Source organism: Capricornis sumatraensis, chromosome 6 (assembly GCF_032405125.1).
Source record: "Capricornis sumatraensis isolate serow.1 chromosome 6, serow.2, whole genome shotgun sequence".
Taxonomy (NCBI): domain Eukaryota; kingdom Metazoa; phylum Chordata; class Mammalia; order Artiodactyla; family Bovidae; genus Capricornis; species Capricornis sumatraensis.
Genome location: NC_091074.1, coordinates 80,655,039 through 80,776,217, shown reverse-complemented (window position 1 = coordinate 80,776,217; position 121,179 = coordinate 80,655,039). Strand labels below are relative to the sequence as shown.

The following is a 121,179-nucleotide window of genomic DNA, read 5'->3' as shown; positions in this document are numbered from 1 at the left end:
TCTGTTCCCATAAAACTCAACAACTTAACAGTAATTGGAAAGTTTCATGATAAACTATACTTGGTGATTAGGGAAGTTGTTTAAATACTGTTTCACTAGAAATAAAACAGCAGCATAAATAAAAATGACAAAATCCCTTAAAATGTAAATATTTTTCATGCATTCTTTTATTTGGTAATTGTAATAGATTTCAGTCTTTGATTCAAAGATTATGATTCCCAATTTATAGATGACTCAAAGATATTTAGTACAAATCACCCAAAAGGTATGTAATGTAATATCTGTCTCTTAAGTCACTGACATAGAAGAATTGCTTAATATGAGAAGTAAAATATTTTAAATATTTTATTGAGGGAGATATCCATGATGGCTTCAATTGCTTCAAGGAAAAAGTCTATTTTAAAAATATGAGAGGATAGTGATTAGTGGGTTGAGTGAGAGGTTTGAGATGAGAAGAGAGGGTGTAGAATAATTAAACATAGGGGTTGATACATATACACTATTGATATTATGTATGAAATAGGTAACTAGTGACAATATACTGTATAGCACAGGGAACTCTACTTAGTGCACTCTGGTGTCCTGAATGGGAAGAAAATACAAAAGGAGGGGATATATGTATGTGTATATACATATATGGGCTTCCCAGGTGGTGCTAGTGGTAAAGAACTCACCTGCCAATGCAGGAGATGTGAGAGACCCAGGGAGATTCAATCCCTGGGTCAGGAAGATCCCCTGGAGGAGTGCAAGGTAGCCCACTCAAGTCTTCTTGCCCATAATTAAAACTTATTTATACTCATCAACTAAATAATTGACAACTATTTCTCCACCAAATAAAAGAATTCACCTGGCTCTCATATTCCTTCCTCTTTCCCAAGTCCGACATTGTGTTGATATTACCTAGACTTCAATTCAGTTCAGTTCAGTCTCTCTCCGACTCTTTGCGACCCCATGGACTGCAGCACACCAGGCCTCCCTGTCCATTGCCAACTCCCAGGGTTTACTCAAACTCATGTCCATTGAGTCAGTGATGCCATCCAACCATCTCATTCTCTGTTGTCCCCTTCTCCTGCCTTCAATCTTTCATAGCATCAGTGGCTTTTCAAATGAGTCAGTTCTTCACATCAGGTGACCAAAGTATTGCAGTTTCAGCTTCAATATCAGTCCTTCCAATGAATAATCAGGACTGATTTCCTTTAGGATGGACTGGTGAGATCTTCTTGCTGTCCAAGGAACTCTCAAGAGTCTTCTCCAACACCATAGTTCAAAAGCATCAGTTCCTTGGTGCTCAGCTTTCTTTGTGGTCCAACTCTCACATGCATACATGACTACTGGAAAAACCATAGCTTTCACTAGACGGACCTTTGTTGGCAAAGTAATGTCTCTGCTTTTTAGTATGTTGTCTAGGTTGATCATAACTTTTCTTCCAAGAAACAAGTGTCTTTTAGTTTCATGGCTGCAGTCACCATCTGCAGTGATTTTGGAGTTCAAGAAAATAAAGTCTGTCACTGTTTCCACTGTTTCCTCATCTATTTGCCATGATCATGAATCAAAGCAAATTGGAAGTGGTTAAACAAGAGATGACGAGTGAAGATCGACATTTTAGGAATCAGCAAACTAAAATGGACTGGAATGGGTGAATTTAACTCAGATGATCATTATATCTACTACTGTGGGCAAGAATCCCTTCAAAGAAATGGAGTAGCCTACAAAGTCAACAAAAGAGTCCAAAATGCAATACTTGGATGCAATCTCAAAAACGACAGAATGATCTCAGTTTGTTTCTAAGGCAAACCATTCAATAGCACAGTAATCCAAGTCTGTGTCCTGACCAGTGATGCTGAAGAATTGAACAGTTCTATGAAGAACTACAAGACATTCTAGAATTAACACCCCCCAAAGATGTCTTTTTCATAATAGGGGGCTGGAATGCAAAAGTAGGGAGTCAAGAAATGCCTGGAGTAACAGGCAAATTTGATCTTGGAGTACAGAATGAAATAGAGCAAAAGCTAACAGTGTTTTGCCTAAAGAACGCACTGGTCATAGCAAACACCCTCTTCCAACAACAAAGAGAAGACTCTACACGTGGACATCATCAGATGGTCAATACCAAAATCAGATTGATTATATTTTTTGCAGATTTTGATGCTGGAAGGGATTTGGGGCAGGAGGAGAAGGGGACAACCGAGGATGATATGGTTGGATGGCATCACTGACTCGATGGACGCGAGTCTGAGTGAACTCTGGGAGTTGGTGATGGACAGGGAGGCCTGGCGTGCTGCAGTTCATGTGGTTGCAAAGAGTCGGACACGACTGGGCGACTGAACTGAAAGATGGAGAAGCTCTATACAGTCAGCAAAAAAAAAAAAAGAAAAAGACCAGGAGCTGACTGTGGCTCAGATCATGAACTCCTTATTGGCAAATTCAGACTTAAATTTAAGAAAGTAGGGAAAACCACTAGACCATTCAGGTATGACCTCAATCAAATCCCTTAAGGTTATACAGAGAAAGTGACAGATAGATTCAAGGGATTACATCTGATAGAGAGAGTGCCTAATGAACTATGGATGGAGGTTGGTGACATTGTACAGGAGACAGGGATCAAGACCATCCCCAAGAAAAAGAAATGCAAAAAGGCAAAATGATTGTCTGAGGAGGCCTTACAAATAGCTGTGAATAGAAAAGAAGTAAAAGGTAAAGGAGAAAAGGGAAGATATACCCATTTGAATGCAGAGTTCCAAAGAATAGCAAGGAGAGATAGGAAAGCTTTCCTCAGTGATCAATGCAAAGAAATAGAGGAAAACAACAGAATGGGAAAGTCTAGAGATCTCTTCAAGAAAATTAGAGATACCAACGGAACATTTCATGCAAAGATGGGCACAATAAATGACAGAAATTGTATGGACCTAATAAAAGCAGAAGATATTAAGAGGAAGTGGCAAGAATACACAGAAGAACCGTACAAAAAAATTTTCATGACCCAGATTATCACGATGGTGTGATCACCAACCTAGAGCTAGACATTGTGGAATGTGTGCAAAGTCAAGTGGGCCTTAGGAGGCATCACTACAAACAAAGATAGTGGAGGTGATGGAATTCCAGTTGAGATATTTTAAGTCGTAAAAGATGATGCTGTGAAAGTACTACCTAGACTTACACTGTCTAAAAAATAGTCACTAGCCACATGTGGCTATTAAGGTTAACATTAATTTAAATATAATTGAAACACTCAGTTCCACGGTCACAGAAGTCATATCTCAAGTACTCAATAACTATGTTGCTGATGACTCCCATGTTACAGGGTGATGATATAGAAGACATCCATCAAAACAAAAAGTTTCTTGGATAGAATTACCTAGATTTTCAAATCAGGGAAATTATGAATACACTTTTGGGGGGCTCTAATGATTTTGTTTTAGGATACATACATTTTATCAAGGTATTTGATCATCTCTGTTTCATATATCTCTTGTGGTATACTCTGGATTTTCTTTCTTATTTATCAATTTATATAAAAGGCTTTCAAGTGGGTCTTTATGTCATTAATTTTTATAGCCCGTAATGCTTGAGAATATTTTTGAATCAAACTCTGATAATTGAATAAAGAGTTTGGTTGGGCATAAAATCATAGTTCTAAGTTCTTTTCCTTCAATATTTTAAAATTGCTCTTGTATTTTCTTCTTGCATCTATTACAGCTGTTGGAAAATGTGGTATCAATATAATCTTGGTTGTTTTCTATGTGATATACTATTTCTCTTGGAAGCACTGGATTTTTTTCCTTTGTTTTAATGTTCCTAAATTTTCTATACCTAGCTAGGGGCACAGTTTTTTTAAAATGTTTTGCTCCTCTTCTTCTTTTGACTTTCCATGGTTTTTCTCACACCATGCTCTTTTCTCTTTCTTAAGTCTGGAAAATTCATTTCCATTATTCAAGTTATTTCCTTATCTCTACTTTTTTGAATTTTCTGTCTTTGGGAAATTTTTATTATTTGGATTTTAACATTTCTACTATCATCTATCTTTGGAAATGTTTGCTTCCTTAATGTGTTATTTTGGGGTCAGCTACCTCATTTTTACATGACACTTACTTATTCCATTAGGTAATACATGTAGAGATGGACAGCCTCAGATATTGTCAGCTAGAAAAGCTAGAAAGTAGGAAGTTGATAAGTTTCCCACAGGCTGAAAAACCTCAAAGACCAGGAAAAAAGTCAGTGACTCAACACTCACAGACAGTTCTCAGAACTTCACCTTTCGCACCTAGAGAAACAGCATTAGTAAGGAAAAGTCCTTCGTGGTTAACTTCCTCTGTCAGTTAGAGCTGATGGGGTGGGAAAGCAACTTTCAGGGATTAGTCTCATTTCCTCTGAATTCTTACTGCTCAGGGTTTCTCTTTTGCCCTGATTTTATCCCTGAGTCCGCCAGGGCTTATCCCAGTTGTGGTAGGTATAGTAGACAACCGTAGTCAAAGCAAAGCTGGCCAACAGCCAGTGGAGCACAATGCATCCTGTTCCTGTCTTCTTTACCCTCTCACAGACTTGCCCAAGCTGCCTCCTGATCCAAGCCAAAACCACACACAGAAATCTAAAAACAAGCCCACAGTCACTCCCACATTATCCAGGGAAGTCTTCCAGTAGTCTTAAGTTCTTCTTGGACCAAAGAAATAGTCAGCTGGGCCACATCAGCTCTTTGCTCCAAATCCCTGGATGATTTTTAAATATAAGCAAGATACACATGTTTTCTTTCCTCACTAAATTTGCTTAGAATTAGATCATCCTGTTGAATGAGTCCCTCAAAACCCCTTTCTAGTTATAAAACCAATTCATATCAAAGTCACTTCTTTTTTCCTATTTGCTTCTCTATTTAGTGTTTCAAGAAAAAAGCAGAAGTCTAAATCAAACAGCTCTTGTATCTTTAGTTGTGAGACCCACACATTGCTAATGGAGGTATTATTTGAGGTCACTTGAGCCTTTGCATGTGGAAGATTTATCATCTCAAGAGAAATTAGAAGGCTCAAATGTAAGTTTGATTATGGCATTATCTTCAGTTACAACAAAATAAAAGGTGCCTATGAGTCAGTTCTTTGCATCAGATGGCCAAAGTATTGGAGCTTCAGCTTCAGCATCAGTCCTTCCAACGAATAGTCAGGACTGATTTCCTTTAGGATTGACTGGTTGGATCTCCTTGCAGTCCAAGGGACTCTCAAGAGTCTTCAACACCACAGTTCAAAAGCATCAATTCTTCAGCATTCAGCTGTCTTTATGGTCCAACTCACATGTCCATACATGATCACTGGAAAAGACCCTGATGCTGGGAAAAATTGAAGGCAGAAGGAGAAGGGGATGACAGAGGATGAGATGATTAGATGTATCACCAACTTGATGGACATGAGTTTTAGCAAGCTCTGGGTGTTGGTGATGGATAGGGAAGCCTGGTGTGCTGCAGTCCATGGGGTCGCAACAATTCAGACACGACTAAGTGACTGAAATGAACTGAAGATACCACTACACACCTATTAGAATGGCCAAAATCCAGAGCACTGATAGCATCAAATGCTGGGGAGGATGTAAAGCAATAGGAGCTCTCATTATATGCTAGTGGAAAAGCAAAATGTTTCAGCCACTTTGGAAGACAGTTTAGCATAACTATACAGTCCAGCAATCTCACTCCTTGGTATTTAGCCAAAGGAATGAAAATTTAAGTTTGTGCAAATACCTGAATATGGACAATTACAGCAGCTTTCTCATAACTGCCATAAATTGGAATTAACTAAGATATCCTTCAGTAGTTGAATGGATAAATAAATAGCAGTATATCTAGAACTGGAATTTTATTCAGCAGTAAAAATAAATGAACTCCTGAGAATGAAAAGACATGGAAGAAGCAAATGCATATGACCACGTAGCCAATATGAGAAAAGTTACATACCTTTTGATTTCAATTGTATGACAATGGTTTCCAGGGGCTAGGACTGTGGGAGGAAAGAATCTTCAGAAAAAAGAGGCAAATACCTTACAAATGCTTCCCAGGTGGCTCAGTGGTCAAGAATCTGCCTGCCAATGCAGGAGATGCAGGTTTGATCCCTGGCGCAGTTTGATCACTGGATCAGGAAGATTCCCTGAAGAAGGGAATGACAACCCAGCAACCCACTCCAGTATTCTTGCCTGGAAAATGCCATGGATAGAGGAGCCTGAGGGCTACAGTCCATGGGGTTCCAAAAGAGTCAGACATGACTTAGAGACTAAACAATAACAACCATACAATACTTTGTCTAGTACTCTAATGGTGGCTATATGGCATCGTTGTGTGTTTGTCCCATCCCTAGGACACATAACACTAAAGATGGACCCTACGTCAAGGCTGTATATTGTCACCCTGTTTATTTAACTTATATGCAGTGTACATCATGAGAAACACTGGGCTGGAAGAAGCACAAGCTGGAATCAAGATTGCCGGGAGAAATATCAATAACCTCAGATATGCAGATGACACCACTCTTATGGCAGAAAGTGAAGAGGAACAAAAAAGCCTCTGGATGAAAGTGAAAGTGGAGAGTGAAAAAGTTGGGTTAAAGCTCAACATTTAGAAAACTAAGATCATGGCATCCGGTCCCATCACTTCATGGGAAATAGATGGGGAAACAGTGGAAACAGTGTCAGACTTTATTTTGGGGGGCTCCAAAATCATGGTAGGCAGATGATGATTGCAGCCATGAAATTAAAAGACGCTTACTCCTCAGAGGAAAAGTTATGACCAACCAAGATAGCATATTGAAAAGCAGAGACATTACTTTGCCAACAAAGGTCTGTCTAGTCAAGGCTATGGTTTTTCCAGTGGTCATGTATGGATGTAAGAGTTGGACTGTGAAGAAAGCTGAGCGCCAAAGAATAGATGCTTTTGAACTGCGGTGTTGGAGAACTCTTGAGAGTCCCTTGGACTGCAAGATCTGACCAGTCCATTCTAAAGGAAATCAGTCCTGGGTGCTCTTTGGAAGGAATGATGCTAAAGCTGAAATTCCAGTACTTTGGCCACCTCATGCAAAGAGTTGACTTATTGGAAAAGACTCTGATGCTGGGAGTGATTGGGGGCAGGAGGAGAAGGGGACGACAGAGGATGAGATGGCTGGATGGCATCACCGACTCAATGGACGTGAGTTTGAGTGAACTCCGGGAGTTGGTGATGGACAGGGAGGCCTGGCGTGCTGCAATTCATGGGGTTGCAAAGAGTCGGACACGACTGAGCGACTGAACTGAACTGAACTGAACTGAATGTAAATTAAGGGTTTTGAATTGTAATGATATGTCAATGTAGTTTCATCTACTGTGAAAAATGTACAACTCCAGTGGGAAATGTTGATAATGGGGGAGGTTGTGCATGTGAGGGGCAGGGCGCATATGGGAAATCTCTGTACCTTCCAGTCAATTTTACTGTGAACCTAAAACTTCTCTAGAAAATAAAATCTTTGTCTCTTCTCTACAGTCATGGGAATGAACCAAAATAAGATGAGTGAACTGTGAGTGTTTGCTGCAGCTAATCAGATTATCCCAATTGCTTTGGTTTCTGCTATAGTTGCATATAGGCTTCCCTGGCTGTTCAGTGGTAAAGAATCCACCTGCAATGCAGGAGTTAGATTCCTGGGTCAGGAAGATTCCCTGGAGGAGGGCATGGCAGCCCACTGCAGTATTCTTGTCTGGAGAATCCCATGAACAGAGAAGTCTGGCAGACTGCTGTTCATAGGTTCACAAAGACAGAAGTAATTGAGCACACATGCATAGTTGCATATATTCTGTTGCTTATACTTGATATGCTTATACAATTTCTCATTCAGCAACCACCAAGATAAATATAGACATCTCAAATATAAATACTGTTTGTTCTTGATTCTTTACAAGTTGTTTCTGTTAATTTTTATAGTTCATGTGCAATTCAGTTGCATCAGCCATGTCCGACTCTTTGTGGCCTATGGACTGCAGCCCACCAGGTTCCTCCATCCATGTGCTTCTCCAGGCAAGAATACTGAAGTAGGTTGTCATGCCCTTCTCCAGGGGATCTTCCCTACCCAGAGATCCAAACTGCATCTCCTGCATTGCAGCTGGATTCTTGACTGCTGAGCTGCCAGGGAAGCATTTGTATGGCACTAGCCTATTTATTCTGCAGATTCATTCCTCCCACATCCCTAGCCAAGCAGGAAGAACTGTGTTCCTTCTGAATCATTGATTTTTATTATTTGACTGGCTGGTTTGTTTTCCCAGTAGTCATGTATGGATGTGAGAGTTGGACCATAAAGAAGGCTAAGCGCTGACGAATTGATGCTTTTGAACTGTGGTGTTGAAGAAGACTCTTGAGAGTCCCTTGGACTGCAAGGAGATCCAACCAGTCCATCATGAAGGAAATCAATCCCAAATATTCATTGGAAGGACTGATGCTGAAGCTGAAGTGCCAATACTTTCACCACCTGATGAGAAGGGCTGATTCATTAGAAAAGACCCTGATACTGGGAAAGATTAAAGGCAGGAAGAGAAGGGGACAACAGAGGACAAGATGGCTGTGGCATCACTGACGTGATGGACATGAGTTTGAGCTAGCTCTGGAAGTTGGTGATGGACAGGGAAGCCTGGCGTGCTCCAGTCTATGCAGTCGCAAAGGACTAAACAACTGAACTGAACTTAGCTGGCTGGCTTTGTCCTGTTTATGTAATTTTATTATCCTTGTTGATAGTACATTAATTTTACTTTATGGACACTATAAATCTCCTATCAATCTTGTTTACTTCTCTTGTTTGTTTGCTTTTTTTTTTCCCAATAGTTTGGAAGAGAACTTGGAGCACTTATCAACCATGTAGGGCTGTATGTTTTATATTTCACTGGTCTCATCTTACCCATGGCTTTATGGTTTCTGGAATGTTATTGCTTTTTTTCCCTAGGTGAGATTTTTATTTTTTTAACTTTTTATTTTGTATTGAGATATAGCCAAGTAACAGACACTGTTGTGATAGTTTCAGGTAAACAGTGAAAGTACTCAGCCATATATACTCATGTATCCAGTCTCCCCCAAAATCCCCTCCCATTCAGGCTGCCGCTTAACATTGAACAGAGTTCCCTGTGCTATAAAGTAGGTCCTTTTTGGTTACCCATTCTAAATATAGCAGTGTGTACATGTCCGTCCCCAAATCCCTAACTATCCCTTCCCTCCATCCTTTTCCCAGGCAACCACTGAAATATCTTGTTTTGCTTTCTAATTTTCTTTTATGCTTTTTGAAACCTGCTCAATTTGTGTGTGCAATGTATATAAATATATAAAAAGACTCAAAAATAAGTAAATAAGTAAATAAAATGCATTATTGAGTAAATAAAATGCTTTATTTCAGTCTAACTTTGATAAACCTACTGAACCATGACTTTATATATGCTATTGTTGAATCTCATTATCTTCCTAGAATGTCCCTTTCTTTTTATTTCCTTTATAGGCCTGACAAACTTACTATTTTAAGGATTAAATGGTACCTTCCTGAGAAACTTCTCATTCCCTTCTTTGACAAGTTTTTCCCATGAGCTCCTTTATGCTGTTATTTTAGCAATGATTATATTTCCATATTTATTTATGTCATTTTTTAGAATGAGGCTGTGAGCCCTGGGACAGCATGGAAAGAGGTTAATATTTCTGTCCTCTAGGTCAACATAATATAAATAAACTGGCATTTTTATAGATGTTTTAATTAAAGAACAAGAAACACAGGTAAGTGTAAGTTGCATAATGCATAAAACTAGAATCTGGACAGAAGACTTCTATTAAGGACTTGTTGACTATATAACATTTCAACACTCTTTGCTAATCATTAGTGGCCAGAATGGAGAGAAGAAATAGTAGTGGAGAGCCAAGAGACATAAGATTTGACTTCAACATCAGACAGATTGTCACTAGTAATATTGTAGAAAAGAAATGATAGCTGGAGATAAAATCGGATTTCCATACTTGGTACTATTAACACTAAATGTGCTTTCCTGTGCAAGATAGTTTTGCTGTAGACAGTTTGTGTAGAAGGAACTAAACTTAGATTCAGAAGAGTTGGGTTTGAGTCCCTATTTCAACACTTCCTAGCTGAGTAATCTAGAGAAAAATATTCTCATTTTATTTTTGTTTTCTCATCGTAAAATGCATGCTTGCATGCTTAGCTGCTTAGTCATGTCTGACTTTTTGTGATCCCCATGGACTATAGTCCACCAGGCTCTTCCATCCATGGGATTCTCCAGGCAAGAATACTGGAATGGTTTGTCATTTCCTTCTCCAGGGATTATTCCTGACCCAGGGATTGAACCCAGGTCTCCTGCATTATAGGCAGATTCTTTACCATCTGAGCTACCAGGGAAGCCCCAGTGAAGACAATGTTAGAAGAACTAAATGAAGACATCTGTGCACACGTATATACACAGACTTGTATAAATCATATTGCATTCTATAATTATAAATTTTTACACTACCCTATGGTATTCTAACCTTTTAAAAAAATCACCAAATTTACAATCAGTTTTAATTTTTCTTTTTTATAAAAGTTTTATACATTCAGTGCTTGTTGATTTCCCCCAACTATCATTTCAGGGTCGTTTCACATGGCAGCCCCAAATCTTCAACAGTGTTGAGTTTAACCCAGAAGTTTTGACTGAGATTTAGATGTAGTGGAAGAAAAGGAATATGAATGAGGATAGGAAGAAAATTCTAAAAGCACTTCATAGGCAGAATAACCACAGAGAAAAATAGGGTCTCATTGATGAAATATCTAAAAATAATAAGTAACTCGGCCCTATTTCCTGCTCAAAGACATGTGAAACAGTAGGCTGTACAGAGAGGGCCACACCTTTGACAAAGCCAAGAATGTAATTATGTTATGGGTAGATCCTAGACATATGGACATTATCTGCCCTTCTACACAATGGACATTTATTTCTCTTCTTTTCTCTTTTCCTTTTTTCAAAGAAAAACACGTGTCTTAGAAAATCCTATTTAGATATTGGCAATTGATGAATTGTTCATTGCATTTCATAGGCGTGGAAATTTAAAGATGCCCACAGAGTTCAAGTGATTTACTAAGTCTAAAAGGTTCAGTTCTGTTCAGTCACTCAGTCGTGTGCGACTATTTGCGACCCCATGAATCGCAGCATGCCAGGCCTCCCTGCCCATCACCAAGTTCCGGAGTTCACTCAGACTCAGTCCATCGAGTCAGTGATGCCATCCAGCCATCTCATCCTCTGTCGTCCCCTTTTCCTCCTGCCCCCAATCCCTCTCGGCATCAAAGTCTTTTCCAATGAGTCAACTCTTCGCATGAGGTGGCCAAAGTACTGGAGTTTCAGCTTTAGCATCATTCCTTCCAAAGAAATCCCGGGGCTGATCTCCTTCAGAATGGACTGGTTGGATCTCCTTGCAGTCCAAGGAACTCTAGTTAATCGTAAAACCAGGGGAATTGTCTCTGCTTTTATCCCAATGTGTTGTATATTTCCCCCACATAGCAATGTTGTTGTTGTTGTTGTTCAGTCACTAAGTTGCATTTGACTTTTTGTGACCCCATGGACTGCAGCATGCCAGGCTTCCCTGTCCTTCACCATCTCCTGGAGTTTGCTCAAACTCATGTTCATTGAGCTGGTGATGCCATCCAACCATGTTATCCTCTATCATCTCCTCCTCCTCCTGCCTTCAATCTTTCCCAGCATCAGGGTCTTTTCCAATGAGTCAGTTCTTTGCATCAGGTGGCCAGAGTATTGGAGTTTCAGCATCAGTCCTTCCAATGAATATTCAGGGTTGATTTTCTTTAAAATTAACTGAGTTTTATCTCCTTGCTGTCCAAGGGACTCTCAAGAGTAAATGCCAGCACCACAATTCAAAAGCATAAATTCATTTTTTTTACTTTTCCTTATGCTTTTCTGTACACTTTCTTCAATTTTCTCTTGACTTTCTCCAGTTCCCCATCTGACACTTCAGCTTTCCACTAGATCTGCTCAGCCTGCTATTGGAAAATAGGACCAAAGGAATGTCTGCCTAGAACTGACTCCTGTGGACTCCATTCCGGTTATAGTTACAACAAGCCCCCAGAGACACACAAATCACAGTGAGCTACTTCACAGAAGCTGAAGAGTTTACAAAGCCAGACTGGTGACAGTGCTTTGACTTAGAAGGGAAAATGTTATGAGTTGAGTCGTAACACTTGGCCTGTGACTCAGGGTCCTTGTCTATGAAAGTGTTAGTCACTCAGTCATGTCCGACTCTTTGCAACCCCATGGACTGTAGCCCTCCTACCAGGCTCCTCTGTTTATAGAATTCTCCAGGCAAGAATACTGGAGTGGGTGGCCATTCCCTTCCCCGGGGATCTTCTCAACCCAGGGATTGAACCCAGGTTTCCTATATTGCCGGCAGATTCTTTAACATCTGAGCCACCAGGGAAGCCCCTTCTCTATGAGAAATGCAACAATTTTTTTGCAGTTGAGGGGCTGAGATCCCATTCCTCAGAAGTTACTAGGATGACCAGATGGAGACCATTATCTATAGTCAGATTATCATCACCCTCTTTTTCATTTAGACAAACTTATGGGCTTTCTTTAGTTCCCCATTAGGGTTATACAATAAGGATTTCAACACTAAGTTCACATGGATGCTTGGTAAGGCTGAGAAAACAACCTGAGTTGTGGTTTTTACTAAGAAAAGAACAGCAAGAACTTTGCTTTAAAACAAGGTTCTAAAATTCTAAGACTAAAGTGAATAAAATTATCACTTAAAAGGACACTCATCAAGAAGCAAAGTGTGAAAAGCAGGTCTGGGTTAGGAAATGAGAAAGTCTGAACACAATGATAGTGTGTATGAGGATGTGGACACCCAGAGATTGTCTCTAGCAGTTGTAAACAGAAAATATATTAAAATGATATTAGGGGACTTCCCTGGCAGTCCAGTGGTTAAGACTTCACTTTTCCAGTTAGGCAGCTAAGATCCGACATGCTTTATGGCCAAAAAACCAAAACATAAAACAGAAGCAATGTTGTAACAACTTCAGTAAAGACTTAAAAAATACTTTATAAAAATTGATATTAGGCTACTCAGACTTTAAAGGGCTTCCCCTGTAGCTCAACTGGTAAAGAATATGCCCGCAATGCCAGAGATCTGGGTTCAATCCCTGGGTTGGGAAGATCCCCTAGAGAAGGGAAAGGCTACCCACTCCAGTATTCTGGCCTGGAGAATTCCATGAACTGTATAGTCCATGGGGTCGCAAAGAGTCGGACATGACTGAGTGACTTTCACTTCACATCAGGCTTTAAAAAGAATGATATTCTGAAATATTCTACAGCATGGATGAACTTTGAAAACATTGTGCTAAGTGAAATAAATAAGTTACAAGAAAGAAAAAAAAAATACTGTATAATCCCACCTATTACAGTACCTAGAATCAGCACGTTTATATGGACAGAAGGTAGAAGAAAGGTTATCAGGGCCTGGGGGAAGTAATAATGGGAAGTTATTTAATGGATACAGAACTTCTGTTTGAGGTAATGAATGAGTTCTGAAAATAGATAGTGGTGATGAGTACACAGTATTGTGAATGTACTTAATGCCACTGAATTGTGAAGTTGGAACTGGTTAAAATGGCAAATTTTATATGTATATTTTTTCAAGAGAACAACTAGGGTTCAAAAAACAGGCAAAGGAACCAAATAAACATTTATCCAAAGAAGACAGACAAATGACTAGCAGGTATATAAAAAGGTGCTCAACTTCATTGATCGTCAGGGAAATGCAAATCAAAATCACAATGAAATATCACCTCATACCTGTTAGGATGGCTAGTATTGAAAAGGCCAGAGACAACGTGAGTTGGTGACGGTGTGGAGAAAAGGGAAACTTTGTGCACTGTTAGTTGGAGTGTAAATTGGGGCACCACTATGGAAAACAGTACAAAGATTTCTCAGAAAAATTAAAAATGGAACTACCATATGTTTCAGCACTTCCATCTCTGGATATTGATATAAAAGAAGTGAAATCAGGATCTCAAAGAGTTATCTGCAATCCCGTGTTCATTGCAGCATGTTTCGTAATACCCAATATGTGAAACAACTTAAATGCCCATCAATAAATGAATGAATTTTTTTAAATATGGTTTTCCCAGTAGTCATGTATGGATGTGAGAGTTGGACTGTGAAGAAGGCTGAGCGCAGAAGAATTGATGTTTTTGAACTATGGTGTTGGAGAAGACTCTTGAGAGTCCCTTGGACTGCAAGGAGATCCAAACAGTCCATTCTGAAGGAGATCAGCCCTGGGATTTCTTTGGAAGGAATGATGCTAAAGCCGAAGCTCCAGTACTTTGGCCACCTCATGCGAAGAGTTGACTCATTGGAAAAGACTCTGATGCTGGGAGGGATTGGGGGCAGGAGGAGAAGGGGACGACCGAGGACGAAATGGCTGGATGGCATCACTGATTCAATGGACGTGAGTCTGAGTGAACTCCGGGAGTTGGTGATGGACAGGGAGGCCTGGCGTGCTGCGATTCATGGGGTCGCAATGAGTCGGACATGACTGAGTGACTGAACTGAACTGAACTGAACTGATATACATACAATGGAATATTACTTAATCTTTAAAAATGAAGGAAATCCTGTCATAGGAAACAGCATGGGTGAACCTGGAGGACATTATGCTAAATAAAATAAATGAATCACAGAAGAACAAATATTGCATGATTCCATTTATATGGGGTATATAAAATAGGCAAACTCATGGAAGCAAAGCATAAAATTGTGATTTCAAGATTAGGAGTGGATGGGGAATGGGGAATTGCTAATCAATAGGTACAAAATTTCCATTTTGAAAGATGAATAAGAATATAGAGCTGCTATATAATATTGTACTTATATTAATAGATAACAATATTTTATGGTACATTTAAATATCTGTCAAGAGGACAGATGTTATGCCAAATATTCTTACCACAATACATTTTTTTAAATTTATTTTAAAAAAAGAATATGGACTTCAACACTAGGTGTGATAGAGAAAAGAGTTAAATTGTTTTTTCAGATTTTTTTTCATATGAACTATGTTTTAAAGTCTTTATTGAATTTGTTGCATACGTCTGTTTTACATTTTAGCTCATTAGCCATGGGGAATGTGGAATTTCAGCTCCCACACCAGGGGTTGAACTTGTACCTCCTGCACTGCAAGGTGAAATCTTCACCACTGGACAGCCAGGGAAGTCCTAAGAGTTAGATTTTTAAAAAGAGACACTTTCATAATAAATTGCATACTATAATTTTCTCCTGCTTAGTAACTTAGTGGAAATTAAATCCAGGGCTAATTGCTAAGCAATGTCTAAAGTTGTCATTGGCAAAGCAAGGTCTTTTTCTGAAAGCAATATGTGGCAGTGATGTTGAAGAGGAAAGGATGTATCCCAATAATAGAAGCAGTTACTTTATTAATCAGGATGGCTTCCGTGGCAAGTAAGAGCAAATCTAATTTGACAAATTTTATTGGTCATTAACAGAAGTCCCAAGAAAGTACACAATGACTCAGGCAGTTATTAATCTACCAATTTATGACAGCATTAAAAGACCAGGTTGTATTCTTTTCATCTTTCTGCTCTATCTTATTCAGTCTATCATATCCAGAAAGAACTAGGATACCTTTCTTAGAAATTCCCTAACATATCTCTAGACTTGTCCCATCAGCAAAAATGCTGCTGTGTTTGTTTTGTTTTTAATATTCCTCGGTCCAAAGCCTACTTCAATGGAGTTACCTCAAAAAGAAGCATAAGAAGACAATTAAAAAAAAAAAAAGAGTAAATGACTAAATGGAATTAGACCACTAAGAAAAACACAGTTTTTCTTTTAGGAAACTCTGCATATAAAACTCCTTAATAAATGCTTTTCAAGAGTGATGTCAGCATCATGATAATGTGAGATGTTCCCTTTGTCGCTTTCCTTCAATCTACAAACAGTAAAACATCCATAACTCAAAGGTGTCTTTGTTCAACACACATGGGCAGCAGAGCATTCCACATAGCTGTCCTTCTAAAAGGTGGGTGGACTAGAAGACAGAGGAGGCAAGACAAGGGAAAGAGCAGATGCCGTGCCTGCCATCCTGGATCCCTCCAGCTGAGCCCACAGCTCCAGAGAACCAGGTAGCTTCAGGGGAGGCAGTCTATACAATGCTGGCCTCCTGGCTGCAGGAGATGGTTGTGGCCAAGGGAACCAGAGAGCAGTGGGCATGCAATCTCAGCCCTCCAACTGTGGATGCACCTGTAACTCTGCCTCCTCCATCTGCAGTAATGGTACACACACCTCCAAATCAATCAACCATTGGTAAGGAAATGAGATTATTGTGACTGATTTAGTGTGACAAATTTATTCAGGAGATGGAGTTAGGATTGCCATTATTTTTTTTAATTTTATATTGCGATATAGTTGATTTACAATGTTGTGTTAATGTTAGGTATACAGTATAAGTGATTTAATTATACACACTCATGTATCTACAGAGGATGAGACGGTTAGATAGCATCACTGACTCGATTAACATGAGTTTGAACAAGCTCTGGAAGATGGTAAAATACAGGGGGAAAAAAAAAAAAGACAGGGAAGCCTGGCATGCTACAGTCCATTATGTCACAAAGAGTTGGACATGACTGAGTGACTGAAGAACAACATATATCTATTCCTTTTCAGATACTTTTCCCATAGAGGTTATTACAGTGATTTTTTTTAATATGAAAAAATGAAAAAAAAAATTGAGTTCTGAAAGGGAAGAAAGTTTTAGTAGGCAATCTACCAACTCTGTTCCATCACTAGTCAACTAAGCCAATGGTTACTGTTGGCAATGTGATTGCAGCGTTGACAAATCATTTGATTACTTTTAAAATGCTGTTATCTGGATGTTTATGCAAGATTTCTCAATTTTTAAATATTGGCAATACATTCAAAACATTTGAAAATACTTTTTTGGCCAAAATCATTCAGGCCAAATAAAATAAATCTGCAGTCCAAAAACATCCTGCAAGTCACCAATTTACAAACTCTGGTTTATGTTAGTAATTTATTTCTGGTTTATTTAACTAAAACTTTTCTACTTAGTAATGTTCACTTTATTCTTGCCAATAACTGAATTATACAAATTTCTATAAAAATTTAGTTAATAAAGCTTAATCAGTTGTAGTGAACTTCCAATTACACAGCTAATAAGGACTGCAGAAGATAATGTAGGAAAAAGATATTATATAAACCAGAGAAGGTTTATATAATTTTTTTTTGTAACTAAGGGTTCTAGTTTGACAGTTTCATGGTTCAAACAGTTAAGATGTTGCTAGTTATTTAATGATGAGTGTGCAATTTTCTCCCAGTTTCCTGTGATTTCTTATTTTTTATCATCATTAGAGGGTGAATTCCTAGCAAGTGAGAAAATAAAGGTGCACAAGTCCTTTAACAAATATTAGCCAGCATCATGGTCAAAAATGGGGTGTGGGAAAGATTAGGAAATTCACCTAATTAGAAATATCAGCTTCATAGCTCATTGTTTAGAATCATCCTCTTTCCCATAAGTATGGAGAACAGAAGATTTCAATTCATACAAAGACTATCAAGAGTATGTCTCTCTTGAAATTTTGTGTCATTAAAGTGTAATCAAGAAATAGTAGCCTTGGTGGGTATTGATGGCAAATAATAGTGAGGAAGTGAGTACATTTCTCTTCCATCCACATTGTCCAGTCTTCCAAGTTGATCATTTACCCGGCAACGCTTGTTTAGGTGTTACTTCAGATTTTTGGATTGGAGTCCTAAAGAAAGACAAAACTCTTAAATAATGATTTTTTCCTAAAAATGTAGATATTCTATAACCTTTAACTATTAAGAAGTTAAAATGAATTTTTTGTAGTCACATGTCCTTTTCTATAGATTCTGTGATACTTCACAGTGAAGGAGTGGAAACACAGGAGGGTAGAGAAAGAAAAAGAGAAAAACATCACACTGGGATCAAACTATCCATATGGCTACTCCTAGGAAAGAAGGTGGGGATCAGAAGAGCAGTGATATCATGCTGAGTTTTTTTCTGTGGGAAATTTTCTCCATCTCATTATCCCTGGGTAATATTTCTGAGAAAACAAAGAATATTGGGGTCATCACTTTCTAGTAAAGACCCTTACATCTTCTTTCTCTTGGTTATTGTCCAAACTAGAGGGCAAACAGATACTAAAGCCTATTGCACAGTTATAGAGATACTGTCCTCAGTGAACATCTTCTTGGAAGACATGGTTAGAATTTCTGTCCTTGATTCTAGGAGTGCTACAAGATTGTAACAGTTTGACTATGTACCACTAATCTTAGGTTTAGACACTGGATTATCCTTGAAAACAGAAGAAAGTCCTTTTATGTTTCTATGCTATAATAGAAACAAAAATAATGGTCAGCATTAAAAATGTTATTCACTTCTTGTCTTTACTGTACTCATTTCCTTATTTCAGTTGCTCCTTACTTCCTTGTCACTTACTTTTTTTAAAAGATTTTTTTGATGTGGACCCTTTTTAGAGACTACAGAATTTGTTACAATATTGCTTCCATTTTTTTTTTAATGTTTTGGTTCTTTTCTCATGAGTGGGATCCTAGGACCCCAATCAGGGACTGAACCTATATCCCCGCATTGGAAGGTAAAGTCCCAACCAGTGGACCACTAGGAAAGTCTCGGCCACTTATTTTAATTTCTACCTGACTCTCAGGGTCCAGTACGGACTCCAACCACTTGGTCAGTGGGTTTTCCTCTTACTATACCATTTGTAGCCCATTCCTTATCCCTTCACCATACTTTTCTCTGTAGCATCATCTACTTTGGCACCCATCACATATGAGGCATTCCATGGGCTCCCCTAGTGGCTCAGACAGTAAAGAATTCGCCTGCAATGTGGGAGACCTGGGTGCAGTCTCTGAGTCAGGAAGATCCCCTGGAGGAGGGCATGGTAACCCAGCTCAGTATTCTTGCCTGGAGAATGCCCATGGACAGAGGGTCACAAAGAGTCAGACATGACTGAGCAACTAAGCACACACAGCACAGGTGCTCCATACGTATATGACTTGCTTTCCCAGCAAAAATGCAAAAATCATTGAAAAAATGACCTTAAGTTTTAGTTCTTTCTCATTTACTCACAATAGAGTACCAAGTAGGAGGCAAGATTCTCAGGATCCAGTTGAATGAATGACTCTACATCTTCATGGGTTTTGGCTTTTATTCTGGATTTCCCTTTATGGACTCTTTTTCATACATTTCCTCCTCTAGAAAACTGTGACTAGTAGAGGCCTTATTCCATCTAGAATAAGGAAGTAAAATCTAATTTATAACACAGTTTTATGTCCTCCAAACTATGCATCTAGAGACTATCCTTTGAAGGAGACCATTCATCTTCTACAGCAGAACCATGTATCCCTTTTTAACAATTATATAACAGAACTGTTTTTAATAGTCAAAATAATAGCCATACTAATTTATAAATAGTGAGGAGGTCTTGCTTTCTCCAATATTCCTTTGGGCTACAATCTCTCACGTTAGCATAGAGCATCCTAGAATGGAACCCAGAGTTTGAAAGACATCATTCACATTGGGCACAAGGGTTCTTTCAAACATTGCCAGTGACCATCTGATACTTACAAGAAAAGAGGAGGATACAGATGTAGAAATCAGTGGTGGAGGAAAACTTGGATTTGTAGGTAGCTAGCATGAAGGTTAAAAAAAATACTTAATTAAAAAATGGGGCCTTGAAAATAGGTGTGCTTAAAAGAAAGGCTTATGTGGCTCGGCTGGTAAAGAATCCACCTGCAATGTGGGAGACGTTGGTTTGATCCCTGGTTTGGAAAAGATCCCCTGGGGAAGGGAAAGGGTACCCACTCCAGTGTTCTGGCCTAGAGAATTCCATAGACTGTATAGTCCATGGGGTCACAAAGAGTCAGACACAACGGAGTGACTTTCACTAAATCATTTTCAGATATAGAAAACTAGGAATAATCTAAACCTGTATATTTACATACGGGCTTCCCGAGTCTTCTCAGGTGGTGCTAAGGTAAAGAACCTGCCTGCTAATGCAGGAGATGCAAGAGATGCAGGTTCAGTCCCTCAGTTGGGAAGATCCTCTGGAAGAGGGCATGGCAACCCCTTCCAGTGTTCTTGCCTGGAGAATCCCATGGACAGAGGAGCCCAACAGGCTACGGTCCATGAAGTCACAAAGAGTCAGAATGCACGCACATATGTTTACTGCTTTCATTTAGGTGTGTACATACAGTTCAGAAATAAACTCAATGCCAACAGACATAGAAAGCTATGTTCATCATATGTCCATAAAATATTTATATTAAACTCTGAAAATTGTAAAGCACTATAGAATTTAAAAAATCTTTCATTTGATAAGAACATACAAATTTTAAAAAATGAAATAATAAGTTTCTTAATTTCAGCTTCCAAATAAGCACCTTTTCTGATAATGTGAGCTCAGAACTAAGATGGCACCAAGAAACTGGAGGGACAATCATAGTGACCCAGTCTCTGCACTCTGCTGGGTACAAAGCTATCAGAGATGGTTATGTTTCCATCAAAAACATTATTATCAATGTCACTATCATTAACCAATTGCTATCTAAATTTCTAAGCTTGCAGGATACAACTAGGGCATTAAAGATTATACATATTACATGTATTGTCATACAAGTGTACATGTTGTTGCTGTTATAGTCGTTAAGTCATGTCCGACTCTGAACTATTGCCTGCCAGGGTCTTCTGTCCATGGGATTCTCCAGGCAAGAATACTGGAGTGGGTTGCCATGTCCTCTTGCAGGGGATCTTCCTGACCCAGGGATCGAAACCTCGTCTGATGTCTCCTGCATTGGCAAGCAGATTCTTTACCACTAGTACCACCTGGGAAGCCCACAAGTATACATATTATCGTCCTTATCAGGATATTGCAAAAGGAATAAGGAATTGACCTAGAATCACACAGAGAGAGACAGAGAGAGGGAGGGGAAGCTGGCATCTACCTTTCTTTTGTTTTTTAAATTCTCTTTGCCTTTTGTAAACCACAGCAAAGCGGCCTCTACATTTTAGAGAGAAAAGCAACCTCTACATTTTAGAGAGAGTCTTTTGCATTTAACAAAAGGCAAAGGCGAACTTTCTGAATGTGTAGTTACAAAACCTGCAGTCCTTGCTACATACTAGTACTACATACTAGTGAGATAGATTTGTAAAACACTGCTGAGTAGAAATGACAGCTAAAGAGAGAGAGAGGGTCATAAGCTGGGGTCCACAGAAAACACACTACAGACTCTGGTTCACCTCTTGGGGTTGAACAGTCTTCGCCATCTGTGGTTTCTTCTGATTGTGTAGGCCGGTCTCAGTGGTAGACAGTGGCCTGTATGTAAAAGCATAGCATTTACAGTGACTTAGCAGTGTCTTTACCACAAGAGGGAGATTTGAGAGAAGTCTGCTCCTTTCCTTTGCCCTTCTGTGTCCTTCTTGGTAACTGCTGGGCTTTTCGTCTGCTCCCTAGGACATCCTCCGGGTTTCCCTTTTCTGTAATTCATAATGATCACCACTGATTTTCTTTTTGATTCTCTACCAAGCCATGATATCTAATCATGATGGTCTTGAGTCCAGTTTTTATCTAAATTATGTCTTTTAAGTAAATAAAGATTTATTTTATTCATTAAATACTTATCAGAAGACCATTCTGAGTGAATAAGTCAGTCTTTTGAAAATGCTGGAAAGATACTATAGTGTCAGGATTATGTTTTAAAGACTGACTGATGTAGGTGCAAATCCAGATTTCATTACTTAGGTTGTAAGACTTTAAACATGCTTGCTTACCTCCCTGAGCTTCTGTTTCCACATCAGTAAAAATGTGAAGTCCCTAACCTTGCAGGATTGTTGTGAGGATAAATATATACCTTTTCATCTATAAAGTGGAAATACTAATAAGTAAATCTTATTTCCTTGTGAAGATTAAATGTTCTTATGAAGATTAAATGACATAATATATGCAAAAGGGCTAACCAAGGTGCTCGCTATAAAGCTGTCATCAATACATTTTAAAGACGGTATTTGTATAATGAGTGTTAAAATATTTAATAATGAGAGCTCTTCTTATTATGAATTATAAACAGTGATTAAACAGAAGAAAAAAAGCAGGTCTTCCTGTGAAAAATGCCCCCAATAAACAGAATACCAAGCATCTGGTCTGAGAAAAATGTCTCTGTAGTTATCTCTGAGTACTTGAAGCAAACTAAAATGAGATGAAATTTGATAATTTGGGTCCTTACATTTACAGTGAATTAGCTGTCCCCAAAGCAGGGCCTACCTCTGGACTAACTTCTGCTTTTCTCTGGAGCTTCGGCATCGGATTACTATAGCAACCACCACAAACATGACAGCCACAGGGAACAGCACCCCAACCACAATGGAAAAGTCTGCAACAGAGAACAAGGGCCTCATGAAAATATGCTCAGTTCACAAATACACATCACACTGGTCCTGATTTCTTTATCACAAACGTCATCGATCCTTTTTCCAAAGAACATGTGTTCCCTGGAAAATCTCTATAGCCAGTAAAATGAAAATGTATCTTGATAATGATTATCATCATGTTATTTAGATAAAGGGGCTAAAGAGGATCTATGCAGAACATTTTACATGAGATTAGTAAAGCATCAAAATAACTGAGAATGCTTAGAAGGAATAAATTGAAAACAAAAGGCTGGAAGATCAGAAAGTGTATGAAGTAAGGGGGATGGCAGGAGAGGAAAGAAACATTTTTTAAAATTCAACCTTGGAATAAAGCATGTAAAAATAACCTGAAGTCCTGAAATCCTACTCCTCTCAGGAGCAAATAAGAAGCTGAGACATAAAAAAGAGAACAAATGGATAATTGATAACTGATAGATAGATGGGACATAAGTGAGTGTTCTATTGATGTTTACTCTATATTAGAATTATATTTGGGGGGGTTATAAGATCACTTCATGGGAAATAGATGGGGAAACAGTGGAAAGAGTGGCTGACTTTATTTTGGGGGGCTCCAAAATCACTGCAGATGGTGACTGCAGCCATGAAATTAAAAGATGCTTACTCCTTGGAAGGAAAGTTATGACCAACCTAGATAGTATATTCAAAAGCAGAGACATTACTTTGCCAACAAAGGTCTGTCTAGTCAAGGCTATGGTTTTTCCTGTGGTCATGTATGGATGTGAGAGCTGGACTGTGAAGAAAGCTGAGTGCCGAAGAATTGATGCTTTTGAACTGTGGTGTTGGAGAAGACTCTTGAGAGTCCCTTGGACTGCAAGGAGATCCAACCAGTCCATCCTAAAAGAGATCAGCCCCGGGTGTTCTTTGGAAGGACTGATGCTAAAGCTGAAACTCCAGTACTTTGGCCACCCCATGCTAAAAGTTGACTCATTGGAAAAGACTCTGATGCTGGGAGGGATTGAGGGCAGGAGAAGAAGGGGACGACCGAGGATGAGATGGCTGGATGGCATCACTGACTCGATGGACGTGGGTTTGGGTGAACTCCGGGAGTTGGTGATGGATAGGGAGGCCTGGCGTACTGTGATACATGGGGTCGCAAAGAGTTGGACACGACTGAGTGACTGAACTGAACTGAAGATGTTTTCTATTTTACCTACAGCCTAGTTAATGAGTGCAACTTTAATCTTCTGTTATCTCATATATTAATTTCTCATAATAATCTGAAACCACAAAGACCGGGGGTACAAGTTTGAAGAGCAATGCCAACAGCTACTGACTGCTCTCTTATTACAGAGATCACTAAATCAATAATAAGAATACTTTTTTGGCATAAATGCAAGAAAAGCTCACAAACGTGAACACACATGCATGCAGAAAGGTAGAGACCTCAGAAGTAGAATTCTAGGTAAGATAATAATTGTTTAAATACTAAATACTCTCTACCCTCCATAAAAATTTCTATCCAAAAAACCAAAGGAAATGCAATTATAAGGTATTTGTGTTAGAAATAGTATAGATATGTTCAGAACTTTTTTAGTGTACTTGCACTAACAACACTGTAGCTAATTTCAAAAGAGTGACATAGTCCAGAGGAAATAAAGACGAACTCAGCAGTACTTCACAGACACCCATAATTTGAAAGGTCGTGGTCTAGGTATAAAGCTGGGGCATGACAGATGGAGAGTATTATAACAGGAAGCAGCTTTATAGTTGAAGATGGCAGTGTCTGAACAGAAAACACAGTCTTTTCTATTTCTGGAAACGTAGGTCTAGGAAATTTGAACCAGCTCTCTCACTAAAAACAGCAAATTGAACTAAAAAAAAAAAAAAAGCTTCCTAAAAACACAGAAGTGCTAAAGAATAGGGGGAAATTACTCTGGAGTGAGAGAAAATTAGTTTGGAGTGAGAGAGCAAGAACCCAGAAAGACAGAAAGGAAAATGATTCTGGATGAAAGCCCAGAAATGCACAAAAGAATGAAGAGTAAATAAACCAAGACCGAACCTTAATGTAAACTGTAGACTTTGGGTGATAATCATGCCTCCATGTAGGTTCATTAACTATAACAAACATTGCACTCTGGTGGGGGATGGTAGTGTTGGGGATGACTGTGCACGTTTGGGGCAGAATACATGGGAAACCTTTGTACTTTCTACTCAGTTTTCCTGTGGAGTTAAAATCAGCTCTAAAAAGTAAAGTCTATATTAAAAGAAATAAACTGGAAATTTTTATGATGGCCACTTAAAGAATACAAAATAAATGCATAATCTCCAAATCAATAAAAAGAAAACTGGAGTGATTAAAATCCTTATGACGCCCATAAGATAAGAAAGAAGAGAAAAAGGAAGAGACCAGATAGGAAGAATACACCCAAGTATATCAGTAATTACATTTAATTTAAATGGACCAGATTTTTAAAAAATTATTATCAATCTAAAATTTTTTTTAATTTTTATTTTTACTATATTTTACTTTACAATACTGTATTGGTTTTGCCATACATTGAAAATTTTAAATATATTTGTATTTTTAAAATGAGAGGCAGATGTAAAACATGAGGTTTCAGAAAGGATGAAAATATAAGTAAGAAAAAAGTTAGACCAAAATAAATATGGTACAGCTACATTTTTCTCCATGATCTGTAGACTTTAAAAGGCAAGAAAACTAGAGATACACACAAGCATTTCATAATGACTAAAGTGTTAATTCACTGGGAAGACATACAATTCTAAGTCTTTTTGTAGTGGATATCAAGGTCTCAAAATATATAGGCATTAATATACCCAGAATTTTCTTGGGCTGCAAAATCACTGCAGATGGTGACTGTAGGCATGAAATTAAAAGATGCTTTCTCTTTGGAAGAAAAGCTATGACAAACCTAGACAGCATACTAAAAAGCATGACAAAGGTCTTACTGACAAAGGTCTGTCTAGTCAAAGCTGTGATTGTTCCAGTAGTCATGTATGAATGTGAGAGTTGGACCATAAAGAAAGTGGAGTGTTGAAGAATTGATGCTTTTGAACTGCTGTGCTAGAGAAGACTCTTGAGAGTTCCTTGAGCTGCAAGGAGATCCAACCAGTCAATCCTAAAGCAAATGAGTCCTGAATATTCATTGAAAGGACTGATGCTGAAGCTGAAGCTCCAATACTTTGGCCACCTGATGCAAAGAGCTGACTCACTGGAAAAGATTCTGATGCTGGGAAAGATTGAAGGCAGGAGGAGAAGGGGACGACAGAGGGTGAGATGGTTAGATGTCATCACCAACTTGATGGACATGAGTTTGAGCAAGCTCTGGGAGTTGGTGATAAACAGAGAAGACTTCAGTCCATGGGGTCACAAAAATTGGACACAACTGAGTGACTGGACTGAACTGAACTGAATAGAACCAGAAGTGATGGCCACGTTCATAATTACAGTGGGGATTTTAACACTTGTGGCTCTGTAATTGGTACAACAAACAAACAAGATATCAGTAAGGATTAATATATTACACACAACTAACAAACATGGATTAAAAAACATGGAAAATACTGCACATAACTGCATAATACATATTTTTTTTGTGCACAGACAGAACACCTACAATATGGGCATATGCTGAGTCATAGAAAGTGTCAACAAATTTCAACACATTCTCAACACTGTAGATTTTCTGGTCTCTATGGAATTATGCTGCATATAATGTTAACAATAGCTAGATAATCTGTATATGCATGTACATTAAGAAATATACAACTAAACATTTCAAGGGCAAAGAAGAAAGCAAATGGAAACTTGAAAATAATTTAAGTCAAATGATAATGAAAATATCAGTTACCATATGGGCTACAAACTGAAAACTAAAGAGGCAAAGATTTCTTTCAAGAATTTTAAGATGAAATAAATTTAAGGAAAGGGAATTGTATAAAGCAGACACTGAAATAGAAAAAAAAAAGTTTGAAAAAGAAAAATAAACCATAAAGAATAATTAAAGTTTTAAAATTTTGTTAGGATAATAGAAAAAAAGATTAAAAAGCATGCTACAGATCCTACAGATATTGAAAAGATAAGTAAGTATTATGAGGAATTTTAAACCAAAACATTGAAATTCAAGTGAACGAGGAAAATGTCTAGTAAAATATACTAAAACTTGTATAAGAAGATATAAAAAACCTGAAGGTTCTTATAACTACTAAAGACATTGGATCTTTAATTAAAATATTGCTCAGAACTCTAGGCCCATTTGGGTACTGACAAGTTCTAAACAGATGTTTAGGGAGAGTCTTCCATTCTTATATAAATTTTTCCAGAGAATTTAGATAAATGAGAACACTCCACTTTACTTAACATGATTAACATAATCCTGTACTCAGATTTATAAAGACACAATGAGAAAATTATAGGCATCACCCATGAACATAATGTAATAGCAGACATCACCCATCAGTATCTATTCAGTTTAGTTCAGTTCAGTCGCTCAGTCTGTTCACTTTTTGCGACCCCATGAATTGCAGCTCGCCAGGCCTCCTGTCCATCACCAACTCCCGGAGTTCACTCAAGCTCATGTCCATCGAGTCGGTGATGCCATTCAGCCATTTCATCTTCTGTCGTCCCCTTCTCCTCCTGCCCCCAATCCCTCCCAGCATCAGAGTCTTTTCCAGTGAGTCAACACTTCGCATGAGGCGATCAAAGAACTGGAGTTTCAGCTTTAGCATCATTCCTTCCAAAGAATACCCAGGACTGATCTCCTTTAGAATGGACTGGTTGGATCTCCTTGCAGTCCAAGAGACTGTCAAGAGTCTTCGACAACACCACTGTTCAAAAGCATCAATTCTTTGGCATTCAGCTTTCTTCACAGTCCAACTCTCACATCCATACATGACTACTGGAAAAACCATAGCCTTGACTAGACGGACCTTTGTTGGCAAAGTCTGCTTTTGAATATACTATCTAGGTTGGTCATAACTTTCCTTCCAAGGAGTAAGAGTCTTTTAATTTAATGGCTGCAATCACCATCTGCAGTGATTCTGGAGCCCAAAAAAATAAAGTCTGACACTGTTTCCACTGTTTCCCCATCTATTTCCCATGAAGTGATGGGACCTGATGCCATGATCTTTGTTTTCTGGATGTTGAGCTTTAAGCCAACTTTTTCACTTTCCTCTTTCACTTTCATCAAGAAGCTTTTTAGTTCCTCTTCACTTTCTGCCATAAGAGTGGTGTCATCTGCATATCTGAGGTTATTGATATTTCTCCTGGCAATCTTGATTCTAGCTTGTGTTTCTTGCAGCCCAGTGTTTCTCATGATGTACTCTGCATAGAATTAAATAAGCAGGGTGACAATACACAGCCTTCATGTACTCCTTTTCCTATTTGGAACCAGTCTGTTGTTCCATGTCCAGTTCTAACTGCTGCCTCCTGACCTGCATATAGGTTTCTCAAGAGGTAGGTCAGGTGGTCTGGTATTCCCATCTCTTGAAGAATTTTTCACAGTTTATTGTGATCCACAGAGTCAAAGGCTTTGGCATAGTCGATAAAGCAGAAATAGATGTTTTTCTGGAACTCTCTTGCTTTTTTGATGATCCAGTGGATGTTGGCAATTTGATCTCTCGTTCCTCTGCCTTTTCTAAAACCAGCTTGAACATCTGCAAGTTCACGGTTCACATATTGCTGAAGTCTGGCTTGGAGAATTTTGAGCATTACTTTACTAGCGTGTGAGATGAGTGCAATTGTGAGGTAGTTTGAGCATTCTTTGGCATTGTCTTTCTTTGGGATTGGAATGAAAACTGACCTTTTCCAGTCCTGTGGCCACTGCTGAGTTTTCCAACTTTGATTGCATATTGAGTACAGCACTTTCACAGCATCATCTTTCAGGATTTGAAATAGCTCTACTGGAATTCCATCACCTCCACTAGCTTTGTTCATAGTGATGCTTTCTAAGGCCCACTTGACTTCACATTCCAGGATGTCTGGCTCTAGATGAGTGACCACACCATTGTGATTATCTGAGTCATGAAGCTCTTTTTTGTACAGTTCTTCTCTGTATTCTTGCCACCTCTTCTTAATATCTTTTGCTTCTGTTAGGTCCATACCATTTCTGTCCTTTATCGAGCCCATCTTTGCATGAAATGTTCCCTTGGTATCTCTAATTTTCCTGGAGAGATCACTAGTCTTTCCCATTCTGTTGTTTTCCTCTATTTCTTTGCACTGATTTGTGAGGAAGGCTTTCTTATCTCTTCTTGCTATTCTTTGGAACTGCATTCAGATGCTTATATCTTTCCTTTTCTCCATTGCTTTTCACTTCTCTTCTTCTCACAGCTATTTGTAAGGCCTCCACAGACAGCCACTTTGCTTTTCTGCATTTCTTTTCCATGGGGATGGTCTTGATCCCTGTCTCCTATACAATGTCATGAACTTCCGTCCATAGTTCATCAGGCACTCTATCTATCAGGTGTAGTCCTTTAAATCTATTTCTCACTTCCACTGTATAATCATAAGGGATTTGATTGAGGTCATACCTGAATGGTCTAGTGGTTTTCCCTACTTTCTTCAATTTAAGTCTGAAGTTGGCAATAAGGAGTTCATGATCTGAGCCACAGTCAGGTCCTGGTCTTGTTTTTGCTGACTGTATAGAGCTTCTCCATCTTTGACTGCAAAGAATATAATCAATCCACTTTCAGTGTTGACCATCTGGTGATATCCATTTGTAGAGCCTTCTCTTGTGTTGTTGGAAGAGGGTGTTTACTATGACCAGTGCGTTCTGTTGGCAAAACTCTATCACTCTTTGCCCTGCTTCATTCCGTATTCCAAGGCCAAATTTGCCCATTACTCCAGGTATTTCTTGACTTCCTACTTTTGCATTCCAGTCCCTTATAATGAAAAGGACATCGTTTTTGGGTGTTAGATCTAAAATGTCTTGTAGGTCTTCATAGAACCGTTCAACTTCAGTTCTTCAGAGTTACTGGTTGGGCATAGACTTGGATAACTGTGATATTGAATGGTTTGCCTTGGAAACGAACAGAGATAATTCTGTCGTTTTTGAGATTGCATTCAAGTATTGCATTTTGGACTCTTTTGCTGACCATGATGGCTACTCCATTTCTTCTAAGGGATTCCTGCCTGCAGTAGTAGATATAATGGTTATTGGAGTTAAATTCACCAATTCCAGTCCATTTTAGTTTGCTGATTCCTAGAATGTCGACGTTCACTCTTGCCATCTCCTGTTTGACCATTTCCAATTTGCCTTGATCATGGACCTGACATTCCAGGTTCCTATGTAATATTGCTCTTTACAGTATCGGACCTTGCTTCTATCACCAGTCACATCCACAACTGGGTATTGTTTTTGCTTTGGCTTCATTCCTTCATTCTTTCTGGAGTTACTTCTCCACTGATCTCCAGTAGCATATTGGGCACCTACCAACCTATGAGTTCTCTTTCAGTATTCTATCATTTTGTCTTTTCATACTGTTCATGGGATTCTCAAGGCAAGAATACCTAAGTGGTTTACCATTCCCTTCTCCAGTGGACCACATTCTATCAGACCTCTCCACCATGACCTGCTCATCTTGGGTGACCCCACATGGCATGGCTTAGTTTCATTGAGTTAGACAAGGCTGTGGTCCATGTGATTAGACTGACTGGTTTCCTGTGATTATGGTTTCAGTGTCACTGCCCTCTGATGCCCTCTTGCAACACCTACGGTCTTACTTGGGTTTCTCTCACCTTGGATGTGGGGTTTCTCTTCATGGCTCTAGTGTATCTATAAAAGCTATTAAATATTTCCATGTTGGGTTTATGCAAGGAATGCAAAGTTAGATAAATATTCAAGTATCAATCAATTTATTTTGCAATACCAACAAAGTAAAGAGTTAAAAATCTTAACCAATACATAAAAAGTACTTGATATGATTCTTAGCAAACTAGAAATAGAAGTGAATTTTCTTAGTCAGATGAAGAGGATCTAATATGAAAGAATACCTTTAGATAACAGGGCAAAATACTGAAAGTCTTTCCTAAGATTGGGAAAGAAGTAAAGAGGCTTGCTATCTCTTGCTACTTCTGTTCAACATTGCACAATGTTGAAAAAAAGTACAAGAAATTAAAATTATGACTGTTAGAGAGGAAGTAGCAAAACTGTCATTTTTCTCAAACAGTATGAATGAATATGTAGAAAATATAAAAGAATTCATAAGTTACTAAAATTATTGACAGGTTAGCAGAGGTGCTTCATATAAAAACAAATATACAAAAATTAATTGAGGTTCTATATTCTCAGTTCAGTTCAGTTCAGTCGCTCAGTCGTGTCTGACTTTCATGACCCCATGGGCTGCAGCCTACCAGGCTTCTCCATCCATGGGATTTTTCAGGCGAGAGTACTGGAGTGGGGTGCCATTGCCTTCTCTGATGTACTCTGCATATAAGTTAAATAAGCAAGGTGACACTACACAGCCTTGACATACTCCTTTTCCTATTTGGAAACAGTCTGTTGTTCCATGTCCAGTTCTAACTGTTGCTTCCTGACCTGCATATAGGTTTCTCAAAAGGTAGGTCAGGTGGTCTGGTATTCCCATCTCTTGAAGAATTTTCCACAGTTTATTGTGATCCACACAGTCAACGGCTTTGGCATAGTCAATAAAGCAGAAATAGATGTTTTTCTGGTACCCTCTTGCTTTTTTGATGATCCAGCAGATGTTGGCAATTTGATCTCTGATTCCTCTGCCTTTCCTAAATCTAGCTTGAACAACTGGAAGTTCACGGTTCATGTATTGCTGAAGCCTGGCTTGGAGAATTTTGAGCATTTATCTACTAGCGTGTGAGATGGGTGCAATTAATAAATCCAATTAATATATATTATATATAAAAATTCTATGGTGAAAATCATTGAATATTATTTAGCAAAATTAGAGAACGCTAAGTAAATGGATACTTATTTCATGTACTGAGTTTGGAATTCAATATTTTGTATATGCTCATTCTTCCCCAAGTGAATCTATAGACACAGTTTAGACTAACTTTAAATTCCAACAGGAATTGTGTGTGTAACTTGAAAATCTGACTGTAAAATATATGTGGAAGTACAAAAGCTAATAGCCAACACATTCTTGAAAAACAAAATTAAAGGACTGCCTCTAAGATAACAAACTTATCTTAAAGATACAATAATAAAAAGAATATTATACTGGCATGTGTATGGTCAGTCGTGTCAGACTCTTTGTGACCCCATGGACTGTAGCCTACCAGGCTCCTCTGTCCCTGGGATTCTCCAGGCAAGAATACTGGAGTGAGTTGTCATTTCCTCCTCCAGGAAGAGGAAATTTCCTCCTAATCCAGAAAGTGAACTCACATCTCCTGAAATGGCAGGAGGATTCTTTATCACTGAGTCACCTATGAAGGCCTTATGCTGGCATATGGATAGTCAAATAGAACCCCCAGAAAAGTAGAAATATCTCAGAGAGACACACATGCGGACACATATGCTTTTATTGGAAAACTGGTACCATAAAGCATTAAGGAAGCATATATTACACGGGCTTCCCAGGTGGTGCTAGTGGTAAAGAACCCACTTGCCAGTTCAGGAGACACAAGAAACAAGGGATTGATCCCTGGGTCAGGAAGATCCTCTGGAGAAAGGCATGGCAACCCACCCCAGTATTCTTGCCTGGAGAATCCTATGGACAAAGAAGCCTGGTGGGTTACAGTCCATGGGATCACGAAGAGTTGGACACTACTGAAATGATTTAGCACAACACAGATCTATTACATAAATGATGGTGTGACAATTGAGTATCTATCTGGGATAAAAGTGAAATTGAACACTTGCATCATACACAGAATAATTCCAGATACATTATAGATTTAAATTTGAAAAAGCAATAAAATAATCCTTTTTGGAAGATCATATATGGATATACATTCATTACTTTAGGATAGAAAAAAATTCCTTAAAAAGGACACAAAAAGGAAACTAATCATCAAGGAAATGATAAACAAATTGACTACATTACAATTAAAATCTTCTTTAATCACATGACATCACAAAGAGTGAGAAAACACAGAATGAATGGAGTTATTTGCAGCACATATAACTGAAAAATAGCTTATATCAAATATATTAAAACTTAAGTTAATAGGGGGTCAGGGAGATACCCAACAGAAAAATACACAAAATGGCATGAACAAATATTTCATAAAAGAGAAAATACCAATGGCCATAAAAATTAAGAAAGGATTCTATCATTATTACTAGCTATAAAAACAATTTAAACGAAAATTTCAATGCGTGATCACTACTGACCCACAAGAGTTGCTAAAATACAACAGTTCTATTTATGCCAAATCGCTTAAAGGTTGTAAAGCAATAGGAAGAGGTCCTGAGGAGGAGCAGCTGTTTCTAAAGTAAAGGTAATGAAGAGCTCTGTCCTCAGGGCAAGGTATTCATCACCATGGCAACTGGAGGTGAGGCTCTCTGGCTGTTTCCACAATGAAGGTCTGAGGTCTATAGGAAGATCTGCCTATGGATAGAGCTCTCAGGCAGATCTCCAGTCAGGAGAGGTAAGGTCCAACAAGCATGCACACATGCCAAGAAAACCCCTGTGAGCTAATTCAAGTCAACCTAATCCCACATTCAATGAAGGATCATATATCCTGAAGAAAAATAGCACAGTGCAATATAAGAGAGGAGAGGGTGAAAAAAAAATGTCAACTCAGAAGAAATAGAGGTAATCTGGAGAAGAGACTGAACCTGCAAAAATAATAAGTCATATTCTTAGAGAGTTTTATGAGGATATTATACCTAGTATACCTTCAGTCAAGGCTGTTAGGAAAATGGGACAATCGTAAAGCAAGAAAACTCAGAAAATTAGAATGAAATGACAAATATAAAATTTCAAGGATTGTTTTGGTAAAATATAAAAACATAAGAGGGTGGGAAATATGATTTAAAACTTGGATGAGAAACTTTGGAGATTAATATCGTGGATTTATTACCTACAGAACAGGAATTCCAAGAAGAAAGAGAAAAAGGCATGGAATCTTGCGTAATAGGAAATAAATACTTGGAAGAGGTGAGCAATTTTCTCAAATTAGACATGTAATGTTACGTACTGAAGACCGTGGAAGAACTAGAGCAGTCAGGAGGGGCCCATCCTTCTTTACACTGACACTGGAGCTCGTGGTCACACACCTAGAGGAGGAACGGTTCTGTCAGTTTTCTCACTGAACTAATGCTCAACACAAGGGCTTATTCATTCATAATTAAGTACATTTCAAAAAAAAATGAAACAACACAAAAGAATAACCCCCTGCTCTGCAGCCTTTCAACTACCTACATAATTTAAGCATCAATAATAGGAATTTCATAATGCCATCTGCAGCAACATAGATGAACTTAGAGAAATGTCATCCTGAGTGAAGTAAGTCAGGCAGAGAAGGAGAAATATCATATGACAGACTTATATGTGGAATCTAAAAGAACTGATAAAAATGAACTTAACAAAACAGAAAGAGACTCACAGACTTAAGAGAATGAAATTATGGTTGTTGGGGGGAAGGGATAGTTAGGGAGTTTGGGATGGAAATGTATACCTTGCTATATTTAAAATGGATAACCAACAAAGACCTACTTACAGCATAGGAAACTCTGCTCAGTGTTATGCGGCAGGCTGGATGGGAGGGGAGTTTGGGAGAGAATGGATATGTGTGTGTGTGTGACCAAGTCCCTTTGATATTCGCCTGAAACTACCACAACATCATTTGTTTAATTGGCTATATGCCAATACAAAATAAAAAGTTAAAAAAAAACAGGAATTTCAGTATCAGGTTCTTTGAAGGAAGTTTTCATTGAATCAAAGTACTAAAGAGTTAGATAAACTTAATTGTTTTAATCATTCAACACTGAAACACTACATTAACATCACCCAAACTGTCTGACCTAAAATGACATAAGATTGAGCAAGCTTTGGGAAACACTGTCAAGACTTACTTACAGTGTGTCCTTTGCACTTAGAGGAGCAATTTGCTGATTTGTAAGTTCTTTCCATATCCACACATTCTGCATTAATGCAAACCTGAAAGTGATGTGAAAAACACAAAACTGACATGAATGTCCAAAGATATCACTTATGCAAACTGTTGACTCTTCAGGAGTTAATCTTATATTTTTAGCTACTATTAATGCTATCAAGAGCTTCCCAGGTGCTCAGTGGATAAAGAATCTGCCTGCAATGCAGGAGATGCAGGAGATGTGGGTTCAGTCCCTTGATCTGCAAGATCCCCTAGAGGAGGAAATGGCAATCCACTCCAGTATTCTTACCTGGGAAATCCCATGGACAGAGGAGCCTGGCAGGCTACAGTCCACAGGGTCACAAAGAATCAGAAAAGACAGAAGCAACTAAGCATGCACGCACGCATTGTCATCAAACTTACTCTTTATTCGAGAAATCACAACATCCTTTTGAAAACAGGAAGATGGAATCTAGGTAATTTTTGTAATAAAATATTTAGGAAGTCCTCTCCAAAGAAAATTTCCTTACTTCATTCCTCATGGATTATTCCCTTAATCCACCTCTTTAGTTCAGCTCTGTAGACTGATAGTTAGCACTGAGCTAAGCATTGCACATGATACAAGGTACTGATTCCAAGCAAAATTAACATGGAAAACATGTTAATATCATATCATCTTTAAGATTAAAATAAAAATTTGTGTAAAAATGAGTAGTATTGTTATGATTATATTTATTACTATCAGTGGCTATCATTTGCTGAGAACCTACCAATTTAGGGGCAGTAAAACTTGCCCAAATTTAACATCCTAGTGCTAAGCACATAATAGGTACTTATTAAATCACACTGAAGGGAAGAACACACTCATGCATACATGAATGGCATAAACATTGCTTTGAAAATTGTGCTCCATGAAACACAGGGAGGCCCTGAGAAGAAAATAAACAAAACAAAAAACAAACAGAAAGAACGTTCTGAGTAAAAGCCGGAATTTCAACTCACCTTCTTATCTCCACATTTGGTTCCATTGATTACCATGCCAATTTCTTCTCTGCTGTCTTCAGGAGCAAATAGTTTACATGTCAGGAATGTGGCTATCCGTCCTTTCCAGGGCAGATAATCTGAGCCACCATGACAGAACAACTTCCCACACATGGCATCTCTGAGGAAAAGCCAAAATTTGCTGCGGTTGAAACACCAGGATCCAAACTGCAGTTTTATACAAATATAAATCACCTCCTGGACTATCAATATTTAACTAATGGTATTTTTCCCTAAGGCAGAGACTCCTAGTTCTCCTTTATACCAGTTTTCCCCTTATTCTTAAGCAATAGAACCACCATATTCAACGGTTTGCAAGGCCTGGTGTTGCTAAAATAACAAACAAACAACAACAGCAACAACAAAACCCTTGTCTCCCAGATTCCCTAATTTTGGCCAGTCACCTAAATTCTGGCCAGTGGGAAGGATGCAGAACCTTAACTTCAGATTCTTGAAGGTGGCCTTATGTGAGGGTATGTGTTGTTGTTGACGTTTAGTCACTAAGTTGTGTCTGACTCTTCGGGACCCCACGGACTGCAGCACACTAGGCTTCCCTCTCCTTCACTATCTCCCACAGTTTACTCAAATTCATGTCCACTGAGTTGGTGATTCTCTTCAACCATCTCACCCTCTGCTTCCCCTTTCCCTTTCGCCTTCCATCTTTTCCAGCATCAGGGTCTTTTCCAGTGAGTCAGTTTTTTGCATCAGGTGACCAAAGTATTGGAGCTTCAGCTTCAACATCAGTTCTTAACATCAAGGAGGGCACCTAGGAAGTTAGTTTCTGTCTTGTTTCAGGTAAGGTTATTTATTTCATTAATTGCAGCAGAATAATTCTCTTGACTATAGTTGTATCAGTATAAGGCTGAGCCTTGGATGGCATTCCAAGGCATCATGTAGGTTCCTGAAAGAACCCCTGCAAATTCAGATGAAATTGCCAGGGGATCACTAATGCCTTGCATTCACTAGCAAGGGGAAGAAAGTCAATGTCAACAATATTGGAATCAATTGCTTTTATGTAAAATTTAGAGGAAAGTTGTGAAAAAAGTCTTCTGAGAGTGTTAGAATCAGGTTCTTCTGATTACTCTGGTGGCTTTTAGAAAAAATACCACCGAGGAGCAGAGAAAGGCCTGCATTCTTTCCAGACTTGAGATGGTATTTTTCTTGAATCATTTAGGTAGAGCTTTAAGAGGAAGGCTCTAAAAAGGTGAAAGTTGCTCAGTCATATCTGACTCTGCGACCCCATGGACTATAGCCTACCAACTTTGTCTATCCGTGGAATTTTCCAGGCAAGAATACTGGAGTGGGTTGCCATTTCCTTCTCCAGGGGATCTTCCCAACCCAGAGACTCAACCCAGGTCTCCTGCATCACAGGCAGACTTTCTATCCTCTGCACCACCAAGGAAGCCCTAGGAAGGCTCTAGGACCTAGGGAATTTCAGGCTTACTTCTCACTACAAGCAAAAATTATTAAGAAGTGATCAGAAGGCCAGTCTATGGGAAGAAATGAAATGCTTATGTCTTTGGTTGCAGAAATTATCCAGTATTCACACAAGCATTTATACAGGACAAGGGTGTGTGTACACTTTACAGAGGAAAGATGGAATTACCCTAGCCTTTTTTCCCTATCATAACTTCTCATACTAAATATTGCTACCCACTCACCCTACTCCCACACACATATAGACTTTTATTAATATATTCTCCCCTGATTTCCTATAAAGGAGAGCCCATAAGGCATGACCATCTTTGAGGCTCAGACTCCCCAAAAGATGATCTTCTGTCCAAAATAGTTTGTTTGGTAATAACTATCATTGAGAAAAATTAGTGTTATTCAACAGAAAAAAACTTGGAGAAATGCTGATCTTTTTCATTCAGTGTCTTGTTACATATTAGTTTGCACATGCAAAGTTTGGAACAGGTATTTCACCTATTATCATTTAATTTTTAAAAATCATCTTAGAACTGTAGAATCCAAGGGAAATATATAGAAAAATCTCAAGTTCATTGATTACAGTGTTTATCTTTTCTTTTTTAAGACTATCAATTTTTTTATGGAAAACAAATTCTTTAGGTCAGTTGTCAATCTTTTCCCTTACTGTATTTTTTTCTTTATGGAATGCCATGGTAAGTTAAAAAAAAAACAAAAAACTGTACAATCATTGTGTTGCTTATTCCTCTGAGAAGATACGTATTTCTACCATAGAATCATCATGAAATGCAGTAGATGGAAAAGCATCTGAAGCATACTGGAGAATAAGTGTACACATTTCCAACAAGGCCCATTTACTCTCCTATGTTCCTTCTCAAACATTCATTCTATTTAACAGCAGCTATACTTGGTGTCCTTTGAAGCAAGCATTATAAGAGATTGAAAAATGGGAATCATTCCCTATTTACCTTTTTAACTCATTGCCTAGCCTAAAATAAAGCAAGTAATAGTCACTCAATGAATGTTTATCCAATAAATGATGTCCAAATTACTTTCTCTTTAAATGAGATAAATCAGCATGTGTGAAAATGAGCGGGAAGTTCAAATAGCAAGGCCACTTACTTTGCTTTACAGGGAATGTGTGTGTTGTTCACTTTTTGACAGTATCCATGAGTTGACCCAACTTCATTGTGTCTAAAACATGACTTATCTGCAACCTGGGCTCCTGGGATCAAACAAGGTCAGTCAGGTCATAGATGGAAAGAAGAGAGGTAAGTAGTTCAGTGCTACAAAGGATTCATGAAACAGAAAGCCAGCATGAAGAACACGATTTTAGCATCATACCTCTTCTTGGAAATACAGTTTACTTTGATATGATATCAAGAGAAATGTCTGGAGTTAAAAAATTTTTTTGGATGGCCTATTTTTGAATGATGGCTATCTAAATATTTGGAAATATCTGTAAGACTGAAGACTTAGCTAGAAGAGCCATAGTTATCCTAGCAGCAGCCCACAGGCAGACACTGGAATGCTGTCCTGTTGGAGGGTATACATGTGACAGGTACACCCTATGCTTAGTCAGACTTCTACTCTGCCAGGAAGTAATATGCATCACAAGTTTAATTTCTCATGCAATCTTCATCAGATGGGCAATCAATGGTTAAGAGCTGTGTGATATGGTTAATTGCCTTAAACTTTCAATTTGCTCTGTGTAAAAATGATGACTCTATGATAGTGTGCCCTCATAATGTTATTATGAGGATTTTTAAAAGGTTTTTAGGATTATATCTTTTTTAAAAAAACAAACTTGATTTATTTAAATGTTTGACCACACCTGGAGTCATGTGGGATCTTAGTTCCCCTACCAAGGATTGAACCCACACCCTCTGCATTGGAAGACAGAGTCTTAACCATTGGACCACCAAGGAAGTCCACTATTAAGAAGATTAAATGAGTTAATCTATATGAGCCACTGAAAAGAGTGCCTGATCAGTAGAACATGGTGTATAAATATTACCCATTCTTATTAGCATTCTCATTTTGTTAATAAAGGTACAGAGGGTGGTATTGGTTAAAGCCACAAAGAGAGATGAAAAATCAGACTTTAAATCAAGTACTATTGAGTCAAATGCCTCTATCCTTCTTTTTCTAATGCCTCTACTCCTTCTCTCTCCTCTACTTTAAAGATCAATAAGGAAGACCTAGAAAATATGAATCCAGCCTTTGAAAAAACAACAAAGTTAAAAATAATAAAAAGCCTATGGAGTCTAGGACTAGCAGATAGAAACTATTATAGGATGGTTGAGAAATAAGGTCCCATCGTGTAGCTCAGGGAACTACATTCAATATCCTGTAATAAACCATAATGGAAAGAAATACAAAAAACTGTCACTGTTTGCAGATGACATGATACTATATAGAAAATCCTAAAGATGCTACCAGAAAACTACTCATCAATGAATTTGAGCTCCTCAATGAATTTGAAAACTACTAGAGCTCATCAATGTATTTGGTAAAGTTGCAGGATACAAAATTAATACACAGAAATCTTGCATACTTATACACTCACAACAAAATATCAGAACAAAAGATTAATCAATGGAACAGAATAGAAAGTCCAGAGATAAACCTACATGCCTATGGTCACCTAATCTATGATCAAAGAGGCAAGAATATACACTGGAGAAAAGACAGTCTCTTCAGTAAGTAGTGCTGGGAAAACTGGACAGCTACATGTAAAAGAATGAAATTAGAACACTTACTAACACCACACACAAAAATAAACTCAAAATGGGTTAAAGACCTGAATGTAAGGCCAGATGCTATAAAACTCTTAAAGGAAAATATAAGCAGTTCACACTTTGACATAAATCACAAGATCTTTTTTGACCCACCTCCTAAAGTGATGAAAATAGATGCAAAATAAAAAAATGAAACCTAATTAAATGTAAAAGCTTTTGCACAGTAAAGGAAACCATAAAGGAAGGACGAAAGGGACAGAATGCTAATTCAGCCATGATGAAACACTGTCACTTGGAATGATATGGTTTTCCTGTGTATGGACACGGAGAGAGGCAGACATGCCAGTGACACTGGGCTTGTCCTCGTACCTGGTCCCCAGAGGTCAGTGCACTGCTGCTCCAGGGTGGGGCACATTCCCATCCAGCAGTAGCCTTTCCCATTCTGGCAAGGGAAGCCATTGATTTGGTATCGATCACTGGGGCAAAGAGTAGATTTGCCATCACACATTTCAGGCAGGTCACACTCATCTTTTGCCGGTCTGCACACCTCACCAGCCTTTTTTAACTGTAGGGAAATAAAAATGTAGACATGGACTTTTTCCACCTGACCTACCACAATATCTCAAATTGATGCAAATTATATTTTCCCTGTGGCCTTTAATTAGCAATGTGTACCTAGAGGTATTGTTCTATTTTAGTTTATATTTGTATTGTATAAGCCAAAACCATCTCCTATAATGTCTCTTCCACTGACTTTGGCCAAGCCCTGAGTTGTTAAAGCAATCAATACTTCTGAATTTGTAGAGCAACTGCTATAAAAATAACAATGAAAAAATACTTTTGAACACCCAGCAATATTATAGATGCAAAGAAGGAAGTTACCTTTCCCTTTGTTAAATGCATCTTTCTCAAGTTTTTCAAGGAGATTTAAATCTGCAGCTCCAGAAATTTACTGGTGAAGTGAATCTTTTGTGATAAGGAAGATAAGCTTCGAAACCCAGATCAGCATGCTCTGAGATTTTCCCAGGCATCGAGTTTCCTAATCCTGAATTCCTTTTAGTGTAATTTTAGATATTTCTTTTTCACTCACATCTTCTTATGGAATGATTTATTAGGAGGGAGAAACAAACCCCAAAACCATTCATTTGCTGTGTTAATTCCATTAAAATCTATTACTGCAAATCTTGCTCTTATTTGCTCAGAGAAATGTTAGTCAAAGAAATCCTGCCATTCAGGCAGATCTAAAGAGGCCTGTGTGGATACTGGAATCACCTCCTTCCTTAGCTGAAGCAACTAGGTATGTTTTCACTACAATGTTCTTGCCTGAGAAATCTCATGGACAGAGTGGTCTTGCGAGCTACAGTCCATGGGGTTGCAGAGTCAGATATGACTCAGTGACTAAACGACCACCACTTCACATCAAGAAATTTTTAATATCTTTACACTGGTGAGAGCATAACATCAAAATTTTCATTGGGGCCTATGAGACCCTGCAAAGCCCCTCTGCTCCAGTCAGACTAACTTTCTTATCTGATGTCACACAAACCATGCTTTACCTTCTGTTTATTCTTTCCTTATCTGGAATTCTTTTTTCTTTCTGTTTATATAAAATCTGCTCTACTTCCCAAACAGTTTGAAACCCTAATTTTTCCATGAAAACTCCTCTGACCCCTTCAATGTGGATCATTGCTCCTCTTTTCCACATGTAGTAGGAAAACAACCCAGAATTTGGATATGAAAGACACATAATTTGAATATGAAAGATACATACTTGGCTCTGCTAGTGGCTAGATGTGTACCCTTAGCAAGTGAGTTTGATCTTAACTTTATAAGCCATTATGAAAATTAAGTGAAAAAATATGTGGAAAGTAATATACCCAAAGGTTATATATCATTATAATATCTACCTGGCATTTAATCATGTATAGTATTTTCATCCATTTCAGGTATGTATAAATATATCCTCACCCTAAGGAAACAGCAAGTATTTTGAGGAAAAATACCACTGTGTGTGTGTGTGTGTGTGCGCAATGCAAGAGACGCAGAAGTTGCAGGTTTGATCCCTGGGTCAGGAAGATCCCCTGAAGGAGGAAAACGGCAATCCACTCCAGTAGTTTTGCATGAAAAGTCCTATGGACATGTTAGGTAGTTAGAACAGGAAAAAGGAGTCAAAATGGTGGTGTCTAAGAAAGGGGAAAGCCTGCAAAAATGGATCAAAAGAAAACCCGTGGACTGGATTGAGACCTTCAGGTGGGAAAACATACCCACCTCTTGGCTAGCTCAGTTTCACAGGGCAAGCTCAGTGGGGAGGAAACAAATGCATGAAAGGAGGAAGCCAAGATGGATTAAGGCCTCTCCTTTGGGGTCAGCCCGCCCTCACGCCTTGAGGGTGTACTATCCTTTGCTTGCCAAATAAAGCTGAGCTATAACTGAACTGTAACACTGGTCCGCCATTTCAAATCTTTGTTGCAGTGAGACAGAACCAAGAAAATTACACAATCCCCTGACATATCTGGTGCCGTGACCCAGATGTCACCTGGCTGAAACAACCTCAGCTCATCCCCAGTGAGGCGGAGACCAAGCACAGCAGAAGACCAACTTGGTGAAAGCTCACATGCTGGAAGCTGAACGTGAAGGAAACCCAGCACACTGGAAATGACAAGAAGCCCAGTGTGCTGGAAACAGGGACAGACAAAACAAACTTAGACAAAAGCTCATGAGGCTCAGTCTCAGATTCCAGAAGACCTCCAGTATAGGTAGGAGGTCCTCGCCCCTATGGCTGGATGGACATATGGCTAACAGAATCTTAATTCCTTTACAGTCTCTTGTTTCTTATTTCCTCGAACCCCCTGTGAACAGATGAATGGCCGTGGGCACAACTTAGGGATTCTGGCAGGGGCTACTCCTCAGTGTGTCCTGAAGGCTCCACTATCTGCTGTGCCCTAGCAGCTGTTACCCAAGTGGGTGAGGGTTCTTTGGCCCTTAACCTCCTTTGTGCCTAGAATCAGGCCAATGAAAATTGTGGGCACAGGTCAGGCATTTAGCAGTTTTCCCAGCAAGTTATGAAAGGGGTTCCTTGGCATGTTTTTCCCACTGTTTTTTCTCCCATCCTTTAGCTCCTCTCTCCATCTATGCCTCTGTTTACAAAGTACTGGGCAGGTCATCATCTTTCCATTTCTGAAAGTTGTGTTTGAAACTGTTTGCCTAAGATTGGGACTGAAACCCATGTGGCAGAAACTCTGTGCTATGCTTAGTCACTCAGGCGTGTCCAATCAGGACTTGAGCCCAGCCAAAACTCATGGTGCCTGGTTTTAGCACCTAATGAAGCTCAGGTTCTTAATCTCTCATTGCAAAACAGTTTGGTGAGAGACACAGCGATAAGAGGTAGATTTGTTTGAATTCACAGGGAAGCACAGTCCACAGAGTGTGTGCCATCACAGAGGGTATATATAGTGGCCATGAAATGTGGTGTGGTTAATTTTTATGGGTTGGGTGATTTCTTATGCTAATGAGTGGGAGGATCATTCCAACATTTGGGGAAACACTCCTTGGTCTTTTGATAGTGCCTTAGAACTGTCATGTTGCCTCCAGATGTGTCATTTAGCTTGCAGATTGAAGGCTTTTAGTTGAAATTGACTTGTCTGCATCTTGGACCCATTTGATTTTAATTGGTTTATGTTATGCCCTTGGGCTATATCAGTCTTTCAAAAGTTGTGCCCTGCCTGCTTCAGTCCTGTTTCATGCTCTTTTCATGAGCCCTGTCCAGGCTCATAGTGTTGCCTCTACAATCTTCTGGCAGGACAACCAGAAAATAGCTAGCTCTTGGGAGGGAAATACTGTATAATATCCAATCTCTCTAGAGATTCACACCTTCATCTTCCATGTTTCCCACAACAGATGCAACAACAGCACCTCTCAGTGAAGCTGCTAGGATGGGTGACAGGCCCATAATGCCTGCTAGAAGTTAATCTGTTGGTGGCATCCCTTCAAGGGCAACTGGGCTTCCAGGGACAATGTTTGCTGCTTTGGGAGTTAACCCTGCAGATTGTTTGGGCCCAAACCCTTACCACCCTTCTCCTAAAGCTACAAACATACCCCTGGATCAAATCTCCACTCCATTTTATGGAACATCTGGTCTGTTGCCTCTTATCATTTTGTCCTTAAGCCACGTACTAACTCCTACAACATTAAACCTGCCCCTACTGTAGGCAACATCGCGCCACCCAGCTTACTATTAGAGTACTCTTAAAGCCCCGAACAAGACCAGATAACCTGCTCCTTTGTCATTACTTCTGTTATTGCCTAAAGTGACAATGAAATGTTTACCATTGGAAATACCCTGAACTGCTCTGGAAGACTAAGGGAGGAAATCAGTGACTTACATTTCATCAGAGAAATAAGAGGATAAGGTTTATGGTTATTTCCTCAGATTCCCCATCCCAGGGCACAGGCTTAGATTGCTTTACATCATAGTATCTATTCCCATCTGTGGTGGACAAACCAGCAATGAGTTAAGATTACAACCCCTTAATCCTACCCAACACTAGTCACACTAGAGTCATTGGGAATGCCCAGTTCCAGCTTGGGTGTCCCAGGAGGTAAACCTGCCTCAAGCTGCCTAGGAATCTGGTCCTTGGGAGGTTGTCATGCCTCAACCTGCTTGGGGATCCACAAGTCCAGGGGTCCCAGGAGGTCTACATGGCTTGACCTGCCCAGGGACCCAATTCTCAGGAGGTTGCCATGCCTCAACCTGCCTGGGGATTCAATCTCCAGGAAGTTGTCACATCTCAACCTGCCTGGGGATCTGCACTCTGACCCAAGTATGCCTGCCTCTCAGGTTACAACAGTACTGGGTAGGATAAGCTTCAGATAGACTCACCCCTAAGGAAGTCCACCCAAGGAAACAGAAGGAAGCCTATTAGTTGTGGGACTTTGCCCAGTCTCAGCAATAACTCAGGAGTCCAGTGAGAACCCTACTGTCTTTCTGGAAAGTCTAAAAGAGGCCCTCCAAAAGTTTATCAACTTAGATGTTTATGAGGAACAGGTGATCTTAAAGGACAAATTCCTGTCCCAGTGTACATCAAACCCCTAGTTGCAACAGCTACAGACAGCATCAGGACCCTGCTGCCTCTTTAGATGAGATGGTCCAGACAGCCACCAATACCTTTTATAACAGAGAACAGGAGAAGAGGGCCAAGGCCCAGGAAAGGGAAAGAAGGAAAGAAATAAGGCATGCCCAGATGCTGGCTGTCTTCCAGGGAAGCCCTATGGCAAATTCTGAGTCCTTGAAGGACAAGGCACAAGGCACAAGCCTAAACTGTAGACAGGTGGTACATTGGGCCAAAGAGTGTTCAAACTGTGACAAGTCTGCTAAAACGGCTTGCTACAAACGCCATCAATTGGGACACTGGGTGGCACTCTGCCCTTGGAACCCAAGAGCCTCAAGGTCAAGCACCAAGCCTTCCCTCTTGATGGTTCAACAGGACTGAAGTGGCCTGCTCCAGCCAGCCTACCTGTCACAGATAACCTTCATGGAGCCAGAGCCAAGGGTCCAACCAGATGTGGCAGGTAGGTCCAAGAATTTCTTGGTTGACACAAGGCTACCTACCCTGTCCTGACCTCCTTCTCTGGAGCATTCTCCTCCCAAACCTGTGCCATTTTTGTTGCTACAGGAAAAACAATAACAAAAAGATTCACCCAAGCACTTCTATGTTGCTGGGATGGACAAATATTTTCCCATCAGTTTCTGGTGGTCCCTGAGAGTCTTACTCCTTTATTGGGAAGAGATCTCTCCCTGCTTTTGAAATCTTGTAGCTACTGCAGTCCTGATAGAAGATGCTTTAAAACTCTTTTTTAGGGGCAAATTAGCTATTTTTACCAGCCACCAAGTGAAACAACTCCTGAATGGGAGAGTCCATTTATGGATGTCTGATCAAAGGATCCTCAGATATCAAGTAGTGCTGATGGAAAATTCAGGCCTGACTGTATCCTCTTGTGAGGTTCTTAATCCAGCTATGTTCCTGCCTAGCCCCGAGGACTCTCTCCCCTTTCACTCTTGCCTAGAAACTTTGGACCACTGGACCAAACCCCAGAAGTGATTGTCAGAAGATCCTCTGACCAATCCTGAGGAAATCTGGTACACTGATGGAAGTAGCTTTGGATGGAAAAAGAAGAGCTGGATATGAAGTAGTCTCCAATTTTGAGACCATAGAGGCTAAACCTTTGCCACCTGGTGCTTCAGCCCAATTGGCTGAGCTAATAGCCCTGACTCAAGCTCTACAGCTGGGGAAAGGGAAAAGAGTAGCCATTTACACTGACTCCAATTATGCCTTTCTGGTGCTACATGCACATGCTGCTATTTCAGGAAGAAAGAGGCCACTAGACCATACAAGGGTCCCCAATCAAATATGGTGATCAAATCCTTAGGTTCTTGGAGGCAGTCCATCAGCCTGCTGAGGTTTCAGTCTCCCATTGTAAAGGACACCAAAAAGAGAGCAGCATTACAAAACAATGACCTAATAGGTGTTGCCACCTTAGTTCCACAGACTAATTTGCCAGAAACCCCTTCATATTCTGAAAGTGAGACTCTTAAAGCAAAGAGTGAGAGCTTTCAAGAAGATCATATGGGGTGGTTCCAAAAGAAGGGACTCCTTTTCCTGCCTGGGAACCTTCAGTGGTAGTTGGTTAACTCCTTATATGCCACCACTCATTTAGGGGAGTAAGTAGAGTAAATGTCGCTCAGTCATGTCCGACTCTTTGCGACCCCATGGACTGTAGCCTACCAGGTTCCTCCATCCATGGGATTTTCCAGGCAAGAATACTGGAGTGGGTTGCCATTTCCTTCTCCAGGAGATCTTCCCAACACAGGGATTGAACTCAGGTCTCCCACGTTGTAGGCAGACGCTTTACCATCTGAGCCACCGGGGAAGTCTATTTAGGGGAGAAGGCCCTCCAAAGATTACTAGAAAGGGCCTTCAGAGGGACAGGCCTCCAAATGACTATAAGGCAAGTGGTCTCTTGTCCCACTTTCTAATTAAACAACTCCCAAGCAGCTTGAGGACCCCAACTGGCCCAGCCTGTCCAATGACATGGGACCTACCCAGGACAGGACTGGCAGATCGACTTCCCCCAGATGCCAATTTCTCAAGGGTATAAATACCTACTAGTCATGATAGATACATTCACAGGATGGATTGAAGGCTTTCCCACCCACATTGAGAAGGCTGAGGAAGTGGTTAAAAAAAACTGTTCCATGAAATCATTTCAAGATTTGGTCTGCCCAGCTCATTACAAAGTGACAATGGGACATCATTTACTTCTAAGGTCACCCAAGGGGTCTCTAAAGCATTGGGCATTACTTATTACCTTCATTGTGCCTGGAGCCCTTAGTCTTCAGGAAAAGTAGAAAGAGCCAACCAATTCTTAAAATCAATGATAAAAAAGATAACTTAGGAGACCTCCCTGGGATGGAAGGAGGCTTTACCAATATCTCTCCTCTGTACCCATATTGCCCCTAAGGAACAGGTTGGTCTTAGTCCTTATGAGATACTATATGGGAGACTTTTTGTTTAGGTCAATGACCTCTTCCTAGATCCAGAGGTTCAGACCCCCCAGTCTTAATCCATGGCCTTTGGGCAATTCCAACAAGATATACACTTGTGGGTTGTCAACCAGGACCCAAAAGATTCTAAGGACCTACCACAATATGCTCCAGTGACTCAAGTCCAAGTTAAAGTCTGGAAAGATGGGTCCCCAAAGGCTCAACTCCAGCCCAAATGGAAGAGCCCCCTATCCTGTAATACTTTCTACCCCCACAACAGTCAAGGTACCAGGACACAACTCCTGGATTTACTACTAATGAGTCAAGCTGTGGAAGAAAACAGAAGAGGACACTCAATACACCTGTAAGCCCCTAGGAGATCTCAGATAACTATTCAGGACTAAAGATGAGTGCCATTCTAATGAACACCCCCAAAATTAAGTTTCTGGGGATGAGATTTCTCAGGATAGCTCTAAAGAACCAACACAGCTTGGCAGGGGTGGTACTCCAAAATACAGAAATATCCAGAAGATGATAGATTTCCTGTTCCCTGAACAAGAAGGGACTTGAGCCATCTTGAATGAGATGTGTTGTTTCTGAGTAAATACCTCCAGCTAAGTTAAAGTCTCACAATCCTCAAGGAAAACATTCAAATCCTAAGGGATCTCAAAGAATGAGCTCAAAGAACAAGCTGGAGGGTTCTCAAAGTGGCTACAATCTCTCTTTGGGGGATCTTTCTCTTGGCAAGGGGGCAAATGGAGTTGGCTTAATGCCCCTACTGCAGAAGGCAATGGCAACCCACTCCAGTTCTCTTGCCTGGAAAATCCCATGGATGGAGGAGCCTGGTAGGCTGCCGTCCATGGGGTCACTAAGAGTCAGACACGACTGAGTGACTTCACTTTCATTTTTCACTTTCATGCATTGGCGAAGGAAATGGCAACCCACTCCATTGTTTTTGTCTGGAGAATCCCAGGGATGGGGGAACCTGGTGGGCTGCTGTCTATGGGGTTGCACAGAGTCAGACATGACTGAAGCTACTTAGCAGCAGCAGCAATGCCCCTACTAATCCCTGTTATCACCATATTGATGCTGCTTATGATTGCTCCATGTGTTATCAATTGTTTAACCCATTTTGTCTCTGCCCAGGCCAACAAGCTACAAAATGCAGTGCCAGTTCAATAAGGATAGATGAAACCACACCCAACCATGGAAAATATCACTCACCCTTAGATGGACACTGCTATAAGGACTCTGAGGCTTGAGACTAGAAAGAGGGGGAGGTCCAATGCACCTCGCATCCTAGCTCATCAGAAAGTAGCCAGAGAGAACCTGATGCCCCTATTCCCAAAGAATTCGGTATCCCATCTCTTGAGGGGGGAATGTTAGGTAGTTAGAATAGGAAAAAGGAGTCCAAAATGGCAGTGGCTAAAAAAAGAAAAGGAAAAGCCTGCAAAAATGGAACAAAAGAAAACCTGTGGACTGGAGTGAGAACTTCCTGTGAAACAAACATACCCGCTTCTTGGCTAGCCCAATTTGCATAAGGCAGGCTCAGTAGGGAGGAAACAAATGAATAAAAGGAGGAAGCCAAGACAGATTGAAGCCTCTCCTTTGGGGTCGGCCAACCCTCACGCCTTGATAGGTGTACTATCCTTTGCTTGCTGAATAAACTGAGCTGTAACAGAGCTGTAACACTGGTCAGCCATTTCAAATCCTTGTTGTGGCAAGACAGAACCGAGGAAATTACACACTCCCCTGACAGACAAGAGGAGGTTGGCAGACTACAGTCCAAAGGATGACAAAGAATCAGACACTACTGAGTGACTAAGCACAGCACACACGGCTTGTTAGAAACAAGCTAATTTTTTTTTTAATCACCCATAATCTCTAACAAATGGGACTTAATAAATACTTGCTGAATACTACTTACATTCTCCAATTTTCTTCCTTTTGGCTTCCTTTATTTCTTTCCTCTCCCTCCAAAATCAAAACAAAACAAAACCAAAAACAAACAAAAAACACCTATCCCAAACACTACCTATAACCCAGCATGCCATCTGCATATTCCTTTTTCACATGATTACCGTGCATTTAAAATGTATGCAATTCTCTGTTAAGTGAGCATGAATCAGATCCTAGACCTTAACAATCAGTCTAATTAAGAAAACAGATAAATAATCGCAATACAGAATTCTATGCCGTAGTAGAATGTAATATGCTAAACCCTTAACTGGAAGAGAAATTCAAAAAAGCCCCACAGAGAAACTGACAGAGCATCCTCATCCTAAGTCTTTTTTTCTAAGAATTTTCACCTGGAAGTGACTTCAAGGGATGAAGATAAAGGAACCCCTATATTATTCAAAATAAACTTTCCCACTAAGCCATTATTAAAATGTGAAATAAATTCATATTTTATGGCAAGACAAGAAAAATTTAAACATAAAAAAGTATCTCTGCCCTATGGCCTCCTCTCTCCCCTGAATGTGCGTTGTGTATCTGCATTAGGATGAACCAAACCTCCCCATGGGCAGAAATACCTGCTCAACCATAAAGAGCAACATCCTCCCAGCACCAACAAGACGACTCCTTAAAAATAACTTTCCTTCTTGAGCTTGTAAGGGGCCATGATGGCACTTAGATCTGGATTGTGCAAATTATCGATAATATGTTAATTAATGTATTTGTCTCAAAAAACGTACACAGCTGTGCTTTGACTCCTAATGGGGCTCACTGGTTTCCAGAGCACTGTGAGATGCTTTTCCCCAGTTACGATCCTCAATTTGACTAGAATAAAATTTTCCATTTCTTTCTTAGATTAACTGATTTATTTTTTGTTGACAAAGGGTAAATACAAAGAGTTACTGGACTTGGTCCAAGAAGATCCCAAGGCATCAGAAGAAACAGTAGGTAGGAATAACCAAAAATTGGCTTTCAGTTCAGTTCAGTTCAGTCATTCAGTCGTGTCCGACTCTTTGCGACCCCATGAATCGCAGCACGCCAAACCTCCCTGTCCATCACCAACTCCCGGAGTTCACTCAGATTCACATCCATCGAGTCAGTGATGCCTTTAGAACTGGTCATATTTGGAGTTTGCCATTTAGTGGCTACAGTATTTTGTATATTTTCTGTTCTGAGACTCTATCCTCTCAAAAACAAAATTAAATAATATCTACCTCAAAGGGCTGTCAGAGAATTAAAGAGCCCATGTTTGCAAAGTGTTCAGTGAGGACTTGAGAGATGGTAGCTAACATTATTTTGCAGACAGAAAAATATTACTTTGCCTATTTCATTTAACATAACTTCTAAAATAAGATTTTAATACAGAAAAAAAACAAAAAGCAAACATAATTATTAAGGTATAAATAAATAATAATCTTACCTGGCATTTTTCACAGCATTCTCCGAATGCACATTGAACATTTTCTTTCACTTTGCATGTTTTTGCATCACAGCAAATGTTGGTACATTCCTAAGAAATCCAGAAACAAATGTAAATGACAGATTAGCTTTTGGTCTCATTTTTGCACTATTCATAATATAATTTATTCATCACACAGACATTCCTTTGATATGGTCTGAAAATAATTCGGGTGAAAAACACAAGCTTAACATTAGAAATATTGAGTTTATCTAAATTCAACTTATGTCTTTTTTTATATATATCTTTTCTAGCTTCTCCAATCTACCAGATTAATACTGAACATGGTCTATTTTTGGTGAAATATGAAATAAAACAAAATAAAGGGATAGTTTTTGAAAATCAAATTCTTCTAACTAATGGACATAATTAGTTCAGCTAATCAGTTTTGTATCTATCCAGCAGTAAGCTTAAGCTCTAGAGCATGTACAGAAAATCTAAAAATATAGTTCTTTATTCAAGTTTGACATTTAACTCAATTCTCTGTAAGGTAATATACTTTGTCTTCTTCTCTCCTCCTTGTTTCTGGGAAATCAGACACTACACGAGGCATGGGGGAAAATCCTGCTGGGGAACCTCTCCTTGTAGCTGTTTAGATTCAGTCAAAAGGTGTGATGTATTTAGAGTCACAAATTTTTAGTGTTGAAACTGTTGACCTTATTTCAAACAAACATCATCTGGGAAAGTTTCCTTTTTCCCACAGAAAAGATAAATGTGTAATCCTATTTTGAAGTTAGGCTTCTCAGGTGGTGCAGTAATAAAGAATCCATCTGCCAGTGCAGGAGACACAGGAGACAGAGTTGTATCCCTGGGTTGGGAAGATCCCTTGGAGGAGGAAATAGCAACTCATTCCAGTATCTTTGCCTGGAAAATCCCACGGACAGAGGAGCCTGGTGGGCTACAGCCCATGGGGTTGAAGAGTTGGACACTGAGCAAGCATGCACAGTTTTCAAGTTACTGAAAGGCTCACACCCTAAGGGCTTGGCCTGGTACTCACTTGAATGTTAATAAGATAGGGGCAAAGGTCTCATTCAGAGTCCTGGCTGCCCTGTCAAGAGGGTGGGACCAAGCCAGGCACTTTGAACGATAACAATTTCTGAGTCCCAAAGCAGTAAGAAATGATTGAATCCCAGGGCAGGGAGGCTCCAGGGTTGCTAAAACAAACACACCTAACACCTGAATCCAGATTTTGGGTCCTCCATTTACCAGCCCAATGACCCTAAGCAAGCTATTTCCACTCTCTGAGATCTAGCATAGGGCTGGGTCTAAAGTAACTGCCTAGTTAAGTCTTAGGCACTTAAGAAACATGAGGTATTTCTCCCCAAAAAGGAGGGTTGAGAACATGAAGTCCAAGCTGGTGGGTGGAATTTATAAAACAGAAGATGGGGAAGGAATCTTGAGAAGGAAATAAGAAAGATCTTAAGCAATTCAGCGTTTTCTTGTGAGAAAGGTTGACCTGACCACTGTCTACAAACACAAATCTACAAAATTACAGGAAACACAAGGTTCATTTGGGTTTCCCAGGTGGGGCCAGTGGTAAAGGACAGGCTGCCAGCGCAGGAGATGTAAGAGACTCCTGTTCAATCCCTGGATGGGGAAGATCCCCTGGAGGAGGGCATGGCAATCCACTCCAGTATTCTTGCATGGAGAGTCCTATGGACAGAGACATATGGCAGGCTACAGTCCATGGGGTCCCAAAGACTCAGACATTACTGAAGCGACTTAGCATGCACACATATGTTCTTTTACAGTTCATCTCTTAAGCAATTGAAAAACAAACTAGATCATTTTAAAAAGAGTTGATGGTACCTCAGGGGTCCCACAATCACAGTCTTCTCCCATTTCTACCAACTGGTTCCCACAGATTGGGGTGGATATGATATCTGTAGGCAGTGGAACATTAAAGAGGCAATTGGATAATTTATCTTCAAAGAATTTTTCAAAGCTGGCCCGGCTGCAGGAACTGAAGGCTGTAGGTATATTTTTGCTGTAAAGGTAAGGAAAGAGAAAACAATACAATCACACTGAGTAGATAGGGAGAACCATCAGATGCTGAGTGTGATATACTCAAAATATAACCCAAAAGAGTGAATGAAATCCACTCAGAAGCTGCTAAATCATGAGCTCATTTCTTTGTGCCTGAATTAGCTCACCTGGGCAAGTAGAAACACCTCCAGCTTAATGAGCAAGTATGGCCACATCTCAAAATAGAGCATCCAGGCTGCTGTTTAATAAACTGAAAATTCTTCTGATTTATTCTGATAATCTCATTCATTCAGCCTTAGGTCATTTTGGTTGAGAAACACTAAAGGCACTAAAATTATGTTTACTTATATGTTTAAGAATTCACTTTCCTTCAGAGGAAGTTAAATTGATAGCCTCTTTTCATTCCACAAATAAGGATGAGGTTTAAAAAGGCAGTGGTGGGAAGAGAGGAGGGAAGGAATGGGGGTTATAGAATGGACAAACAACAAGGTCTTACTGTGTGGCACAGGAAACTATATTCAATATTCTGTGACAAACCATAATGGAAAAGAATATGAAAAATAATATATATATATACATATGTATATACATATATATATATGAGTCACTTTGCTGTACAGAAGAATACAGCATTGTAAATCAACTGTACTTAAATAAAAATTTTTAAAAAAATTTTTAATAAAAATGCAGTGATATCTGGAAGAGATAGCATAAGATATGTAACTGGCCTGCAAGTCATATTCTATTTTGCGGAAGAGCATGGGAGACTTAACTTTAGCCTATGTGAACTGAGAGAGGGAAATACAAGAGAAAATGAACACATCAAAGGAACTGTGGGGTTTTTAAAGATAAAATTCCAGAGCAGTTTTGCCTCAGATGAGGCAGGAGTATGTAATCTCTTTTTAAAGACTTTCTCTTCATCTTCCTGTGAGAACATTCTTTTTTAAAAAAAATTTCTGTTAGAGTATGGTTGATGCATAATGCTGTGCTAGTTTCAGGTATACAGATACAAAGTGAATCAGTTATATATATAAGTCCATTCTTTTTAAGATTCTATTCCCATATAGGCCATTACAAAATACTGAGTAGAGTTCCCTGTGCTATACAGTAGGTCCTTACTAGATATCTATTTTATTATAGTAGAGTGTATATGTCAATCTCAATCTCCCAATATATTCCCCACCTAAACCCCTGGCAACATAAGGTTGTTTTCTACATCTGTAACTTTATTTCTGTTTTATAGATAAGTTCATTTATACCTTATTTTTAGATTCCACGTATAAGTGATATCATATATTTGTCTTTGACTTCACTCAATATGACAATCTCTAGATCCCTCTATGTTACTGTAAATGCCATTATTTCATTCTTTTTATGATTAAGTAATATTTCATATGAACCACATCTTCTTTATCCATTCCTCTGTCAATGAACATTCAAGTTGCTTCCATATCCTTGCTATTGTAAATTATGCTGCAATAAACATTAGGGTGCGTGTATCTTTCTGAATTATGTTTTTCTCAATATAGATACCCAAGAGAGGGATTGCTGGATGGTATGGTAGCTCTAATTTTATTGTTTTAAGGAACCTTCATACTGTTCTCCATAGTGACTGCACCAATTTATGTTCCCACCAACAGTGTAGGAGGGTTCCGTTTTCTCCACACTCTCTCCAGCATTTACTGTTTGTAATTATTTTTTTTAATAAATGTATTCTTTTTATAATTATTTTACTTATTTACTTTTGGTTGTGTTGTGTCTTCGTTGCTGGACGCAGATTTTGTCTAGTTATGGCATGTGGGAGCTACTCTTTATTGCTGTGGCTTATCTTGCTGTGGAGCGCAGTCTCTAGGTGCACAGGCTTCAGTAGCTGCGGCTTGCAGGCTCTAGAGGGGCTTAATATTTGTGGCGCACGGGCTTACTTGCTCCATAGCATATGGGATCTTTCTGGACCAGTGACGGAACTGCTGTTGCCTGCATTGCAAAGCAGACTTCTAGCCACTGAACCACCAGGGAAGCCCTATTTGCAGATTTTTTTTGACTTTCCCTGGTGGCTCAGATAGTAAAGCATCTGTCTACAATGTGGGAGACCTGGGTTCAATCCCTGGGTCAGGAAGATTCCCTGGAGAAGGGAATGGCAACCCACTCCAGTACTCTTGCCTAGAAAATCCCATGGATGGAGGAGCCTTGTGCAGGCTACTGTCCATGGGGTCACAAAGAGTTGGATATGACTGAGCGACTTCACTTTATCCTGAGCAGTGTGAGGTGATACCGCATTGTAGTTTTGATTTGCCTTTCTCTGATAATGAGTGAGTCGAGCACCTTCCCATGTGCTTTTTAGCTGTCTGTATGTCTTCTTTGGAAAAATATATATTTAGATCTTCTGCCCATTTTTTGATTGGATTGTCTGTTTTTTAAAATATTGAGCTACATGAGTGGTTTTTTGAAGGTTAATCCCTTGTCAGTTGTTTCATTTGCAAATATTTTTTTTCCCATTCCGAGGGTTGTCTTTTCATTCTATGGTTTCCTTTGCTGTGCAAAAGCTTCTAAGTTTAATTAGATCCCATTTGTTTATTTTTGTTTTTATTTTCAATCCTCTAGGAGGTGGATAGAAAAAGATCCTGCTGTGTTATGTCAGGAGTGTTCTACCTATATTTTCCTCTATGAGTTTTATAGTATTGCACCTTACATATAGGTCTTTAGTCCAGTTTGAGTTTACTTTTGTGTATGGTGTTAGTAAGTGTTCTAATTTCCTCTTCTTTAATTAGATTTTTCTTCTAAAACTTTTCCCTCATGAGCAATCAATCTGAATTCATTGAAACTGTGGTAAATGCTAATGATCTTCTGAACCCAGATCTTGTGCACCTAAGATGAAGATAGAGTGACATGTCACTCCAAGAGCAAAGAGACAATATCTTTAAACTATGTCTCAGTTAATGAAAAACATTACATGATATATATAGTACCGTGTGATGGTATGGGGCTTCCTTGATGGCTCAGATGGTAAAGAGTTTGCCTGCAATGCAGGAGACCTGGGTTCGATACCTGGCTCGGGAAGACCCTCTGGAGACGGAAATGCCATTCATTCCAGTATTTTTGCCTGGAGAATTCCAAGGACAGAGGAGCCTGGTGGGCTACAGTCCTTGGCATCACAAAGAGTGTGACGGTATAGGTAGACTGGTATAGACCCACAACCATGATCATGTCCTGATGCTGCTATTTAATAATTTGAAAGTTTGAACAGGTTGCTGAAGATGACAGAAAAGAATAGCATAGCCCAGAGTGAACCCAAAACAAGAATAAGTATCATCTTCCCAGAAAGGCTTACCTTAATGATCCGTCCATCACACATTCTATAGAAGGGCACTTGCAATTGTAGTTGTCATGAAACATTCCGAAGTTATGGCCCATTTCATGGGCCATGGTTCCTGCAACCTGAAGTGCATCGTCACTGTGATCCTGAGGATAAGAATAGAGAGACAGATCCTCTGGTTTGCAAACTGAATTATCATTAAAATAATTAAATATTTTTAATTAAATATTTTTAAATATTTTTACTGTAGCCAAGTGGAGTAGAGAGTCTGATTTTAGCTTCAGCCTCCTCACCTTGTCAACGTGGTCTACTGGAGAAGGAAATGACAAACCGCTTGAATATTCTTGCCTTGAGAACCCCATGAACAGTATGAAAAGGCAAAAGATATGATGCCAGAAGATGAGCCCCCCACCTCATCTTCTGTAGGTGTCCAATATGCTACTGGGGAAGAGCAGAGAAATAGCTCCAGAAAGAGTGAAGAGGCTGGGCCAAAGCGGAAATGCATTGTGCATTTGTGCAGATGCAGTTGTGCATGCATCTGGTGGTGAAAGTGAAGTCCAATGCTGTAAAGAACAAAATTGCATAGGAGGTCCAGGAATCAAGATAAACTGGAAGTGGTCAAACAGGAGATGACAGAATGAACATCAACATTTTAGGAATCAGTGAGCTTAATTGGATGGGAATAGGCAAATTTAATTCAGATGATCATTATATCTACTCCTGTGGATGAGAATCCTTTAGAAGAATGGAGTAGCCTTCACAGTCAACAAAAGAGTCCAAAATGCAGTACAAGTGCAGCCTCAAAAAATGACAGAATGATCTTGGTTCATTTCCAAGGCAAACCATTCAGCATCACAGTAATCCAAGTCTATGCCCCTAATGCCAAAGAAACTGATGTTGAATGGTTCTATGAAGACCTACAAGACCTTTTAGAACTAACACCAAAAAAAGATGTCTTTTTCATCATAGGGGATTGGAATACAAAAATAGGAAGTCAAGAGATACCTGGAGTAACAGGAAAGTTTGGTCTTGAAGTACAAAATGAAGCAGTGTGTGTGTATGTGTGTGTGTCTGTGTGTGTGAGTTGCTCAGTCATGTCTGACTCTGCAACCCTATGGACTGTAGCCTGCTAGGCTCCTCTGTCCAAGGGATTCTCCAGGCAAGAGTATTGGAATGGATTGCCATTTCCTTCTCCAAAATGAAGCAGAGCAAAGGCTAATAGAGTTTGCCAAGAGAATGCACTGGTCATAGAATACCCTCTGCCAACAACACAAGAGATGACTCTACTCATCAGATAGTGGAATACGAGAATCAGATTCATTATATTATTTGCAGACAAAGATGGAGAGGCTCTACACAGTCAGAAAAAATGGGACCTGGAGCTGACTGTGACTCAGATCATGAGCTCCTTATTGCAAAATTCAGACTTAAGTTGAAGAAAGTAGGGAAAACCACTAAGCCATTCAGATATGACCTAAATCAAATTCCTTATGATTATACAATGGATATGCAAATAGATTCAAGGGGTTAGATCTGATAGAGTGCCTGAAGAACTATGGACAGGGGTTCATAACATTGTACAGGAGGCAGTGATCAAAACCATCCCAAAGAAAAAGAAATGCAAGAAGCAAAATGGTTGCCTGAGGAAGCCTTACAAATAGCTGAAAAAAGAAGAGAAGTGAAAGGCAAAGGAGAAAGGGAAAGATATACCCTAATGACTGTAGAGTTCCAGAGAATAGCAAGGAGAGATAATAAAGCCTTCTTAAGTGAACAATGCAAGGAAATAGAGGAAAAATAGAGGGAAGCCTGGTGTGCTGCAGTCCTTAGGATTGCAAAAAGTCAGACTGAACTGAGTGACTGAACAATAGCAACAACAAAGGTAAAACAGATAAGCAGAGATGTATAATAAATCCAAGCAACCATTAAAAAGAAAAATCAACAAAAATCTAATAATGGAGGTAAATGAAATTATTTTTTGAATACTCAATTCTAAAAAGGCAGAAAAAATAGGAGAGATGGTATAGGAAACATCTAGCAAGATGACAGATCTTAGTTCAACAATATCAGTAATGTATTACATATAAATTACTTAAGCATACAATGTAAAATGCATGTTGTCAGACAAGATTAAAAAAAAAACCCAGGTGTACACTGTCTAGGATAAATCTTCTTTAAATGGAAAGAAGTCCATATGTTAAAAATTAAAGGAAGGAAAACGTTGTATCAAGTAAACCATCCACAAAGTATTATAATCATATTGGATAAGGTAGATTTTACAACAGGAATAATTCAGGAAAAAGAGGAACATTCTATGATAAATGGATCAAATCTAAATTGACCTGAATATCTAAATAATACTTGAGTCCAAAAAGAAATCAAAATGAAGATTATAAAAAATATTAACTTAATAAAAATGAAAACACACATATCCAAATATCTCAGATGCAGCTAAAACAGTGCATAGTAAGAAATTAATAGCATTAAATGATCATATTTGAAAAGAAGAAAAGTCTCAAGTTCATGATTTAAAGTTCTTCCTTACTTAACTAAAAAAGAACAAATTAAATACAGAGAAAGCAAGAAAAGAATCAATAGTCAAGACAAGAATGGAAATCAATGAAATAGAAACCAGGAAAACCATAGGAGCATTAGTAAAGCTAAAACTGATTCTCTGAGATCAATAAAATTGATATACCCTAGCCAAACTGATCATGGGGAAACCCTCCCCCACTCCACACACACACAGATTACTAATATCATGAATGACAGAGGGGAAATCACTATATATTCTACATATATTAAAAAGATAGTAAGGAAATATCATCAACAAATTTATGCCAACTTAAATTAAATGGACAACTTTCCTTGAAACACAAACTACCATGGCTTACTTAAGAAGAGATAAATAACCTGAATAGCTCTGTATCTATTGAAGAATTGATTGCATGCTTAAAAACCTTGCAACAAAAAATATCTGGCCTGTATGGTTTTACTAGTGAATTGTACTGAACATTTTACTATGTTATACTACCGATTTGGGGCTTCCCTGGTGCTTAGTGGTAAAGAATCTGCCTGCCAATGCAAGAGATGTAAGAGATGTAGGTTTGATCCCTGGGTCGGGAACATCCCCCAGAGGAGGAAATGGCAACCCTCTCCATTATTCTTGCCTGGGAAATCCCATGGACAAAGAAGCCTGGTAGGCTATAGTCTATGGTGTGGCAAAACAGTCAGACACGACTTAGCAACTAAACAACAACAATACTGATTTTACTCAAATATTCTAGAAACAAACCTGATTTTATTCAAATATTCAATAAAATTGAAAACTGCACATCACTGTATATGGTCAAATTTATACTGATATTTGCCCTGAGAGCAAAACCTGAAAAATACATATTATAGGAAAAGACAACTACAGACTAATATCCCGAATATAGACGCAAAAATCCTCATGATATGTTAACATGTTGAATTTAGCAATATATACAAGATATAATACATTATGACCATGCCAGGTTTATGGTGAATGTGCAAGATTGAGTCAATATTTGAAATTCAATCAATGTTATTTTCCACATCAACAGATTAAAGGAGAAAAACAATATTTTCTCCATAGATTCAGCACAACAGCCCTTGACAGACTTGAACTGTAGAACCAGCAATTTTATCTTTAAACAAACCATAATGACGCCAGCAGAAAAATCAGGAGAGCACATTGTAGACAGGTAAGCAAGGCCCACAGTTGTTCCAGAAAATGCTACTGTCCTGTGAAAAAGAAAGAAATTGATATAACTTATGATTCTAATCGGGCTTCCCAGGTGGGGCTAGTGGTAAATAATTGCCAATACAGGATACATAAGAGACTCTGATTCCTGGGTGGGAAAGATCCCCTGGAGGAGGAAATGGCAACCAATTCCTATATTCTTGCCTGGAGAATCCCATGAAATGGGCTATGGTCCACGGGGTTACAAAAAGTTGGACACAACTGAAACAACGTAGCAGGCACTCATGATTCTAATAATAGACATTTTTTCTGTAGACAGTTCCTCTAGAATGCTGATTAGCAGAGAAACTCACGACACTTTTTTTATATGATGGCTGTCATACCATCTAAACCCAGGCATCTGGGTGTAATCACTGTTAATATTTTTGCTTTATAAATATAAATTAAATTATATATGTATATAAATATATATTAAAGTGAAATATCTTTCATTTTAATTTATATTTTCCTCATATATTTTCATATATGTTTACTTTGATTTTCTTTTAGTACTGCTATAGCTGTAGCTGGATTTGGAATTTGGGCCCATTCTGAAAGCTTTTGTATCATTGAAATATGCAATTGAAATGAAATTTCATTATGCAATTGAAATATCTATCCTGTTTAAGAGATATTTTAACTACTTGCATTGTTCACATAGATAATATATTTGGTCTTTAGTCATTTTAATTTCTTTTATTTAAATTTATTCTATTTTGTTTTCCTTCCAATTTGTAATTATACCATGTGCTTTTTTGGTTATTACTATTGTGCTATCTGTTCAAGATGGTCACTCTGGTCTGTCTCTAGAAATTTGCAAAGTATGCATTATTTTTCAAATTCCCTTAGTAGACGCAAAATTTGAACCTATATTTTCCCATTTATCAACATCATGAATGGAAAGTGTACATTTTGCCATAAAAAAAATGAGGAAATTAGAGAACTTCCACTTTCCGTTCCTTATGGCATTATCTGTTATTTTGAAATGGTACTTTGTGTCATTCATGATACTTTAAATATTTATGGCATTTGTATTCTCTTTTAAAATTATATTAGAAAATTTTTATATTGAAGTCTACATTCTTGTGGATTTAATTCTTGCTCCTAGCTCATTTATAAAAAATAAAATTCTCCTCCATTATGGAGTTCACTATTTTGCTTTCTCTTTCCAGTGGAGAGAGTTCATTTGGAATCTTAGAGTCTGTATTAGATTCCTACCTGATGATGCACAGGTATAGGTGTATTTTGTTAATTTGTCAGAGAAATGGTAAGACTCAATTTACACATGATAGCACAGTTATTTCCTCTACCATTATCTTTTTAGTCCTTTTATCCTGTTTATTCTGGTCTATTCAGGAAATCTACTCTTGATATTGGATTACCATGCCTTATCTGTACAATCTGTCATCCTGGCCATGATTTATATCTCTCTACCTTAATTATTTCACAACACTAGATTCTACTACAATTTGAGCTTTATCCTGGAGCCAGTGTTCAGTTCAGTTCAGTTCAGTCGCTCAGTCGCATGACTCTTTGCAACCCCATGAATCGCAGCACACCAGGCCTCCCTGTCCATCACCAACTCCCAGAGTGTACTCAAACTCATGTCCATCGAGTCGGTGATGCCATCCTCTGTCATCCCCTTTTCCTCCTGCCCCTAATCCCTACCAGCATGAGAGTCTTTCCCAATGAGTCAATTCTTTGCATGAGGTGGCCAAAATACTGGAGTTTCAGCTTTAGCTTCAGTCCTTCCAATGAACACTCAGGACTGATCTCCTTTAGAATGGACTGGTTGGAAAGAGTCTTCTCCAACACCACAGTTCAAAAGCATCAATTCTTTGGCACTCAGCTTTCTTCACAATCCAACTCTCACATCCATACACGACCACTGGGAAAACCATAGCCTTGACTAGACGGACCTTTGTTGGCAAAGTAGTCTCTGCTTTTGAATATGCTGTCTAGGTTGGTCATAACTTTCCTTTCAAGGAGTAAGTGACTTTTAATTTCATGGCTGCAATCACCATCTGCAGTGATTTTGGAGCCCCCAAAAATAAAGTCTGACACTGTTTCCACTGTTTCCCCATCTATTTCCCATGAAGTGATGGGACCAGATGCCATGATCTTAGTTTTCTGAACGTTGAGCTTTAAGCCAGGTTTTTCACTCTCCTCTTTCACTTTCATCAAGAGACATTTTAGTTCCTCTTCACTATCTGCCATAAGGGTGGTGTCATCTGCATATCTGAGGTTACTAGCCAGTCTAGTAAAAGTTTAATTCCCATATTGTTATGTTGGTAGCTCAGTCATTAAATTTCGATACTTCTGTTGTGTTAGTAGTTCCAAAAAATAAGGTATGTCTTGTGCTGAGTCTTTGAGTCTGGAATTCATCTTTCCAAACTAAGAGACTGTGGTGGCTATCCTTCAAAGATAACCCCAATGAACCAGCTTTGCAGTATTCATATCCTGTGTAGCTGCTGCTGCTGTTATTCAGTCGCTAAGTAGTATCCAACTCTTTGCGACCCTATGGACTATAGCCCACCAGGCTCCTCAATCCTTGGGATTTTCCAGGCAAGAATACTGGAGTTGGTTGCCATTTCCTCCTCCAGGGGATCTTCCCAACCCAAGGATTAAAACTGTGTCTCCTGCATTGGCAAGCAGGTTATTTACTGCTGAGACATCAGGGAAGCCCCCATTATCTAAACCCTGTCTTTCTGTTCTGTTACAGACCAAATAACAATAAAAAAAGCTTCTGATGAATCATTGCTCCCATATAACTTCTCTCTCTTTAAAAAAAAAGAAAAGAAGACCACATGCAACGTAAGATCCAAAAGAATATTTTTTAAACTTTTAGCACCCTATGTGTAAATCTATAATGTTTTGAGATACCATTTGCTTTGCCAAGACTTTCCAAGCTGTCTATGCCAAATACCACAGAATATAAAAAGGGGGAAAATCTATACATACGTGAGTAGCTGAGCAACATCATGGTGCTTTCTCTTCAGGAGGACAGCTGTCCTCCATTTAGCAAAATTTTCTAAAGTGAGGCTTGCTTTGGAAGATATATCTATCTTGTCTTTGTCATTCCAGATCTCCATCCCAATTAAGGCCACGTAAGTATTGAGCTTTTTATAAAGCTGTTAAAAAAGAAAAAAATGGCAAAGCAACTATTCATTATGGCGCTATTATCTTCTAATATTTTCTATGTACTCCAGATTTTCAAACTTATTTACAACTACACTGTAAAAACCTTATTTCCAGACATACTTGTGTAATGGAAGTTACCATCTCTTTTGGCAGATGCTAGCATCCCCGTTTGTAGGCAAGACAGACACTCTTAGTTCAGGTGTATAAACTCCTTTTTTTGGTGACAAAGGGTCTGTTGAAACAAACTTTTCCTGCTTGCAACCTCAAGAAATATCAAAATATCCTGCTAGTAGTTCATGACTATGATTTCACTATAAATGTATTTCCTCAATTGCAGTGTAACATTCTCAGAGTCATAATTTTTCAGAATTAACAAGCTTGGCTATATTTAAAATGGATAACCAACAAGGACCGACTGTATAGCAGAGAACTCTGTTCAGTGTTATGTAGCAGCCTGAATGGGAGAGGAGTTTGGAGGAGAATGGATACATATATATGCATGGCTGAGTCCCTTCACTGTTCACCTGAAACTATCACAATATTGTTCATTGGCTATACTTCAATACAAAATAAAATGTTAAAAAAAATCTTGCTATGGAAAATAAATAAATTTTTAAAACGAATTAGCAAGCTTGACTCAGTGCTGATTTGAACATCAGAAAAGGAAAAAGCTACATGGAAAAGTCCTGCATATAAATGAGTTACAATAAAGTAAGGGACCTCTGTTATCGGACGAATTGAACCAAAGAATCTACAGCACATATAGGATACCTTTAGAAATAACCAGTTAAGCTTATGAGACAATACACTTACTTTACAGATAAAAACTTATATTGCTACTATAGTTTGTAAAACTGCACAGTGTCGGTCAAAGAGTACAAACTTCCAGTTATAAGATAAGTAAGTTCTGGGGATCTAATGTACAATATGGGGATTACAGTTTATGATAATGTATTCTATGCTTCAAAACTGCAAAAAGGGTAGATCTCTAAATGTTCTCATCATTAAAAAAAAAAAACAAAAAGCTGATGGAATCATGTGACATGATGGAGGTGTTAGCCTACCTATCAGGTTAGCCAAACTAATCATTTTGCAATATACCAAATCAGCATATTGAATGCCTTAAATCTGTCCAATATAATAGGTCAAATATATCTCAATAAAGCTGGGGAAAACCGCAGTTAAGACTTTCTCTTGGGGAAACTCCGTGCTAAGAAATTGGAGAAGACATTTTTTAAAAAAGAAAACAAGAAAAGTGTTGAGGTATGCAGTTATCATCAAAAGGGAAGTAAAAATCTAACCATATTAAAATATTGCTTTGCTTGTTTTCCAGCTTTCTTATTTCTCTCTTCCTTTTTCTCACCCACCTGACAAAACTTCAGCACTGGTTAAAATAAAGTGTCCTTTCTGTTTCTCCTCCATCAAGCTCTGATTTCAGATAGGGGAAAGCAAATGATGCTGACTGCTTTCACTCAGAAGACATGACTACTAACCTCAAGTGGTCTGAACCACCCTCCAGCAAACCTGCTGTATTTCCAAAGTCCATTCACTCTCACAGCCTTCTGCACATGCCTCTCTTTCTTAAACATTCTGGCACTCTCTTTCAAGTCCCCACTTTGAGCAGATTCATTGAAGAGTACAGATGCAACCAGAAGAGAATTTCCACAAGCTCCACCCATCCACTCACACTGGTCTACATCTGTTCAAACAACCTGTACTTCCCCTTCTTCACTGTATGAATGACAGGTCTGTGAGCCCAAGGCCAATTTCCTCCCTTATGCACCAGACCTGCCATCTCACCCCATATCAGAGATTCAAACTATTTGAACATCAGAAAAGGAAAAAGCTACATAGCAATTTTTCCATCTTCTTTGCATTGTCGGTATTTAGCCTTCTGCGCAATGATTCTCATCAGAATCAAAAAGATGCCTCATTGTGGCGGGGGGGATTTCTCTTTGTGATTTTTGCTCCTTTGAATTATGCCCCATTTCTCTGCTCCGATTTATAGCAAAAACTTCCAGAAAGAAAAGTCTGTATTTGCTGTTTCTAAGCTCACTTCTCTCATTGTTTCTGGGCTCCCTAAAATCATGATTTTTACAGTGTGTTGCTTCATCCAGGAGAACAATAATCTCTCCTTTGTTAAAACCAATGGCCAGTCCCTGGTCCTCAGGAGCATCTCACATCATTGATTATGTCTTTCCTTGATAGATATTTGCTTCAGCTAGCTTCCACAACCACAACTTTTCCTCTTCTTTTCTTTACTGTCTATTCCTTGGTCTCACTTCCTCCCCTCTTGCTCCTCCTCAAAGAAGTTTTTCAAGGATATATTTTTGTGTCCTTTTCCTGCTTACCTACACCCATTTCCCTGGTGATTTTACAAATATTTTCTGTAAAGGTCCAGATAGAAAATATTTTAGGCTTTGAGGCCACATGGTCTTGGCTGCAATTACTCACCACCTTTGGTATTGCAGCAGGAAAGCAACCATAGACAATGTAAACAAATGGGCATGGCTATGACTGAATAAAGCTTTATTTTATAAAGAGGCAACAGGCTACAGTTGGTCCACATGCCACAGTTTGCTGACCCATCTTATGCCACCTATGTGTGCTATACACATAGCTAATTCACACTATTGTAGAAACTAACCCAGCATTGCACAACAATTAGAATCCAACTTAAAAATAAATTAAAAATAAATAAATAATGACCAAGTTTTAAAAAAGGTATAGATTTATATCTTCACCCAGACCTTGCCCTGAACTCCAATCTTGTGTCTTCAGGATTTACACCTAGAAGTCTTCGTGCAAAAAGATACCTCAAAGTTGATGTGTCCAAAATGGAAAGCCTAATGTCTTCTCTGAAAGGTTCCCATTGTCCCCCCACCATTGCTTCACATTCTTGAAGTTGCTCAGGTCAAAACCCTTGATGTCACCTGACTTCTCTCTTTTTTTATGCTTCTTATATCCCATCCACCTTCTAAACTCAAGTCACTCTATCCAGAGATCAGACCTTCTCAATAGGTCACCCATCACTGGTTTCTCTCAAGCCACCACCATCTCTTAGCCTGAATTATGACACAGTTCCCATACCTGGCCTTGTTTCTGCTCTTACACTCCTTCAGTTTATCTTCAACAGAACAGCCAAAGTCATCTTTTTAAGAACACAGATCTAAACATGTCACATCTCAGTTCAGGCTTTCTAGTGTCTTCCTTACTCATTAAGAACAACAAAGTCCTAAATACCATCTGTGATCACTTATCTGTGGAATCTAAAATATAACATAAATGAACTTACTCATGAAATAGAAACAGACTCTCAGACATAGAGAACCAACTTGTAGTTGCCAAGGGGGAGAAGGTGGCATGGGGGAGTGGATTAGGAGTTTGAGATTAGCTGACACAAGCCATTATTTATAGGATAGATAAACAACAAGGTCCTACTGTATAGCACAGGAAACTATACTCAGTATAAATCATACAGACTTTGAAATGGTTTATCCTGTGATAAACCATAATGAAAAAGAATATAAGAAGAATGTACATAAATGTATAACTGAATCACTTTGCTGTACAGCAGAAATTAATACAAAATTGTAAATCAACTATGTTTTAATTTTAAAAAAATAGCAAAGTCCTTTCAAAGGCTCACTCGGGCCTTCGAATTTTGGCCACCACTACCTTTAGATGTCATCTCCCTCTCTTGGCCCTGGCCTTCCACTTACTCCTCAAGCAAGGCAATCTAGGTTCTGCACTCAGGTCATTTGCTCTTCCTAGGGTTACATCTGTTTCTTTCCTACAAGTCTCTGTTCAAATATTACCCTATTAGAGATGACGTCCCTATTTAACACAGCACCCAAGATATCTTGCCTCAGGACTTCACTGGTGGTTCTCTGGTAAGGAAACCATCTTCCAATGCAGGGTGACTGCAGTTTGATTCCTGATCAGGGAACTAAGATCCCACATGCTGCAGGCAACTAAACGCTCACACCATAACCAGAGGGCCCATGCATCGCAACCAGAGTAGTGTGCATGGCGCGATGAAGAACCTGAGTGCTGCAACAAAGAATTAACATAGCCAAAAAGAAGAAAAAAAAAAACACACAAAACACAAAACCACAATGCATGCATCTAAATCTTTCTCTTCCTTTCTCTTTCTCTCTTTTTAAAACCTGTTTTATTATTCTTTATAGCACATATCATCATCTTACACACTGTTCATTTGACTTGTTTGCCTCTTTGAACAAGAATGCTAACTTCCTGAAGGGAAGAATAATGCCTTGAAGAAAGAGATATTTGTCAGTTTTGTTCACCTTTTTATTTCCATAATCTAGAAAAATACTTGGCACAAAGTAAGTGCTCAATAAACATGGCCACTTCTTGGGGTTTCTTAAGAGGACTCAGCATACTCTTTGTGGTGAGAAAATGAGATATGACCTTGGTTACTGAGTCCACCTTCATTTCATTTCTATTGTTACAGTATTTGCAGGACCACAGGTGATTCAGCCATTTCAACAAAGTAGGCTAACCATATGTTCAACTAACAAGGTTTCAATAGAAGAGATATAAAAATAATTTTAATGGAAATTAGATGATAAAATCATGTTTGAGGAACTGAATCAACAGTTGTACAATGAAAATAGGCTTGGAAATCTAACCAATCTAAGATTAAATCTTCTCTCTATTGTTTTCTAACTTTGTGATTTTAGGCAAGTTATTTTGTGTCTTAGAAGCTAATTCCTTAGCTATAAATTAAGTTTAATAATATATTAGGGTTGTTCAAAGTTTAAATGAGATAATGTATTGAAAGCTGCTATTGTACCAGAGTTTGGCTTATCTCATTGGTTGGTTAGTTGGTTTTTCCATTTGGTTTTCTATTGGGATTTGTATGTCAGCATTTTCTTACTGGGCTTTAGAGAAACAAAGACCATGAAACAAAACCACCTTCTAAATCTTGATGAACCTGAGAATAATGCGGCAAGTAGGTGAGATACTTCTCTATCATGTAATATTAATATTCAATGAAGTAGCCAAAGTCAGGGTCACCTTTCAAGAGACAGTCAGCCATATTCTCAGAAGTATTGGTTTTTCTTCCCTGTCTCATGAAATGACCAATGAAACCACCTAGCAAATTGTTAAAACTACCCTCAATAAAATATATCATACCATGTTGATGTAATTGACCATCTCAAATACCGTCTTTCTTATTTCCTCTTGATCTTGATTGTGCCTTTTAAACTAAAAAACAGCACAGACAAAATATAGACATTGATAGAAATGAATGTAATTAGAAGATTAAAAATAGCAATTTCACTAATTTTATTATAATTAATGATCAATTATAAAAGTTGACACTTATTAAAAACAAAACACTTCCTTATTTCTCTAGCTAAATGAAAGCACTTTAGAAGATGATGCTTCATCCTATAAAGTACTAGTTCAGTGTAAAGCTCTAAGGAACTATTCTTAAAGTATTTTCAGTTAAATACCATGGCTTCTTAAACTGTGTAGAACTAATACAAGGAAGAGTCTATTCATTTAAAGAAATATGAGCAGTAAATGAATTTATATAATAAGAAAGGTCAAAACTTTATATAATAAGTATATATATATATATATGTAAAACTTTATATAATAAGAGGTCAAAATTTTCTATAATAAGAGAGGCCAAAAATGAATTAACTTACTCATATTATCGTAAGTTTTCCTTTGTGATCACATATGTGAAATTCAGGTTTAGAATAATTGATATATTAAAATGCATTCAAAACTATAACCAAAGCTCCATGTGTTATGTAACTAAATGAAAAGTTCTTTACAGAGTTTTCTATCAGAGTCCTTGTCTTCTTTTTTTTGTGATGAACATTTTTCCGAGTTAAGAGTCTAGCTCTTTATCAGTCACACATGCTACAGATGATTTTTCTCAGTTTGTGGTCCTAAGTCTTTTATAGGCTGGTTAGCCAAAGGAATAGTTTTAACTTTCACTTTGGATTCTGCAGGTCAGGTATCTGCAAACTAAGAACCTAATCTGGCCCATGACATGCTTTTGTAAATAAAGCTTTATTTCAAATTTTTTAAAAAAAGATTAACAATGAATATTACCAAAAAGTGCCTTTTTCAGAAAATTCTATTAGTTTTTTTTTAAATTTATCACTCCCTGATAAGCATAAACTTTAATTTACCAATGATTTAACTACTTAACATAAAGAATTTAATTAGACTAAAGAATTTAATTAGAAAATAAGTTTGGAATTCTTGAGACAATAAGAAAGGAGCATTATAGTACAAAAACATCAGTTTATGCATATTATGTTAGGTACTCTTTCCTTAAAAGGTAAAATATCAGCCTAAATACATATAAAATTTCTAAATTTATAAAAAATATTCATTATTTTATTCATATTCATTATTTTAAGAACATATCCATTATTTAATATCTTGCATAATAAACTTATGCAGTATAGCATTTTAAAAGACTCATTTATCTGATATAATTACCTCACCATGGTCCAGGACCAAATAATATTCTACATATTTCTTTTTTTCCCAAGCTTTCTGGTCTTTGGATGTCTGTAAAAACCATAAAAAGGAAAATTATGAAGGCAATGTCTCTCTCTGCAAGAATCATTCTTAAATTTGAAATGTGTAATCTAATAAGAGTTGGTTGGTATCTGGGAAAGAAGACAATACTACCATTTTGACTCTAACTAACCACCAGAATCATCTTATAGACTAGACTTAGAACGTCAGAGGTGGAAGAGACATTGGTGATATTCTAGTCTGGGCCCTTCATTTTTACCAGAGTGTAAAGGATTGCATAAATAATTAATCAGTTCAGTTCAGTCACTCAGTCATGTCTGACTCTTTGCAATCCCATGGACTGCAGCATGCCAGGCTTCCCTGTCCAACACCAACCCCCAGAGCTTGCTCAAACTCATGTCCATCAAGCCAGTGATGCCATCCAACCATCTCATCCTCTGTCATTCCCTTCTCCTCCTGCCTTAAATCTTTCCCAGCATCAGGGTCTTTGCAAATGAGTCAGTTCTTCCCATCAGGTGGCCAAAGTATTGGAGCTTCAACTACAGCATCAGTCCTTCCAATGAATATTCAGGACTGATCTCCTTTAGGATGGACTGGTTGGATCTCCTTGCAGTCCAAGGGACTCTCAAGAGTCTTCTCCAACACCACAGTTCAAAAGCATCAATTCTTCGGCACTCAGCTTTCTTTATAGTCCAACTCTCATATCTATACATGACTCTTGGAAAGACATAACTTTGACTAGATGGACTTTTGTTGGTAAAGTAATGTCTGCTTTTTAATATGCTGTCTAGGTTGGTTATATGGCACCCCACTCCAGTACTCTTGCCTGGAAAATCCCACGGATGGAGGAGCCTGGTAGGTTGAAGTCCATGGGATCGCGAAGAGTCAGACACTTTTCACTTTCATGCATTGGAGAAGGAAATGGCAACCCACTCCATTGTTCTTGCCTGGAGAATCCCAGGGACAGGGGAGCCTGGTAGGCTTCCATCTATGGAGTCGCACAGAGTTGGACAGTACTGAAGTGACTTAGCGGCAGCTTAGCAGCAGGTTGGTTATAGCTTTTATTCCAAGGAGCAAAAGTCTTTTAATTTCACAGCTGCAATCACCACCTGCAGTGATTTTGCAGCCCAAGAAAACAGAGTCTGTCACTGTTTCCAATGTTTCACTATCTATTTGCCATGAAGTGATGAGACCAGATGTCATGATCTTAATTTTCCGAATGTTGAGCTTTAAGCCAACTTTTTCACTTTCCTCTTACACTTTCATCAAGAGGCTCTTCTTTGCTTTCTGCCTTAAGGGTGGTGTTATCTGCATATCTGAGGTTATTGATATTTCTCCCGTCAATCTTGATTCCAGCTTGTGCTTCTTCCAGCCCAGCATTTCTCATGATGTACTCTGCATAGAAGTTAAATAAGCAGGGTGACAATATACAGCCTTGACATACTTCTTTTCCTATTTGGAACCAGTTTGTTGTTCCATGTCCAGTTCTAATTGTTGCTTCCTGAACTGCATACAGATTTCTCAAGAGGCAAGTCAGGTGGTCTGGTATTCCCATCTCTCTAAGAACTTTCCACAGTTTATTGTGATCCACACAGTCAAAGGCTTTGGCATAGTCAATAAAGCAGAAATAGATGTTTTTATGGAACTCTCTTGTTTTTTTGATGATCCAGCGGATGTTGGCAATTTGATCTGTGGTTTCTCTGTCTTATTCTAAAACCAGCTTGTACATCTAGAAATTCATGGTTCACATACTATTGAAGCCTGGCTTGGAGAATTTTGATCATTACTTGACTAGCATGTGAGATAAGTGTAATTGTGTGGTAGTATGAGCATTCTTTGGCATTGCCTTTCTTTGGGATCAGAATGAAAACTGACCTTTTCCAGTCCTGTGGCCATTGCTGAGTTTTCCAAATTTGCTGGCATATTGAGTGTAGCATTTCTGCAGCATCATCTTTTAGGATTTGAAATAGCTCAACTGGAATTCCATCACCTCCTCTAGCTTTGTTCATAGCGATGCTTCCTAAGGCCCACTTGACTTCCCATTCCAGAATGTCTGGCTCTGAGTTGGTGATCACACTATCGTGATTATCTGAGTCATGAAGATCTTTTTTGTATAGTTCTTCTGTTTTTTCTTGCCACTCTTCTTAATATCTTCTGCTTCTGTTAGGTCCACTCCATTTCTGTCCTTTATTGTCCCCATCTTTGCATGAAATGTTCTGGTTCCTCTGCCTTTTCTAAAACTAGGCTTCCCTTTTGGCTCATCTGGTAAAGAATCCACCTGTAATGCAGTAGACCTGGGTTCATCCCTGGGTTGGGAAGATCCCCCAGGAAAGGGAAAGCCTACCCAGTCCAGTATTCTGGCCTGGAATATTCCATGGACTCTATAGTCCATGGGGTCACAAAAAGTCAGACACAACTGAGTGACTTTCACTTATCATTTATATACACACACACAACTAATTAATAGGAATACTAAAAATAAAACCAAAGTCTTCAGATTTTTTGAACAGTGGACTTTCTCCACTAGTTTGCCATGAAATAGTCATGTTAAGTTCAGCATTCTCTTAGGGTCTGGTATTTTTTTGGTTTCCTCGTATTCCTGTCCCAATAAGTAGCCCCTCCTTTACCAAGGGTTCAAAGCCAGGAGTCACCATAGCAACTAGTCTGTCCTTTGCCTCTCAAACAGAGCTGCATTTCCCTTGCACATTCCAAGCTTCCCTCATTTCAGTTTCTTTCTCTCCACAAAACAAAGCAAAAACCATGTTTCACAGTAGATTTGTTACTGACCTAAGTTCTTGAACTCTTTGTGTGTGTGTGTGTGTGTGTGTGTGTGTGTGGTATGCAGTATGCAGTATCTTAATTCTCTGACCAGGTGATGAATCCATGTCTTGGGAGCAAGGAGTCTTAACCACTCACCACCAGGGAAGTCCTTGAACTCTTTAATCAGTAGTAATTGATAAGAGGCCAGATGAAAAATCCAGACAAGAGTTAGATGCATGAAGTAGGTGGTTACTTGTAGCAGTCTGGCCTCTTAAGGCCAAAGCTGGAGATATGCATTTGATGGTAACTAGTGCAAAGTTCCCATTTAAATAAGACATAGCACTGGATGAGATTATCCAGGAAGAATATGTAGATAAAGCAAAGAATGGGATGAAAGATTGAGCTACATGAGGCCTCGAATATTTAGTGGTCCAGCAGAGGTGGGGTAACAGTGAGAGGACCTGAGGAGGAGTACCAAAATGAAACAGTAAGATATAATAAGAGTGAGGATATTTGTACATGATTACCAAGGAATTGAGGCAGAAAGACTAGGGACCTGTATCAAGCTTAACCAGGAGATCAACATACATGGAAATTCATGGCTCAGAGTGATTCTTCTGGGCTCTTAGATATCATAGCACTGGTAGAACTTAGTGCTCAGTACCCAGTCTCTCAGTTGTGTCCTTTTTGTGACCTCATGGACTGCAGCCCGACAGGCTCTTCTGTCAATGGGGTTTTTCAAGCAAGACTACTGCAGTGGGTTGCCATTTTCTTCTCCAGGGGATCTTCCCAACCCAGGGATCAAACCCATGTCTCTTGTAATGGCAGGTGGATTCTTTACTGCTGAACCCCCTGGGAAGCCTGGTAGAATTTAAATCCACAGAATGTTGAATCCAACAGAGATTCTATTTTATTCAGACCTCTTCTGTCCAGGTCTTATGGATTCTGAGAACATGTATAAGAGATGATTGGATGTGAAGTGTATCCTGAAGAAAATGAAGGTTAATGATGACAAAGTTTTTGTGTATATATTTATAGTTTCCATGCTGGCTTTATGGTGACTCAGAAGGTAAAGAATTAACTTCCAACCCAGGTTCATTCCCTGGGTTGGACTCATCCTCTGGTATTGACTACCCACTCTAGTATTTTTGCCTGGAGAATTCCATGGACAGAAGAGCATGGCAGGCAACAGTACATAGGGTCAAATAGAGTTGGACACAACTGAGCGACTAACACTAACACTTCCAACACAAGCCACATTCATTTTCTTGTGTGACCAGAAGCTGAATTCCAGGTTTAACAGAATATTCTAAGTTGCAGATCCCATATTTATTTTGCTCACTGCCGTATCCCCAAGACTTACAGCAGCAGTTTAAGAAAGATTTGTTGAATAAATTCATTCATGGAGACAACAAGGTATTTTATCTCAACACAATAATAATACTTTATTCCCTTGTTGTATGATGTAGCATTGTGAAAGCTGTCTGCTTCTAGGAGACCAGCATTATATCTATGCATCTTTTTAACCCTTGAACACAACATATTGTTAATAACAGTCATTGTTGTTGTTTATTAGCTAAGTCATGTCCAGTTTTTTGCAACCCCATGAACTGTAGCCCACAAGGCTAGGCTCTTCTATCCACAGGATTTCCCAGGCAACAATACTGGAGTGGGTTGCCATTTCCTTCTCCAGATCCATATGTACTTATTAAATAAATCATCAATGTACAATGAGGTTTTAATGTCTCTGTAACCTACTAGTTTCAGCAATGATTATAAAGTTTCAGTCAATTGGACTTAATAGGTTTGGAACCCAGAGCAACCAGGATGAGATATATAAGAACACTGAAAAGAAAAGATGAAAGTAGGCATACAGCCAGACTGGTAGATGAGATTGCCTTCAGATGAATTCCAGGTGCCCATATTGTGTCATTCATCCCACAGGAGCTATTAGTCTTCTGCTCTTCAGGACTGTGCTTGAAGAGTGCGTGTTCTTGTTCATCCTGGTTTGTGAGGCTTAAAGGTTTGATGAAGTACTTTTGATCTCCCTGACTGAAGTAACCCCTGAAAAACAGAAGAGTCTAAGCTTCTTAAAAATATTCCAGTTTTGAGTGTTAAAGACTCGTAGACTCTAAAAAGTGACTACCACCAAAGGATTCCAAACTCAGGGCAGTACAATATAGTATAACATCACAGCTGAAGACACCCTTAGAGATCACCTAAACTTGTTTTCTCTATGAGGAAACTGGACCTGTTGGGGAGAAGTGACTACTGAAGTCAGATTGCTATGCTGGTGCTATAGGGAAATTTTGTGACCTTCAGTCCAGTGGCCTTCCAATTCCCATGCATTGTCTGCTCTAGAGGTACACTGACAATTAAAGAGACTTTGGAGTCTTATAGCAAGGGATAAAATTCTGGGTCTATGACTTAAAGTCATATAACCTCAGTTTCTCCATCTACTAAATGGGAATAATAATATCTACTGAACAGTATAGCTGCAGCGGCTGAAGGAGATAAGATGCAAAGCACACAATCAATGAATATTATCATTTTCTTCTCACTTCTCTCTGCTGAAATCCTGAGCTAGGATTCACTTAACCATTATTTAGGGAGCACCCATTATTCACTAGACATTGGAGAAAGGGCAAAAGGTAAAAAGGAAAACAGTCATGCTCTCTCATCTCATGGATCTTATATTAAAATGAGGAAGATGGAAGTGAAACAAATGATCACATTGGATCTACAAATACACATAATTATACAAAGCATATGTAATATATACAATTACAGCAAATAATTGCTAGGAAGGAAAAGTTCAAGAACATACAGTAGAAGGGAGACTGGACTAAGTGTACATGGAATTAGAAGAGTGGATATACAGAGATAAGTGAGATGACTTCAATATTTATTTATTTTGTTGATTTGACTGTGCCAGGTCTTAGTTGTGGCATGTGAGATTTTTAGTTGTGGCATGTGGGATCTAGTTTACTGATCAAGGATCAAACCTGGGTGCCCTGCATTAGGAACAGGGAATCTGAGCCACTGGACCACCAGGGAAGTTCCACTTAGGTGATTTATTGCAGTGGTCTGCATAAAGGTTCATGGCAGTTTGGACTAGGAGAGAGACTATAGTGAATAATCTCAGAGAATATCTAGAACACATAATCAACAGGGTTCATTAAAAGAATTGAAAATGTGTATTTGAAAGAAGTCATCAAAGAACCTAGGTTTCCAGATTAAGCAAGTAGTTGGTTGACTATAACATTCACTGAGATGGAAATCACTGGAAAAATACCACATTAGGGAGGAAATCATTTGTAGTATATTAAGATTGAGATTTCCTTGAAATCTCCAGATGTGGAGAGATATGGAGTTATGGAAGAAGAAATGAGATAATCAAGTCTGGGCATCAGAAGAGATATCTTATGTAGACAGATACATGGCAATTCATAAACATCCAGAAAGAAATGGATGTCATAGGAATGGATAGGACATACCAGAAAGAGTTTAGAGTGGAGAGAGAAGGTTTCATTCGCTAAAGGTTCTGACTCTAAAACTAGGACTCAATAACCTATATTTTGAAAACAAGCAGACAAACAAAAACAACTCTGCAAGCAATTCAGGGATGTAATTTATAAACTACTATCAAGAAAAGCCATGTTTCCTGCAAATTTCAAAGTTTTTGAGCCATTAGAATTCAAACTCAACTGTAGTACAATTAATTATACTTGAGATTCTTTAGATTATTCACACATATCATCATCATCATCATCACAGGAACATACAAACCATCATGAAGCCTTCCTTACCTTAGACCTCTACATGTGCTGATGCTAGCATCAGAAACTTTTTCATTAACAATGTGTCCTTGATAATAACAGTTATCCTAGGAAAAAGGGAAAAGAGGGTTGACAAAGGACAAGTGTGCGTATATTTTAGATTGGCAACTAAATTTGAGTTTGAAATCTTGAAATGGGATCAAAAATGCTTTCAAACCATTTTATGCTAAACAGCAGTCAATTAGAGCTGTAAAAAAATTTTTAAACCAGCCTCCTGTGGATAAAATTTTCATCATTTAGTTGATGATCCCAAATGCCTAAGAGGCTTTTACTATACCTTGTTGTAAATTTTATTGTTGCAAAAGAAGAATGCCAGGGATGAATAGAGTCTGGGAAAAAACCAACTCATAGATGTAAGTTTAAAACCTGAGTTCCTGAAATACCAGACATTCATTCTTTCCCTGGATAATTGTTCATTAAATTTTCCTAACACCAACAAGCTCTTTTCAGTGAATGGATTATTCAGATCATGTTGTTATTTCTTTACTTATCCAAAGAGTGCCACCAGGCTAACTGGATTAATATTAATATAACAACTCTGTCTCCACTCAAAGCAAAATGCTCAACCTTAATGCTTTTTCATGTGGATGTCCTTCAGCCAAATTCACCTTTCTACTTTGGGACAGGCAGCATGTTGGCCAATGTAAACCTCTGCATTGCTAAGGAAGAGAATTCTTGAAGACCTTTCTCAGAAAAGATGGCAAAGACAAAACACCCCTTGTACCTCTTCATCCTGTCTCCTCTGAATAAGAGTCCAAAGTGGAAATTATTTAGGGAATTCTACAATTCTAATGTTGAGGATGTAGGGTTGAGTTTGAGAGACTACATGACACTGAGAGGAGGTTGGCACTAAGTGAAAACACCGGATGCACGTAATTCTGTATTTTTCTAATGAAAACAAGAAGCCCCTTCTGCCTACTCTCCTATAAGGAGTGCTTGAAGGCTGGAAAGGGTTACCAAGGCGGTCAAGGAATGGGTCTGTTCTTGTCAAATTGTAAAAATGTTGGGGGATCTGTTAAGAATTACTACTGCTTCTGTTTCATAAGTTCATTTGAATCATTTTTATTTAGATTGCACAAACTGATATCATATGATAGTATCTTTGTCTGCCTTACTTCACTTTGTATGATAATCTCTAGGTCCATCCATATCCTGCAGTTAGCATAATTTCATTCTTTTATATTCTGTTATATATATGTACCACATCTTATACATACTACTATATACATAATAATAATCAACTACAGCACAGGGAACTCTACTTAATAATCTGTAACAATCTATATGTGAAAAGAATCTGGAAAACAACAGATACATGTATATGTATGACTGAATCACTTCTGTTATACACCTGAAAGTTGCTGTACAACTTTACAATGCTCTCAATCAACACTACTCCAATAAAAAAATTTAAAAATAATGAATTATTACAGCTGAAAAAAACAACATTGCTATAACACCATTTCACTTTCACTAATTGTCTGGCAAAGACACTGCCTCTGGGTATGTGGGTCACACCCCCCAATTAACAGTGAATCTAGGATACTCTGCTTTACCATGATCTGTGGGCTCGTGGTGACTGCCTTTCCACTGGAATTATAATATGTTTCTGTGTAGCCTGGTGCAAGGAGATTCCTGGGGGAGAAAAAGAAATGTCATGTTTATTCATGCTAACTGCGAAGTCCAGTGATTCAACTGAGAGATTTTCCTGGATGTGGTGAGCTTTTCCTCCTAGTCCCCCAAAACGAATCCAACATGAAAGAGGTGCTTAAACTGGAGGGAGTCAGAAAGGCGGGGAAATTCCTGAGTAGTGTGCAAAAATGTCTGTTTCCTCATCAAACTTTGCATGCTTGTCAGAGGAGCCATTAGAGGAAGAAATAGAACCAAAATGGGAAAGATTGATAAAAATGACTGAAAAGAGCAAGGCTCGCCCCACCCCCAGCTTCAGATGACTGCCTTTTTCACCCAGTCCTTGTCAGTTACCAGTAACAGTTAACGATTGCCCCAGTGGAAAGTGTATTGAAAATTGACTTGCACTTGGCAGTTAAGGACCTTTCAGCATTTTCACTGAGCTTCTTAAAATTCTTTCAATGACTCACCAGCAAATAGGAGTCTGAACATTTTTTTTTTAAAGAGGCAGGGCAAGGAGAAAAGGGGATAACTAATATGTATTAGATGCTGTCTCTATCCTGGCCGCTGGAATAGATATATTATGTGTAACGTTTAATCATTTCAACAGTCGAACAAGATAAATATTACATTCCTTATATTTCAGATGAGATTAAATAGTGACAAAGAATCTATCCAGGTCTGCCTGAATTCAAAGCCTGTGCAAATTCCGTTGCATCAAACTATTTGCATGTCTAGTCAGTTGTGACTTTTTGTAAAAGGTAATAGTCTATTTGAGGGAGAGAAAGCATCTTGTTGTTCCTATATTGAACAGTTTAGGGATTAAAAACCTTGAAGTAGTAGAACGAGGGAAAACTACTTTAGAAACAGTGTAGACATAGGGTGATCAAGATCTGGATGGAATGTGGCAGTGAAGTTTGAAAAGCAACTTTGAATTTAGATGAACTGACTGAAGGAATCAGAGACAATGGAGTGTTTGAGAACATGGAAGGTTGGTAGATGTGGGTAGAAAGCAAATTGGTGTTGCAATTAGGAGACCCCAATTTTAATTTTACTGCTGACTTGAATTTTGGCACTGGAATTTAACACATATATGTCTTTTTTCTAATAAAAATAGTTGCAAAATGTTTTGATAGCTAATCTTTCAGTGTTAAAATAATAAAATGCAATAATGCATGGGAAGATTTAAAACTCTATGCTATTTCATAGAAATTGCTAAAATATATGTCTTCTTGCATTGTGTTTTATGACTCCAACTCTCAGAACGCTAGTCAATTGTGGTTTTACTCAATGTGTCTCTACTACTTCAGTAGGAACAAAGATTCATGGAACCCATTGGGTCAATTGAGAGTAAAAGCTGAATATCCAAGATTTCCAGGAGCCCCTACGTAGTAACAGGCTCAATTAGCATACTTTCCATATGCTAACTGGTTGTTGGTGAGGATAACATCAGAAGTAAAGGCACTTACTTGTTTTTTTTCAAGTAAAGCACTGCGATTTTTCCATTAACCGTCATTTCATACTTCAATTCAGTTTCAAAATTTTCCTGAAAAAATACACAGACATTTATTGGTAATTAAAAACACACATACACATATTCATTTGGCTATGTTCATCACTAGAAACAATGCCTACTTTTTTTCCCCAGTAATTGCTGTAATCCCAAATGTCTACTTCTGTCACTTTTAACCAATCAAACAACTGCCAATTGACTAGACAAATTATCTGAGATCTTTACGCCAAGCCATCTATCCATCCATCCAGTTGCTCATTCTACAAAGACTGAGTGCTGGTTACATGCCAGACGCTGTTTAATTCTGGGAATGGGCTTCTAAGCAGGAAAAATTGGTACCTACTATCAGAAAACGTATAGCCTTGTGAAAAAGACACAATAAAAGTGAGTTGCTTGTGATAAGGGGCATAAATATGGAAGCAGGGTAGGATGTCTGATATCTTAAGGGCAGGAAATGCTTTCCTGAGGAAATAATGAAAGCTGAGATATGAATTGATCAGGTGATGCAGCATGGGGAAGTGGTTTGAGAAGAAAAACTAGTATGCACACAGACCCAAAGACCTGCAAACCTCTCACTAACGTCTTTTCTTGATAGTGCTGTGTCTTTGTGGCTGTGCACGCTTTCTCTAGTTGTGGTGAGTGGGGGCTACTCTTCACTGCGATGCACAAGATTGTCATTGGGGTGATTTCTCTTGTTGAGGAGCCTGGGCTCCGTGGCGCCCAGGCTTCAGTAGTTGCAGCCCAAGGGCTCTGGAGAATGGAATCAGCAGTTGTGGTGCATGCGGCATGTGGAACCATCCCAACCAGGGATAGAACCCTTATCTCCCGCACTGGTAGGCAGATTCTTATTACCGTGCCACCAAGAAAGTCCTCACTAATGTGGTCTATAGGTCTTCTCAAGGCTAAGCGGAGGGCAGAATATGGGAAAAAACAACACAAATTTGTACCTGAAGGCAGGAAGAGGTCATCGGGAAGAAAATACAGTCTCAAGTGTTCAGAAAGAGAAGATAATGTCCCTTCTAGTACACTGTGTAGAAAAGACCTATTTTAAGTTTAGATTTATATATACAGGAGGAGACAGGTCTCTATCGAAGGATTTTTAAAACATGTTATCAAGTACTGAATTCTTACTTTGTTCTATAAACCAGGATTATAAGCCATGGTGACACATAATATCTACCAATTCTCTGGGAAGTGCTAGGACATTGTTATTATTAAAGAGATCCAATATGGCAGACCAAATGCGATGGAGCACCACTTATGAGCTGAGTGCTGTTTCCACTGCTGTGTTGCACTTAAGGTCAAGTTTTCCTGTCTCCTCCCTCTCCTGAGAAAGGGAATTGGACCTGAGCTCATCCAAGGACAACAGAAAGTTAGAGCCATCTAGACCTCCCTGGTGGCGAAGTGGATAAGAATCCACCTGCCAATGCAGGGGACGCGGGTTCAATCCCTGCTCTGAGAAGATTCCATATGCCGCAGCTGCAACTATGCCCGTGAGTCACAGCAGTTGAGCCCATGATTTCAACAACTACTGAAGCTCACAAGCCTTATAGCCCATGCTCTACAACGAGAGAAACTACTGCAATGAGAAGTCTGTGCACTGCAACAAAGACCATGCACAGCCAAAATAATAATAATAAATAAAATAAAACATTTTTTTTAAAAAAAAGAAAGAGCCATCCATTCAAAATATTGTACAGAGATTTGCCATCTCCAAGGTCAGTTATTTCAGCCCGAATTTCCTTTAAGTGATCAGCTTTTAAAGGCTCATCTGGTGTTAAAAATCCAGGACTATAAATATCCTACACTGTGGGTCTAAATGAGGGGAAGCTGTTGTAATTCAGTTCATTTTCATGAATAACAGGAGCTGCAAAAAGCCTGAAGGTTGAAAACAAATGTCATGGGGAATTATTGTCACCACTTTTTGTTCAGGTTTAAGAAAGGCCAGATAGAATGAAAATATCAGGAGAATACTAGATTTGACCTTCCGTACAGAAGAGCCTTCCCAACATCTATTTTCCATCTTGAAAGTTTTGTGGTAGATAGTGAGCTAAAATATTGGGTTGACCAAAATGTTTGTTTGGGTTTTTCTGATACAAACCCAAAAGAACTTTTTGGCCAACCCAATATTAGTTGGAGGTTATTTCAGAAAAGATAATTGTGGAATGGAAGTTTTAGCTGACATTAGCATAAAGGGTGTGGATGAAAGGAAACAGCAAAAAAGGAAAGCAGAGACTATGCGAAAGAGGGGTTCCCTGGTGGCTCAGTGGTAAAGAATCACTTGCCAGTGCAGAAGACACAGTAGACATGGGTTTGATCCCTGGGTCAGGAAGATCCCCTAGAGAAGGAAATGGCACCCACTCCATTTTATTGCCTGGAAAATCCCATGGACAGAGGAGCCTGATGGGCTACCAACCATGGGGTCGCAAAGAGTCAGACATGACTGAGTGAGCCCTAGCGAGTGAGGACTGGGTAACGATACAACTGCACTTCTCAAGTAGAAGTTCATGGTGAAGGACAATGCCTGCTGGTAAGAAGCGTGTCTTATTTCTCGTCTACCTAGGTTTTGAATTAGGGGTTGGGAGAGGAAATTGGCACCTTGATTTGGAGAGATTCTACTAGAAGGAAATGACTTGGAGCCCACTGAGTAAGATTAGCTGGGCACAGGGATATACAAATAAAATTTCCCTCTTAAACACCATGGGTAAGGACTACTGGGTGGATTGGGAAGGTCATAGTTCTGGATGTTTCTGGGATGGAAGCAGAACCAGATAATAGCAAGCAATCACACCAAGAAAACCCGAGAAGTCCAGGGAGTTTCTTAATTCTAGTGGCACAGCTGTGATCACAACATATGGTAATCTAAGCTCTAGAAAGTTGGACCAAGATAAAGTCTGAAATTGTTTGGACTATAGGGGAGGCACTGCGGTGCCGGGCTTTACGGGTGGTTCAGTTTGTAAAGAATCCACCTGCAATATGGGAGACCTGGGTTCAATCCCAATAGAGAAGATCCCCTGGGGGAAGGCATAGCAACCCACTCCAGTACCCTTGCCTGGAGAATCCCCATGGACAGAGGAGCCTGGCAGACTACAGGCCGTGGGGTCACAAAGAGTCGGACACGACTGAGTGACTAAGCACAGCACGCATTATGGTGCCAGATATTCTACTTTGTGTCATAGGCTGACAGCAAGATGGTTTTGGCCTCTAGGGAAATGTGTGATCTGAAGGCAGAATCCTAGGAAGAATAATGATCAACTTTAGAATGTAAGTTTCAGCACCAGGGACCTTGACTAAGTATTTGCTGAATATGCATCTATGCAGGTATATAGGAAATGTATTCCACTTATTCATTCATCTATTTGTTTACATATTTATTTGCTCACTTATCCCACAAAAGCTTATTCAAGCCTCTTTATGCCATATATGTAACATCCAGTCAAGAATACAATCATGAATAAAATCTTCAAAATTCTACCTTGGCTATTAGTGCCTCCTCCAGAAAAGCTTTCAAAGGATTACTTCACTCCAGCTCAAAACTTAAGTGACTTGGACAAATGTGATGAAGTCAGAGAGATGGGGCCATGTTCTTGGCATACTTGACAGGTAATGCTTATGCCTTAGTGGTCTGGTCCAGAAGGGGGCACAGTTGTATAATAATAAGTACAAGAGTCCTCTATCTTGCTTTAAGTGAGCTCAGTTATCTGACTCTTTGCAAAGCCACAGACTGTAGCCCATGAGGCCCCTCTGTGAGACTTTCCTGGCAAGAATACTATAATTGGGTTGCCATCTCCTCCTCCAGGGAATTTTTTCAACACAAGGATCAAGCCCACATCTCCTGTGTCTCCTGCACTGCAGGCAGATTGCCTTGAGAAGTGATCAATTCAGACTGAGATCTGTGTAGGTCCCCTAGGTCAGGCATTAGAAATTCTCAGTGTTTCAAGAAATTACTAATTAATTACTTGCACAAGGAAGACCAGAAGTCTCAATACAGAAATCACCAAGATCATTTCCAAGAACTTGGTTTCCACCTCAAAGTACTCAGTAAGAAAGGTAGCTGGCATTTTTAAGATACTGCCAGAGAGCTTTCGAAGAAAGTAATATTGACACAGAAGCCAATACATATGGTTCCTAATGGTTCCTATATAAATTTAGCAGAAACATTTTGTTGAGAGACCATTATTTTGGGAAAGAGAGTCTTCTCTGACTTTAGTTGCTATACATGTGTTTGCGTCAGAAAGAATAACCTGTGAAGAACTTTGTCCAGTTGGGGAATATGAACTTCCAGTGAGTTTCATCTTACAGTAGGTAGATGTAAAAGTTATTTCCATCTCATATATTTGTATTTTCCTGGCTCTCAGCAAAAGAATTGCAGATGTAAGTAATTAGAAAATTGCTGTGGAGTGAATCATCATGTTTCAGCTTCCATCTTTTGACTGAGAATGTGTGTTTCGTCAAGTGGTAAGAATTCTACAAACTTTAATAACCACTTCTTTTGAAAAAAGCAGGGTAAATTTTGTGTTTAATTACAGTAATTAATCCTAATTTGCTACACATCTATGCATGCATTCACCCATAATATTTTATTCTTTGACTTCAGTTTTAGTGTTCACAGTTTTGTTTGTATGTGGAGCCTGGCAGCGGTCCATGAGGTTGCAAGAGTTGGACACGACTTACTGATTAAACCACCATCACCATGTATCTAAAGATGATGATAGATAGAGATAAAAAATACTGTATAAAATTCTTTAAAAGTAACAGAATGAATTATGAATTGCCATAAGTAATTAAAGTTTGCTCTCTGTGTGACCTTGGATAGTTTATTTCAACTGTCAGAATTTTAGCATCAAAATAAAGCTAATAATAGAACGTTGGGTTATCCTGAAGATTAATAAAGATAATATTGGTCAAAAACATACACAAATGTGCATATGTCTATCTACAAAAGTGTATATACTTATATATGAAATATATTTATTTATATACATATATGAAAGTGAAAGTGAAGTCACTCAGTCATGTCCGACTCTTTGCAACCCCATGGACTGTAGTCTACCAGGTTTCTGTGTCCAAGGGATTTTCCAGGCAAGAGCACTGGAGTGTGTTGCCATTTCCTTCTCCAGGGGATCTTCCCGACCCAGGGATTGAACCCAGGTCTCCTGCATTGCAGGTAGATGTTTTACCCTCTGAGCAACCAAGGAAGTGTGTATATCCATATCTAACTGTCTGCAACCCCATGGACTAAAGCCCACAAGGCTCTTCTGTCCATGGAATTTCCCAGGCAAAAATACTAGAGTGGGGCGCCATTTCCTCTTCCGGGGATCTTCCCAACCCAGGGCTAGAACCAGAGTCTCCTGCATTCGCAGGTGGATTCTTTACCTCTGAAACGCCAGGGAAGCCCATATATTTGTGTGTGTGTGTATATTCTTTATCAAATCAAAAGTTGTACCTGTTGACCTGGATCCTTGACCTCTCTTTTATGTCGTGGATGAAGTCTTTTAGGATAAACCACTTCATAGTTTTTCACTCCTGGAAGCTCTTTTATAGAATTTACTGAGAAAAAAAAAGTTGGAGAAGATTCAGCTAAGCAGAACTAACATAGGCTACTAGATAATGGCCTTCCTGATGGCATTGCTAATGAATGATGCCACATGCAAGGGCTTTAACTGAGTTATATGAGTTACACAAGTGCCAACCTCAGAAACAACCAGCAAAAGCAGAAACCCACTCTTTCTCTCATATCTTTAAGCTATATCTTCAGACATTTTTTCCACTGAAAGTTTACCAGAGTTTCTCAGCTTAGTGAATATATTTCTTTGGAATTTCCACACTTCTCTTTGCCTCTAGGATCCCCTAGAGGAATGGAGCAAACAGTACAGACAAAATCCAGGACAGGAGAGAATGAATCAAACTAATCCTCCAGAAAGCTAATCAGTGTCAGAATAATCTAACTGAAGCACTCTGAAACTACACAGTGTTATAAAAATTAAATAATGAATGGATGCCATTTCAGATTCACGTATATTTCTGTTGGGTTTTTCAACAGCAATATTTTTTACTAGTGAAAGAAACTGAATCAGTAGGAAAAGTCTCCAGTACCAGCTCCATAGATTGGGCTGGCTTTTGCAGTACAGACAAACCTTCGTGTTTTTGCATACAAATACCAAAAAAGAAAAAGAAAATTGGAGAAGCAGACAATTAGAACACTAGCACTGGTCAGGAAGGAAAATTTTTGAGCCTGCAGTTATGTTGAAAGAGAATTGGAAAGCTTCAATTTTCTATCTGCATCTTGAGATCTCATATCAGTGTGGCTTCTAGAAGTTTTCAGTTTTTTTTTTTTTTAGAGAAATTCAGATTTCCCAAAGCCACAACAAAATTTTCTATTTTCTATTTTATTTGCCCACATGGTTCAGCACAGAATGTAGGTACAGGGAAATCAAGGTGCACAACTTGGTTTGAAACTTCTGGCCAACCCAGAAGTTAGGTTCTAACTGTGACTGCAAAGGCTTTAAATGACTAGAGGGTATTCTTAGCTTACTAAAACAGGTAAATTTAAGGCCTTCCCCGGTGATCCAGTGGTTAAGAATCAGCCTGCCGATGCAGGAAACAAGGGTGTCATCCCTGGCCTGGGAACTAAGATCACATGCGCTGAGAGCCTGTGTACTAGGAAAAAAACCAAAGGCAGCCAGAAATTTAAAAATTATAATAATATAAATAAATAAATAAATAAAATAGGCAAACCTCAATTCTATGATAATACAAATTTATGTGACTGTGGCTGATCTTATAGCAAATAAAACAGTATTAATCAAGCTGCATGAGTGTACATCTATTCCAATGATGCTCCAGAGAAGAAAAGTGCTTATTTTTTTTAAAGTTTCTTCAGAAACTAAAGTAGAAACTTTCCAAAATTGCCTAGTGATGTTGATTTTGTTTTATCATTTTAGGGTGGTCATCTGACCATTCTTAGAGCCATTTGCATTTAACTCTGAAGGATAGGAAAAGCGATTAAATTGGCAAAGAGCTCACTGGGTTCAAAATGGAGTGCTTAAGTAATGAAATGGCTTTTCTTTCACCAACTCAAGATTTACCCTTAAAAACATTCCCAAAACACTTAAAGCCATGACATCAACACTTACCTTAACTTTGGGTTTAGTTTGGGTTTTTAAATTGTTCAGAAAAAGTGGTCAAATTAAATGATCTCTAAGGACAATTCAAGCAGTCTGGGCATCTTTTATTTTTATTTAGTTAATTTTTGGTAAAGGAAAATAATAGCATTAGTTTTAAAAGTTCATAACTGAAGTTCAAAATCTTAAAGGAATATTAAATCAGTCATTTTCTTTCCATCTGGTGAAAATTGTCACTGTTGTTATTGTTCAGTCCCTCAGTCGCTAAGTTGTATCCAACTTTTTGTGACCCCATGGACTGCACAACACCAGGCTTCCTTGTTCTTCATCATCTCCCAGAGCTTGCTCAAGTTCATGTCCACTGAGTTAGTGATGCCACCCAACCATCTTGTCCTCTGTTGTCCCCTTCTCCTCCTGCCTTCAATCTTTCCCAGCATCAGGGTCATTTCTAATGGTTGGCTCTTCACATCAGGTGGCCAAAGCATTGGTCACTTCAGCATCAGTCCTTCCAATGAATATTCAGGACTTATTTCCTTTAGGATTGATCTCCTTGCAGGTTTGATTTCCTTGCAGGTTTGATTTCCTTGCAGTCCAAGGGACTCTCGAGAGTCTTCTCCAATATCACAGTTCAAAAGCATCAATTCTCTGGCACTCATCCTTCTTTATGGTCCAGTTCTCACATCCACACATGACTACTGGAAAAACAATAGCTTTTACTATATGGATCTTTGTCAGCAAAGTAATGTCTCTGCTTTTTAATGTGCTTGTTCCTTGGAAGAAAATCTATGGCAAATCTAAACAGCTTATTAAAAATCAGAGACATTACTCTACCCAGAAGTTAACTGATGGTAGCAACACAATTCCCTACAGCTTCCCATCACTCTGTGTATAAATACACCAAAGGCACCCACGTGCTGTCTGGTGATTGTGTCCAATCGACACAATTAGTTCCATTAAAATGGAGCTCATGAAGCCATACATTCCAGCAATGCTGCAACCAGAGTAACTCTTCTAAAAATGCTGCATGAAAAATGGCTTTCATTCATAATACACATTATTCTGATGGGGAATAGAAGTCCAAGCTGCCCTCAGGTCATAAAAAAATAACTATTCAACTAATTCTTTTTATAAAAGCAGAGGGAGATAACACTCACATGCTCCCCATCAGAGGGGATGAGTGGAAACAGGCAAATCCATCTAACACAAGTTTTCTCTGATGTCCACATTGATCTCCATGCACCCAGTTCGTAATCCAAATTCTAACATTTCATGAAATCAGAAGTCATCAACTGACTCTTAAACGTGAAGTCTAAATATGTAAATCTGTGGATAAATGTCTTTCCAACTCTTTGTTTGATGGGCAAACACTTCCAGTGGACAACCAAATTAAATCAATGAATAAACTAAACTAGCAGAGTTTTTTAAAAGCTTCCAGCAACCTCTCGTATTTTTTTCAGTTTGGAGTGAACAGATTTCCAGCTCTTAATGCTCTTACAACACAGGACATCTCTAAGGAAAACAGATAGAATTTCCCTTAATGACCCTTCTTTTTCTGAAACCAAGAAGGTCCCTGAAAGATTGAGACTTGAGATATAACGAATCATGCAGCAAGAAAAGAGAGGCAATGGACCCAAGTGTTAATTGGCTCATTCATCCTTGAGTGTGATGGAGATACTGCAGCCTCCTCCCAGCTGAAGAACATCAGGCTAATTACTCTGAAGCCTGTGGAATGATCGCAACTAACTGCCATCCAGGAATTCCACAAATCTGAGACAAAACACAATGTTTCCATGAATTCAACACTTGCTTTTCTCTCTCCCACAAAACTCACAAACTAGATTAGTTCTAGCAGAACTGGATCAAAAAAGAAAATTGTTATTTGGGGTTGGGTTAGATCATTATTTTCACTGTTTAACAGTTTTAGAAAAGTTAACTTTTATTTTGGGACTGTTAATCCCTTTTTATTTGGAAATAAATTCAAATGTATATGAGAGTTGCAAGAATAGGAACAGTACAAACAACATCCTTTGCCCAGATTTACCTGATTCACAGATTCACCCTTTTCAAAACATGCTGATGAATGAGAAATAAAGTATTCTTGTAAGCCACCAATATTTTGAGGTTGTTCTTACTAAAATTTTGCATATTCTCAGTCTCTCACATATATACATATGTCATATACATGTGTGTATATATACATATACACACATTTTTTTTCTAACCATTTGAGGATGAGTAGTTACATTCAGAGAAGGCAATGGCACCCCACTCCAGTACTCTTGCCTGGAGTATCCCAGGGACAGGGGAGCCTGGTGGGCTGCCATCTATGGGGTCGCACAGAGTCGGACATGACTGAAGTGACTTAGCAGCAGCAGCAGCAGCAGTTACATTAGATACACCATGATTCTTTACTCCTAAAAACTTCAATATTTCCTAAGTATAAGAATATTCGCTTATACCACTATAGCCAAACAATCAGATTTTAAAAATCTAACACTGACCCAACACTTTATCATCTATATTTCAATTTTGTCAATTGACTCAGTAATATCCTTTTTTGGTATTTTATTCATTCCATTGCAGGGTCCAATCTAGAATGAGGTATTTTATTTAGTTTTCATGTCTCTCTACCTTTTTTTAATCTAGAATTTTCCTTCCCTTCCTTCTTCCTTCCTGTTTCTGTCTCTGTTTCACTCCCTCTCTCTGTCTTTACTTGTGTGCGTGCTAAGTCACTTCAGTCATGTCTGACTCTTTCCCACACTATAGACTGTAGCCCACCAGGCTCCTCTATCCATGGAATTCTCCAACAAGAATATTGAAGTGGACTGCCACAGCCTCCTCCAGGGGATCTTCCCAACCCAGGGATCGAAGCCCTGTCTTGTCTCCTACACTGGCAGCTTGGTTCGTTACCACTGGCACCACCTGGGAAGCTCTTCTCCATCTCTAGAAAAGTTAAGTCTTGCTTACAAGATTAATAAAACTGACATTAATCTGGAAGGCTACTTTATTTTTTAATATGCATGGGGCATTTTAGAGTTTAGCCGTTTTGTATGTAATACTGATATTTTCTTTTTTTTTTTTTCAAAGATACTGTTTAAAGAAGTATCTTTCCAAACTAAACACATGATGCTAAGCCCTGAATCAAGGTTTATGCAATGACATTGGCTTAAGTTCTGGAATTCTCTGTACCCCATCAAACTATCAGATGATTTTAAACTTTATGTAATAAAAAAAGTACAGACACTAAGGGAAAAAGCACATCCTAATTAAGTCTATCATTTTGGTTATTAAGATTAAATTACAGATGTTCTTTTTGGTCTTCCAGTTACCTGATGAGAGCAATAAGAAATTGCTAATTTGAAGTAAAATTATGTCAAAAGGTACCGTATTCCCTGGGTATTCTGCTGAAATAAAGACCTTTCCCCTTGGTCTCAGTTCTTCACCCCCAAGCACCTGCCACATTCTTTAAATTTTTTCCCCCTTTCCACAAGGAAATCTCAAGTTATTTTTCTTGAGAGATTGTAAAGCTCGATACAAACAGTTGGCCTGATTTTACTTCATTTTTAAATTTCACATATTTAAGAACTGGGTAAAAGTATGCTGGGAGTGGCTCTTGTTTATTCTCCGGGTGATGAGGGCAGAGAAACAAACAAACAAACAAAAAAAGGAGATGGGAAAATGAAAATTGTTTTACTTCTTACATTTGGCTGGAAAAGAAATTAATATGGGAATGATATCAGGGTATTTCAGTGACCATAGAAACACTCTTGAAAATACACATTGGAAGGTAAGAAGAAAGGGAGCTTTCTGTTACAGATGGAAGATGGGGGCAGGGGAGCTTTCTGTAAGGACTCTCCTCCCCATCCTCACAAAAGCCACTTTAGCACCTTGGTCTCCCACCACCAAGCATTCAGCGATATCGTACTTTTAGACACAAATTCTAAAAATATTGTCTCTTGGGGCAATTGTTGTGAATGCAAAGATAGGGGAACAGAACCATTTGGTATGCCCAGTTTCATCAAAAAGGCTATAATGTGGGTGGCACCCAGTGTCAGCTATGCTCTTCTGTTAATGGATCCAGCTTGATCTTTATGCTGTTGGATAAGGCTAGTACACAAACAATTCTTATGTTTCAACCAAGCAAAGGGCCCCAGAGAGTTTTTAGTGCTTGTATTTTCAGAAAATGTCAGAAAAGAAGGTGTCTAGTAAGTTTGATTTTTTAAAAATAGGAATTTTAAGTCCATAATTTAAACATCTAGCACAATTTTTAAATTAACTTTTCTTGGAGCATAGTTACTTTATAATGTGTTAGCTTCTGCTTCACAGCAAGGTGAATCAGCTATATGTATACATATATGCCTTCTTTTTAAAACTTCTTTCCTTTTTTTTTTTCTTGTCCAGCACTGTTCTATACTGAAAGATACAATGTAAAACCTCCCCAGATCTAGGAAAGAAATCAGAAACCAGGGTAAAAAGAAAAATAATTTTTAGTGACAAGTACTGAGTGGGTGCAAGCGGTAGGAGAGCCTTTCCCTTCCTAACTTCATCCTTCTTGTTGATAAGTTAGTTTCATTTCTAGGTCACAACAAACATTCTAAAACCCAAGAAAACATTTACCAGGGAAGGAGTCTCAGGCACTGACGCTAATGTGCTGACTTCAATAAGCTCTAGAGCCAGAAATAATTAAAGGAAATGCGTTATCCGATCTAACATACCAGGGCTTCCCAGGTGGCTCTAGTGGTAAAGAATCTGCCTGCCAACACCAGAGATATAAGAGAATTGGTCTCAACCCCTGGGTCGGGAAGATCCCCTAGAAGAGGGCACGGCAACTCATTCCAGTTATTCTTGCCTGGAGAATCTCATGGACTGAAGCAACTTAACATGCATGCACATATATTTATAAATATATTTGTTTGGCTGTGCTAGGTCCTACTTGCAGCACTCAGAATTTGCAGCAACCCAAATTCTTACTTTTAGCATGTGGGATCCAGTTCCCTGACCAGGGTCCCCTATATTGAGAGCGCAGAGTCTTAGCCACTGTACCACCAGGGAAATCCCTATTTTTTAATTCTTAAACTAAAAATTGTTGCTTGCCATCTGGCACTACAAGAATGAAGTCACTAGCCATTCTAGTAACTGATCTTCAATACACAGCCTGAAACAAGAGTTCAGGGCAAAGATGAGAAATGAGACAGTTGGCTCTGGGAGAAACTAGCAGAACAGACCTTCAGACAGTTAGATACTTTTAGAAGATATTATAAGCCTAATTTCTTGCATTTTCCCATATCTAGAAAAGCACTAAAATCATTGTTGATTGAAAAAAAGGCACAATATGAAATTTGTGAATGAAGCCTTATTTGTGCCTTTTTTTTCAATCAACAAATGTTTGATTTGAAAAATGAAAGTGAATAATCAACTTAAGTTTAATGGCAGCATTGTTTTGATCAAGTAATATCACAGTGCTTTATAAATATGAAATGTTCATTTCTAATGCATCATATTTATTTCTAATTCAATGTATTTATTATCACCAAAAATGAGAGGACTAAATATAAAAAGGGGTAAGAAGGCAAGAGAAGAAGGGGCGACATAGAATGAGATGACTGGATGCCATCACTACTGACTCAGTGGACATGAGTTGGAGCAAATGCTGGGAGATGGTGAAGGACAGGAAAGCCTGACCTGCTGCAGTCCATGTGGTCACAAAAAGTCGGGGACATGACTGAGCAATTGAACAACAAATACAAAAATGTGATCGAAATGAAGAGTCAAACTGGCCCCAACAATAATAACGGATACTTTCTGAAGCCTCCTGCACTGTAATAACCAGTCAAATCTGCCTCATCTTAACTACTCTAAAAATGACAAGGTTGATTTTGAGACCTTCCATTCTTTGACTCAAAGATCATATTCATTGGTTAAATGATGGTGAATGAAATCTGCCCTCTGACTTCCCTATTCTCAGATTAGATGTGTAAATAGTGATCAAGAAGTCACTTGCTTCTCTTTTATACTATTTATATCAGTCAGAGCCCCCCAAAACAATGGATTAAGCCTGCCAAACTGGTTAGTAAAGCTGGTGAAAAAAAACTGTTGGGAGAAGATGAAAAGCAAGCAGGTATTTAACAGAATCTGTAAAGAAGTTAAACGCCTACCTGGAAGGGGAGCAAAGAGTAAGGTGGCCGTCAGAAGAAGCCGTTGCCACATGCTGGGTGCTCCCAGGAGCCTGGTATCCACTCTTCTCACTCAAGCAGACTGCCCTCCTGGTCTGCCCCTTCCTCCTTTCAAGTGAGACAGACCGAAACCCCAGGGTTCATTCTTGTCTCTGCTTCAGGAAGTGTTTACTAAAGGTGTTGCACAACCTTGGAGCTGTGGTCCTGTGACAATGGCACAGCAGGCGGAAGTTCTGGCTGCTGCCTGGCTCCAAGATCCCTTTATCCTATGCTATTGTTTCTCTGTCCTTCCCCATGTTCCCCACTTAAAAGTAGTCCCTGTCCAGTAAAATTCTATATTCCCAGAAGTCACCAGGAGAACGGCTTCAATGAGGTTGACAAATATGTGTATTTATTATCTGTATAAGAAATATACTTGTATGTACACTCTGCTGCTGCTGCTGCTGCTGCTAAATCGCTTCAGTCGTGTCCGACTCTGTGCGACCCCATAGACGGCAGCCCACCAGGCTCCCCCATCCCTGGGATTCTCCAGGCAAGAATACTGGAGTGGGTTGCCATTTCCTTCTCCAATGCATGAAAGTGAAAAGTGAAAGTGAAGTCGCTCAGTCGTGTCCGACTCTTAGCGACCCTGTGGACTGCAGCCTACCAGGCTCCTCCATCCATGGGATTTTCCAGGCAAGAGTACTGGAGTGGGGTGCCCTTGCCTTCTCCAAATAGATAACCAGCAAGGACCTACTGTACAGCACAGAGAACTCTCCTCAATATTTTGAAATAAACTATAAGGGGAAAGAATATAAAAAAGAAGTAGGTCATGATATAGTAGAGTTTCCTTCCCATTTAGGGCATCATGGAACACCTACAGTGTGAATTTATGTAAACTTATCTTTCCCATTATCTTGTATCCTTAGCCTCTTCTTCCACAATAGTGATCTCGGGGAACTTAAACTATCATGAAATAAGAATGTATGACTCTATAAGCTCAAGGTTGTTGAGCTCCCCAAGGGTATTCATATCATCAATAACAACCAGGAAAGAGGGGTTAGGGGAAGCCTTTAAGACTCAAAGAATGTAATTTCCAGAAAACTATTAGGAATTATCACAGGTAGTAGTAAGTCCAAATTGGCATGTCCAGCTCTCACACTGTATGGCTAATTAAACAGCTGATAGTTACTAGAGCCGCTTACTAAATTCCAGGTCCTTTATGTTTATTATCATATTGATTCTTATAATACTCCTGTTTAATAAATATCTTACTTCTATTTTGTATAAGAAAAAAAATTGGGTTTAAAAATTTAAAAATTCAAGAGATTGAGACTCAGTTTTCCTTATTTTATAGAATAAAAAGATTAAGCAGCTTGCCCAAAGTCACCTATCTAGTAAGTGGCAGAAGTGGGATTTGAACTTGTATTGTCTGATCACTTAGTTACATGCTTTCTGACTTATACTGATTTATACACCCAGTTATATTTCTGTTGAGAAATAAATATACAGTTCCTATTTTTTTAAAATCCTGTGTCAGGAAGATCCTGTGAAGAAGGGAATGGCTACACAATCAAGTATTCTTGCCTGGAAAATTCCATGGGCAGAGGAGCCTAGCAGTCTAGAGTTCATGCGGTCACAAGAGTCAGCATGACTGAGTGACTAACACTTTCTTGCACTTTACTTTATTCACTTTAATCTATTATAAAGAAGCTGTTTTAGTCAGTATCTGCCTTAGCTTTACCTTCTTCCTCAGATGGCTCAGAAGTCTCACTGGTCTATTTTAAAGTCCAGCCTACAGGGATGGATTCAGGAGGTAATATAATGATGAGAACTCAGGCATGGAAAAATATGAAGGAAGAACATTTTGGCAGAAGGAAGAGACAATGCAAAAGGATTCAAGCTGAAGCACAGCTGACATACCCAAGAAAAAAGTGAGCTGACGTAGCTGGAGGAACTGAAAGAGAGGAAAAGAGGAAATTGGGTATGTGGGCCCAGGGCCAGATAATGTTGGGCTTTTAAGTATCTTATTTCAAGAGCTATGGGAAGATCTTGGTGGTGATTGAGCAGAGGGCAATATATGTTACCTCACGTTTCTAAAAGATTATTCATACAGCAAAGAGAGTAATGGAATCAGAAAGGGATCAGGAAATGGAAGAAGAAATAATTAGGAAGTGACTAAGACATGTTAGTCAAAGTGAAGTCGCTCAGTCGTGTCCAACTCTTTGCGACCCCATGGACTGTAGCCTGCCAGGCTTCTCCATCCATGGGAGTTTCTAGGCAAGAATACTGCAATAGGTTGCCATTTCCTTCTCCAGGGGATCTTCCCTACCCAGGGATCAAACCCGGGTCTCCTGCATTGCAGGCAGATGCTTTACTGTCTGAGCCACCAAGGACGCTTAGAGGCAGAATATTCAGTTGTTAATTAGAAAAAATAGATTCAGATTTCAGACTAGAGATCTATTTCAGAAAATGATAGATTACATATATTGAGCTTTCATATGTGAATCAACACTTTTTATGTTCACATTGTTCCTATGGACTAGGTAATAGTTCCATTATAATTTTAAAGAATAGTTGTGTCCCCTTCAGGAGCACAGTTCACTGGGAGATGATTGCCAGAAAAAGAAAATCCTTTAGGCATGCTGGCTGGGAACAGATTGATAGTGAAAGGATCTAGCACCAAGCAGGAAACAATGAGGATCAATGCACCAGGGAGCATCTGTCTTGGGCTCTGGCTTTTCATTGGTGCTTTGGGTGTGTATTTTGGAGCACAGTATCTGACCATAGTAGGATACCCTTTCTTCTTATTCTCCACCCTGCTGGACACCTCAAAAAAGAAACTCCTGAAATAGACACAGATAAATGGGTTGGAGAGGTGTTCAAGGTTTTAAACATCTTATCCTTATCTTTTAGGAGTAGATGGACCTAAAACCGGGAGTGGAATGATGGGGAAAATAAGGACCCAATTATAGGTAGGTTACTAAGACTCTTAGATTGTATCTGATTAAATAATCATAATAGTTCTGCTGTGTTCTCTGTATGCTTATGTCATTCAAAGCCTTCAAAATATCTTCAAAAATAATTATTTAGAACCATCAAGATTAGCCCACCAGGCTTCTCCTTCCATGGGATTCTCCAGGCAAGAACACTGGAATAGATGGCCATGCCCTCCTCCAAGGGATCTCCCCTACCCAAGGATGGAACTCATGTCTTCTGCATCTCCTGCATTGGCAGATGGATTCTTTACCACTAGTGCCACGTAGGAAGCTCATCAAGATATGTGAATGAGAAATCACGTCCTGAACTCTGTCCCCTTGGGTAGAGTTGAGGTGGGCGTGTTGTCACTGAAGCTCTAGGAGGACCTTACCATCACAGTTTCATCTCTCTGGACCATTATAGCTCTATTCCTATTCACTTGGGGGTGAAAGAGAAATAGTACACATGGAAGACTGTATTCTTCCTCAAAACGACTTCACAAAAATCCCTTCAGGCCAGAATATTCACTATTCTTCCTGCTTTTCATACTGATTATTTCAAAGAACATCAGATCAAAAGAAAAGCAAATGATGTTAGTATTGGAACTAGGAAAAAAGGATGATTCAGTCATCACCAACTTCACCCCACTCAAGGGGATGCAAAGTCTTCTTAGTAGGAAGAGAGAAGGGAGCCAAAACTTCCTGGGTGATTAGAATGCACCAGTTGCTTCATATTAAATATATCATCTTCACCACAACCTAGAGAAGGAAGTGTCATTAAAATACCAAAAACTTACATTGATCTTCTCTAAGCATGTGCAGCAGATCTTGAGACCACTGGGCATAGGATCTTCAGTGTGTTTTTATTTAATTAAAATATTCTTAAACTTCTACACTGTTACAGTTAGTTGCTTTCGGAACAAACAGAAAAGTACCATTCCTATAACCCGGAGACAGATTATAGGGTCATCAAACACTGAGGCATGTTTGTTTTCCCTGTGCCCAGAAGTGAACTACACAGATTTGGCACTGAGTAAATAAATAGCTTCCAGAGATGCTATTAAAGGTACGTTGTAGGGCATAAGGAACTCAGGTTCTAACATGGCTGAATACATTCCTTTTGTCTGCTCTATAGATATACTGTATGTATGTGTGCTCCAACACCCTTTGGACTGTAGCCTGTCAGGCTTCTCTGTCCATGAGATTTTTCAGGCAAGTATACTGCATGCATGTTGAAAATTTATCAGATCACATCTCTAGAAAAGAACAAACAAAAATGTAAGCTTAGAGTTTAAGACAAATTGGTCGTCAAATTCAAGATTTTAAAATATTTTCTCTATTTTAAACAAATAATTTCTTAGAGTGAGAATCACTCTAAGAAAATTGTCTGAAATATAATTCAGATATGCATCAAGATGCTAATTGCAGTATCTAAAATGGATAAAAGTAAAAAGATAGGTATATGGTCAATGACATAATTAATGAACTATTAAACCACTTAAAATAACATTTAATATTATGGGAAATCTTAACATTATAATATTGGAATAAAAATGAAGCCATAAATGTATATACAAAATGGTTACAGCTAAATAAAAACTTCAAAAACTTATTTGGAGTTTTAAAAAAAAGAAGAAGCAAAAAAATTCCCAAATATTTAGAGAGGCATTTCTGTATGTGCTGGGAAAGTGAGTGTTTTCACTACTTTTCTTTTTTGTATTTTTTAATTATTGCTATTTTTTTTTTACCATTATTCTTGCAATTTAAAAATTGCATAAAATAAACACAAAAATCAGATTATTTTCCAAAAACCATGGACAGACCTTTTTTCCTCTAAACTGAGCTTTCCTTTAGGATACACATTAGTCATCATTGCACCCCCAAAACCCCAACACAATGCTTGGAAAGTAGTAGTTACTGATACCTAATTAGGGATTTGAAGAAGGATCATTTAAAAAACAAGCAGAGCCCCTGAACCACAAGGAGCAGCTGAGTCTTAGAAGAAATAAAAGAGCTGTTGGTCTGTCAAAACTAGAACAAAGGTAAAGCCTTAAAGGTGTCCTATTCTAACTTATCATGTTCCCACTTGTGGTGATGTAGAGAGTGACACAAAGGAAAGAAAGCTATTTGCTTTTAAGCTTATGTAAAAAATACATTTTTACATAAGAAAGCCAAGAGGTTTTGCTATCTCTTTTCAGGTACTATATTTACAGAGATATTATTTTCTTGCTTGCTGCTGCTGCTGCTAAGTTGCTTCAGTCATGTCCGACTCTGTGCGACCCCATAGACGGCAGCCCACCAGGCTCCCCCATCCCTGGGATTCTCCAGGCAAGAACACTGGAGCGGGTTGCCATTTCCTTCTCCAATGCATGAAAGTGAAAAGTGAAAGTGAAGTCACTCAGTCGTGTCCGACCCTCAGCGACCCCATGGACTGCAGTCTTCCAGGCTCCTCCATCCATGGGATTTTCCAGGCGAGAGTACTGGAGTGGGGTGCCATTTTCTTGCTTAGGCTTTACTATTATAATCAGCCAATATCCCTCTCACTTTGAATCAGTTCAGTTCAGTTGCTCAGTCGTATCTGGCTCTGTGACTCCATGGACTGCAGCACGCCAGGCCTCCCTGTCCATCACCAACTCCCGGAGTTTACCCAAACTCATGTCCATTGAGTTGGTGATGCCATCCAACCATCTCATCCTCTGTGGTTCCCTTTTTCTCCTGCCTTCAATCTTTCCCAGCACCAGGGTCTTTTCATATAAGTCAGTTCTTCACATCAGGTGACAAAGTATTGAAGTTTCAGCTTCAACATCAGTCCTTCCAATAAATATTCAGGAATGATTTCCTTTAGGATGGACTGAGTGGATCTCCTTGCAGTCCAAGGGACTCTCAAGAGTCTTCTCCAACACCACAGTTCAAATGCTTCAATTATTTAGCTCTCTGTTTTCTTTATAGTCCAACTCTCACATCCATATATGACCACTGGAAAAACCATAGTTTTGACTAAATGGACCTTTGTTGGCAAAGTAATGTCTCTGCTTTTCAATATGCTGTCTAGGAAGGTCATAGCTTTTCTTCCAAGGAGCAACTGTCTTTAATTTCATGGCTGCAGTCACCATCTGCAGCTATTTTGGAGCCCCCAGAAAAGAAAGTCTGTCTCTGTTTTCACTGTTTCCCCATCTACTTGCCATGAAGTGATGGGACTGAATGCCATGATCTTCGTTTTCTGAATGTTAAGTTTTAAACCAATTTTTTCACTCTCCTCTTTCACTTTCATCAAGAGGCTCTTTAGTTCTTCTTCACTTTCTGCCATAAGGGTGGTGTCATCTGCATATCTGAAACTATTGATATTTCTCCTGGCAATCTTGATTCCAGTTTGTGTTTCTTCCAACCCAGCGTTTCTCATGATGCACTCTGCATATAAGTTAAATAAGCAGGGTGACAATGTACAGCCTTGACCTACTCCTTTCCCTATTTGGAACCAGTCTGTTGTTCCATGTCCAGTCACCTTGAATGATTGGCTATTATTTAAGATATGGTATGTTTCATTTGTTGTTGTTGTTATTTGGTCGCTAAGTCATGTCTGACTATTTTGGGACTCCATGGACTATCCCATCAGACCCCTCTGTCCATGGGATTTCCCAGACAAGAATACTGGAGTGGTATATAACATGAAATGGCCGTTCCTGTCCTCATACAGTATATAAATTAAAAAGCAGTAGCTAATCAATCAGAGAAGGCAATGGCAACCCACTCCCGTGTTCTTGCCTGCAGAATCCCAGGGACAGGGGAGCCTGGTGGGCTGCTGTCTATGGGGTCGCACAGAGTCCAACACAACTGAAGTGACTTGGCAGCAGCAGCAGCTAATCAGTAGAGATTTATTGAGTCCAATCAAACTGATGCATTATTTGCATAATCTGATGTACTTAACAAGCAGACAGGGTTGTCAAAACACTCTATCCTCTAGGCAGAATAAAAATAGACATTGTCCATCCTTATATCTGTGATTCCTCTGTTCCTCTATGCTCCACTGCTGACCTGCACTCTCCCTTATCTCTCATCTAGCATAAAAATTAAAATTAAGAACCCATATTATGTGTGCTTTAACATCCTGCAAAAAGCAAAAGGGTCTGGATTGATCCAACTATAAATTTCCCTTTCTATTCTAGTTTCATGGGTATGATCTCAGGCGGCCTCAGCCTGCAACGGCTTGAAATAGGGCTTGGGTTCCCAGCCAGAGGTTGAGGCTGGGTTGTGACAGTGAAAAGCACCAGATCCTAGCCACTAGACTAGGGGTAGGTGACAAGTGTAATGGCCTTCAGCTTTGTAGAAAAGAATTTCCACAAAGACAGCAAGTAATGAAGCAAGTAAAATATTTATTAAAAGGAAAAAGTACACTACTGTGGATATGCACATGGGCAGACTCAGAGGGAGAGTCCCTGAGTTGCACCTGCAAGGCAGTTTAAATCACTTACATGGGGCATTTCTTCCGGTTTTCCTTTAGCCAATCATTATAATTTGCCTTTTCCACAGTTTATGTTTGGATCCTTCAATGTGTGCGCACACCTCTCTTAGCCAAGATGGATCCTACTGAAGAGGCATCTGGGTAGAGCATCCATTGACATCACGCACCCTCTGGTCTCCCCCTCTGGTCTTCTGCACATGTGTGGTTGGGGAGATCTCCTGATTTCAGAAACAAGAAATATGTGATATGAGCAGGGCCCAGCCTCCTCCCTTAATTGCCTTGCTTTTCTTGTCTTGGAGTTTTCTGTCAATAGAGAATGAATCTCTAATTGCTTTACCTTGGGTGGGAGGGGGTACAGATCTGACTCCTGCCTCAAGTAAGTCGTAGGATCCCACTTGCCACAACTAAAAAGACTGCATGCCACAACTAAGTTCCTGAAACTAAGACCTGGTGCAGCCAAGTATACAAATAAAAGTATTTTTTTAAAAGCACTATTGTTCGTAGTTCACTTGGACTTGGTTAGGTATTGTTCTCATGGCTTGTTCATGGCAAGGTGCCTAGATCTAAAGAGGATAGCAGCTACATACTGCTTCAAACCTGCTCTTCTCGATCAAACTGAAGCCCTTGTCTAAAGCCCAGTTGTCCAGCTTAAACTCCCTTTCTCACATGCTATTTAATGTAGAGGTCTCTGCCTTTGGTCATCATCAATTCAGTTCAGTTCAGTCACTCAGTCATTTCTGACTCTTTGAGATCCCATGGACTGCAGCACATCAGGCCTTTCTGTCCACCACCAACTCCCGGAGCTTGCTCAAACTCATGTCCATCGAGTTGGTGATGCCACCCAACCATTTCATCCTCTGTCGTCCCCTTCTCCTCCTGCCTTCAATCTTTCCCAGCATCAGGGGCTTTTCCAATGAGCCACTTCTTTGCATCAGGTGGCCAAAGTATTGGACCTTCAGCTTCTGCATCAGTCCTTCCAATGAATATTCAGGAATGATTTCCTTTGAAGGAGGAAACAGAGCTGGACTCTGTCTTAGGCCAGGCTGCGAACATTAGGCTACACGCATGGTCACCCTCCCAGTGGACTCTGAACTTTGTGTCCGGTGTCTATAGAAATGGCATACCAATGGAAAACCAGACCCTGGATAAAAGAGCCTCAGGACTTATACTTGGACTCTCCATTGCCTAAAAGAATATGATAATATCTCTGTAACAGAACAAAGTTGTAAATTCCATTATGTTTATCGGGATATGACCACAGACCTATTGATAAATATCCACTGTTTATCTAGTCTTGTGACACACGAATCACAGGTTAACTTTGATCGTTTCTCTCTTTTACCTTGTCCAGACTAGTTTCAAGGAATTTGGAGAGGTGGGTTTGAGCAAGTACACTTAGGGTATATAACGTTTTCACAAAAACTTGTCGGGGTCCTTGGCTAAGAGGAGACTCTGCCTTGGGCCCGCTGGTGTAATAAACTGCACTTCACTATCTGCATTATCCTTCTGAGTGAGTTTGTTTCCCGGAACGTGTGGCTACAACACCTTTAGGGTGGACTGGTTGGATCTCTATGCAGTCTAAGGGACTCTCAAGAGTCTTCTCCAACACTACAGTTCAAAAGCATCAATTCTTCAGCACTCAGCTTTCTTTATGGTCCAACTCTCACCATGAAGTATTCCCTGAGTTCCCTAATCAAACCAGTCCATCCTAAAGGAAATCAATCCTGAATATTCATTGGAAAGACTGACGTTGAAGCTGAAGCTCCAATAATTCAGACACCTGATTCAAAGAGCCAATTCATTGGTAAAGACCCTGATGCTAGTAAAGATGGAGGAGAAGGAGGAGAAGCCTTTTTCACAAGCCTGCTGGCCACATGCTGAACACAGAGATTGGAATTTGACTCTTTCCTTCCAGAGAATCCAAGGCTTTTAATTTAAATTTTATTTATTTATTTCCTTCCAGAAAATCCAGGGCTTTAATCTCTCTACAGAGATGTATTTGTGCATGTCAAGTGGGTGCTGCAGGTTTTTAATTATTTTTTTTTTAAACAGAACTAGCTATATACTAATCCTCTAATCCCAGAAAAAATGTGTTCCTGCTAGCCCTCTATTTACATATCAAAGAAGATTCTCCAAGGGATCTTTTGCCAGACAAAGAAGATCAACCCAGGATTAGAAATCTTGAATTCCTTGTTCAAAGAAGGGATACCCACATAAGTAATAATCCCCAAAACTGTGACAGGTTAATTAGAATGAACTTTAAAAACCAGAAGTGAAAGCTGATTGCAAGTTCTTAGTAAATGTCTTCTGAATTTGTTCTCAGACTTGTTCATCTTTTAACTTGGTATATATAAACCAGAACCAAAACACCCCTGAGGCTGAAGGTATTGACCTTACTTTCATACAAACTATATGGGAAAACATTGTTCCAGGATAGTGTGTAGGCTCAGTCGCTCAGTTGTGTCCAACTCTTGCAATCCCATGAACTAAAGCCTGCCAGGCTCTGCTGTCCATGGGATTTTCCAGGCAACCCACTAGAGTGGGTTGCTATTTCCTTCTCCAGGAGTAACATTCAACAAATTTATTTATAACTGAGTCATTCTACAAACTCTAGTTCTGTGTCACATGTTTCTGGGTTGATAAGAAGTGCTCTGTAATGTTGATAGAATAAAAATAAATGATTGAATGATTGCCGGGGTCTAGCCCCGTTGGATCCAGGGAATTCGAAGTGGGAACGGTGTTGGCGAGGGAAAAATTTATCTATTTATTAATGTAAGATTAGATTATGAAGAAATAGTGTAGTAGGAAAATGAATGGAGGAAAGAGGCTGATTAACTTGGTTTACATGGAAAACCAATAAAGTTCCAGACAAGGAGCTTGTACCATCTATGTTAGGCCACTGGCGTCTGTTTGAATATCAGAGAGTGCCCTGCCTTGGGCTTTCTCTTACGGATCTTAGCAGCCAGGACAAGTAAGTAGACATGGCGAGCCTCCACGCCCCAGATGCGAATTCAGCCTGAAATTAGAGTAAAGAGGAGACACGGGGGAAAGCAGTCCTTCCAATGACTGGCTCCCCGCTATTGTCTTTCAAGGCCTTTTATACTTTTGATTATACATAGAGATCAATGGGTAATACAAAATTATGCAGCGTTAGCAGCCCAGGAGCGGTGGCTGCACAGGCGCAGGAAGGCCTAGCGGAGCTATCACACGTTAAAGGTCAGGAACAGTGGCAGTAAGGAGATACCCCTCGTCCAAGGTAAGGAGCAGCGGCTGTGCTTTGCTGGAGCAGCTGTGAAGAGATACCCCACGCACAAGGTAAGAGAAACCCAAGTAAGATGGTAGGTGTTGCAAGAGGGCATCAGAGGGCAGACACACTGAAATCATACTCACAGAAAACTAGTCAGTCTAATCACACTAGGACCACAACCTTGCCTAACTCAATGAAACCAAGCCATGCCTGCGGGGCAACCCAAGACGGGCGGGTCATGGTGGAGAGGTCTGACAGAATGTGGTCCACTGGAGAAGGGAATGGCAAGCCACTTCAGTATTCTTGCCTTGAGGACCCCATGAACAGCATGAAAAGGCAAAATGATAGGATACCAAAAGAGGAACTCCACAGGTCATTAGGTGCCCAATCTGCTACTGGAGATCAGTGGAGAAATAACTCCAGAAAGAATGAAGGGATGGAGCCAAAACAAAAACAATACCCGGTTGTGCATGTGACTGGTGATAGAAGCAAGATCCAATGCTGTAAAAAGCAATATTGCATAGGAACCTGGAATGTCAGGTCCATGAATCAAGGCAAATTGGAAGTGGTCAAACAGGAGATGGCAAGAGTGAACATCGACATTCTAGGAATCAGCGAACTAAAATGGACTGGGATGGGTGAATTTAACTCTGATGACCATTATATCTACTACTGCGGGCAGGAATCCCTCAGAAGAAATGAAGTAGCCATCATGGTCAACAAAAGACTCTGAAATGCAGTACTTGGATGCAATCTCAAAAATGACAAAATGATCTCTGTTCATCTCCAAGGAAAACCATTCAATATCACAGTTATCCAAGTCTATTCCCCAACCAGTAATGCTGAAGAAACTGAAGTTGAATGGTGCTATGAAGACCTATAAGACCTTGTAGAACTAACACCCCCAAAAGATGTCCTTTTCATTCTAGGGGACTGGAATGCAAAAGTAGGAAGTCAAGAAACACCTGGAGTAACAGGCAAATTTGGCCTTGGAATGTGGAAAGAAGCAGGGCAAAGACTAATAGAGTTTTGCCAAGAAAATGCACTGGTCATAGAAAACATCCTCTTCCAAAAACACAAGAGAACACTCTACACATGGACATCACCAGATGGTCAACACCAAAATCAGATTGATTCTATTCTCTGCAGCCAAAGATGGAGAAGCTCTATACAGTCAACAAAAACAAGACCAGGAGCTGACTGTGGCTCAGATCATGAACTCCTTATTACCAAATTCAGACTTAAATTGAAGAAAGTAGGGAAAACCACTAGACCATTCAGGTATGACCTAAATCAAATACCTTATGATTATACAGTGGAAGTGAGAAATAGATGTAAGGGCCTAGATCTGATAGATAGAGTACCTGATGAACTACGGAATGAAGTTTGTGACATTGTACAGGAGACAGGGATCAAGACCATCCCCATGGAAAAGAAATGCAAAAAAGCAAAATGGCTGTCTGGGGAGGCATTACAAATAGCTGTGAAAAGGAGAGAGGCAAAAAGCAAGGAGAAAAGGAAAGATATAAGCATCTGAATGCAGAGTTCCAAAGAATAGCAAGGAGAGATAAGAAAGCCTTCCTCAGAGATCAATGCAAAAAAATAGAGGAAAACAACAGAATGGGAAAGACTAGAGATCTCTTCAAGAAAATTAGAGATACCAAGGGAACATTTCATGCAAAGATGGGCTCGATAAAGGACAGAAATGGTATAGACCTAACAGAAGCAGAAGATATTAAGAAGAGGTGGCAAGAATACATGGAAGAACTGTACAAAAAAGATCTTCACGACCCAGATAATCATGATGATGTGATCACTCACCTAGAGCCAGACATCCTGGAATGTGAAGTCAAGTGGGCCTTAGAAAGCATTGCTACGAACAAAGCTAGTGGAGGTGATGGAATTCCAGTTGAGCTATTTCAAATCCTGAAAGACGATGCTGTGGAAGTGCTGCACTCAATATGCCAACAAGTTTGGAGAACTCAGCAGTGGCCACAGGACTGGAAAAGGTCAGTTTTCATTCCAATCCCAAAGAAAGGCAACACCAAAGAATGCTCAAACTACCTCACAACTGCACTCATCTCACATGCTAGTTGCCGCGGCCAGCACAAGCAAGAGTTGCACCTGCACAGGGAGAGAACGGAGCGTCCCCGCTAAGAAAAATAAGAGAGAGACAAAAGATGGGGTTGAGAGGATCAGACCACAATTGGCTGATGCCTTTCTTTATTAGGCTATAGTATTTATAGGATAATGTACGTGACTTAAGACATGTACAAGATTATTTTTTAACCTCAGGATACAATCACTAGACCCTTACCATTGTGTACAGAGTATACTAAGTAATCTATCTTCTATGACATGTTGCAAGACATCCTGACCTTAAGGGCTGTAAAAACTCTTCAAGGGTGGCGGGACAGGGAGCTTAGGAACAATGCCTAAGGCTCTGCATACCTGCCGAGCAGCTCCCAAGACTTAACCCTTCACGGGCGGTCCCCCGCAGCTAGTAAAGTAATGCTCAAAATTCTCCAAGCCAGGCTTCAGCAATACGTGAACCGTGAACTCCCTGATGTTCAAGATGGTTTTAGAAAAGGCAGAGGAACCAGAGATCAAATTGCCAACATCCGCTGGATCATCAAAAAAGCAAGAGAGTTCCAAAAAAACATCTATTTCTGCTTTATTGACTATGCCAAAGTCTTTGACTGTGCAGATCACAATAAACTGTGGAAAATTCTCAAAGAGATGGGAATACCAGACCACCTAACCTGCCTTTTGAGAAATCTGTATGCAGGTCAGGAAACAACAGTTAGAACTGGACATGGAACAACAGACTGGTTCCAAATAGGAAAAGGAGTATGTCAAGGATATTGTCACTCTGCTTATTTAACTTATATGCAGAGTACATCATGAGCAACGCTGGACTGGAAGAAACACAAGCTGGAATCAAGATTGCCAGTAGAAACATCAATAACCTCAGAAATGCAGATGACACCACCCTTATGGCAGAAAGTGAAGAGAAACTAAAAAGCCTCTTGATGAAAGTGAAAGAAGAGAGTGAAAAAGTTGGCTTAAAGCTCAACATTCAGAAAACGAAGATCATGGCATCCGGTCCCATCACTTCATGGGAAATAGATGGGGCAACAGTGGAAACAGTGTCAGACTTTAATTTTTTGGGCTCCAAAATCACCACAGATGGTGACTGCAGCCATGAAATTAAAAGACGCTTACTCCTTGGAAGAAAAGTTATGACCAACCTAGATAATATATTCAAAAGCAGAGACATTACTTTGCTGACTAAGGTCCGTCTAGTCAGGGCTATGGTTTTTCTAGTAGTCATGTATGGATGTGAGGGTTGAACTGTGAAGAAGGCTGAGCGCCAAAGAATTGATGCTTTTGAACTATGGTGTTGGAGAAGACTCTTGAGAGTCCCTTGGACTGCAAGGAGATCCAACCAGTCCATTCTAAAGGAGATCAGTCCTGGGTGCTCTTTGGAAGGAATGATGCTGAAGCTGAAACTCCAGTACTTTGGCCATCTCATGAGAAGAGTTGACTCATTGGAAAACACTCTGATGCTCGGAGGGATTGGGGGCAGTAGGAGAAAGGGACGACCGAGGATGAGATGGCTGGATGGCATCACAGACTCGATGGACATGAGTCTGAGTGAACTCCGGGAGATGGTGATGAACAGGGAGGCCTGGCGTACTGCGATTCATGGGGTCACAAAGATTCGGACACGGCTGAGCGACTGAACTGAACTGAAGCAGCCCAGAGTCTTTTTGTATATCTTTTTGTATACAAAAGGTCTCAGGTGATTTACATTATCTTTTGGCCAGGAGGCTTGTTAACACTTTTTGGCTCTCTTCCTTAATGAATGTTAATCTCCTTTCTCCTGAAGTGTTTTGTTTTTTTTTTTAATCTGCATCTCCTTAAAGCGCTAAAGTTACTTCTCTATAGAACAAAGGCGCAGTGTGTTATAACAAAGAAGGTACTTAACTCAAAGATCTAATGCTGCTACTTGTTTTTTTTATATACCGACTATATCAACAAGTAAAAGATATGAAAATTTGGCAGCAAGTATTGGCTCAACAAATGAAACCTTAATCAGTTCTATTCTAATGATTTTGACTCCTCAGAAGCCCCTACATTCCTAGGATGTTTTAAGCTTCCTGTGCCTCCTGTGGTCAGGAGGCCTCAAACAATCACAGGCGCAGCTGTAAGAGTCCTGTAGGCAGGCTAGAAAGCCATCAGAGGGGTTTTTGGATTGAAACACTCATATTATACCCAGGAGATTTATTATCTAAAAGCTCTAATTTTCCCATAAAAAGGTGGTGGGGGGACAGCCCCCTGTTAATGACAGAAGAGTAGGTGGAAAGCGTAACACAGTAAAGCAGGCAGACTCTGGTCTTGGGGGGGTGGATGCTCAAAAAATTCCAGGGGGAACCCCTGAAGCCTGATCACGTCCTTGTGTTTTGTCAGGCCTCCTTCCACATGACCTTGTCATGGGTGGGGTTCCTCACACTGGCCCCCGGCAAATGATCCTTTCTGGTTTCTCTCTATACTTGACCAAACAAAGCTGCTAACCCATGCTCTTATTAATGTGTGATCACTTAGGCACTACGTGTATGAATGAAAATCACCTAATTATTCACAGATTAAATTAATATTGTATTAAATAGATCTGCTTAATAGGTAAAAAATAAAACCATTTCTGAGAGTGGTTTAAGAAAAGATAAATGCAACTGAATGTTAAAGAAATGAGAAAAGAGAGCTTGAAGAAATTAAGATTTAGAATTTAACTGTCAACTACAAATTGACACTTGCCAAGAGCATTTGCCAAGGAGTGAACAACAAAGGCATTTGTCATCTGCCCCTGCAGAGATTGAACCCTGTACTATTGCAGCTGCAGACCTTCAACATCCCCTGAGTGGAATTCAGTGTCGACAGTGAGGCACTCTGTACTCTAAAGAAAGTGGTGGAACAGGTCTTTAGATAGTTAGATATTTTCAGGAACCAGTTTTATGATCCCAGTCCGTGCATCTCCTCATATGGAGAAAAGCACTAAATCCCTTCATGGTGACATCAGTTCCTTATGACTAGCAGAAACCCTTTTATAAAGTAAGTACTTGATTGCATTGAGCTCCCCCTTCACTGAAACCTTATATATTGACCTTCCACCACTGCGTTTTTGGAGCAGTCTCTCAGAGCCATCTGAGGTGCTGTCTCCCGGACTGCAGTCCTCATTTTGCCCCAAATAAAACTTAACTTGCAACTCTCACATTGACCATCTTTTTAGTCAACATAACTTATGAATATATGATGATTAATATCGTGTGGCAACCTGACTAAAGCCATGATACCCTACCCAGATATTTGGTCAAATATTATTCTGGATGTTTCTATGATGGTTTTTTGATGAGATTAACATTTAAATCATCAAACTCTTTTTTAAAACCATTTTGTTAAAGTACAATTGACATGTAAAAGGGCTGTACAAATTCACTGTATATAAGCTGATGAGTCTGGGAGTAAGAAGCCATCACCACTATCAAGGCCATAGATATACCTAAGTTCTCCTAAGTTTTCCTCCCACTTCTTTTTAAGTGATTGTCTTACTTTCACTATCACTATTATTTTGTGTGGTAAAACCACTTAACCTAAAGACCTATGCTCTTAGTAAATTTTAAGCTTATACTACAGTATTATTAGCTCTAGGCACTGTTCTGTACAGTAGATTTCTAGAACTTATTTATCTTAAATAACTGAAACTTTGGAATTCCCAGGTGGCCTAGTGGTAAAGAATCTACCTGCTGACACAGGAGACATGGGTTTATTTAGGATTTTATTTAGAAGTCATATGTTGCCCACAACAAAATACGCATATTTTTAATTTCCGTATAAAAGGTGAAGAAAGCCATGAAAAGGAAACACACTTAATGTGCAAAGAGAGCTACCTGTAATGAAAAAACAAACAAACAAAAAAGCATGTAGAAGAATGCCTATGTCAGATGGCCATGTGAGTTTAGGAATCTAATCTTTCTGCTCTAGGCACTACAAGTCCCCTGGAGATACACAGAACACGGTGAAACCTGCATGCCTTGCGGGACAGTTGCTGCACTGTTGCTGGTCACATTATTCATGATTGTTTAAGAGCTATAGGGAGTTAAAGAGGTCTCCTATTTAGACCAGGAGAGGCAATAAGGCTGAAACTGTATTGCTTCTTGCTCAAATTGGCTTGAATCACAACGTGATGATGTTGAGAATTCATCCACACAGCCATATTTTCAGGGCATGTGCATATTCATAGCAGTCTGAGCCAGAATGGGTTTCACTTGCCACTTCATGCAGACATAGAAAAAAAAAAAAATATATATATATATATACACATACATATACATATATATATACATATACATATATATATACAGGCATTAGCTTATGTGTTAAGTGCCACTGTGTGGCTGAGAGTTTTCTTTAATTTTTAAATATTTATTTATTTGATTGAGTGGGATCTTAGCTTTGGCATGTGGGATCTTCGTTGCAGCATGTGGGGTCTTTCATTGCAGTGCACAGGCTTCTCTAGTTGCTGTGCACAGGCTCCTCTCTAGTTGTGGCACTTGGGGTTAGTTACCCAGCAGCAGGTGAAATCTTAGTTCCTTGACCAGGGATTGAACTTGTGTCTCTCAATGGAAGGTGGGCTCTTAGCCACTAGACTACCAGGGAAGTCCCTGGCTAAGGGTTTGAAGAGGGAGAATTATAGATCAATAACTATCTAGCTAGATGATAACTGCTTGCCTGGAAAAATCCCATGGGTGGAGGAACCTGCTAGGCTGCAGTCCACAGGGTCACGAGGAGTCGGACACGACTGAGCAACTTCACTTTCACTTTTCACTTTCATGCATTGGAGAAGGAAATGGCAACCCACTCCAGCGTTCTTGCCTGGAGAATCCCAGGGACGGGGGAGCCTGGTAGGCTGCCATCTATGGGGTCACACAGAGTCGGACATAACTGAAGTGACTTAGCAGCAGCAGCAGATGATAACTAGCTAGCTAGAGAACATGCATATTGTTGTTGTTGTTCAGTTGCTCAGTTGTGTCTGACTTTTTGCAACCCTATGGACCACAGCATGTCAGACTTCCCTGCCTTTCACTACCTCCCAGAGTCTGCTCAAACTCATGTCCATTGGGTCACTAATGTCATCCAAACACCTCATCCTCTGTCAACATTCTCCTTCTGCCCTCAATCTTTCCCAGCATCAGGGTATTTTCTAATGAGTCAGCTCTTCACATCAGGTACATATGATAGACAAAAAATAGATAGATAGATAGCTGGATGATAGATATAGAGATAGATAGACACAGAGATAGATATGTAACATACAAGTCACCGATATCATGGGCTTACTGGTGAGCTATATATTTTTTTATTCTTAAAATCTCTCAAAATTTTCCTAAAGAGCACATGATTAATTTAATAAGATAAATTAGAAATCAAAAACCTTTTAATGTTTCAAAACTGGAAAATTTTAGAATCATAAACAGGTCGAGTTTGAAGCTATTTCTGAAAATGACATAAGGAGAAGATAAATACAACAGAATGTCAAGGAACTGAGAGATAAATCGAGATATTTCTATCAGATCTTATGAGTGTTGCGTTCACTTGGGATGATGGCAGATACTAGGGTTTGAAAGAGGAAAACCTGTGAAATGTGTACTAAATTCTAGATGAAAACGGAGAAGTAGTTTGTAAGCTAAGCAAATATAGAACTTCATAGGAAAAGAGATGTCACACTTGTAGAAGAGGAGAGATGCAAAGAGCAGTGAGAAACTTAGGAAAACGAAACCCTACTTGCATTCTTAGGAGGTACTTGAATGAAGACTGTCTAATAAAAAGCTACAGATATGCATTATCCTTGCTAGAGCTGAATGATGTTAAAAGTGACACATTGTTAAACAATGACACAGTCATTCTGGAAGGCACGATGGAAAGTCTGAGAAAGAGAGCATTGGTATGGTGACAAGGTGGCAAAGGAAGCACAGAGAAATTCTGAGATAAGACTATAGAAAAAAATTAACCAGAGTAGTTTTCATTTGGAAGATGTCCAAGGATGGCAGGACTTGAAAAACAAAAGTTACATTTCTATAATTAACAAGGACCTACTGCATAGCACAGGGAACTCTACTCAATATTCTCTAATAATCTATATGAGAAAAGAATATGAAAAGGAGAGTATATATGTGTATGTATAACTGAATCACTTTGCTGTATACCTGAAAGTAACACAACATTCTAAGTCAACTCAACTCCATTATAAAACAAAAACTAAATTTTTTTAAAAAGGTACAGTTCTAGGAGAAAATACTTAAAAGGTAAAAAGAATGCAGCCATGGGAGATGAGACCTTCATGCACAAACAGTGTCTTGAACTATCTTCATAGATCACAGAGATTTACAAAAACAATCTCCAATGTCTCCAGCATAACCGTCTAATGAATCACAGCTAGAGTTGCTTGACCTACCAGAGGTCTTGGGTACAGATCTTAGAAGGTGCCTTACTATACGCAGGAAAGGTATTTATCAGGAACACTGATACTTTATCAATGAGGTCAGGCGAATAGGATGAATAGAATGAAATATGAGCCAGAGAACTCAAGTTGCTGTATGAAGCTTCGACATTGTTATTCCTTGTCCCTAGGAAAGAAACTGGGTGGCAAGAAGGAAGAAAATTTATAGCAGAGAAGCTGATTAGAAGTACTGATGGGCACATGAAACCTGTCTATGCATGTAAACAAGTCATAGTGAAATCACTTACCTAGATACCTAGAGAAATATACCACCGGTTTATCTGTCAGAACTTTGCAAAGGGGGACTTGCCTGCTGGTCCAGTGGTTGGGAATCCATCTTCCAATTCAGGGGACAAGGATTCAATCCCTGATGAGGGAACTAAGATCCCACATACTACAAAGCAACTAAAACCTCGAGATGCAACTAGAGAAAGCGCCTGCTGCAAGGAAGATCCAGCATAACCAAAAAAAAAAAAAAAGCCAAAATAACAAAAACAAAACAAAGCACTTTGTAAAGGGCCCCAAAATAGTCCTATTCATGTTCTTGAGTTTCTTGATTAATAGTTCTCTATTTTAGTAAACAAACTTTCATTAAATCGATGACAAGGAGGGGCAAATTTTCACCAGAGTTAAATCATGAAGTTACAATACTTAAAGGTCTTGTCCAGGCACAGTAATAGACTGTTAAATGAGATAAACTAGATAGTCCAGAAATATATCTATAAAATTTAGTATATAATAAGGTTAAATTTTCATACCAGCTTATGGTCCTCAATAAATGGTAATAATTAGTAGGGTTACTAATTAGTAAGTGTAATTAATTAACTACATAGAAAAAATCAATTTAGAATTCCTGTCTGATATATTAATTCCACATTGCTTAAAAATTAATATACAAAATATAAACATAAACACCTCTTATCACCCATCAAATTGGCACAAATTTTTTAAATGATAATGCTTAATATTGCCAAAAATGCCACTGCTGAAGGGCGGGGAAATTAGTCCAGTATTTTCAATATGTTGTATACACTGCTAATCATTTTCATGTGTTATATCCCAAAGTATAAAAATTTTCTTATGCTGAGTGCATGATGATTCTTGGGCTTTAATATATATGGCCAAATGGCAATCCTGAAAGTGTTTCTTCTTATTATCATGTTAACTCATGTTGAGTATAGATAATCAGAAAGTACCAAGAAGCAACAAAGGAAGAAAACCTAGTTTTAAAGATTCTAACTTCCCCACAAGACAGACAAGTTCTCACTCCAGGGTATAATCATTTAGGGAATTTTCTACACGTCTGTGTGTTACTTTTTCCAAAATGAGATCATGATATTAAGATTTATAGCTTTCCTTTTCATTTAAAAATTTGCCATGAAAATCTTTTAAATTAATAGGTACAGTTTTGAATCATTTGCATTGCTGCCTAGCACCCCACTGGATGGATACACAATTTAACTAATGCACTTTCGTTGGGATTGCTTCCAACATTTCTTTGTCACAGAGGTATAGAAAATACCCATGCAGAAACATGTGAACACTCTCACAGTTTGCAGGTAGACATACAATTTTATTAGAACATCTTTTGGTATTTCAGCCATTTTTTTTTTTATACTGGCAAATTAGAATGCAGGCTTGAATAACTGGGCTGTTTAGTGGGAGAGTATGTTGTTGTTTAGTCTCTCAGTTGTGTCTTACACTTTTGCAACCCTGTGGTATGTAGCCCATCAGGCTCCTCTCTCCATGGGATTTTCCAGGAAAGAATACTGGAGTGGATTACCATTTCCTTCTCCAGGGGATCTTCCTGACCCAGGGACTGAATCCATGTTTCCTCCACTGCAGGTGGATTCTTTACCACTGAGTCACCCATATGTAAATACATGACAGTAAATTAATGATTTACTAATTAGTTCTACTTTTGCCAAAATGGGCAACGCCTTTCACTGGAAAGAAAAATAAACCTGTTGTTGGCAACACTATTGAGTATAGTGTGCTCACAAAATCTCTATGAACTAAGAATTAATAATCATAGTCACTTGAAAATTTGAAGAACTAATTGTTAGCACAGGGGCATTTTTCTGGAAGCATGCTTTATTTTATTTACATTTAAAAACCTTAAATAAACCTTCTAAGAAGATGTGGAGTTTGGAAAATTCTGAAATAAATTGGGACTTCCCTGGTGGGTCAGATGGTAAAGTGTCTGCCTACAATGCAGGAGATCCAGGGTCACTCTCTGGGTCAGGAAGATCTTTTGGAGAAGGAAATGGCAACCCACTCCAGAACTGGTAAACTATAGTCCATGGGGTCACAAAGAGTCGGACATGAAAAACTGGAGCTACCAAAAAAAATCTCATTGAATTTTTGAAAACTTTGGCTTTTCCTTCTTAAGTATAATCTAATTAGTAAGTTAATGTGTTTCTCTGTTATATTTATTAATAGAAAAGACAACCCATTGATTTTCATATGTTTTAACTACTTTCATTCATTCATTCCATAGATGACTAAACATTACCTTCTTTATATATTCACATTCCCACTCACTCTCTCTCTGTGACAGACACACACAGCAGACACTAAAGAAACTACCTGCAAGAGGCTCACATAAGCTCCTAATGAGAGCATTTCTGGGAGAAAAAAAAAAAAAAAGGAGAGCAAAGGAAGAAAGCAATTCATTTACTGCATGCTGACATGCTGAGATCATGAGATAGGTCTTAACATAAATTCGCGTATATCACACAGCAGTCCCTTGCCAAAGATCACTCAGCAAATAAAATAAGCATGAGAATTTTGTTCTCCCATGACCACTGCTCAAGTAGAGAACATTTTTCTTCTCTGAGAATTTATAATCAAGAACTGGAGACCTGACTATCATAAAATCAACAATTAAATAGCACACAGCATATGGGAGAAGATGGCAGGGAAGAGGCAGAATTTTCACTGTTCCATTTAGTTATTCTTTCTGTCCAGGCAGAACAGCTTCTTGTAAGAATAAGCTAGACTTCCCAGGTGGCTCAGTGGGTAAAGAATCCACCTGCAATGCAAGAGACACAGGAGATGTGGGTTCGACCACTGGGTTGGGGAAAAGATCCCCTGGAGGAGGAAATGGCAACCCACTCTCGTATTCTTGCCTGGAGAATTCCATGGACAGAGAAGCCTGGTGGGCTATAGTCCATGGGGTCGCAAAGAGGCAGACAGGACTGAGGTGACTGAGTATGCATGCATGCAGAGAGGAAGAACATGGAACACATAAAGGGAAAAATTGTCATGATTGTTCATGACTTGGGTGTGAGAGTGAAGGCTGAGAGAGAGGAGTCTGGGAGGAAATGAGGAGAAGACATCTAGAATTTGAACCAATGGAAGGTATAAGGGATAGGAAGGCTGAGGATGCTATTTGAGGCATCCATTCTTTATCAGCGAATGGATAATGTGTGTGGTGAGAAGATAATTTGAAGAAGAGGGAGAAGACAGAACCAGATAAAGGAAAGACTGAGCTGTGGAAATCAACTCTGCTTGCACAACACACCATTGTTAACCCTAACACAAATGAAACTGAATGCATCAGGGATCTGAGCTACAGAAGATCTTGTTAGGTGGGCCTTCTACCCAAACCTACCTCTACTCAAACATTCCATTCCTAATAAGAAAGCTGGGATCAAGACTTCTCTGGTGGTCCAGTGGCTAAGACTCCATGTCCCAATGCAGGGGACTTGCGTTTGACTTCTGGTCAGGGAACCAGATCCCACAAGCTGCAAATAAAAGACCCCACATGCTGCAACTAAGACCCAGCGAAGTCAAATAAATAATTAAACATTAAAACAACAACAACAACAACAAAAGAAGAAGAAATCTGGGATCAACAAGGCTAAGTTACTTTTTAAGAACAATCCCAGTATCATTTAATACCAAAGTGGGAAATAAAGTTCTCTCTCAGTCAAATGTTTTGGCTGCAAACCTTATCTCCAGTTACAGCATTTCTCATGAATTGATTTAGGCAGAAATGGACCAGCGCCAGGGCAAGAGGTTTGTCAGCATGAACTGAGGGAAGCTGGCATTCTCCACAGCCTGATAAAAAATAAAGGACTTGATGGCCTTGTGTTTGGAGGTAAGGATCGTGAAAAAATAAAACACACTAGGCCCTTCAGAAACTCATCTTGCAAAACAGATTTTTCCAAAGCCACTTTTTCTACCATTTCTGGAGGGGAACAGGGACGTTGCACACCAGAGGATGTGTTTTGTACCAGATGACAAAGTGAGTCATAATTACTTTCTCCTCTTTATCATGTCTCATTAATACTTGATCCCAGAGTAAATGGTGTAACACTTAAGTCTTCCCCCAAAGCCCTCTGTGCATATTAATCTTGGTTCTGTGCTCTTTACTGTTGTGCTAGTTTTTCTCAGCCCATTCATGTTTACTTCAGGAAAACTTCAGAGGGAATCTAAGCAGAATGATCTTCTAGATCAGAATGAGACACTCAGGAGATAAAAGATAGGTAATTTGAGCTCCTCTTTAATGGATCACAGCATTGTTGTGGGGAAGGGGCTTGAAACAACTCAACATTAAAAAAAAAAAAACTAAAATTGTGGCATCCGGTCCCATCATTTTATGGCAAATAGAAGGAGAAAAAGTGGAAGCAGTAAGAGATTTTATCTTCTTGGGCCCCAAAAACTCACCGCTGATGGTGACTGAAACCATGAAATTAAGAGATGCTTGCTCCTTGGAAGGAAAGATATGACAAACCTAGACAGTGTATTGAAAAGCAGAGACATCACTTTGCCGTTAAATGTCCCTATAGTTAAAGCTATGGTTTTTCCAATAATCACGAATGGATGTGAGAGTTCGACTGTAAAGAAGGCTGAGCACCGAAGAACTGATGCTTTCAAATTGTGGTGCTGGAGAAGACTCTTGAGAGTCCCTTGGACTGCAAGGAGATCAAACTAGCCAGTCCTATCGGAAATCAACCCTGAATATTCACAGGAAAGAGTGATGCTGAAGGTCCAACATTTTGATGATGGGAAAGGATGGGAAAGGTTGAAGGCAAGAGGAGAAGGGGACGACAGAGGATAGGATGGTTAAATAACATCTCTGACTCAATGGACATGAATCTGAGCAAACTCTCAGAGATAGGAGAGAACAGAGGAGCCTGACATTGTACTATCCATGAGATCACAAGTCAGACACAACTTAGCAACTAAACAACAATAAAATTTGAGCTCAGGTTACCAAGGAACCTGAGTTTTATTCCATTCCAGCCTAATAAGCTGTTTTATCATCTCTGGGTTCTGTCTAGCCCATTTGTTTTTATATTGGAGTATAGTTGATTCACACTGGTCTCTTAGTTCAGGTGTATATCAAAGAAGTGTCTATTCTTTTTCAGATTCTTTATCCATATAGGCTATTACAGAGTACTGAGTAGAGTGCTTTGTGTTACATGGTAGGTCTTTATTAGTTATCTATTTTATACATAGTAATGTGCATATGTTAATCTCAACCTCCTAATTTATCCCTCTCTTCCACCTTTCCCTTTTGGTAATCATAAATCTGTTTTCTAAGTCTGTGACTCTGTTTCCGTTTTCTAGACAAGTTCTCAACTATCATTTTCCTTTTTAGATTTCACATATAAGTGATATCATATGATATTTGTCTTTCTCTGTCTGATTTACTTCACTTAGTATGATAATCTCTAGGCCCATTCATGCTGCCGCAGATAACATTATTTCATTCTTTCTTATTGTCTAGCCCATTCTTGAAATGATGATCTTTACTGGCCAGAAAGGACACTGGATAGCTTGGAGCAAAAGGTTTTATTCAATTGCAAAGAATTCATTTTAGCAAAATTAGAAAGGTAACAATGCACCTAAAAGAAAAAATTTAGCTCTTAGTGAGACACTTCAGCAACAATTTAAAATATCTAGTAGAAATAGAGAGTTTTCTATGCGGTTTTCAATACTGTCAATACAGTCTCTGATACATTGTGAATTTAAAAGCTATTTCTATCAGAAAAAGTGGCGATGCTGGGTTTCCTGGTGGATAAGGGGTAAAAAATCTGCCTGCCAATGCAAGCAACATGGATTCGATCCATGATCTGGGATGATCCCACAAGCCGTGGAGCAACTAAGCCTGTGAGCCAGAACTACAGAGCCTGTGCTTTAGAGCCTGGGAACAGCAGCTACTGAGTTCAAGTGTCTCAAGGACCAAAGCCCGATTGCTCTAGAGCCAGTGTTCCACAACAGGAGAAGCCACTTCAGTGAGAAGCACACATGCAGAAACCAGAGAGTAGCCGCTACTCATCACAACCAGCGCAGCAAAGAAGACCCAGCACAGCCAAAAATAAAAATGAATAAATAAATAAATAAATAAAAGTATGTAAAGAAAGAAGTGGGGTGGGGATGTTCGTTGACTTCACGAGTTGGGCAGTGACAAACTATCCTTACTGTAAGACGTATCAGAAACTACACTATCCCTGATGACATGACTAGACACTGTAGAATTGCCAGAAGATATTTGATCGGTGAAATACTTTTGGTGGAAGAATGATTACTATCTGTTCTAGTAATTTATTTGTTGTTGTTGTTCAGTTGCTAAGTCATGTCTGACTCTTTTGTGACCCCATGGACTGTAACTCGCCAGGCTCCTCTGTCCATGGGATTTCCCAGGCAAGATTACTGAAGTGGGTTGCCATTCCCCTCCTCCGGTAGATCCTTCCTACCCAGGGATCGAACACATGTCTCCTGCATCTCCTGCATTGGCAGACAGGCTTTTTAACACTGAGCCACCTGGGAAGCCCAGTTGATGCATACCTTACCACCCCACACATTTTAGTACTTATAAACCAACCATAGGCAAATCTTTTCAAACCATAGACAAATATTTCTCCTATTTCTGGAATTTGCCTGGGCTAGATTGTTCTTGAGATATCTGACAGTGGCTGGCTCTTGACACACCTGGAGATACATTCTTCCATGTGTCTGGAGGTGAGCACTGGGTGTTGCATGGGATCCAAACCAGACAGCAACTGACCAGTCATATGGTCTCTCCACATGGCCAGGCACCCCTCAGAGCAAGTCATCTCAGTTCCAAAACAGAACAAAAACAAGTGCCCCAAGAGAGCCTCAGGAGGTGGAAGTTCAAAACTCTAGCCTTAAAAAATCATACAGAACCATTTCCACCAACTTCTAATCATTAGAAACAAGTCACTAAGGGGAGGAGAATTAGATTTCTCTTCATGGAAGGAGTGTCAGAGAATCATCTGAGGACAAGTTTTAAAACCATCACATTATTGCAAACAGTGTTTCTCAGAATATGGTTTGGGAAACTGTCTCTTAGATATCTCCTGAACTAGTTTCAATGCATCCAAAGCCTGGAGCATTACCATACTGAGGACTTCACATATTAGACATACAAATTGTTAAAACAAAATGAGTCTGAAAAAGGAGAAAATAGCATGTACTTAGAAGATTTGGGGGGCTTTGATGGCTCAGTGGTAAAGAATATGCCTGCAATGCAGAAGACCTGAGTTCAATTGCTGGGTCAGGAAAATCTCCTGGAGAAGAGAACGGCAGCCTCCTCCAGTCTTCTTACTTGGAGAATCCCATAAACAGAGGAATCTGGCAGGCTTCAGTCCATGGGGTCGCAAAGAGTCGGACAGGACTTAGTGATTAAACAACAACAACAGAAGATCTATTACACCCTATAATCTCATATCATACAGAGTGAATGAATGCAAAGAGCCACTTCCCTGTAGGCTGTGTGGAAGTTTTCTTGAGCTGATCAAATCTGAGAATTCACATGGACTCCTCCTTTTGCTTGAATTCCATACCCAAGGTGACCATCTATCTCAGCTTGCCTGGGACAACCCTAGGTTACTCCTGTTGTCCCAGCCTAACGATTGCTCTTTCACTCTCAGATATGTCTTGATTTGGATGATAAATTCCATACTAACTTGCCTACAACCAAGCCCTCAATCTTGTACCTGCTAGACTTTCAATTCACCTGCAGTTTTTATACCATGTTTACCATCCCCTTCTCAATTACCATGACCACACCTGGACTCCTGTAATATTTGTTGTTGTTGTTCAGTCACTAAGTTGTGTCTGACTATTTGAGAGTCTGCAAGGCTCCTCTGTCCATGGGATTCCCAGTCAAGAATACGGGAGTGGGTCGCCATTACTTCTGTATCCCTTTTGTTAATGCAGAGCTTTGTAATCCCAGAAAAGAGTTCTGGATACAAGTTGTACAACTGATACAACTCCTTCTCCAGTCTGACCAAAATGTTGGCCTAGCCTATTATTCTGTCTTTGATCTAGGGCTGGGTCCATTCAAGTGTGTGAGTGTGGAAGTGTGTGTATGTGTGTGCACATGTGTGTTTGTAGAGAGAGATCCTGACGTGGCTCATAGTCCCACCTTAAGTTTCGAGCTCTACATTCAACCCAAGTCAGTGTGAAGAACCTCATCATCCATGAAGAATTTTTACAAATAGCAAGTACTTCCTGACCTTCTTGCTGAAATCTGAAAACTAACCTCTGCTTAAATTCCCTGCTATTTTGTTCTGAATACCTGATTCACTGGTCACCTAAATTATTTTCCAAATCTTATACTGTCTCCTCCACCCATCTGCACCTGTAGGGTCACTCTTGCAGGTAAGTCACTTTTCTGAGCATCTTTTTTTTTTTTTTGCCATAAGTCCCCACAAAGAGAACATGTTCCATACTAAATCTGTAAAGATAACACTATTCAAATTCATCATAGCATAGACAACCCTACATAACTTATCTTCTGGTAGGTGCTCAGCCTTACTTCCTATAATTCTCAAAGCAAATCCTTTCTCTTTAGGCTAGTCCAGCAGTCCTTTCTTCATGTATAAATGGAATCTTTAAAAAAGCAAGTCAAACTCAGAGTAAGTAAGAGAGAAAAGAATGATAGAAACCAGAGAATGGAGGTGAAAGGGAAGAGGGGAGAAATTCATCAAATGGTATTGTCAGTTATAAAATGAATACATTCTGGAGATCTGAGGTAAAAGTGGTAGTCAGAGTTAACATTGATGAATGCATGCCTGTATGCTAAGTCGTTTCAGTCATGTCCAGCTCTTTGTGACTCTATGGACTGTAGCCCTTCAGGATTCTCTGCCGTGGGATTCTCCAGGCGAGAGTACTGGAGCAAGTTGCCACTGTCTCCTCCAAGGGATCTTCCTGACTCAGGGATTGAACCTGTTTCTCTTATGTCTCCTGTATTTGTAGGCTGGTTCTTTATCACTAGTGCCACCTGGGAAGCCTGATGCATTGTATTCTTTTTTTTTTTTTAATCCTTTTCGAAATATAGTCGCTTTACAATGCTGTGTTAGTTTCTGCTGTACAGCAAAATGACTCAGCTGAACATATACAAATATCCCCTCTTTTTTGGATTTTCTTCCCATTCAGGTCACCACGGAGCACTGAGTAGAGTTCCCTGTGATACACAGAAGGTTTTCATCAGTTGTCTGATTTATACATAGGAGTGCGTGTATGTCAGTCCCAGTCTCCCAGTCCATCC

General features: G+C 39.2%; 1 protein-coding gene across 1 annotated transcript; it reads right to left on the bottom strand.

Annotated features, from left to right (window-relative positions):
* Positions 1–17,186: 17,186 nt before the first annotated feature.
* Positions 17,187–92,523, bottom strand: ADAM28 (ADAM metallopeptidase domain 28). The gene is made up of 21 exons (XM_068974045.1): positions 92,413–92,523; positions 84,580–84,683; positions 79,090–79,166; positions 77,548–77,626; positions 75,962–76,038; positions 74,027–74,216; positions 69,351–69,422; positions 68,019–68,090; positions 62,676–62,845; positions 59,632–59,716; positions 55,967–56,097; positions 52,462–52,639; positions 50,614–50,703; positions 40,067–40,262; positions 38,079–38,181; positions 35,490–35,649; positions 34,472–34,552; positions 33,591–33,669; positions 22,347–22,455; positions 21,326–21,401; positions 17,187–17,795 (listed from the first exon to the last, which is right to left on the bottom strand). The coding sequence occupies exons 1-21, from the start codon at positions 92,462–92,464 to the stop codon at positions 17,775–17,777; spliced, it is 2,202 nt and encodes a 733-aa protein (XP_068830146.1). The 5' UTR covers positions 92,465–92,523; the 3' UTR covers positions 17,187–17,774.
* Positions 92,524–121,179: the final 28,656 nt, after the last annotated feature.

What these genes read in the sequence shown, in the direction of transcription:
- ADAM28 (XM_068974045.1), bottom strand. Translation starts at nt 92,464, where the DNA reads ATGTGGCAACGGCTTCTTCTGACGGCCACCTTACTCTTTGCTCCCCTT. An exon ending in CACATTCCCTGTAAAGCAAA is followed by an intron (nt 35,650 to 38,078) that starts GTAAGTGGCCTT and finishes GCTTTTCCTCAG; the next exon opens with AGATGCCATGTGTGGGAAGT. An exon ending in AGACTGTTCAACCCCAAGAG is followed by an intron (nt 17,796 to 21,325) that starts GTGAACCAGAGT and finishes GTCTTTCTTTAG; the next exon opens with GACTCCAATCCAAAAATCTG.